Genomic DNA, 144179 nt, shown 5'->3' with positions numbered 1-144179 from the left:
TGCATTATACTGTTATGGGTGTCTATGGGGTGCATTATAATACTATTTATGACTATAGGGATGCATTGTACTACTATGGATGTCTATGGGGTGCATTATACTGCTATGGATGACTTTGCGGTGCATTATACTGCTATGGATGTCTATGGGGTGCATTATACTACTATGTATGTCTATGGGGGTGCATTATACTACTATGGATGTCTATGGAGTGCATTATACTACTCTGGATGTCTATGTGGTGCATTATTTTACTCTGGATGTCTATGGGGTGCATTATTTTACTCTGGATGTCTATGGGGTGCCTTATACTATTAAGAATGTTATAGGATGCATTATACTAGTATGGATGTCTATGTGGTACATTATACTACTATGGATGTGTATGGGTTGCATTATTTTACTATGGATGTCTATGGGGGTGAATTATACTACTATGGGTGTCTATGGGGTGCATTATAATACTATATATGACTATAGGGGTGCATTGTACTACTATGGATGTCTATGGGGTGCATTATACTGCTATGGATGTCTTTGTAGTGCATTATACTACTATGGATGTCTATGGGGTGCATTATTTTACTCTGGATGTCTATGGAGTGCATTATACTATGAGCTGTGCAGTACATTATATGGAGGACTATGGGGAGTGCATTTATACTTCTATGGAGCCCCTTGACTTCTACGTATGCCCCTGGTGAGTATAATGGTTTATTTTCTTCAATACGTTAAAGAACATCGGCAGAATGGGAGACATGTATACCAGGATGGGGCCCAGGATAAGGGACATATACCAGGATGGGCGATATATTTACCAGATTGGGGCCAGGAAGACTGACATTTATATGTTTTATCTTGATGTAAAAATAAACACTTTTGGACCTTAAATTTTCATCCGGCTGTCATGAAGCATCAAAGTGGTGGTGACAGTGGCCCCCTGTGTAACTGTTTAGATACCATGATGGCTGCTCACCATTTAATCTAAGGGGTTAAACTGCTGCAATCAGAGTTAGCTTGAATTGCAGCAGTTACGGGTGGGTAAAACAACCGGCACCCACTGAATATGGAGAGGGCTCAGCATGTGAGTCTGCTCCTTATAAATCATCCTAACTTATGCTGTACATATACGGTATAATCAGGGGATGGGGCTATTCCCTGTTAATGGGAGCCATAGCAGTTTTGCGGTCTGCCGCTATTGGCTGCATGCTACTGAGATCTTGTGGCGCCCCTGAGGGTTCGGCCGCCACAGGAATGCTGCACTTCTTTAATGGGGTGTGGTGTTCCTCCTCTGAGGTAAGTCCTGTGTAATGGTAGTTACCTACTTTTGCATCCAACACCACACATTTCCACCAGAGGGAGCTAGTATGCACTAGTGCTGCTCCCCTGGTTACAGGGAGACTGGGGAACACAAAGTGGTAGGAACCAGTTAGTGGGTGTGGGTGGAGGAACAGTTAATTAGTTACACTTCTGATTGGGTATAAATTAGAATGCCATCTTGGTCCTAGCTTCCTGTTCGGTGCTTTGATCTTAGTACTCGGCTGGTCTTGTGTGGACATGTCCAGCCCTGCAGACCTGTGTGGTCTCAAGCAGACTTGCTGTCAAGTGGTCGTACTGTGCTGTCAAGATACTGTGTGTTAAGTGACTTTCCTCCGGGACCGCAGATCCTGTGTGGGCCTGCGCCGGCATGGGACACAGCCCTCGTACCCCAATCCATGGGATGAGAGGGAGGTTGCAGACAAGGAATGTCTCAACCCGACCAAGGACCAGGATCAAGAAGGCCCGGGAGCTTTAGAGTGTGGCTCCCTAACAAATGGGTCCTGGGGAGGATGCAGACGGAGCGGAGTTCGCCATCTGTCATCTCCTACCTGATCTATTCAGAGGGATCCCGGCTGCAGGAGGGGTACCGGCCCCCGACACCCGATCTCGTACTCTATGTCCAGGACGGGAAAGCCCGGTTAGGCCCTGAGGATCCCGGCGGGCCTCGGCTGGAGAGGAATTGCCACCCGAGCCATACACCTGAGAGGAGCTCAGAGGGAGACCCGGCCTATCCACACACGCACAGACGGGAAAGGGTAAAGTCTGTAGTGCAGGAACACTCTACTGTAGGGACGCTGCCAAACACTGGACTTCCTCGGAGGTAGTCGGACCCTCGTCCCTGGTGGCCGCAGGACTCCGCGAGGAGCAGGGAGAAGCCTTGCGCTGCTTATGAGAACTGTGAGTAAAGCCTTGGAAATTCGTCCCTTTGGCCTCCGGACTGTTCATTACGCGCCACACCATGCGACACGGTGCCCGCGTCCCTACTCCCACACTACTACCCTCATTCATCCCATCCTGCCTGCCCTGAGGCCATGCTCCGCCTGTGGGGAGCAGCGAGAACTTTAGCCGCCATGACATCGGGCCTCAGCGGACTGCTAGCGGCGCTGGTGGCCCATCACCAGACACCACAGGTGGCGTAGTCGACAATTACCACTCAACCTGGAATAGCCCTAACATCATTTTTTAATGTGATGGCCCTGGGCACGGAACGGGTCGAGGCCACGACTGCATTCCCCTTTAACATCTGACCCGGCTCCGAGTACCCCATCTTCCCAGGGCAGGGCTTGAGAGGCGTCACATCACTGGCGTAGTCAGCAGGATATCGTGCCCGCAGCAACGGAGAAAAGTGCCCATTGCTATCGGGTACTGTGTGCCTTACACCTTGGACTGTTGTTTTACACTTAAAATGGCGCCCGCCCAAGAAGAACAGGCGCCATCACGCAGTGAAAAGACTGTCTTTGAACACCTCCCATCGTGGGCTAGGCTCCCGCTTGGCGCCAAAAGTGTGGACTGCCCCTTCCATCAGAGACTGTCCGCGGGTAATGCCCGTCAAACTGGATGGGCTGAACGAAGGCGGGCCTGTCAACATGCCGCCCAGGAACCGCCCCGAAAGAGGAGGAGGAAGAAGCAAAGCAACAAGGTGCGGCCATCGCAGTTGGAGTTTGGCGCTGAACGGAGAAGGTCATGAGTGACCCCGCGGAAGCATGCCATGCGACCGATGCACCCGGTCCAGGCCCTTCACCCGGAGGAGAGACAGGAGGCAGTGCACTAACACCGGAGGACTTCGCGTTCTTACACCGGGAGGCCCCAGAGTTGGCCAGGCGGCAGAAGGAGGCCCAGGAAGTTGCGACGGCTGCGTGGAGGGCAGAGATGCTGCAGCGGATCCGAGACCGCCGACTAGGAGAAGAGGCTCCTGAAGCAGTCGGCCCGGAGGTCGAGGTGGAAACCGACCTGACGGCAGGTGAGGAGGCAACCCCTGCCCCGGCTGCGGAGCCCTCTGAGCTAATTCTAGACCTAATGACGGAGTACATCCATCCCCGAGCCGTCACCTGGGAGCAAGCATTGGCTCCAGAGCTGCAGGCGGCAGCAATCGGCGGGGATTTGCACTGCCCCCAAAGTGTTCCAACAGAGGTGCCTGGAGTAGCGGAGGAAACCACCGACGCCAACCCGGACTGGTCCGCGATTATGGAGGACTTGCCGCAGCCCGTGCTCACACTGCTACCTGCACCGGCGGTGACCTGGCCCGAGGCCGAAGAGTGGGCCTGGGAAAACCAGGGGGGCGACCTGATGGGTTTCCCGTGGGAGACCACCGCGGAAGCGCAGAGGAGGAGCCGCTGGTGTAGTGAGCAGGTTTCCCAACTAGCCAGGAAGTAACGTTGGCGGGAGCAACGTTGCGAGCGCCTCGAGGTCCGGACCAAGGCTTTCCAAGGATCGGGCGCAACAGGAGGAGGCTATCCATCCCAGTCCCCGATATGAAGGCAAGGTTGTGAGATTCCACCATGAGGCGGGGTGGGGGTTTATTCGGTGTCCCCTCTTCCGTGAAGATGTGTTCTTCAGCCGGCGGGACGTCGAGCCACACCTTAAAAAGGGACTCCCCGGCCGGAACCTCGCCCCGGGCGATACAGTGACTTTCGCTCGCCACCAGGGGGAGCATGGGTGTTATGCCCTGGACGTACACAAAGTGTCCGGGAGCGAGGCCACCACCTCCTCAGCCTCGGGTAATCGGCTGCCCTCTGTCGGGAGGAATGAGCCCTTCCCTCCACGTGAGCCCCAAGTCTAAGGTAGCCCCGGCTGCTGCTGTTGTTACTGTTTTAAGTTAACTGTTGCTGCTATTTTCATTGCTGTGTAGCGTTGAGCATTCCGATACTGAAATATCGGGTATCGGCCGATATTAGCGGTATCGGAATTCCGATACTTAATTCCGATACTTTTGCAATATCGTATACCGGAATCGGAAGTTCCCATAATGCAATGAGCCATTTTCATTTTATTCAGCCAATGAGGATCCTAAGAAGTGTGGGCACATCCTGTTAGGCATGTAGGCATCTTAACTAATTGCATGGCTGTGATTGGCTGCTGAAATGATGTCATGATGCACTATAAAAGCCGCCGCCGCCATTTTGAGCTCACTCTGCTGTGAATTCAGTTAGGGATAGGACGCTGTTGTTCTGAGGGACAGTTTTAGCTACCTATTTGCTCTATACTGCTTTACCCAAGCTACTTTCTAAATCACTGTGCCTTGCAGCGCTAGTGCACAGTTCCCTGTGCTGTTCACCGCTGTCTGCAAGGTCTGTGTGTGTGAGTGCAGCTCACCCTGTAGTGTGTGCTTCAGCCAAGTCTGGTTGTAGTGCACTCAGTGTGTGTCACTGCCTCATACATTGTCCTTTTTTGCCAATTCATAATTTTTCCTGATATCTCCTATTACTGTGGTGGTTCCATCTGTATTCAGCTAAATTGGTTCCAAACACACTATATAGGAGTAGATAGAGAAATTTTTTTCCGTCTTGCAGCACTAGTGCACAGTGCTCTGCATCTGTACTGTTCACCGCTGTCTGCAAGGTCTGGTATGTGAGTGCAGCTCACCCTGTAGTGTGTGCTTCAACCACGTCTGGTTGTAGTGCACTCAGTGTGTGTCACTGCCTCATACATTGTCCTTTTTTGCCAATTCATAATTTTTCCTGATATCTCCTATTAGTGTGGTGGTTCCATCCGTATTCAGCTAAATTGGTTCCAAACACACTATATAGGAGTAGATAGAGAAATTTTTTTGGTCTTGCAGCGCTAGTGCACAGTGCTCTGCATCTGTACAGTTCACCGCTGTCTGCAAGGTCTGGTGTGTGAGTGCAGCTCACCCTGTAGTGTGTGCTTCAACCCCGTCTGGTTGTAGTGCACTCAGTGTGTGTCACTGCCTCATACATTGTCCTTGATTGCCAATTCATAATTTTTCCTGATATCTCCTATTAGTATGGTGGTTCCATCCGTATTCAGCTAAATTGGTTCCAAACACACTATATAGGAGTAGATAGAGGAGCCTTTCTGCAGCATTGGGCCCTGCAGCCCCAGCCAGATTAGTATTAGCCTATTTTTTGCAGCCTCATCTTTTGCATTGTAGGTTACCTTCCTACATTGTAATAGCTACAAAAAGTTTGTGATACTATCGTTATTACATCTTTAGGCACATCCAGTGTCTTTTTGTGACAAAAAAAAACCTAAATAAAGTTCACCAAACACTCCACTTTACAGTTGTGTAGGCCACATTAGCTCATATTAAAGTCTAGTCCACACTTTATAAAATTAGTGTTTCTTATACCTGTTAGCAGCTGTTCAGGAATAAGCACACTAAGCCCTTAGTACTTTTCTGCCTATCTTTATCAGTCTACCAAGATGAAGAAGGCAGGGAGTAAGGCATGTGGTCGTGGGCGTGGGCGTGGGCGTGGAGTTTCTGCAGGGAGAGGACGTGAGGATTCTGTGCCTGCAGGGAGAGGACGTGGGGATTCTGTGCCTGCTGCGGGCACCAGTGACTCAGCATCCCCCAGTTTTACCAGGGAACAGTCCTTTATGCGCAGCTTTGTAGGAGCTAGCCGTACCCCACTGCTGCGCGAGGACCAAATTGAAGCCGTTGTCGGATGGATGGCAGCTAACGCATCGACTTCAATTAGTTCCAGATCCTCTCAGGTCCTGAGCACTGAAGAGCACCCATCTGTCTCTTCACCACCTGCCAAATTGCCCAGGCAGTCAGTGTCAGTATTCCGGGTTTTCTAGGTAACCTTGTGAATGATTTTGCCCTTTGTTAAGATGGAGTTTGCTGTTTTTGTATGCCCTACTTCCTGTTCGTTTGTTTAAAACCCGGCTCAGGTGCTGGCTTCCTTGCTGGAGTATTCTGCTTCTGTATCCCTTCAGTCAAGCTGCCTTGTCCTACTATTATCTCCCAGATCTCTTATGTATTTACCAGGTTAATCTTCACGTGTTTCTCAGCAGCAGCCTGTGGCTCTGGACATTCTCTGCCTATGTAAGCTACACTCACTGTGTTATCATTAACCTGTTGACTTTGGAATTTAACCTTTGCCTCACTCCACCCGGTAAGAACTGTGTTTCTGGACTGTGTTGTTTAACCCTTCGTTCACTCCCTCCGTTGAGGGCTGCTGGAACTATTTACTGGAATATTACTTAAATGTGAACTTGTTTCTGGACTTCCCTGAATCTACGCTACATCTAGGATTAACTTGTGAACTTGTTCTTGGACTTCCCTGTGGCTACTGCATACCTGGTTCTGACTTTTACTACACCCGCAGTGTTTGAATCAAGCCACGTCACCAGTGTGTCACTTTCCTTTTGATCACGTTTGTGTGTGGACTTCGTCGTAAGAACATTGCCGACTTGCTATATAGGTTTCAAAGACTTAATATTGCTGGACTATTTCATTGTATGTCACTACGGGTTATCTGTATATTGTTTTTGGGTGTTATTGCTGTTGCACAAATACACTATTTGCACTAAAGAGACCCGTCTCTGCTTGTTCATTGCCCCACGCTATCAGAATCCTCGAGTTCCTACAATAGTATTACAGGATACTCCAGCCAAAAGAGGATTCTGCTGGGGCAATGACTGAGACACGGGCAGACAAACTGTTCACCATGGTTAACTCCTTGCAGCTGGAGATAGAGACTATACACATTAAGATTAGAGACATGGAATCCCGGGTTGACCACAACGCACAGGTGTTTGGTCAGGCTCTCCAAGATCTACGTACTAAGTTAGAAGCCCGGGAGGCCTTACCTACTGAGCCTACATCATCCACTAGTATGCCCAAAATGCCTCCATTCCGGTTTAATGGTGACCGAAGTCAATTCCGTGGGTTTGTTAACCAATGTATATTATTCTTTGATGTACATGCCTCCTATTACCGGTCTGATAGATCTAAGGTACTATGTATTATTATGTTGTTGACATCACGGGCACTGGCTTGGGCAAATCCTATGGTTGAAAGTCACGATACCCGTCTAAATAATTTGGATGATTTTCTGACAGCCATGGCACAAATGTTCGACGATCCCAATCGCCGTGCCACCGCTGAATCTGCCTTGCTTTCCTTACGCCAGGGGAAACGTTCAGTCATAGAATATGTTACTGAATTTAAAAGGTTAGTGGTAGACACCAACTGGGATAACAATGCTTTATTGCCAATCTTTAGAAAGGGTTTGTCCAGTGCAATCAAGGATGAGCTAGCTCGTTCAGAGTCTCCACAAGAGTTTGAGTTATTTTTACAGCACTGTGTACGTATTGATATCCGTCTAACTGAACGCAGACAAGAAAAATGGGCAGCTGTAAATCGCATCACTAATTTCTCCCTTCCGTCTAGGGAAACCACAGGCAAAAACTCGCGGGAGGCCGAGGAGGTGCCTATGCAGGTGGACTCGCTACTAAAACGTGAGAGTAATGAACGCCGCGAATACCGTCTCCGCGAGCGCTTATGTTTCTATTGTGGTCAATCAGACCATTTCCTTATCAATTGTCCTAGATGTCCCAGGCGACCCAACAAGGTGTTAGCGGTAGTAGGGGATTATGACAACACTGACGCTGAGTCTGAAGTTTCAGAGACCAGTCTACAGATAGATGCTGTTTTTCCCCCTATATTGATGCCGACTTCCCCTAAAGACCAAGGGGAGAAATATTCACATTGTTCTCTTCCTATTCAGATTCAGTGGGAGGGACAGTGGATACCAAGTTCTGCCATGATAGACTCTGGAGCAGGTGGGAATTTCATGGATTCTTCTTTTGCTAGGGAACATGGTATAAAGACGCAACTAAGAGCTTCACCAGTCACTATGGAAACAGTGGATGGTTCCCCATTAGTTTCTGGACCAGTAGATCGGGAGACAGTGCTTCTGGAGTGTAAGATGGAACCGGACCATCAAGAAACACTTTCATTCATGTTAATATCTTTTCCTCATTTTCCTGTAATTTTAGGAATTCCCTGGTTACGGTCACAAAATCCAAACATCAATTGGGAAACCAAGGAGATATCCTTCCTTCCGAAGTGTAGTCCTACCATCAGTCCAACGGTAGCGGTTCCAGTCACCCAGAACTTGGAAGAGGCAATACAGGTACCCACTCTCCCTCTGGTTTACCAGGAATTCTCGGACGTTTGTGACAAGAGGAAGGCAGATCAACTTCCCCCACATAGACCGTATGATTGCCCCATAGAATTGCTTCCTGGGGCAGCGATTCCTTTCGGCCATGTTTACCCGCTGGTGGCTCCGGAATTAAAATCATTACGAGAATATATAGATGAGAATTTAGCCAAGGGATTTATCCGACCATCTTCTTCACCAGCGGGAGCCCCTATATTCTTTGTAAAGAAGAAGGATGGGACTCTAAGACCCTGCATTGACTACCGGGAGTTAAATAAGGTAACCATTCGTAACAGGTACCCGTTGCCGCTAATTCCGGAATTGTTGGAAAGAGTTCGCCAGGCCAAGGTATTTACCAAATTAGATCTTCGCGGGGCATATAATTTACTCCGTATACGTCCCGGAGACGAATGGAAAACAGCTTTTAGATGCCGGTATGGACATTATGAATATTTGGTGATGCCATTCGGACTCTGTAACGCTCCTGCTGCTTTTCAACATTTAGCCAACGATATTTTCAGGGATTTATTGGACCAATATGTGGTAATTTACCTGGATGACATTTTGATCTTCTCTGATTCCTTACAGGAACATCGGGAACATGTTAAGACCGTGCTTAGACGTTTGAGAGATAATCATTTGTACATCAAACTCGAAAAGTGTGAATTTCATTGCTCCGAAATCCAATTTTTAGGCTATATTATTTCTCCTCAGGGATTGAATATGGAGTCCAGCAAGATCCAGGCAATCTTAGACTGGCCGGTACCAGGAAACATTAAAGAGGTACAACGATTCATTGGTTTCGCTAACTTTTACAGACGTTTCATCCGAAATTTTTCAGAAGTTGTCCGTCCCATCACTCTTCTCACCAAAAAAGGGAAGAAGTTTGTATGGCCTTCGCAAGCTCAGGAAGCCTTTGATCGCCTCAAGGTTTGTTTTACCACGGCTCCGATATTGATGCATCCGGATCCTGCACTGCCTTTCATCGTGGAGGTGGACGCTTCTGACTGTGCATTGGGAGCTATCCTCTCACAACGTACCGGAGACAAAGGTTTGCTGCACCCGTGTGCCTTCTTTTCTCGTAGGTTATCTTCTGCTGAACTGAACTATGATATTGCAGATAAGGAACTTTTGGCAATCATTGCTGCCTTTAAGGAATGGAGACACCATTTGCAGGGAGCAACTCAACAGGTAGTGGTACTCACGGATCATCGTAATTTGGAATTCCTTAAGTCTGCCAGGTGTCTTTCTCCTCGACAAGCTAGGTGGAGTTTGTTCTTGAACCAGTTTAATTTTATTATTTCGTACCGCCCAGGTTCACGTAATGGGAAAGCTGACGCATTATCCCGAATCCATACGGTGGACTCCGTGCCTGGGACCCCTTCTAAGACCATCTTGTCTGATGCCAATTTTGTAGGAGTGCTCCAGGACCGGGACTTGTGGCAGGAGATCAAGCTGGCCTATGACGGTGACGTATTTCTTGCTGCTCCACCTGACAACGTGAATCTTATCCTTCGGAATGGTGTGTGGCTTAGAGATCGATGTATTTATGTCCCAGAGGCTGTGAGACTTCGAATTCTCAAATTGGTTCACGACTCTGTATTGGCTGGTCATAGGGGGGTACAGAAGACGCAGGAATTTCTAAGCCGTTTTTTTTGGTGGCCTACCTGTTTGAAAGATGTGAATGACTATGTCCGCTCTTGTGAGGTTTGTGCCCGGTACAAAGTTCCTCGTGTTTCACCTACTGGTCTTCTTAAACCGCTACCTGTACCGTCTCGCCCTTGGGGGTCTATTTCGATGGACTTTATTGTGGAGTTACCCACCTCTGGTGGTAAAAATACTATTTTGGTGGTAGTAGATCGTTTAACGAAGGCTGCTCATTTCATTCCATGTACCGGTCTTCCCTCTGCTACAGAGACAGTGGATCTGGTTATCCAGAACGTTTTCCGGCTGCATGGAGTACCAGATGAGATCATTTCTGACCGGGGAATACAATTTACCTCTAGATTTTGGAAAGGATTTTGTTCTGCACTCAACATTAATGTTTGCCTGTCTTCTGCATACCATCCTCAGACCAACGGGCAGACCGAACGGACAAATTAAACCTTGGAGCAATATCTACGCTGTTACGTCAGTCATTTACAGGACGATTGGCTGAAGCTACTTCCTTTAGCGGAATTTTCATACAACAACTCTCAGAGCAGTTCTACGAAGGTAACGCCTTTTTTTGCCAATCTGGGTTATCATCCAAATATTTTGCCTAGGTCTCCGGTTGCTATTTCGGTACCGGCGGTTGAAGACAGAGTGGCGGTGTTGCAACGTAATCTGGAAGTTTTAAAGGACACCCTGACCATAGCACAGGAGCGTTACAAGAAGTCGGCCGATAGGTTCCGGAAACCGGCACCTATGTATAAGGTAGGAGACGCGGTTTGGTTGTCTACCAAGAATCTAAGATTGGGTGTTCCTTCGCAGAAACTGGGGCAGAAATTCATCGGTCCATTTAAGATCACTGGGATTGTGAGCTCTGTTGCCTGTCGGCTGAAGCTACCACGGACTTTAAAGGTACACCCAGTATTTCATGTTTCTTTATTAAAACCGGTCTCTCCTAACACGTTTCAGGGACGTATCGTATCTCCCCCTCCACCAGTGTTGGTTGATGGCGAAGAGCAATTTGTGGTACAGGATATTGTTGATTCGAGACTTCATAGGAACCGGCTTCAGTATCTAGTTAGATGGCAAGGTTACTCTCCCGAAGACAATTCTTGGGAACCAGTAAGTAACATCAATGCTCCCCTGAAGGTCGCTCAGTTTCATCAGAGATACCCGGACAAGCCTGGTCCTGGACCGTCCGGGGGCCGTCTTTAGGGGGGGAGTAATGTCAGTATTCCGGGTTTTCTAGGTAACCTTGTGAATGATTTTGCCCTTTGTTAAGATGGAGTTTGCTGTTTTTGTATGCCCTACTTCCTGTTCGTTTGTTTAAAACCCGGCTCAGGTGCTGGCTTCCTTGCTGGAGTATTCTGCTTCTGTATCCCTTCAGTCAAGCTGCCTTGTCCTACTATTATCTCCCAGATCTCTTATGTATTTACCAGGTTAATCTTCACGTGTTTCTCAGCAGCAGCCTGTGGCTCTGGACATTCTCTGCCTATGTAAGCTACACTCACTGTGTTATCATTAACCTGTTGACTTTGGAATTTAACCTTTGCCTCACTCCACCCGGTAAGAACTGTGTTTCTGGACTGTGTTGTTTAACCCTTCGTTCACTCCCTCCGTTGAGGGCTGCTGGAACTATTTACTGGAATATTACTTAAATGTGAACTTGTTTCTGGACTTCCCTGAATCTACGCTACATCTAGGATTAACTTGTGAACTTGTTCTTGGACTTCCCTGTGGCTACTGCATACCTGGTTCTGACTTTTACTACACCCGCAGTGTTTGAATCAAGCCACGTCACCAGTGTGTCACTTTCCTTTTGATCACGTTTGTGTGTGGACTTCGTCGTAAGAACATTGCCGACTTGCTATATAGGTTTCAAAGACTTAATATTGCTGGACTATTTCATTGTATGTCACTACGGGTTATCTGTATATTGTTTTTGGGTGTTATTGCTGTTGCACAAATACACTATTTGCACTAAAGAGACCCGTCTCTGCTTGTTCATTGCCCCACGCTATCAGAATCCTCGAGTTCCTACAATAGTATTACAGTCAGAGAGCCCTGGACAGGAGCCATCTCTACTTCTGTTCTCTGAATCTCTTGGCTTGGAAAGAGGGGGCCAGCCAAGCAGAATTCTAGAATTTGAAGAAGAGGTAGTATGCAGTGATGCGCAACCGTTTTGTCTCTCTGAATCTGAAGAGGCGGGTGGGCCAGTGCCTATGGTCAGCAGCACACCTCAGTACGCATCTGATGATGAGACTCAGGTGCCACTTTCTGGTGCGTACTGTGCTGTCGAGACTACCCAGGAGAAGCAGTTGTTTGAAGAGGGTGGTGTAGATGATGAGGTCCTTGACCCATCATGGCGTGAGGGACAGGAAGGTGGTGGGAGCAGCTCTGAGGAAGAGATTCCCCGAACGGCCCAAAAAGGAGGGAGAGGGAGGGGGCAGACTTGGTTGCCTGTAGCCTCCACTTCGGCACCCATTAGGAGCATGACTCTTCCAAAATCCAAAGCGGGCGCTCCCAAGACTTGCAGTGCCTGGTCCTTTTTTGACACAGTTGCAGATGACATTTGCTTTGTCAAATGCAAGCTGTGTAATCAGAAGGTGAAAAGAGGGAAAAGTGTCAGCAACCTCAATACCACAAATTTGTGGAAACATGTGCGGACCAAGCACATGGTGGAGTTACAAAAGCACACTGAAGACCTAGGCCAACCTACAGCGCCACCTACCACCTCTTCAGCTCGTGTTGTAGCCTCTTCCTCCAGCTCACACACAGCTGGTTCGGCTTCCTCACAGGATCGCCATGGAAGAATCTCTGGCACTGTTGTACAGAGACACAGTGTAATACCACCCACAGCACCAATTTCCCAGTCATCCTCACACTCCCAGGCCAGTCTACAGCCATCGTTAGCACAGGCATGGGAGAAAAGGCGCCCATACTCGGCAAACCACCCCCGAGCACAGGCTCTGAATGCTGACATTGCTAAACTACTGGCCCTTGAAATGCTATCATTCAGGCTGGTGGAGACTGACACATTCCGTAACTTTATGGCATTGGCAGTCCCACAATACAATGTGCCCAGCAGCTTTTATTTCAGCAGGCAAGCCGTCCCTGCCCTGCAACATCATGTGGAGGGAAAAATTAAACATGCGCTACAAAACGCCGTCTGTAGCAAGGTCCACCTGACCACTGATGCGTGGACCAGTAAGCATGGACAGGGACGATACCTTTCCGTCACTGCCCATTGGGTAAATGTTGTGGAGCCGGGTACAAATCTTGAGAGTGGCGCTGTACGTGTTCTGCCAACTCCAAGGATTGCAGGAATCCAGTCTGTACACATTGACTCCTTCTCATGCTCCAGTTCCTCTGAATCAGCGCTGCAGGAGCCGTCACGGTCTACCTCCACATCAACCCGTGAACGGTTACCTGTTATGATGACCGATATGAGCACAGCCGTGGCCAAACGTCAACAGGCCATATTAAAATTAATTTCTTTGGGAAATCGAAGCCACACAGCGCAGGAGCTCTGGAATGCCATCAAGCAGCAGAGCGACGTGTGGTTTGTGCCAGTGAATCTCCAGCCAGGCATGGTAGTGTGTGACAATGGCCGAAATCTGGTGGCAGCTCTGGGCCTAGGCAACCTCACTCACATCCCATGTCTGGCACATGTGCTCAACTTGGTCGTGCAGAGTTTTTTGAGGGACTATCCGGATCTTGATGCACTGCTTCACAAGGTCTGCATAGAGTGCGCTCACTTGCGGCGTTCCAGCAATGCAAGATCACGCATTGCAGCTCTGCAGCGCCGATTACGTCTTCCGGAACATCGCATCATATGTGACCTACCCACCAGGTGGAATTCAACGTTACATATGTTGGAGAGGTTGTGTGAGCAGCAGGCAGCAGTAATAGAGTACCAGCTGCAGCAGGCGCAAACAAGTCGCAGTGCGCGCCGTTCACACTTCACCACCACTAAGTGGGCCTCTATGAAGGACATTTGCCACGTTTTGCGTGCCTTCGATTATTCCTCGCGGATGGCGAGTGCAGATGATGCACTAGTCAGCATGACTATCCCCCTTATCTGCCTGCTTGAAAAAACACTGCAAGCACTAAGGGACGAGGTTTTGGAAGAGGTGGAGGATGAGGAGTCACAAATGCCATCTGCTTCTCTACAGTCTGCGCAACATGGTTCCTCACAAAGGCCTAGGCAGGGGACACTTTGTGAGGAGGATGAGGAGGAGTCAATGGATGAGGAAGACATCTGTCCAGAGGAGGGAGGTACACAATGCTCTAGTAGTCAGTATCTAGAGTGAGGGTGGGGTGATGCAGAGCAGGCAGAGATCACGCCTCAAGCAGGGGACAGCGTTTCTTGGCCAGTTGGCAGTCTGCAGCACATGGTTGATTTCATGCTGCAGTGCCTGAGAAACGACCGCCGCATCGCCCACATTCTCAACACGGCTGATTATTGGGTGTCCACCCTCCTAGATCCTCGCTACCGGGACAACTTACAAAGCCTCATAACACCGTTGAACCGGGAGCGTAAAATGCGGGAGTACCAAGACGCACTGGTGCATTCCATCATGTTCTCCATTCCAACCGAGAGCAGTGCTGCTAGTGCTTTACAAAGCAGCTCAGTGCGTCGAGGCAGTGGAGGAAGCTCTGCACAAAGAGGGAGCAGAAGCAGCGCCTCAGCACAAGGCAAGACCAGTATGGCCGAAATGTGGCAAAGTTTTGTGTCCCCGCCGCCACAAATGTCTACACCATCACAGACGGCTCCAGTCAGCAGGAGGCAACGTTTCCGTCAGATGGTGACAGACTACATGTCTTGCCCTCTTAGTGTACTCCCAGACGGCTCTTCTCCCTTCAAGTTTTGGGTCTGTAAGCTGGATACATGGCCAGAGCTTAGTCAGTATGCATTGGAGGTGCTAGCTTGCCCTGCTGCTAGTGTATTATCGGAACGCGTCTTTAGTGCCGCAGGTGGTGTACTAACAGACCGTCGCATGCGACTATCCTCCGATAACGTTGACCGGCTTACTTTTCTCAAAATGAACAAGGCCTGGATCTCTCATGAATTTGCCAGTCCTCTTCCAGAATAAATAATTGGTTGGCAACAGTATCCAGGTCTCCTGTTCTGTTCATGTTTCTACCACCTGAACTGTAATCCCTGAGCTCCAACACCGCCAGTTGGGGCTCGGAAGTGCCGTCTGCACAGTCAACACTGGCTGGCGTGTTATTGGGGTTCAGTAACGTCAGCTGTTCCCCTGCTGTGCGTACGGCAATTTCTCCTGCTCTGTCCACATTCTCACTACTACAAATTTGAAAGTTTCTCCAATTACACATCTGGCTCCTCTGTTTTCAGTATTATCCCTGAGCTCCAACACAGCCAGTTGGCGCTCGGAAGTGCCGTCTGCACAGTCAACACTTGCTGCCGTGTTATTGGGGTTCAGTAACGTCAGCTGTTCCCCTGCTGTGCGGACGGCAATTTCTCCTGCTCTGTCCACATTCTCACTACTACAGATTTGAAAGTTTCTCCAATTACACCTCTGGCTCCTCTGTTTTCAGTATTATCCCTGAGCTCCAACACCGCCAGTTGGCGCTCGGAAGTGCCGTCTGCACAGTCAACACTTGCTGCCGTGTTATTGGGGTTCAGTAACGTCAGCTGTTCCCCTGCTGTGTTCACGGCAATTTCTCCTGCTTTGTCCACATCCACTGTACTACACATTTTAAAGTTGCTCCAATTACACCTCTGGCTCCTCTGTTTTTATTCTTATCCCTGGGCTCCAGCACCGCCAGTTGGCGCTCAGAAGTGCCGTCTGCACAGTCAACACTTGCTGCGGTGTTATTGGGGTTCAGTAACGTCAGCTGTTCCCCTGCTGTGTTCACGGCAATTTCTCCTGCTTTGTCCACATCCACTGTACTACACATTTTAAAGTTGCTCCAATTACACCTCTGGCTCCTCTGTTTTTATTCTTATCCCTGGGCTCCAGCACCGCCAGTTGGCGCTCAGAAGTGCCGTCTGCACAGTCAACACTTGCTGCGGTGTTATTGGGGTTCAGTAACGTCAGCTGTTCCCCTGCTGTGTTCACGGCAATTTCTCCTGCTTTGTCCACATCCACTGTACTACACATTTTAAAGTTGCTCCAATTACACCTCTGGCTCCTCTGTTTTATTCTTATCCCTGGGCTCCAGCACCGCCAGTTGGCGCTCAGAAGTGCCGTCTGCACAGTCAACACTTGCTGCGGTGTTATTGGGGTTCAGTAACGTCAACTGTTCCCCTGCTGTGTTGACGGCAATTTCTCCTGCTTTGTCCACATCCACTGTACTACACATTTTAAAGTTGCTCCAATTACACCTCTGGCTCCTCTGTTTTTATTCTTATCCCTGGGCTCCAGCATCGCCAGTTGGCGCTCGGAAGTGCTGTCTGCACAGTCAACACTTGCTGCGGTGTTATTGGGGTTCAGTAACGTCAGCTGTTCCCCTGCTGTGTTGACGGCAATTTCTCCTGCTTTGTCCACATCCACTGTACTACACATTTTAAAGTTGCTCCAATTACACCTCTGGCTCCTCTGTTTTTATTCTTATCCCTGGGCTCCAGCATCGCCAGTTGGCGCTCGGAAGTGCTGTCTGCACAGTCAACACTTGCTGCGGTGTTATTGGGGTTCAGTAACGTCAGCTGTTCCCCTGCTGTGCGGACGGCAATTTCTCCTGCTCTGTCCACATTCTCACTACTACAGATTTGAAAGTTTCTCCAATTACACCTCTGGCTCCTCTGTTTTCAGTATTATCCCTGAGCTCCAACACCGCCAGTTGGCGCTCGGAAGTGCCGTCTGCACAGTCAACACTTGCTGCCGTGTTATTGGGGTTCAGTAACGTCAGCTGTTCCCCTGCTGTGCGGACGGCAATTTCTCCTGCTCTGTCCACATTCTCACTACTACAGATTTGAAAGTTTCTCCAATTACACCTCTGGCTCCTCTGTTTTCAGTATTATCCCTGAGCTCCAACACCGCCAGTTGGCGCTCGGAAGTGCCGTCTGCACAGTCAACACTTGCTGCCGTGTTATTGGGGTTCAGTAACGTCAGCTGTTCCCCTGCTGTGCGGACGGCAATTTCTCCTGCTCTGTCCACATTCTCACTACTACAGATTTGAAAGTTTCTCCAATTACACCTCTGGCTCCTCTGTTTTCAGTATTATCCCTGAGCTACAACACCGCCAGTTGGCGCTCGGAAGTGCCGTCTGCACAGTCAACACTTGCTGCCGTGTTATTGGGGTTCAGTAACGTCAGCTGTTCCCCTGCTGTGCGGACGGCAATTTCTCCTGCTCTGTCCACATTCTCACTACTACAGATTTGAAAGTTTCTCCAATTACACCTCTGGCTCCTCTGTTTTCAGTATTATCCCTGAGCTACAACACCGCCAGTTGGCGCTCGGAAGTGCCGTCTGCACAGTCAACACTTGCTGCCGTGTTATTGGGGTTCAGTAACGTCAGCTGTTCCCCTGCTGTGAGGACGGCAATTTCTCCTGCTCTGTCCACATTCTCACTACTACAGATTTGAAAGTTTCTCCAATTACACCTCTGGCTCCTCTGTTTTCAGTATTATCCCTGAGCTCCAACACCGCCAGTTGGCACTCGGAAGTGCCGTCTGCACAGTCAACACTTGCTACCGTGTTATTGGGGTTCAGTAACGTCAGCTGTTCCCCTGCTGTGCGGACGGCAATTTCTCCTGCTCTGTCCACATTCTCACTACTACAGATTTGAAAGTTTCTCCAATTACACCTCTGGCTCCTCTGTATTCAGTATTATCCCTGAGCTACAACACCGCCAGTTGGCGCTCAGAAGTGCCGTCTGCACAGTCAACACTTGCTGCGGTGTTATTGGGGTTCAGTAACGTCAGCTGTTCCCCTGCTGTGTTCACGGCAATTTCGCCTGCTTTGTCCACATCCACTGTACTACACATTTTAAAGTTGCTCCAATTACACCTCTGGCTCCTCTGTTTTTATTCTTATCCCTGGGCTCCAGCACCACCAGTTGGCGCTCAGAAGTGCCGTCTGCACAGTCAACACTTGCTGCGGTGTTATTGGGGTTCAGTAACGTCAGCTGTTCCCCTGCTGTGTTCACGGCAATTTCTCCTACTTTGTCCACATCCACTGTACTACACATTTTAAAGTTGCTCCAATTACACCTCTGGCTCCTCTGTTTTTATTCTTATCCCTGGGCTCCAGCACCGCCAGTTGGCGCTCAGAAGTGCCATCTGCACAGTCAACACTTGCTGCGGTGTTATTGGGGTTCAGTAACGTCAGCTGTTCCCCTGCTGTGTTCACGGCAATTTCTCCTGCTCTGTCCACATTCACTGTGCTACTTATTTAAAACTTGCTCCAATTAGGCCTCTGACTCCACTCTGTTTTTATTATTTACCCTGGGTTCCAGCACAGCCAGCTGGTTCTCGGCAGTGTCTTTGGCACGGGTACTCCCTCCTGCCCAGCCTGGTTCCAGCACGCCAGCTGTTTCCGGGTAGTGTCAACGTCACTTTGCCTCCAATGCGTTGTCCTGTCGTGTTGCGGTCGGGTTAGCCGACTCTATGGTGCCTGCAGTTTAGGTGACTCCTATGTGGGCTGCGGGATCTGGCAATGAAGGCTGGTTCCATAGTGCCAATAGGACAAGCACCCCCTGTAGGACTGTGGGTTTTGGTAACTGCGGCCGGCTCGCGGACTTGAATTTATTTTTACATGGGTACCTTCTGCTACCCATCCGGGTTCCAGTACCGTCAGCTGGTTCTCGTCAGTGCCTTTGGATTAGGTGCCTCCTTCTCGGTATCCAAGTTCCACCAACGTCTGCTGGTCCTTGGTAGTGCTTTCTGGCACAGGTACCTCCTGCTTAGTAACCGAGTTCCAGTAACATCAGCTGGTCCTCGGTAGTTCCATTGGCTCTTGTACCTTCTGCTACCCATCCGGGTTCCAGTACCGTCAGCTGGTCCTCGGTAGTTCCTCAGCCTTCTTGTACTTTCTGCTACATTTCCAAGTTCAAGCTTTTTGAAATGGTTCTTGGTAATCACTCTGGATCTCCCTGACGAGGACCCTGAAGACGAGGACCCTGAAGACCAACCCGAAGAAGACGAGGACCCTGAAGACGAGGACCCTGAAGACCACACCGAAGAAGACGAGGACCCTGAAGACCACCCTGAAGAAGACGAGGACCTTGAAGACCACCCCGAAGAAGACGAGGACCCCGAAGACGAGGACCCAGAAGACCAACCCGAAGAAGACAAGGACCCCGAAGACGAGGACCCGGAAGACGACCACCCTGAAGACCACCCTGAAGAAGACCAAGAAGATGACCCTGAAGAAGTTGACCAAGAGGACAAAGAAGAGAAGACAAGTACCAAGATACAGAAGAACAAGAGACAGAAAACCAAGAAGCAGAAATACAAGAAGCTGCAGAACAAAAAGCGGAAGAACATTAAGCATAAGATTAAAATTCAGAGCAAAAGATAATATCTAAATTATAAGCAGAATATGACTAAGCAGTGTATGGGGGTGAGTCCGTTCCTCCTCGTGGTGCCCCTGGAAAAGACCTGCTGCTGCAGGCCAAACTGAACGCGGACAAATCCTGTTGTGAATCTTTTGTGACGGGCAGAACGAAAGGTGTAATGTCCAACCTTTTATAGATAACAACTACAGGAATGCCTGTCACAAATAAGAATATGATGAAGAAGAAGAATATGAAGAAGATGAAGAAGTAGAATATGAAGAATGTAAAAAAAAGAATAATACGAAGAAGGTGAAGAAGAAGAAGGTGAAGAAGAAGTGGATGAAAAAGATGCTGAGGATGATGAAGGAGAAAGTGTGGGAGAAGTAAAAAAGAAGGTGAAGAGCATGGAAGTAGTGAAACATAAATATCTGACAAAATATAAAAATACTTAACATAGTTAATATTTCCGTAACTCAGAACATCTTAAAAAAATAGTAATTCCTGCTATTCCATTTGATTGGGCTAAACCTCTATGCCTTTATTGTCTCCCCCACCTCCCCCAATACATTCTACATTATTCTTAGTTGTTTTCCTTCATGTAGAATTAACCTACAAGGAAAGAAAGGGTTTATTTTAATTCTGATATTTATGTCCCATTGACTTGCATTGGTTTCCGGTATCTGAATCGGCGATATCCGATACTTTTTCGGTATCGGTCCGATCCAATCCGATCCGATATTTCCCGATATCGGAAGGTATCGCTCAACATTATTGCTGTGTGATCTTTCTTTTGTATAGAGACTTTGGTCCCTGCGGACTATGGCAGGCGGCGGACTACCATGTACATAGTTATGCACCTATTTAGGTGCTCCCTATTGGTTTTATATAAAACCGTGCCTTTTACTACCTCTGACCTCAGAAGCAAAACCTGCCTGGGTGGCACGTGTGGGGGTCCAGGTCCGGATCTTCATGCCCTGCAGCCACCCCAGGGCCCACGTAGAGGGTTTAGGGCAGGTCCCTCTTGCTGGTGAACTGCCGCGTTACATCACTGGCGTATTCATCACTTTAAACCAGTCCGCTGCCTAAATTAGAAAGTCTCTTGCTTTAATTTATAATTTTGCACTTTTTATATTTCTGTATTATTTTATAATTTTATACTTTTGCACTTTTGTACTTTTATATTGTTATGCAACGTTATAAGAAATGTGCCTCCCATAAAGGGATGATAGTTTCAATTGTTCATATAAAAAGAATTTTTCTGGGTGATATTCCTTTGCAGCCCGCGGACGTGCTGTGTTTTACCAGGGGGGAATGTGGCGCCCCTGAGGGTTCGGCCGCCACAGGAATGCTGCACTTCTTTAATGGGGTGTGGTGTTCCTCCTCTGAGGTAAGTCCTGTGTAATGGTAGTTACCTACTTTTGCATCCAACACCACACATTTCCACAAGAGGGAGCTAGTATGCACTAGTGCTGCTCCCCTGGTTACAGGGAGACTGGGGAACACAAAGTGGTAGGAACCAGTTAGTGGGTGTGGGTGGAGGAACAGTTAATTAGTTACACTTCTGATTGGGTATAAATTAGAATGCCATCTTGGTCCTAGCTTCCTTTTCGGTCCTTTGATCTTAGTACTCGGCTGGTCCTGTGTGGACCTGTCCAGCCCTGCAGACCTGTGTGGTCTCAAGCAGACTTGCTGTCAAGTGGTCGTACTGTGCTGTCAAGATACTGTGTGTTAAGTTACTTCCCTCCGGGAGCGCAGATCCTGTGTGGGCCTGCGCCGGCATGGGACACAACCCTCGTACCCCAATCCATGGGACGAGAGGGAGGTTGCAGACAAGGAATGTCTCAACTCGACCAAGGACCAGGATCAAGAAGGCCCGTTAGCTTTAGAGTGTGGCTCCCTAGCAAATGGGTCCCGGGGAGGATGCAGACGGAGCGGAGTTCGCCACCTGTCATCGCCTACCTGATCTATTCAGAGGGATCCCAGCTGCAAGAGGGGTACCGGCCCCCGACACCCGATCTCGTACTCTATGTCCAGGACGGGAAAGCCCGGTTAGGCCCTGAGGATCCCGGCGGGCCTCGGCTGGAGAGGAATTGCCACCCGAGCCATACACCTGAGAGGAGCTCAGAGGGAGACCCGGCCTATCCACACACGCACAGACGGGAAAGGGTAAAGTCTGTAGTGCAGGAACACTCTACTGTAGGGATGCTGCCAAACACTGGACTTCCTCGGAGGTAGTCGGACCCTCGTCCCTGGTGGCCGCAGGACTCCGCGAGGAGCAGGGAGAAGCCTTGCGCTGCTTATGAGAACTGTGAGTAAAGCCTTGGAAATTCGTCCCTTTGGCCTCCGGACTGTTCATTACGCGCCATACCATGCGACACGGTGCCCGCGTCCCTACTCCCGCACTACTACCCTCATTCATCCCATCCTGCCTGCCCTGAGGCCACGCTCCGCCTGTGGGGAGCAGCGAGAACTTTAGCCGCCATGACATCGGGCCTCAGCGGACTGCTAGCGGCGCTGGTGGCCCATCACCAGACACCACAGGTGGCGTAGTCGACAATTACCACTCAACCCGGAATAGCCCTAACATCATTTTTTAATGTGACGGCCCTGGGCACGGAACGGGTCGAGGCCATGACGGCATCCCCCTTTAACATCTGACCCGGCTCCGAGTACCCCATCTTCCCAGGGCAGGGCTTGAGAGGCGTCACAATCATACATAGCCGTAGCTAATTATTTCTAAACTAATTTCCCCTCTTGCTATCACACTACACCTAACTAAAGCTAACTAATGATGTATGGATAGAAAGTTAAAACTACATATAAAAAGATAGAAAAATATAGGAAAATAATATACAGTATATTTATTCGGAACAGAGTTGTGCTGCTGTTTACGCCTTTCTCGCATCGGATATGTGCTGTGATTGGATATTTACATTTACTACCCAATCACAGTGATTAGAGAGCAGGGACCGTTGTATTTGGTCCCTGCATTGATAGCCAACAGTGACAGTTCCAGTACATGATGGGTATAGCACATCATATTGTGGGAACTGACATCTGCTCATGGCGTACTATACCTGTAATTCAGCATTAAAGGTTTAATAATGTTTCCAGTTATCGCCAACTACAATGCTTCTCCTTTGCTCCACTTACTAGAGATAAGACCTTCCCATTGGGTACACCTTGTCGTGGTTGATGGTTTTTATGATTTTTTGATCAAAACAGTGTTAACTAAGTACTGTATGTTATTTACATGTACTATTACGGTTTACTTATTTCCTTGCTCATCTTTGTTTTTTTTTCTTGGTTTTATAAGTAAAAAAGATGGCAGGATTTTAAAATCATGGCCATCATCATCAATACACCTGAAATGTCTGGAAATGCTGTTCAGCCCATCTGTGGCCTCACCGATGTTTCTGTCCATTTACAGTGAGGCAAGGACGGGACCAGGAAGCGCAGACCAGTGAGATGGGTCTATAGTTTGACCACAAAGTTTGGTCTGAATTTGGCTTGGGTTTCATAGTTGTTGGGTCCATAAAGGGTGGCTGTACCAGGTGCACACCCATTTCTTAAGAAGTTAAAATAGCTAGTGAGGTGGGGGCTAAGGGTAGTCGCTTTATATAGCATAGGGCCGAAACCCCACGTGGGCCTGGTTTTATTTTGAAAAAAAGTAAAAGGATAGTTATTTTTCTACTTCAGAAGAAGCAATAAGTTGGTTTAGAAGGTTTGCTAAGGAAGGATCCAGGCCAGGGAGCAGGATAGAGCTAAGGAGAGAGGCAATTGTGGGTTGAACACAAGAGGAAGGGTCACCATGTAGTTTTTAAGGTTTAGTGGCATATAGTTTATAAAATGAAATTTTAACAAGAGATGATAGAGGGGCAAAGACGGCACGGAGAGATATTTCTATGTTTGTGCAGGAGATAATTACGTCATTAACATACAATCCAATAACATGTTCAAAGTTACCAACGCTAACACCAGAAATGTCTGATTTGGAAAGAATGGACTCTGCCAAATGCTCCATTATTAACACAAAAAATATTGGGGATAACCAGCAGCCCTGGCAGGTTCCATTCATGCTTTTCAAATCAGATGATAAGGAACTGGAAGCAAGAACCATGGCACTGGGGTTGGAATATAGGGATATTATAGACGATTTCCTAAGGTCAGTGAACCCTATCAAAGGGGTTTTCGGCATCTAGAGATCGGAATACTGCCTTTATCATGGGGATCTGCTGCATCCTGTTAGTGCGTTGCTATTCTGACCTGTTCTGTGATAGAACTTGATGTAACTTTTAAGCGAGCAATTTAGAAAAAAATCTTCAGATTGCAGTTTAGAAAGGCTATTGGCATGAAGTTCCCTGGTGTGACTGGAGGGTTACCTGGTTTCTCTGATGCTGCTAGTAGACGTAGCTTTTCCTCTGCAGCATCGAAAGACTGCGTAATACAGCAATACGGCCAGCTTCAGAGCAGCGCTCACAAGTTCTACAGCAGATCTTGCCAAGGTGGCAAGTACTTTAGGCAATGAGCTGTAAACTATAGAATTAAACAGCCAACTAGAAAAGTTGCATGTTTTTAGAAATACTGTATTTTTCGGACTATAAGACGCACCGGACCATAAGACACACCTACGTTTTAGAGTAGGAAAGTAGGAAAAAAAATGTAAGCATGGTCATGATGCACTATTATGGGGGAGGGGGTCTGCTGCAGACACTGTTATAGAGGTAATGTCCCCCAATTCTTAGCCGCCCCAGAAATGGCACATCCATTAGATGCGCCAGTTTTGGTGCTTAGATTCGGCTTTTCCCACTTACCCTGGTGCGGTGACAAGTCAGGTAATAGTATTTGGGTTAATGTCAGCTTTGTAATGTCAGCAGATATCAAGCCCAGGGGATAGTAATAGAGAGGCATATATAAGACACCCCCATCACTAACCCTGTTAGTTTAAATAAAAAAACACACCCACAACGTAAAGTCCTTTATTTCAACACAACGAACCCCTTTCCTACTTTATTCATTTATTATTATCCAAAGAAAAATAAAAAAATAAAGAATTCCTCACCTGTCCACCGATAATCTACAAGTCCCGCGACAAGCCCAACTCGGCTACATCTAGATGCATTGCTGAGCGGTGGCATGATGCGACCGCTCAGCCTGGCATCCAGGAGACACTGAGCGGAGCGTGAGAACGCAGCTTCAGTGCAGAGCGCTGATGTCACTAAGGTGACTGGAGTTCATAGCCGATGAACTCCGGTCACCTTATACTGACATCATCGCTCACATCGTGAGTTCTGGATGAATGTTCACAATAAATGGTTGATGTAGGGACAATTTTACAATCAGTATGTCCTTGCCTGTAAAGACGTTTTGATGCAAAGAAATAATGATTGTGACTCGCCCCCTGGGACGCGTGGGGAACCCGGAACCGGGCCTCTTGTGGGATGCTGGGGGTTGTAGTCTCCGTGAGGCAGCGACCCGGTCCGTGGCTCAGATTGGTCAAACCAGTGGCAGTCTTAATGTTGTAACAAGTGTCCGACTACGCCACCCGTGGATTGCAGTCAGTGGGGACCGCCGCTGCAGGGCAGACCGCCGAGGCTGGTATTATGTGTGCAGCTTAGAATGGGATGACCCCCCCATGGGAGGAGTATAGCCTCAGGGCAGTTAGTGCGGATGATGGAAGTGATGGTGCACGAGCGTCCCAGCACCAATAGTGCCGGAGGAGCAAGAAGTCACAGACAACGTGTTGCAATCCAATGTCCTTTACTCACAGTTTGTATTCTCCAGGTCACTCTCGCGAAGCAGTGACCACCCGAGCCGTGCTGCGTCCACTCGGTCAACTCCCAGGTCTTTCTGGAGTATGTCTCAAAGCTCCTTTCCGTCCTTTCTCTGGCTCGTGCCCCACCAGTGACCAAGCTTATGTCCAGCTCCCGCGGGCCTTCTCTTGGAAGGTCTACGTGCCCACGTCCCTGACGCTATATGGTCTGCCTTCCTAGCAAGGTGTAGTGAGGGGTCGCACCAAGGGCTGGTCACGACCTCCGGCTCTTGGCTGAAGATGATTTGCTTCCACCAATTTGGGATCCGGTACCCTGTTCTGCCAACCCATCACCCGCAGTCTCCTGGGTCCTTAGGGTTATCGATCCGGTACCCTGTTCTGCCAACCCGTCACCCGCAGTCTCCTGGGTCCTTAGGGTTCTCTCTTCCTTTTCGTTCCTGAGCCTTTCTGTTTCACTTGTTACTTCTGTTCTGGTCTTGTTCCCTTTCCTTTCCACTGTTCCTTCTCCTCTCTCTCTCTCTCTGGCCTCAGCCTCTGTGCTAGGCCTGCCCAGGGAGCAGAGCCCATGCAGCAGCTCTGCTCCCTGCCTTCTCCACTTCTCCTTATAGACTGAACTTCTTCTTCTTTCTCTTCCCAGAGCTAAGATGGTGCCCACCTTTTATACCTCCCTCTGACCATGAGCCCAGGTGACTAGCAACCAATGGACTCCTTCCTTTGCTCAGGAACCAACCCCTATCTGCCCCTACAGCACTGGGTATTCCACTCCCCTCCCCACTCCAGCCAGGGACAGATGCTGTCGTGCCTGCACTATGTCTAGTGGGAGCACCGTTGAGCTGTCCCTCGGAAATGGGGTGTGTGTGCTGTATGCAGCCTACTGAGCCTTGATCCATACTCCGTCCTTACCCAGGAGTGGGATATCACACCTCTGGTATGAGGTGCAATACCCTGGTAGCAGCCGAGCCCTCGGGGTGCTACAATTGCATATGTTTCCTTGGAGGTAACCATGGTTAACAGAAAAAGACAATGATTTCGAGCACCAGACCCCTTTTAAATAACCTATGTGCTCTTGTAATTCAATCAGCATGACAGATTTATCAGCTGCCTTATTAAGTCTTTCTCCTAATCTTACTAGAAGATCACTGAAGTGATGTAAGCAGATCATTTTGTGCAGGGTTGAAATTCAGTGGAAATGGGATTTTTGTGATTAAGTTAATTTTTATGTCACTGTAAGATCTAAAGCAGCAAATACTGTAAAAACTAAAATTTGTGTAAGTTTCAAAACTTTTGACCACAACTGTATATGTGTGTTTGTTGTATACAGTGCATATAAGGCTATATTCATATGTTACGTTTTTTTCTGCAGGTAAAACCTGCTCTCTGAGCAGTAAAGAATCTGCTTAAAAAAGCTGTTTTTTGGTGCAGTTTTGCTGCCTTTTTTGTCTGCATTTTTTGCTGCTTTTTTGGTGCAGATTATTTGTGTCATTTGTCTACAGAACATGTTTAATAAATTTAGTTATTCACAAAAAACGCAACAAAGGATTTGCTTTTTTTCCAGCGTTTTTACACTTTCTTATTGCTTTCTATGGTGACAAAAATGCTGCAAAACACTGAAAAGTGCAGATGTTAAAAATAGCAGCAGTTTTCCAATTCAGTCAGAAAAAAAAGAAGCGTTTCTGAAATCTCATAGGTTTTGCTGGTACTGTAAAAAGCAGCTTTTAATGTCCATAAGGCCTTGTTCACACGTTCAATATTTGGTCAGTATTTTACATCAGTATTTGAAAGTTAAAACCAGGAGAGGGTGATAAATACAGAAATGGTGACGTGTTTGTATTATACTTTTCCTCTGATTGTCCAACTCCTGGTTTTGGTTTACAAATACTGGTGTAACATATTGACTAAATACTGAACGTGTGAACGTGGCCTAAAATCGCACTGTGAACATAGCCTAATAGTGCCTATATAGTAACATATGTAGTATATAGTGCATATAATAGTGTATATATACAGTGTGAATGCAGTATATGTGGGGTGGCACAATGTACAGTAGGTGGACCCCTCTATTCTTCACTCCAGGCGCACTAACAACTCGGTGTTGCATTGATTTGGTGGTGAAACCAGTGGTGCGGACATTTTTTCAAAGTGTCCCAGGAGCCATTTTTCAACACAACACCGCCAGGCCACATGTTGCTCGGCCTTCTTTGAGCAGCCTGCCTGGCCTAAATGTGCTACCATGGCCTACTGCATCTCCAGACTTGTCTCCCATCTAGATCATCAGGGACGTCATTGGTCGGCACTTACAAAGGGAGCTGCCAGCCTTGGATGTACATTCCGCTGAAAGGTATTGCAGCGCGTGGGTTCGCACACCACAATACATGTTATCAGCCAATCAGAAGCTGATGTTGGGACTTGACGGGGTGCATGACAATGACATCACCCGCTCCCGTCGCACACCGAGTCCTGCTGGCTTCACAAGAGGAAATGCACTGCACGGGAGCGAAGGAGTGGTGAGTATTTATTTATTTTTTTTTAAATTATTGGCCATACTAGTATGGATTTGTATGGGGGTGCATTATACTAGTATGGATGTGTATGAGGTGCATTATATTACTATGGATGTGTAAGGTGCCCCAGCAAGGTAGTCGTGGGCGAGCTGTAGCCCCCTCTCGCTCTGGCACCCTACAGACAATTCGTGTCCTCCCTCTGATGTGTGGCTGTGTATGTGGTGCTCTCCACTTACTTCAAACCATCCGATCGCGGCTGTCTCCAGGCATTTCTCTTCTGGGACCAAGGCAGCAATAAATTCAGAGGACACGAGGTTCTTAACCAGAACTTGGTCTTTACTTGGGGAAGAGGAATATGTACAGTATTTACAGGCAACATCTTCAGCCCTGGTTCCCTCTTTGAATGAAGCATCTCTGTGACTCTATCTCTAGCCCAAGAGACTCTTCTGCAGTACCAACAGCGCTCCGGATCTGATATCTCCCCCATGTCTTAGGCTGGAGTCCTATTTATCTTCCTCTGCTTCCTGCAGACTAGAAGTGCCCCGGGTCCTCAATACCTCTGAGTTTCTCTGGCCGGCTAACAGGACTCTTGCGTAGGCAGACTTTTGCACTGGTGATCCCAATGTCTGAGGGTATGGAGCTCCCGTCTACCCTAGCAGCCACCATATAATCAGGCTGCCCGTACGGTTCACTGTCCTATCTCTTACTGAACATCTCTTCCTGCTTCTGGAAGCTAAGCAGGGATTTACCTAAAGTGCCCACCCTCTGTGGACTGTCATAACACAACATTAACCCCATCACTGCCTGTAACACGGCTAGCAGACTCAACCTGACATCTGCAACCAGGACAGTGGCATCTTGTGGCTGATTACAGGTACTGCAGCCCACAAGGAATTATGTCAGGAACAAGCTCTACCACACTCAGGGCTTGATCAGGGCACTAAGTTCCCCCTCTACTCTACTGACTGGACCACTAAAGCTAACCCCTTAGCTTGGCCTACCAACAGTTCAGAGAGGTCTAACTGCAGGAACACTTCTTTTAACTACCTCAGTGCCAAGGGAAGGCTACGTCCTTCCCCACTATTACATTTCCCCCATGCTTTAATGTTGGTCGTCCCCGACCACACTAAACAATCAATACTTATCAGCAGCTATAACATCATATCACATTACTACATTTACTAAAACATTTTAGTACACGACTGGTCCTGAAATCTTCTTCTTGAGTAGGAGACCAGCCCTTCTCTGTTAAGGGCTCCAGAACTGCAATTCTGGACAGTCCATTACCAACTTTCAAACTTCTCAAAAGTACTGGTCCTTCTTGGTAAGGACCCTGGAAACACAATGTCCATGTCCATATTTTTAAGACAGGTCACACACCAATAGCCCTCAATCTCCTTTGAAGGCTGCATTCTGAGGCACACGGTCACAGGGAACACCCCGTGAGTCACTTTCTTCTTGGCCCTAGTGGGGGTCACTGGTTCTTCCCGCTAGGCCGCAAGTTTCTTAGAATTAAAGGACAGTCATCCTCACAGTGTGCCTCAGTGTTTTAAATTCCAGCAGAAAAAGGCGCATCAAGCGCAACAAAAATAAAAATAGAAGTAAAACAAAAAGAGCAGCTCTCCTGGGCACACAACTTTAGTGCTGCTTAAGGCCCTTCCGGCCTGGGAGGTAGGGGAGCAGTCCTCCATATATATCTTTTTCTTTAACTCAATTCAACATGGGGCACTCCGCCCCCATCGGGAAACAGTCCCAGAAACAGGACCACCGCTGGTGGGTCCTGATAAAGGAAGAGGTGAAAGGTCAACGGACCTTTTAGCCAGCTAGCTCACTTCCTCTGGGCCTCCTCCCGTTCCTTCATGAAGGCGGCCCATGCTGCAGGCGAAGGTGGCTTCTTCCACTTCCAAGGCTAATCAGGGTATCTGCTAGGCCCAGGGTCCTCATCCGAAGACGTAACACTGCCACAGCCGACCTGGGTAGGGCCATAGCTGGTCACTGTAAAGTGGTGGACTTCATGACTGGCACCAGCCTGAGTCTCTCTGGCAGTTCCTTGCTCAACTGCCTCAGCCCCTCCTGGGTGTTTGGCTGCTGAGTCAACATCAGGCGCCTCACTGGGAGAGTTGGCCCTGCTGTAGCTCGGGAAGACTTCCTCCTCTTCATTCTCGATGTCTCCCCACTGCCGCTTCCTGGGTTCCTCCTCTTGTGGGACACTGGCCTTGGGAGGGGGTAGGAATCCTTTACTGGCTTCTCTAGCCCAGCGCTGCAGAGCCTCTGTCTTGGCCCTTCGTTGGAAGACTTCCTTGTCCTTCCCAAGGACATCCTCCCATTTATACGGTCGGGTGAGCGCAGCCGCGTACCACCCCCTGGAACACTCGCATTTGACAAAGTGGACTATATCCCCCACACGTAGGTTGTGGAGACAGTCGGGCAGGTAGTCGCGCTTGATGACTTCACGGGTGACGAATACCTCATGCCCGGTCCACTCCTCTTCCAATAACCCATACCCCTCACGGATATGGAACTCGAGGACTCGCCCCCGAGTCTGGGACGCCTCCACCGACTCCCTCCGCGCCCCGTTGGACCCCTCCAGCCAGCCTCTCAGGAAGGTATCGGTCCATCGCCGCTGTTCTCGTGGCGATTGCGGGTAACATAGTAACATAGTCTTCCTTCAACCTTAAAAACTAAGTCCATCTAGTTCAACCCATAGCCTAACATGTTGATCCAGAGGAAGGCAAAAAACCCCATGTGGCAAACACTAAGCTCCACATTGGGGGAAAAAAATTCCTTCCCGACTCCATACGACAATCAGACTAGTTCCCTGGATCAACGTGTGTCACCCTGCCCTGGATGCCACAAATATAATAAAGCTGTGTCTGAGAGCAAGGGGGAGGTTCTCTAGTCAGGGGAACATTAGCATGCAATACCTCCTGTCTCAGGCCAGTAGGGGGAGCAGACTGCCCCTATAAAAGCTGGAACTGGGGGCAGGGTTAGGGAGAACTGGACGATCTGTCTCAGGACTGAGAGGTGTCCCAGAGCAGAGAGAAACAGTTGTGTTGCACCCTAAGAGCACTTGTGGCAGTAGGAGAGCCACAAGCCAGGGAAAAGAGGTGAAGTACGCCTGTCCTGGCAGACAAAGAACCAAATTTACCGGACTTTGGTGTCTGAGGCTGTGAGGATTCCACGTCCTACAGCAGATAACCAGTCCGCAGGGGACTGTACGTTCCTTGGCCTAAGAAGCCCGGAGGCTCCGCCACAGCAGAAGGGACCAGCAAAGCCGTACCAGGCCGAGAGTAGAAAGGGACCCACGTTGCAAACCATACGGGCGAGAGGACACGGTGAGCTCGGGAACGTGGGCTGTTACCCTATAAGGAGGAGATAGCCAGAAGGAGTGCAGAGAGCACGGTAGGCCTACACCCTCACCCTGACCAGGGCCAACTTCCCATTTTCTCTCAGACATCCAGGTCCCCTCCTAGCCGGGACTGTTTGTGGGTCAGTTCACCTGCTCTAGTAAAGACCCTGGACTGCAATCTGTTGTCTGTGTGCTCCTTGCTCCTCCAGCACTAACGGTACTGGGACGCCCTACACCATCACCCCCATCTTCCATTATACTGCCCTGGGGCCGCACTCTTCCCGTGGGGAGTCAGACTATCCCAGCTGCGTACATCATCAGCCCCAGCGGTCTGCCTGGCAGCGGCGGTTCGCACTGACCGCAATCCACGGGTGGCGTAGTCGGACATACCAACAGCACATAGCAGACTACCACTGGTCTGACCACCCTGAGCCGCGGGACCGGGCCGCCACTACTACCCCCATCGTTTCCCTATTGCCCGGATCCGCGTGCCCCACGGCCCAGGGGGCGAGTCAGCTTTGGCGTAGTCGGCAGGATTGTAACCACCCACCACAAACGGGTATTGCGTGCCTGAAAGAGACTGTACACGTACCTGAAAAGAGGTTTCCCGCCATCCGGAGCCATTTCCCGCCATTTCCAGCCGTCTCCCACCATCTTCCGTCGGTTCCCGCCATCTTCAGCCGTTTTCCCGCCATCGGACGCCATCTTCAGGATGCCGCGCGGGAAGAAGAGTGGCGTGGACGTCCAAACCGCGCGAGACTTGAAGCCCCGCCCTACTCACCGACGCTGCGCAAGGTCCTGGAAGGGAGAGAGAGCGACGCTGACGTCACCAGGATGCGACGCAAGGTCCTCGTCCAGAGCTGCATGAGCGGAGCCGCGGCCTACTGAAGAGGATCGTCGGAAGGTAGGCCACGCTTAACTAGGAGGGAGGAAGATGTCGGACACAGAGGCGCCCACTACCACCAACGCGGCTGCAGCAGCGGTGATGCCATTTTCCCTTCCCTACATCCCTGAAGCGGCCTGGCTGCCTAAGTATTCAGCGGAGCCCCATGCCCTAACTGACTTTAAGGAAAGGCTGTACAGTTTATTCCAAGTTTACCCCCTGACAGAGGAACAGAAGGTCAGCATACTAACAGGGCAGTTAACTGGCGCAGCCCAAAGGGACGTAAAGTCATGGCCCACTGAGGAGAAAAGGATCGTGAAGGGTATTCTGGCCCGGCTGCGGGGTACCTTTGACACACGTACCTCCGCTGAGATTAAAATTAGGTTCTATGGATGAAAGCAGCGGGCACAGGACAGCATCAGAGACTATGCCCTAAATTTGCAGGAAGCCTTGAGGGCCATCCAACAAACTGACCCTGGCAGTGTGCAGGAAACGGATAAACTACTAACAGAACAATTCATAGAAGGTCTACTGTCTAGTGCCCACAGGGCCCAACTGCGCCTCATGTTCTTTGAGAACCCTGATCTGACCTTTGTCCAATTTAAGGACAGGGCCATAAGGGTGCTCCGTGAACCCGCAACCAGTGGCGCTATAAACCCCCGGCGTTCTGCTCTCACCTACCACCAGGAGGCAGCGCCCTCCTCTATGGACTGTGTGGGGGCTGAGGCACAGGCCCTGAATCAAGCCCCATCGAAAGACCTGCACTACCAAGTCCAGGAGCTGACCAGGAGCGTTGCGGCATTGACCAGGACCGTCCAGGCATTGCAAGTGGACCCGTCAAGACCCATCGAGTTGGCTTCAATTCCGGAGGATGTCCCGTGGCGTTGACAGAGAAGGATCCCGTCATTCAGAGGGAGGCCCACAGACCACTACGCAGAGGATGGACAGCCCATATGCCATCGATGCAACCAGCCCGGACACATTTCCAGGTACTGTAATTTAAACGGGTCCAACCTGGGGCAGAGGGCTAACCCCCAGGCATAAGATCACCAGGCCCTTACAATTGGCGTGATAAGTACGTTGGGGGACGCCCGGTTTTACCCGTGGTGCTGGACGGTATCCCCATGAGCGCCTTGCTGGATACTGGGTCGCAAGTAACCACTATCCCTTATGTACTTTTTAAGCAGTATTGGACTGATGCTGATATCACACGGTATCCAGACAGTAACTTGAGCATCATCGCCAGTAATGGCTTGCCCGTGCCACAGATGGGATTCAAGGAGATGACCACTAAAATTGGTAAAGTTGAACTACCGGCACAGGGAGTAATTATTGTGGACATTGACCGTCGTGAAAGCCACCCTAAAATAACTGTGGGTACTAACGTGATTGAAAATTGTCTTTCAGAGGTAATTGTAATTCTACAACAGGTGGCGGTGAATGCTAGTTTCAGCCAACAGAGAGTCCTCAACAAGGAGATAAAAGCCCTGATGAGACGGCAGCAGGTAGAACTGTCTGGTGGTGAGATCGGTAGCGTAAGACTGAGTGACCCATTCCCCATTTCCATGCCTCCCAAAAGTGAAATGATGATCTGGTGTCGGACTGCAATCGGGTTGAGAGGTAGAGACTACCAAGCCATGGTAGAACCCGTGTACTCGGACAGCAGGCCCACCATTTTGACAGCCCGGGGGGTGGTTGATGTCCGTCATGGCAGAGTGCCCATTCGCATCCTCAACATTGGGGAGAGGGAGGTACACTTACCCAGGTACGCTACACTTGCCAAACTGTTTGTTGTCGAACACAAAGCTATCAGGGCCGTGGAGCCTTTGCCTCCATCTCCACAGGCGGAGGGTAATGGCTCCCAGAAACAAGAGGAGGACTGGTGCCAGAAACTCCATGTGGGTGCTGACTCCACTCCCCTGCACCAAAAACAAGGAGTCTACCGGGTGGTACAGGAGTACGAGAGAGTCTTTAGTAAGCACCCGCTAGACTTCGGCAGAGTAAAAGGGATAGAACACCACATCCCCACAAGGAGCCACCCACTAATAAAAGAGAGACACAGACCTGTACCCCCTGCACATTATCAGAACGCAAAGGGCATGCTAAGAGAAATGAAAGAAGCTGGGGTCATTAGAGATAGCTGTAGCCCCTGGGCAGCCCCCTTGGTTCTGGTGAAAAAGAAAGACGGCACCATGAGAATGTGCGTAGACTATAGACAAATCAACCGTATCACCCATAAAGACGCATACCCACTGCCTGGAATAGAGGAGTCTTTAGCCGCACTAAAATCAGCTAACTTCTTTTCTACTTTGGACCTTACTAGCGGGTACTGGCAGGTGCCTGTGGCAGAGGCTGACAAGGAGAAGACCGCCTTCACCACCCCGATGGTACTGAGTGAGTTCAACTGTATGCCCTTCGGGCTTTGCAACACACCAGGGACCTTCCAGCCGCTGATGGAATGGTGTCTAGGGCACCGAAACTTCGAGACGGTCCTCCTTTACCTGGACGACGTGATCATCTATTCGAAGACCTACGAGGACCATCTAAAGCACCTGGCCAAGGTGTTCGAAGCCCTGGCAGGCTATGGCCTGAAGGTGAAACCATCGAAGTGTCACCTGTTGAAATCAAAGGTCCAGTACCTAGGACACGTGGTAAGCGTCACGGCAATCAAGAGCTGGCCAAGCCCTTCAAACATCAAGGAAGTGAGGCTTTTCCTCGGGTTGGTAGGCTACTACCGAAGGTTCATCCCCGGGTTCACTAAGATGGCAGCTCCTATGCAGGACCTCCTGATCGGACAGTCTAAGTCCAGAAGTCAAAAGCCACCCTTCAAGTGGGATAAACCGGAAGAGAAGTCCTTCCGCTAGCTAAAGATGGCCCTCACGGGGGATGAGATCCTGGCCTACCCTGACTATGGCCAGCCTTTAATCCTCCACACAGACGCCAGTAATGTGGGACTGGGAGCCGTACTGTCCCAAAACCAACAGGGCAGAGAACGGGTGATCGCATACGCCAGCCGGAAGCTGAGGCCCACAGAGAGGAACCCGGAGAATTACAGCTCCTTCAAGCTAGAATTCTTCGCGGTGGTGTGGGCCGTGACGGAACGCTTCAAGCATTACCTGGCCTCCGCAAAGTTCACCGTGTACACGGACAACAACCCGTTGACACACCTGGACAATGCAAGACTGGGTGCCCTGGAACAGCGGTGGATGGCCCGTCTCTCCAATTATGACTTTGTGATCAAGTACCGGGCAGGCAAAACTAATGCCATCGCTGATGCCCTATCAAGAATGACTCACTTACCTGAAGGTGACGAAGACCCACAAGAGCTGGAGGAGGTAGAACTCCCCGCGTTTCACCGGTATGGGGCCGCTCAGTACTCCCACCGCGTGAAGGAGGAGGTTTTGACCACCGTTATGATCAACCCTCTGCCTCACCACAGCTGGGCCGAGACCCAAGATAGTGACCCTGCAATCCGCCTGGTGAAAGATCTGCTGACCCGGGAAGATGCCCGCTTAGATCCGGATGCCCCAGAGGAAGCCAAGCAGCTATGGAAAGAGAAGAGCAAGCTATTCCTCTACGAAGGCAAGCTGTGCAGAAGGCTTGTCAACCCGGACACATGAGCTGACCTGGCAAGTCGTGGTCCCAAGGCGGGATGCAGCTATGGTCCTGGGGGCTTACCATGACAGAGCGGGGCACTTCGGTTGGAAGAAACTAGAGTTCCTGCTAAGAGGACGGCTCTTTTGGGTTGGCATGAGGGGGGCTGTAGAGAAGTGGTGCAGGGACCGGAAGGTGAAGAAGAGCAAGCGATTCCAGAGGCAGAAGAGCCTGTACCAGCAGCCCAGGAGAGTCAACCCTCTGCTGACAGTGAGCCTGCCATGCCTGCGGTAAGCCAAAGGACCCGCAGACAGCTGCCTGCCCTACCTGTACTCCCAGCTGGTAGCTGTACCCCTAACACTAGTGGGGAAAGCCAGGTCAGTCCACCACCAGACAGTGGGTTAAGGAGGTCAACCAGGAGCACAAAGGGGCAGATACCTGCTCGCTGGAGAATATAGGGTGCACTAAAACTGTAAATAACCCTGTTGCCAAATGTTGAAATGTTTGCCAAGTTACCTGCATGATTATTAATAGTGTATTTCAGTTTCTTGCAGTTACCATACGGACTCAAAGGTAATGGATTATTTATAACCGGGACCTTGTATGGACTGCGTTCGGAGCCTAACCCAGGAATGAACTAAGACTGTAAAGGACTTGGGGTAGGACAGACCCCCACCTGGTTAAGGCTCCCCGTTGTGTTGGTGATATGTACACCCGGTCACAGACCACACTGTGACCTTAAGAACTCAACCTGTGCGTCGTTTGTCTACTAATGTTTTATAGTCATGTATATTATCTTTGTTTACTGTTTAGTCCCGGAGTACTAAATTCTACTAGGGGGGAATGTGTCACCCTGGCCTGGATGCCACAAATATAATAAAGCTGTGTCTGAGAGCAAGGGGGAGGTTCTCTAGTCAGGGGAACATTAGCATGCAATACCTCCTGTCTCAGGCCAGTAGGGGGAGCAGGCTGCCCCTATAAAAGCTGGAACTGGGGGCAGGGTTAGGGAGAACTGGACGACCTGTCTCAGGACTGATAGGTGTCCCAGAGCAGAGAGAAACAGTTGTGTTGCAGCCTAAGAGCACTTGTGGCAGTAGGAGAGCCACAAGCCAGGGAAAAGAGGTGAAGTACGCCTGTCCTGGCAGACAAAGAACCAAATTTACCGGACTTTGGTGTCTGAGGCTGTGAGGATTCCACGTCCTACAGCAGATAACCAGTCCGCAGGGGACTGTACGTTCCTTGGCCTAAGAAGCCCGGAGGCTCCGCAACAGCAGAAGGGACCAGCAAAGCCGTACCAGGCCGAGAGTAGAAAGGGACCCACGTTGCAAACCATACGGGCGAGAGGACACGGTGAGCTTGGGAACGTGGGCTGTTACCCTATAAGGAGGAGATAGCCAGAAGGAGCGCAGAGAGCACGGTAGGCCTACACCCTCACCCTGACCAGGGCCAACTTCCCATTTTCTCTCAGACATCCAAGTCCCCTCCTAGCCGGGACTGTTTGTGGGTCAGTTCACCTGCTCTAGTAAAGACCCTGGACTGCAACCTGTTGTCTGTGTGCTCCTTGCTCCTCCAGCACTAACGGTACTGGGACGCCCTACACCATCACCCGTGGGAGTCACACTATCCCAGCTGCGTACATCATCAGCCCCAGCGGTCCGCCTGGCAGCGGTGGTTCGCACTGACCGCAATCCACGGGTGGTGTAGTCGGACATACCAACAGCGCATAGCAGACTACCACTGGTCTGACCACCCTGAGCCGTGAGACCGGGCTGCCACTACTACCCCCATCTTTTCCCTATTGCCCGGATCCGCGTGCCCCACGGCCCAGGGGGCGAGTCAAATGCACTAGTGGCACTAGTGACTTGTATAGAGGTAAAATTATGTTCTCCTCATGAGCATCTATGCCTCTTTTAATGCATCCCATTATTTTATTTGCCTTTGCAGCAGCTGCCTGACACTGGCCACTAAACGTAAGCTTGCCGTCCACCAATACACCCAGGTCTTTTTCAGTTAGTTTTGCCCAGTGTTTTACAATTAAGCATATAATTATACATTTTATTTCCTCTGCCCAAGAGCATTACCTTACATTTATCCCCATTAAAGCTCATTTGCCATTTATCAGCCCAAGCTTCTAGTTTACATAGATCCTCCTGTAATATAAAATTGTCCTCCTCTGTATTGATTACCCTGCAGAGTTTAGTGTCATCTGCAAATATTGAAATATTACTCTGTATGCCCCCTACAAGGTCATTAATAAATATGTTAAAAAGAAGGGGGCCCAATACTGACCCCTGTGGTACCCCGCTGTTAACTGAGACCCAGTCTGAGTGTTTTCCATTAATAACCACCCTTTGTTTCCTATCACTGAGCCAATTCTTAACCCACATACATATATTTTCCCCTATCCCCATTGTTCTCATTTTATGTATCAACCTTTTGTGTGGAACCGTATCAAAAGCTTTTGAAAAGTCCATATACACAACATCCACTGCATTTCCTTGGTCCAGTCCAGAACTTGACTCCTCATAAAAACTGATCAGATTAGTTTGACAGGAACGGTCCCTCGTAAACCCATGTTGATATTGGGTCATGAGGTTATTCTTCTTCAGATACTCTATTATAGCATCTCTTAGGAAACCCTCCAGAATTTTACCCACAGTAGAGGTTAAGCTTACTGGCCTATAATTTCCAAGTTCAGTTTTTGTCCCCTCTTTGAATATTGGCACCACATTTGCTAAACGCCAGTCCTGTGGTACAAACCCTGTTATTATGGAATCTTTAAAGATTAAAAATAATGGTCTATCTATGACGTTACTTAATTCCTGCAGTACTCGCGGGTGTATCCCATCCGAGCCCGGGGATTTGTCAACTTTAGTGATTTTTAGACGCCGCCATAGTTCCTGCTGGGTTAAGCAAGTGACATTTAATGGAGAATTTTTGTTATCACTGATCAGGTTTTCTGTCATGTGATTATCTTGTGTAAATACGGTTAAAAAAAAATAATTTAGTATATTTGGCTTTTTCCTCATCCTCATCCACCATTTCACCCAGACTATTTTTAAGGGGGCCAACACTATCATTTTTTAGTTTTTTACTATTTATGTAGTTAAAGAATATTTTGGGGTTATTTTTACTTTCTCTGGCAATGATTCTCTCTGCCTCAATCTTTGCTGCCTTGATTTGTTTTTTACGTAATTTATTTAATTTTCTATATTTATTTAATGCCTCATCACTACCTACTTGCTTTAGTTCTCTAAATGCTTTCTTTTTGTCACTTAGTGCGCCCCTTACAGCTCTATTTAGCCATAGTGGTTTCCTCTTATTTCTAGCATGTTTATTCCCAAAGGGTATATATTCTGCACATGTCCTATTCAGGATGTTAATAAATGTCTCCCATTTGCTTCGTGTAGTTTTATGTCTCAGGATATCGTCCCAGTTTATTGCACTAAGATCATCTCTCAACCTTTGGAAATTTGCCTTCCTGAAGTTTAGTGTCCTTGTAACCCCTCTACTACACATCTTATTAAAGGATACATGAAAACTTATTATTTTGTGATCAGTATTACCCAAGTGACCCCCAACTCGTATATTTGATATGCGGTCTGGCCTATTGGTTAATATTAGGTCTAGCAGTGCCCCCCTTCTTGTTGGGTCCTGAACCAGTTGTGAAAGGTAATTGTCTCTCATAGTTGTCAATAACCTATTACCTTTGCTTGAACTACATGTTTCTGTCCCCCAATGTATTTCAGGGTAGTTGAAGTCTCCTATAATAATGACTTCTCCTTGAGTTGCTGCTTCATCTATTTGCTTTACGAGGATATTCTCCGCTACTCCCATTATTTTTGGAGACTTATAAAAAACCCCTATCAGTAATTTATTATTTTTTCCCCCTCCCCTTATCTCCACCCACAGGGACTCTACATTTTCATTAGATTCACATATATCCTCCCGGAAGACGGGTTTTAAGGATGATTTTACATATAAACACCCCTCCCCCCTCGCTTGTTTGTACGGTCATTTCTGAACAGACTATAGCCCTGTAAATTAACTGCCTAGTCATGTCTCAGATATCCCTACCATGTCATAATTATTTTCCAACAAAATTAATTCTAATTCCTCCATTTTGTTGGTGAGGCTTCTGGCATTAGTGTACATGCATTTTAAGTATCTCTCTGTACCTCTATTCCTTCTTACTTTATTGACTGTTCTAACCCCACCCCCAATTTCTTTATTTGTGCCCAGGTCACTATCTGCACTATCTTCCCCCACCTATAAAATGAATACCCTCCCCCCCAATCCATAGTTTAAACACTCCTCCAACCTTCTAGCCATTTTCTCACCCAGCACAGTTGCACCCTCCCCATTGAGGTGCAGCCGGTCCCTAGCGTAGAGTCTGTAGCCAACTGAGAAGTCGGCCCAGTTCTCCAGGAACCCAAATTCCTCCTTCCTACACCAGTTCTTAAGCCACTTATTAATCTCCCTTATCTCCCGTTGCCTCTCTGGCGTGGCACGTGGTACCGGTAGTATTTCAGAGAATACCACCTTGGAGGTCCTTGCTTTCAGCTTGCAGCCTAATTCCCTGAAATCATCTTTAAGGACCTTCCACCTACCTCTAACTTTGTCATTTGTGCCAATGTGCACCATGACCGCTGGGTCCTCACCAGCCCCTCCCAGTAATCTGTCAACCCAATCAGCGATATTCCGGACTCGAGCGCCAGGTAGGCAGCATACTGTTCGACGATCCCTGTCTTTGTGACAGATTGTCCCATCTGTTCCCCTAATAATTGAGTCCCCCACTACCAGCACCTGCCTGGCCTGCCCTGCTCTCCTATTTCCCTCTTTACTGGAGCTGACACTCCTCCAGCTTTCAGGGGACATGCCTTGCTGAAGCAGTGCTACCCCTGTACTGTCACTCCCCTCATCTGCCAACTTTGCAAACTTATTAGGGTGTGCCAGATCAGGACTAGCCCCCCTGGCACTCTTCCCTCTACCCCCCCTTCTAACTGTCGCCCAACTAGTGGCCTCACTGTCCTGCAGGTCCCGACTACCACCCTCCCCCACATCTACCCCAGTGAGCTGTGCTCAGTGAGCAGCCGACTCCTTTCCATATTGTCAATGGATCTCAGTGTTGTCAGCTGCTCATTTAGATCCAGTACCTGGGCTTCCAAACACACAACGTGCACACATCTCGCGCAGCAGTAAGCAACCCCGACTGGCTGTTCAACGATTGCATACATGTGGCAAGATGTACACTGGATAGCATTGTCAATAATGGAGCTCATTTTCTAATGGGGATTGCAATAGACAGAATGTTAAGTAAAAAGAAAAGTAAAGAATTAATAAAATACAGACAGCAATTCAGTCCAAAGTCCTCCCTTCCAAACTCCCTGAATCCAAAGTCACTGAAAAACAAGTCACACACTTACTTTGGTTCGCACTTACGCTCCGGTCACACTCAGCTCGTTCACACTCGCAAACTAAGAGATTTAAAGAGTTTTTTTTTTTCCCCTTTTACAGCAATGCCCCCTTAAGCTCAATGCACTTCGGCGTAACGCTTTGCCGAGGAGGCGTTTATGGCCTCCAAAGCCAGCTGCCAAAAATTCTCCCGGGTGGCCTTCCTTCTAGGGGGCCTCGCCTCCGAACCACCCTCTTCAGGCCTAGGGGCCCCTGTCGCCGCAGAAGCTATCGTGGCAGGCGCCGCAGGCGAAACCGGCTGCTGGGGTATAGACCGCTCACCTCCATCAAGCCCCGCTGCAGTTATTGCTCCGGGCCCACCGGGATGTTCTCCACCCTCCGCCAAGGGGGACGTGTCTTCCGGCATCCGGCTCCAGCACCACATACGGAACTCGTGGACAAGCAGGCCCAACTCCGGATCGGGCCTAGTGGACCACTGGACAGCCACTGGGGGCAAAGACTCACGGGCAGCATCCGCGGGTGAGCAACTTCTGATTGCGGCCCCTGGGGTAATCAGCTCTAGAATTTCCTCCTCGCCGCTCATCTCGGACAGATTATCCGATCCTCCGGTTGCCATCTTCTTGGAGCGTCCACTACAGCACCTCCTTCCTCTCGCACGCTGAGCATAAAATGGCGCTGGTCGTTTACCGATGACACGCGTCCTGCGCGTCCAACTCCTCCTCTTCATGGGCCGGCCTTCTGATGTGACCGCCGAGTCACCCATCGCTCTCGGCAGCTCCGCCTTCAGTCGCGCCCCTTCTCTGTGCGCGCTGATACTCACGGGGCCGGACTTCACCTTGCGCCGCGCCGTCTTCTTCGCTGGACGTCCCATCCTGGGACGCATCTTCACTGCTGGTCCCATCCTTCTTTGGGCTGGAACTCGTACAGATTGGACATCCTTTCGTGCGCTCAGGTACCGTCCACTCCCACGATAGGCGGTACTTCTCCCAGACTTTACCGCCACTGTCACCATCTTGGAATCCATGCTTTGGGCCGCCATCTTGGGCCGCATGCCTTCCAACACTTTCTCCTCAGTGTTCTGCGTCAGCTCTTCCCCGCTTTCTTCATGCGAGGAGCTCGCATCCTGCCGACTACGCCAAATGTAAGGTGCCCCAGCAAGGTAGTCGTGGGCGAGCTGTAGCCCCCTCTCGCTCTGGCACCATACAGAAAATTCGTGTTCTCCCTCTGATGTGTGGCTGTGTATGTGGTGCTCTCCACTTACTTCAAACCATCCGATTGCGGCTGTCTCCAGGCATTTCTCTTCTGGGACCAAGGCAGCAATAAAGTCAGAGAACACGAGGTTCTTAACCAGAACTTGGACTTTACTTGGGGAAGAGGAATATGTACAGTATTTACAGGCAGATATAATGGATAAGGCCCGACAGGTTATTATCTCTCTCACAGGCGCTGGCAACATCTTCAGCCCTGGTTCCCTCTTTGAGTGAAGCATCTCTGTGACTCTATCTCTAGCCCAAGAGACTCTTCTGCAGTACCAACAGCGTTCCGGATCTGATATCTCCCCCACGTCTTAGGCTGGAGTCCTATTTATCTTCCTCTGCTTCCTGCAGACTAGAAGTGCCCTGTGTCCTCAATACCTCTGAGTTTCTCTGGCCGGCTAACAGGACTCTTGCGTAGGGAGACTTTTGCACTGGTGATCCCACTGTCTGAGGGTATGGAGCTCCCGTCTACCCTTGCAGCCACCATATAATCAGGCTGCCCGTACGGTTCACTGTCCTATCTCTTACTGAACATCTCTTCCTGCTTCTGGAAGCTAAGCAGGGATTTACCTAAAGTGCCCACCCTCTGTGGACTGTCATAACACAACATTAACCCCATCACTGCCTGTAACACGGCTAGCAGACTCAACCTGACATCTGCACCCAGGACAGTGGCATCTTGTGGCTGATTACAGGTACTGTATGCTCCAGTAATGAGGGGGAGGGGGGAAGTGTAGGGCAGGCAAGACAGGTTCTGGTAGTGGGTGACTCTATTATTAGGGGGACAGACAGGGCAATCTGTCACAAAGACCGGGATCGCCGAACGGTGTGCTGCCTCCCTGGCACTCGAGTCCGGCACATCGCGGATCGGGTTGACAGGTTACTGGGTGGGGCTGGCGAAGACCCAGCGGTCATGGTCCACATCGGCACCAATGACAAAGTGAGTGGTAGATGGAGGGTCCTTAAAAATGATTTCAGGGACCTAGGTAGGAGGCTTAGGGCAAGGACCTCCAAGGTAGTTTTCTCAGAAATACTACCAATCCCGTGAGCCACACAGGAGCGCCAACGGGAAGTTAGGGAGGTGAATAAGTGGCTAAAGATTTGGTGCAAGGCAGAAGGGTTTGGGTTCATGGAGAACTGGGCCGACTTCGCGGTCGGCTACAGGCTCTACCGTAGGGACGGGCTGCACCTCAATGGGGAGGGTGCAGCGGTGCTGGGGAAGAAGATGGCTAATAGGTTGGAGGAGTTTTTAAACTAGAGACGGGGGGGGAACCAAGGAAATAGGTGGGATGTGAGGCAAGCAAGGGGGAAGGGGAGAAGTGAATATAATGAGGGTGGAGAGGGGGGTGGGGATAGTACAGTTAGATCATTAGAGAAGAATAGGATGCTAAATAACCCCAAAGTTTTATCTTGCATGCTGACCAACGCAAGAAGCCTGACCAATAAGGCGGATGAGCTGCGGGCGCTTATATCGGAGGAGAGGTATGACATCGTAGGTATAACAGAGACTTGGCTAGACGATAGCTACGACTGGGCGGTAAATTTATTAGATTATAGTTTATTTAGAAGGGACCGGAAACAGGGGAAAGGCGGAGGGTTCTGCTTATATGTAAAGTCATGTCTAAAACCCAGAATAAGGGAAGATATAGGAGAGGGAGAAGAGGGGGTCGAGTCCATGTGGGTAGAGATAGAGGGGGCAAAAAATAATAATAAAATATTACTGGGAGTCTGCTATAAGCCACCAAATATAACAGAGGAGAATGAGAATCTGCTATTAGGACAAATAGACAAAGTAGCAAAACATAATGAAGTGATTGTAATGGGGGATTTCAACTACCCCGATATTGACTGGGAAACAGAAACCTGTAGATCTCAGAAAGTAAAAAGGTTCTTGACAAATATTAAGGATAATTATCTCTCCCAACTAGTGCAGGAACCAACGAGAGGGAAGGCCGTGTTGGACTAAATATTGACTAATAGGCCTGATAGAATAACTGAGGTACAGATAGGGGGGCACCTAGGTAATAGCGATCATAATATTATCGACTTCAAAATGCCCTTCAGTAGGGTTATCAATAAGGGAACAACAAAAACATTAAACTTTAGGAGGGTGAAGTCCCTTCAACTTATTGACTGGGACAAAGTACTTAATCAAAGGAATACGAATAGTAAATGGGAAACCTTCAAAAGAATTCTGAATACTCAGTGCGAGAGGTATATACCGTATGGGAATAAAAGGGCCAGAAATAAGAGGAAACCAATATGGTTGAACAAGAACGTAAAAGAGGCGTTAAATAGCAAAAAAGAGGCATTCAAGAGATTAAAACAGGAAAACAGTAAGGAGGCACTAATGTGTTACAAGGAAAAAACGAGAACCTGTAAAAAACAAATAAAAATAGCGAAGGAGGAAACAGAGAAACGTATTGCTAGGGAAAGTAGATCAAATCCCAAACTGTTCTTTACGTATATAAATAGTAAAAGGATTAAATCGGATAATATTGGACCGATAAAAAGTGAGGAAGGCAAAATCATAGAGAAAGATGAGGATAAAGCTAATCTATTCAATAATTTTTTTTCGATAACTTTCACAAAGGAAATAGAACTAACAGGAGAAATGAGAAGTGACAAGCTTAATCCTCCACTAAGTATGACAAATCTAACCCAAGTTGAGGTACAGAAACGCCTCAGTAGCATTAAAATAAAACAAATCACCAGGACCTGATGGCATACACCCACGGGTACTAAGTAATGTGATAGACAGACCGTTATATCTTATATTTAAGGACTCTGTTGAGACTGGGTCTGTGCCACTTGATTGGCGACAGGCGAATGTAGTGACAATATTCAAAAAGGGAGCGAAAAGTGACGCCGGAAACTATCGGCCGGTGAGTCTGACGTCCGTTGTGGGCAAAATTTTTGAAAGCTTCATTAAAGAGGCAATTACGGAGCATCTTGATGCTAATAATCTTTTAATCCCGAACCAACATGGATTCATGAGGAATCGCTCCTGCCAAACAAACCTGATTGACTTCTACGAGGAGGTTAGCTCTCGAGTAGATCAGGGGGAACCAGTGGATGCCGTGTATCTCGACTTCTCAAAAGCGTTCGATAGCGTGCCACATAATAGGTTGGTATACAAAATGAGAATGATGGGGCTGGGGGAAAATGTCTGCAAGTGGGTAGCAAACTGGCTAAGGGATAGAAGGCAGAGGGTGGTTATAAATGGAATATACTCAGATTGGGTAAGCGTCACTAGTGGGGTACCACAGGGGTCTGTACTAGGCCCAATGTTATTTAATATCTTTATTAACGACATAGTCAACGGGATAAATAGTAAAATATCAATATTTGCAGATGACACAAAGTTATGTAAAACAATTAATACAAAAGAGGACAGTGCATACCTACAGAGGGATTTGGATAAGCTGGGTAGGTGGAGCATTAAATGGCAAATGAGGTTTAATGAGGAGAAATGTAAGGTCATACATATGGGAAGGAAAATGGAAGTCACCAGTACTCACTGAATGGGAAATCATTGGGGAATTCAGAAATGGAGAAGGACTTGGGCATCTTAATTGATAGCAAACTAAATTGGAGTGCCCAAAGTCAGGCCGCTGCTGTAAGGGCAAACAGGGTAATGGGATGTATCAGAAGAGGTATAGCTGCAAAGGATGAGAACATTGTTCTTCCACTGTACAAAGCACTGGTCAGACCACACTTGGAATACTGTGCTCAGTTATGGGCCCCAATATATAGAAAGGATATAAATGAGCTTGAAAAGGTACAAAGGAGGGCAACAAAATTAATAAAGGGAATGGAGGGACTGCAATACCCAGAGAGGTTGGCAAAACTAGGACTATTCAGCCTGGAAAAGAGAAGGTTGAGGGGGGACATAATAAATGTGTACAAATATGTTAGGGGACAGTATAGAGATCTTGCCCGGGATTTGTTCAAAAGGAGGGATATTACGGTAACAAGAGGGCACACACTAAGACTGGAAGAGAAAAGGTTCCAGCACCAGCATAGGAAGAGGTTCTTTACGGTAAGAGCAGTGAGAATATGGAATTCACTGAGTGAGGAGACGGTAATGTCAGATTCACTACACCAGTTCAAGCGGGGACTGGATGCATTTCTAGATACCAGGCAGATTTCAGCATATACTTAAAAATAAAATAAAATAGTAGGTTGATATAGGGATTTATTCTGACTGCTGGTTTCAGAGTCGGGAGAGAATTTTTCCTCCGGTGAAGATTGGCTAAATCATTTGGGGTTTTTGCCCTCCTCTGGATCAACTTTAGCAATTACAGAACTAACAGGTCGAACTTGATGGACGCAAGTCTTTATTCGGCTTTACAAACTATGTTACTATGTTACTGCAGCCCACAAGGAATTATATCAGGAACAAGCTCTACCACACTCAGGGCTTGATCAGGGCACTAAGTTCCCCCTCTACTCCACTGACTGGACCACTGAAGCTAACCCCTTAGCTTGGCCTACCAACAGTTCAGAGAGGTCTAACTGCAGGAACACTTCTTTTAACTACCTCAGTGCCAAGGGAAGGTGTTGTGCCAAGTTCTTAACACTAAGGTTCGGATACGGCTTTAAAGAAGGCAACCCTTTGCGATATAACGCAATTTTATTTATAATAGTTGATTTAAAAGGTAAAATACATAATTAAAGGAATGGTATGATATGATGATATTGCATACACTTTTGTATATGTTATAATACACAGGTTAAGTACATATATATATATATATATATACTCACTTCGTCACCAAGGAGCTTTTAAACATCATCCGTCTGGAACATCAGAGAAGCAATTTCACCAAGACAGAGAGACCCCTGGAAGTCTTCACAACACTGCATGGGCAGGTACATACAACACTACACATCAGTGCAGGTATAACTTATGGCTTCTGTCTGTATCATGATTCCAGTGTCTTTTATAAGGTTTAGACAATGGAAGCATAAAGCTGGTTAATGTTTATAAGTATGACTTGTCGATAATACAGAATTGGCCAGGTTCTGTAATCTCGAGAAGTTTATCCATAAACATTGTTTTAGACAATAGATCTGTGTATTTCTTATGGAACATAATAGTAAGTGTACATACATTATCTGAATCAGTATTTTGGTTACAATAACACTATTTTTCAAAGCAAATATAGCACTGGTCACTTGTGTACAAATCAGGATAATGAATCTTTGAAACACACAACTTCATAGACCATAGAACAATTAACATTGTCTTACTGTATTGACACCTAGCAAACACTTTGTGGATAGCATGCATCAAGGACAGTTCATGTGAAAGAACTACTTTATCAGTATCAGAGTATATCAATGATATTACACTGCAGTATATTGCAATATATTCCACACTTGGTCTAATGACCACACTTTATCAAAGCATATAAACAATATGTTACAATATGTAGGCTATAAGATATCCATATTTTGATTAGCAATACAATCCACACTTGGATATCTTATAGCCACACATTATTTATACAAAGCACCCTATCCAAAGTGGATGGTTTTAGCGGATGATTGACATAAAATTAATAATGGAAGTGTACACTGTGTACAACAACACAAAGCAATGCATGAACAAATTATAGCAAAAAATAAATCAGCTGGCCTAATACTCAAAGTCTTCATGGCAATCATCTCCTCTGCCAAAAAACTTTCCCCAATGCAGTTCACACAGGCACAACATGGATTGCACGTGAAGTTCTGGGTCACAGCATCTCCTTCTGTGTCCTCATCTTGAGTAGCTACCCCTATAAGCTTTGTCCATAACTGTAAAGGGGGTCGGTACTGCCACCAAGTCTCAAATATATTGATAGCAGTGGTAACCTTTGTCACGCAAAAATGGCTAGTGTTCATCATTTGAGCTAAGTAAATCCATAGATTCTGTTTGGTTTTCCATGACGCCACATTTTCCATGGTTGGCCTCTCGATTTTCGGTCTGAAGATCGCTTGGGTCATCATTTCCAGATTTTGATCTAAAGGGAAAACACATATTATTCTCTGCACAAAATCCCGGTCAGTTGGGACGTGTTCCCCTTTCTTTTGCCCGGGTTTCATAACTGTCAACACATTGTCTGCTCCTTGAACAATTACCTCAGCAGGTTCTGGAGGACCTTTGTCACCCAGTTGTTTCACCCAGATTTTTGCACCATCATTGATAGGATGTGAGGATCCAAATCCTTCACCTCCTCTGACTTTCACAACTGCAGGGGTCCTTACTCTGACCACCTTCGTTTTAGAAATAGACAGTACCAGTAACTGAGTTATCTTATCTCTCTTCTGTATTATCATGACTTTTTCTTCATCATTGATTAAAAGTACTTTAATTTCTTCCTGATAATCCTTGTCTATCACTCCTCCCATTACCTGAATACCCTTTAAGGCCAAGCCTGACCTTGAGGTTATAAGACCAAAATGCTCAGGTGGCATTTGCAAGCCTATAGCAGTCCTGATTTTCTTTACAACTTCTTTGAAGTGACTTTCATTGTCACTTTGAATCTGTATTGGGATACAGTACAATACCATTGTTTCCAAAGTCTTAATAGTATTGTTAGCATTGGCCATTTTACAGGTACAAATCAATGTAAACCCAGAATGTGCATCCACAGCCATGCATACGCATCCTCCATCATGTAGAGTAGGGCCAATGTAGTCCATTTGCCAAATTTGCCCAGGAAGTTTTCCTCCAGCTCTCTGGCCTCTCACCACATGAGGGATTGGTCTCTGTTTTGAATGTTGACACTTCATGACAGTTTCCTTTATCAAATCTAACCTGATGGGCACCCCTCTGGTCTGTGCCCATTGAGTCAGTCCAAGCAGCTCCTCAGCGGTGTCAGTCTTTTTACTGGATTCAGTGACTGATATTTTGGACTGTTCGTCTGTTACTGAGTTGAAGAGTCTTTCCAGGGTATCTGAAGCACAAATAGCATCAACATGAAACACAGTCACTTTAATCATTTGCACAATTGCCCAGATATCTTGCCACAACTCTTTTCCCCATACTTCTTTGCTATGTATACTTGTAGTCTGATAGCCCACTGCGTTCCACACATGGTTGTTGCCTTGGTAACTAGCTGACCCTTCTGTAAACCACACTTGTTTCCTCTGCTCAGATATCAATTGTTCAAAGGGTATCTCCTGCTCCTGAAGTCCCATAGAGACTTTGCTTAACTTCTCATGCAATGTGAAGATTCCACTAACTCCTGCTTTTGCTCTGTCCTGAATTGCCTCAATTTGCTTTCCTCCTAATTCTGTAGTTATAACCTTGCACTCACTGAATTGTTTTGGAGTTCCCTTAATCAAACTGGCCTCCGCCCCTGTATCTACCAACATATGTGGGGCGTGGCCAGCATGTCAGTCACTTTTATCTGTCTCCCTCCATCGAGCCTCCATTTCAGATGAAAACATCTTATTAGGAGAAAATGATGCCCCCTTCTGTTGGGCTTTGAATTCCTGTATCAAGGATTTAACTTCATCATAAAGATCCTCAAACCCCGGTGCTGTGGGCTTTGCTGGCGACGAGGAGGGAGTGGGCCCTCTCTCTCCCCATGTCCTGCCCGGCCCCTGCTGTGGGGATTCAGGATCTTTTCCTGTAACCTTTCTATTATGTGAAACCCCTGACTTTTTATTAAGTCCTCTCTTTAGATACAATTTCCACATCTCGTCAGTACCAATCCCATCTATTTTATCCCTGTGGACACCATCCTTTATCAGGGCCATAAACATATCTTTCCGGGTAATGCGGGATCTAGGATTGTAGTTACTTTTGACATTGTCACTCTGCTCTTCAGATGGAAAATTACCCTTTTGTTTGGGACCCCAATCTCCCAGATCCCCTAACTGTCTAATTGCCTCCAATGTATTGGCGATAGTTTTCCCAGTCTGATTTACCATTAGGGTCATCATGATATGCTTATAGGCTGGAGGGGCATTTCTAATGATACGATTTCTAATAGATACACTTACAATAACTTGCATGTAATCGTCATATGTATTTGCTGAAATAGCATTTTTCATGACCTCCTCCTTCAATCTCTGAGCACAATCTTTCAATGTAAACCATGGTTTTTCATTTGGTGGCCAATTTGCCTCTGATGGGTATTTATGCTGCAATGCCATGGCCACAACATCAAGCATACTACACGCCACATGTGGCTGCTGAATTGTCAAGGTACGGAAGGCCTCCTTCACTACAGGTTCATGACTGAGTTGGACATCCACCTGCACTCCATGAGCCCCCATCTCCCATAATCTGACAGCCCAAGCTACCAAAGATTCATTTGGCTTTTGAGAAAAACGATCATGAAGGTCATTAAGCTCCTGCTGACTGTAATCCTCTACTGCATTCTTATTCTGTTTACCTGCAGCAGTCTCTACCATCCGTCTCCAATATATAGGATGAACTTTCACTGGGTTAAGAGGAGGATCAATTTCTCTCTTTCCATTGAAATATTCATCCTCAGTCTCTGGATCGGTGATCTTTTCGGAGTCAGTTGAATCCCATACATCCCCATCCCACTGATCAGGGCTCCACTCTATCCCTGCTTTGGCTATGGCCAAAGCTACTTTCTTTTTATTAACCTTCCCTCGCCTCCTTTTGTATTTACACTGCGCTACACATACAGCAGCCTTTTCTGCAACATGCTGATATCCATCACATCTGTCCATTAATAACTGATTCTGACACTGTGTTATAACCAATGCATTCTGGGCCTCACACAACTGTCTTTCCAATTCCTGAACTTTTGTTAATATACGTATTCTTTCCTCATGCTGTTTTCTATATGCATACAGCAGGATCCATCCACGCCTGCCAACAGCACCCAAATCTTTACCTTTTTCTACTTTCACTTTCTGCAAGCATGAAACCACATCATCAGGTTCAGCATCATTCAAACATTTGTCCCACGCTTCACTCAAACCAGCACTGTGCTACCATTTGGTTGCCAAAATATTATAGGGAGTCTGTTCCCAACCTGGAATCTCAACAGACTCACTTACACCTACCTTTCTCTTAAAGAAAGGCATGTTTTACGCAATATAACAATATCACTCTATCACACCTTATCACACAGAGTCCTTATCAATTCAAGATGATTGTAATTTTTAACAAAAAAGAACTTCTGAGACTTCTGCGTATCCTGCCGACTACGCCAAATGTTGTGCCAAGTTTTTAACACTAAGGTTCGGATACGGCTTTAAAGAAGGCAACCCTTTACGATATAACGCAATTTTATTTATAATAGTTGATTTAAAAGGTAAAATACATAATTAAAGGAATAGTATGATATGATGATATTGCATACACTTTTGTATATGTTATAATACACAGGTTAAGTACATATATATATATATATATATATACTCACTTCGTCACCAAGGAGCTTTTAAACATCATCCGTCTGGAACATCAGAGAAGCAATTTCACCAAGACAGAGAGACCCCTGGAAGTCTTCACAACACTGCATGGGCAGGTACATACAACACTACACATCAGTGCAGGTATAACTTATGGCTTCTGTCTGTATCATGATTCCAGTGTCTTTTATAAGGTTTAGACAATGGAAGCATAAAGCTGGTTAATGTTTATAAGTATGACTTGTCGATAATACAGAATTGGCCAGGTTCTGTAATCTCGAGAAGTTTATCCATAAACATTGTTTTAGACAATAGATCTGTGTATTTCTTATGGAACATAATAGTAAGTGTACATACATTATCTGAATCAGTATTTTGGTTACAATAACACTATTTGTCAAAGCAAATATAACACTGGTCACTTGTGTACAAATCAGGATAAAGAATCTTTGAAACACACAACTTCATAGACCATAGAACAATTAACATTGTCTTACTGTATTGACACCTAGCAAACACTTTGTGGATAGCATGCATCAAGGACAGTTCATGTGAAAGAACTACTTTATCAGTATCAGAGTATATCAATGATATTACACTGCAGTATATTGCAATATATTCCACACTTGGTCTAATGACCACACTTTATCAAAGCATATAAACAATATGTTACAATATGTAGGCTATAAGATATCCATATTTTGATTAGCAATACAGAAGGCTACTTCCTTCCCCACTATTTCAGATGTCTATGGGGGTGCATTATACTATTATGGATGTCTATGGGGTGCATTGTACTAATATGGATGTCTATGGGGTGTATTATACTACTGTGGACGTCTATGGGTGCATTATACTATGAGCTGTGCAGTATATTCTATGAAGGACTATGGGGAGTGCGTTTATACTTCTATGGAGCCCCATGATTTCTATGTACATCCCTGGTGAGTATAATGGATTATTTTCTTCAATAAGTTAAAGAACAGCGGCAGATCGAGGGACATATATACCAGGATGGGGGATATATACCAGGTTGGGGCCCAGGATAAGGGACATATACCAGGATGGGTGATATATTTAGTAGAATTGGGCCAGGAAGACGGACATATATATCAGGATAGAGAAAGCTTATTCAGGATGGGCTCCCCGGTCCAAATCTTGCATCGGGGCCCATCAGACTATAGTTACGCCACTGATTATGCATATCACATACTTGCAGTCACGTGTCCGCTCAGTCCCGCCGCCAGCACTGGAGGATCCTCATAGCGTGCGCTGCTTGCGATGTGAGAATCCACCAGTTTGCAGACACGTAGAGTAGCTTCAGATTTTTGTGAAAATCCTGGACAACCTCTTTGACTATTACAGGTAACACATGTAGGTCGCTATCATTGTGTTTGTCTGTTGTGAATGATATCTATGGATCACATAGTTCTAAGCATTTCTTCTTTGATCGTCTTTCATCCATTATTATATATTATGTATGGAATTATGGTGTATTGGAGTATTGTGTTGTCTCTACACAAACCACTTAGTGCAACTCCAGACAATGTTCCTGTATCCCAGGCCTCACTAACAACTAGCGGCCAGGGTATGAGCACATGGTGTCTTTTAGACGTTGGGGTATCTTCATTTTTCTTGTAGGATAACACTTGCGTTAAGCTCTGATGGTGTTTTACGTGAATCGTCTTTTGTAATTTTTTATGTACGTTTTTATGTGGCGGCTTCACTGCCGAAATCTCTATATACAGTCTTTATATAAAATAGTGGTGACTTCCAAGCGGAAACTGCTAGAAGAAAAGACCAATCACTTCTTTTAGCCACTTCACAGATTTTGAAGCCTGAAGCCATTAAAAGAAGTAACAAAAGACGGATCATATGCTCAGCAAGTCATTTTGACTTTTCAGTACTTATGTTCATTCTTTTTGACATTTATACAACTTTTTTTTTACACTAGACATTTACCATCTATCCACCTGTTTTGTGCACCATGTTATAGTATTCTCAATATGCATACCATGCAAATAAGGTGAAAGAAACAAATAATATAACTGGTATAACATTCTTTATTAGATTTTAAATAATATATACTGTATATTATATATTGTATACCAGAAACAAGGTCATGTGACCAAAACGTTGCACATTGCACACAGGCGTTTCCTGATGGTTCTTGTAGTACTTCTTCAATGGAGTGTGGTGTTCCTCCTCTGAGGTAAGGCCGGTGTGATGGTTGTGACCTAACCTTTTGCATCCAACACCACATTTCCACCAGAGGGAGCTAGTATGCACTAGGTGCTGCTCCCCTGGTTACAGGGAGACTGGGGAACACAAAGTGGTAGGAACCAGTTAGTGCGTGTGGGTGGAGGAACAACTAGTGAGTGACACTTCAAATTTCATATTTAATAGAATGCCATCTTTGATCTTGGTCCTTTTTGGTTCTTTTCGTTGGTCCGTTCGTGCTTTTTGGTCCTTAGTCTAGCCTTTGCTAGTCTGTCGGCTGTCACTGTGCTGTCAAAATTACTGTGTATAATGTGACTTCCCTCCGGGAGCGCAGATCCTGTGTGGGCCTGCGCCGGCAAGGGACACAGCCCTCGTACCCTGGCCTTGGGACGAGAGGTAGGTTGCAGACAAGGAATGTCTCAACCCAGCCAAGGACCAGGATCAAGAAGGCCCGGGAGCTTTAGAGTGTGGCTCCCTAGCAAATGGGTCCCGGGGAGGATGCAGACGGAGCGGAGTACGCCACCTGTCCTCTTCTACCTGATCTATTCAGAGGGATTCCGGCTGCAAGAGGGATACCGGCCCCCGACACCCGACCTCGTACTCTATGTCCAGGATGGGAAAGCCCGGTTAGGCCCTGAGGATCAAGGCGGGTCTCGGCTGGAGAGGAATTGCCACCCGAGCCCTACACCTGAGAGGAGCTCAGAGGGAGACCCGGCCTATCTACACACGCACAGACGGGAAAGGGTGAAGTCTGTAGTGCAGGAACACTCTGGTGTAGGGTCGCTACCGAACACTGGACTTCCTCGGAGGTAGTCGGACCCCCGTCCCTGGTGGCCGCAGGACTCCGCGAGGAGCAGGGAGTCGCCTTCCCGCTAACATCTCTGAGTGAGTAAAGCCTTGGAAGTTCACCCCTATGGCCTCCGGACTGTTAATTACGCGCCATACCACGCGACGCGGTGCCCGTACTCCCCGCGCTACTGCTACCCCCCTTCATCCTGTTTGCCTGCCCTGAGGCCTTGCTCCGCCTGTGGGGAGCAGTAATAACTTTAGCCGCCATGACACCGGGCCTCAGCGGAGTGCTAGCGGCGCTGGTGACCCTTCACCAGACACCACAGGTGGCGTAGTCGTTAAACAGCCACTCAACCCGGACAAGCCCACATCATCTCTTTCTAATGTGACGGCCCTGAGCACGGTTCGGGCCCGGGCCACGGCTGCATCCCATCTCTCCATCACAGGGCCCGACACCAAGTCCCCCAACACCCAGGGTAAAACAAGGGCTTTCTGAGTAGAGGCGTCACAGGTTCATCCAAAATCGCCATGTGCAGGAGCAGGTTTCTTCTTCGTGAAAAAGAAAGACGGGTCTCTGAGACCATGCACAGACTATCGAGGTATCAATAAGATCACAGAAAGAAGACTGCTGTTCACTGATCCTCAGCTGAGAACGGTGTGACAAGAAAATAGGTGTTCTTTGTGATTGTCGGTGGTAGTAGCCCTTTATGCTTGGTACAATGTTACCTAAAGCTGATGGTAAACTAAAGAAAAGACAGAATAGAAGTAAGGGTGATTTTTTTTTTTTAGCATTTGAAAATAATACAGTTGTAATCTATATGTTAGAGAAGAAAGGCAAGCTGGTCGGCACTCCGTATAATTTCGTGGTGCACGTGGAGGAAATGCAGTTCAGACCAAGAAAGATCCCGGAACTCACGTGTAGAATAATTTTCGGTTTATCATGATGATTTTGTGTTGAAACTACAATAAACAGAAAATGATTCTACACATAAGTGCCGGGATCTTTCTTGGTCTGATGTAATGTATATGTTCTCTCTTACCTGGGCTGAAGTACAAGATGGACACTTATAGTGTCACTGTCAAACCCCTAACTACTGCCTTGAAGCTTTAAGATGTTCCTCTGAATTTTAAAAGCAAGCAGTGGTTGCGACACAGGGGGCACCGAAGGTTGGAGTTGAGCCAGGTAGAGATGCAACCCTGATGGAAGCAATGATTGCTTGGTAGCACAGTGACTTCCTCTCCGGTCTCATAATCCGTCATGCAGATGACGCACGACTCGGCCTCCTCCTCCGATGTTACAGTTCTTGTTGGGAGGTTCCTAATCTGCTGAGCTCGCCAAGTCTGCTGCCTTTCCTGCAGAAGATTATATTGTGCGGGTGGTGATGGTGGCCGCATTTGTGGTGGAGGCGTCATCACTCCCATTCCCTGCCGCTGAAAGATGATGTTGAACAGATGGTTTGCTTGGTGTAAATGTACGGGAGATTGACTTGCAGCTGGAAACTCCCTGGGTCTGCCGCTGGGAGGAACTGGTAATGGCCGTCTGAACTCAAACTCAGTGGTGGTGTCTGAGGATCCACTTCCATCCCTTCTGCTCTCTGATGTTTTTCTGGAGGGCTCTGCAGGGATCGGTCTAAGTGGAGAGTGGCTTCTTTCCCTGCTCTCTTGTTCTCTTTGCCGCAGAGGAGTTTTGGCCTGTCTCCCTCTCGCAGTGACGACAGTGCTGTCTGTTCGGTGTCCGTCAGTAGTAATTGGTCTTCTATGATCGCTTTGAGAATATCTCAATTGATGGACAAGTATAGCCTGACCTATAAAGAAATAAAATGTACTGTAATTATACAAAATTTGATAAAAAACATTTTTGGGCCAAAGAAATAGAACCTGCTGTCACTTTGGTTTTTGGGGAGAGGAGGAAAAACTGATTCATGTTTGGGCTAAATAAACCTGCTCAGTGTATCCCCTCTCACCAGACCCCACAAACCAGGGGTGGAACCAGACTGCCACTAACACAGCCCCCAAGGAATATGAATGGTGGAGGATGTACTGAGTGTCGTGAAACTGCTTATTCTAGGGAAAACTCCTCCCAGAAAAGCTCCTATAAAGTGGGAATATTCTCGCACTTACCCTGATTTTCTGGTTGGCTCATACTTGTCTTGTTGTCAACCATAAGTTGATGCAGCTCCTGGGAAGTCATGGCTTACTTTCTCTGGGCTGAGATGACAGAATGTTATAAAATAAGAACTAAGTTCTCTGATGGCACAGATGTTATGGTGCCAAATATCAATAAGACGCTGTAGAAGTAAAGCACTAGATGTATGAAACAAACTAGCTCGCACTTCCAAAACCAAAGTGGAGTCTCAGCGAAGGCTTCAACTCTGAAAATGGCGCTAATGTCACCGTGCGCAGAGATTGTATAACCTCACAGCATTCTATGTCGTTGTGACATCATATGTGAGAGCAACAACGCGCTGTCATAATGGCTGACTGTCCAGTCTGTTATATAGATTATAAAATGGTATATTGTTATATATTACAATACATATTGTAAAAAAAACATTATTATTACTAGCCATCTAATACTCTTAAGGAGTGTATATATGTCTTAAACAGCTTAAGAATATTATATATTTATATATATACATCCTAAGAATATCTCATGCCTCCAAATAATAATCTTATACTCACCTTTTAGATCCCCAGTAGTGCTGCTGTCAATGCCCCCCCCCGCGAACTTCTGGCTTCTCCTTCTAGCAGGGGCCATTTGGTGACCGCTACAGCCAATCAGTTAATAGAAATTTCCCATTTATATGTTTCATCTTGATGTAAAAATAAACCTTTTTGGAACTTAAATTTTCATCCGGCTGCCATGAAGCATCAAAGTGGTGATGACTGTGGCCCCCTGTGTAACGGCTTAGATACCATGATGGCTGCTCACCATTTAATCTAAGGGTTTAAACTGCCTCAATCAGAGTTGGCTTGAATTGCAGCAGTTACGTGTGGCTGTCTGCTGTGTAAAACAGCCGGCACCCACTGAGTATGGAGGGGGCTCAGCATGTGAGTCTGCTCCTTATAAATCATCCTAACTTATGCTGTACATATACGGTATAATCAGGGGATGGGGCTATTCCCTGTTAATGCAAGCCATAGCAGTCTTGCGGTCTGCCGCTATTGGCTGCATGCTACTGAGGTCATACATAGCCGTAGCTAACTATTTCTAAACTTATTGCCCCTCTAACTATCACCCTACACCTAACTAAAGGTACCTAATGATGGATGGATAGAAAGTTAAAATGACATGAAAAAAACTAGAAAAATATAGGAAAATAATATACAGTATATTTATTCGAATCAGAGCTGTGCTGCTGTTTACGCCTTTCTCACATAGGATCTGTGCTGTGATTGGATATTTACATTCACTACCCAATCACAGTGATTAGAGAGCAGGGACCGTTGTAATTGGTCCCTGCATTGATAGCCAACAGTGACAGTTCCAGTACATGATGGGTATAGCACATCATATTGTGGGAACTGACATCAGCTCATGGCATACCATACCTGTAATTCAGCGTTAAAGGGTTAATAACGTTTCCAGTTATCGCCAACTGCAATGCTTCTCCTTTGCTCCAATTACCAGAGATAAGACCTTCCCGTTGGGTACACCTTGTCGTGGTTGATGGCTTTTATGATTTTTTGATCAAAACAGTGTTAACTAAGTACTGTATGTTATTTACATGTACTATTACTGTTTACTTATTTCCTTGCTCATCTTTGTTTTTTTTTCTTTGGTTTTATAAGTAAAAAAGATGGCAGGATTTTAAAATCATGGCCATCATCCTCAATACACCTGAAATGGCTGGAAATGCTGTTCAGCCCATCACTGGCCTCACCGATGTTTCTGTCCATTTACAGTGAAGCAAGGATGGGACCAGGAAGCGCAGACCAGTGAGATGGGTCTATAGTTTGACCACCAAGTTTGGTCTGAATTTGGCTTGGGTTTCATAGTTATTGATTCCATACAGGGTGGCTGTACCAGGTGCACACCCATTTCTTAAGGAGTTAAAATAGCTAGTTAGGTGGGGGCTAAGGGTAGTCGATTTATATAGCATAGGGCCGAAAACCCACGTGGGCCTGATTTTCTTTCGAAAAAAAGTAAATTGATAGTTTTTTTTTCTACTTCAGAAGAAGCAATAAGTTGGTTTAGAAGGTTTGCTAAGGAAGGATCCAGGCCAGGGAGCAGGATAAAGCTAAGGAGAGAAGCAATCGTGTGTTGATCACAAGAGGAAGGGTCACCGTGTAGTTTTTAAGGTTTAGTGGCATATAATTTATAAAATGAAATGTCAACAAGAGATGATAGAGGGGCGAAGACGGCACGGAGAGATATTTCTATATTTGTAAGTAGATAATTACGTCATTAGCATACAATCCAATAACATGTTCAAAGTTACCAACGCTCACACCAGAAATGTTTGATTTGGAAAGAATGGACTCTGCCAAGTGCTCCATAATTAACACAAAAAATATTGGGGATAACCAGCAGCCCTGGCAGGTTCCATTCATGTTTTTGGAATTAGACCAGGGGTCTCAAACTCGGTAGAGTATATGGGCCGCACATAAAAATGAATTTAAGCTGGCGGGCCGCATTTCTTTCAAATTTAATGCAGTATAAAATTATTGTTAAACAATAATTATTTGAACTACTATAACAATTCTACATTAGTGTACTATAATACTGCTAGGTTTAAACGTAACGGAAATTTGCAGGCTTACTCCACATGCTTACTCTAACAATCCAGTTTTCCAGTTCAAGTGTCGCAAAATTCAGTCTGGCTGCTCAGTTGGCAGCGTTTGCCAGATACGAGAATGTCAAGATTGGGCTTGAAATTATGAGCATTGGCCAATCGCAATGTTGCACGAAGATGTTCATCTGTAAGTCTTGACCGTAATGCTGATTTGTTAAGCTTCATTGAAGAGAAAAACTGTTCGCATACGTATGTATTTCCGAACATGGCCATGATCCTGGCAGCAGCTTTAAGAAGTTTTGGAAATTTTTCTCGTGCGACAAATCTATAGAAATCTGGAACACCAATGTCCATATACTTCTGTTTAAGAACTGTGTCTCATTGCAAGTCCACAATCTCCATCTGCAGACCTTCTGAAACACAAGCAATGTCTACCGCAAATGGAGTGTCGAAGAGTGTAAATTCAGCTTCAAGTTCCTGAAACTCATGAAAACATCTATCAAACTCTTGTAGTAACTGAGAATTATATTGGAATAGTAGTTCAAGTGTTCTGATTCAGCTCGTACCAGCGAATGCATAGCTGAGAAATGAGCCAAATTGCCAGACTGCAGCTGCTGGGCCCACAAAGATAGCTTACATCTGAATGCTTTTATATTATCAAACATCATTGTAATCATCTGCTTTGGGCCCTGGAGCTTCAAGTTGAGTGCTTTGAGGTGTTCTGTGACATCTGTTAGAAACGCTAAGTCAGATAGAAAAGCTGGGAAGGAAAGTTGGAAAACGTCTTTATCTTTCAGTGCCATAAAAAGCGCTATCTCCTGTCTCAAAGCAAAAAATCTTTTCAACACTCTTCCCCGACTCAACCATCTGACCTCGGTATGATACGGCAAGTCTCCATATTCACTGTCCATGGAATGAAGTGAACTGCCTGTGGTTAAGACCTCTTGCCCGTATAAAGTTAACAGTCTTAACCACAAAGTCCATAACTTCTTTCATTTGTACACTTTTTCCGTACAGCGCTTCCTGATACAGAATGCAGTGTATAGCACTGAAAGGACCTGACAATGAAAGCTGGTTTCGTTTTCCTTTCAATAATCCCACAACACCAATGTTTTCAGAACTAATTACTGGTGCACCATCCGTAACCACAGACACCAGTTTATCCCATGGCAGTCCTGAGATGGCCACATTGCCTTAAATAGGGACATCATGAGGGAATAAGCCCCTAATGTATTACATGGTCAAATCAGGTTATGAGGTAACTGACAATATTACTGGGAAGTTTCAGAAGTGGTACAAATCTGGCCTTAACCGGTTTTTGAGCGGGAAATGGAGAACAGCTGATTGGTTCTGTAATGGGGGGAGGATGGGGGCATATGCCTATATAAGGTGACGGCTCCTGTCAGGAGGGGTCAGTTTTACCTCAAGAGCTGAAAAAGCCTGAAGACGGGATGGAGGAGCTCCTGAGCCGGCTGCTGGAGAAGGCGAGCGCTGGGGGAGGTCGGGACTGGCTTCTGAGGTGCCTGGAGGAAGATTCAGCGGCACAGGAAGAGGCAGTTGAGGGGGCAATTGAGGAGCCCGAAGATGGCGAGATACAGGACGGAGCGCCGGTTCCCCGTCACAGTGCGAGACCCAGGAAGCTGCGACGCTGGTCCCCATCACCGCCGCCATCAGGAGGCAGGCGGAGCCAAGGCAGTAAGAGGCCGGCGGCATCGCTAAGCGGGGAGCCTGTCAGCAGGCTCTCGCGTAGTCCCGCGAGGGGGCGTGGTTCCGTGAGCCAGCCGGCATCCGGGTCCCCGGAGCGCGGGACGGATGAAGACAGCGGTGCAGCGGTAGTGGTCTTTTGCTTGCAGCCGCAGCAAAAGAGCTGTCAGGCGGCTGCAGCTGTGTCCCAGGCCTGGAGCCCAGCAGTTGTGGCTAGTACCGTGAGGGCCCCTTTCACTGAGACCGCTCAGGTGTCTGGTGTGAGAATAGAGAAGACGTCAGTAACGCAAGGACAGATGCAGACATCTCCGGCACGATCTTCGGATGGTGAGATACTAATGCATAATGACAGTTTAATTGATATTGTTATTTCTAGCTCAGCCTCTCTTAAAGAGATAATTAATATTGCTGTGCAGGATGCCCTTAGGGGATTTTCTAGGTTTGATATGGGGTCCTCCCTTAAGGTTTCTCAGAGGCCTCATGTACCTGCAGCTTGCTTCAAGGAAGCATTGTCCTGCAAGGTTTCCCCTTTGGGTTTTCACTTGTCTGCGTCGGTGAAAGAAAGGATCTGGGCTGGGGAGTATTTGGATGTTTTTTCCCTGCTTCCCGGTAAAGATGCTTTTCGGAACGATAAATCGGATGAGGAAAAAAGAAAAATTTTTAAATCTTTTCATTCGTGGCTACAGGCCTTCTTAATTTTTGCGGCCGTGTTGGGGGAGAAATCCACGTCTCTTTGCTGTGGACTCCTTCAACATATAGATATTGTATTGGAGGCTTACCGCCATTTTGGTGGTACTGCTTGGCTGCTGTATGATGAAGCCTTTAGGCAAAAATTGTCTGTTCACCCTTCATTAAAATGGGGGGTTAAAGACGTAGGCCTATGGCTACAAATGATGGTCCCACAGAGGCAACCTAATATTGTTAAGAACCCTGTTTTTTGCGTTTAATGAGTCCTCCTGCAAATGGCTACACAATTGTCGTTATAAGCATGAGTGTTCCATTTGCGGGGGGGCTCACCCAAGGAATAAATGCTTCAAGAAATTTACTCAGTCGCCTCAAAGGGCTATTGCAAAAGAGCCATTTCTTAATGGCAAAGACACCGGTGAAGGTGGTAGAAATGCTACCGTTTCTAAACAAATATCACGACAGGGAGAAAGCCCTGCTACTGTTTAAAGGTTTCACAGAGGGTTTTTTTTGTACCTAGTTTTGAAGGGTCTGGTTGCAAGGTAATTGAGAATTTACCTTCAGCCAGGCGTTTTCCTGAGGTAGCGAGAGAGAAAATTGTTAAGGAAATTCAGCTCGGTAGGTGTTCTGGTCCATTCATTGATCCCCCTTTTTTGAATTTTAGGATCTCCCCATTAGGGGTTGTTCCAAAAAAAGAGCGGGGTTCCTATCGCCTTATACAACATTTCTTTTCCTCCAGGCGATTCATTGAACGACCAGGTGGATAAGACTTAAGCGTCTGTCCATTATGCCTCATTTGACATGGCCGTAGATTTATTACGGAATGTCGGCGGCAATGCCATGCTAGCTAAGACGGATATTCAAGCGGCTTTTCGCCTGCTTCCTGTTCATCCGTCTGGTTATTGTTCATTGGGTTTTGTTTTTGAGGAATTTTATTTTTTTGACCGATGTCTCCCAATGGGTTTTTCGTTATCCTGTTTTTATTTTGAAATTTTTTCTTCCTTTTTGCAATGGTGCCTTCAATCTATTTTTCCACAAGGACATGTGTTACATTATTTAGATGATTTTTTTATTCTTAGGCCCTTCTGGTTCTGACATTTGTTCTCAATTGTTGACACGTTTTTTGTCCATTATGGCTATTTTTGGGGTCCCCATTGCAGAAGATAAGACGGTTTTTCCTTGTACGAAACTGGAATTTTTAGGGATAGAGTTAGATTCTATTGAAATGGTATGTAGGCTGCTATTGGATAAAGTGATTAAGCTGAAATCACTAGTCTACCTTTTTCTGCGACGGGACACTGCTTCTTTGAGGGATTTTCAATCTTTATTAGGAGCATTAAATTTTGCTTTGCGCATAATACCTGTCGGGAGAATTTTTTTGAGGCGTTTGTATGATGCTATCAAAGGCCACACCTCCCCGACGTCCTTGATTATTATTTCTCCTAATCTGAAGGAGGATTTATGGGTGTGGGCCCGGTTTTTGGACGAGTATAATGGTGTGTCTTGCTGGCAGTCAGAATTTCAATCAGTGGATAAACTGCAATTGTTTTGTGCAGCCAGTCTTTCCGGTTTTGGGGGATTTTTCCGCGGTGCATGGATTTCAGAGCTTTGGCTGGGTTTTTTCTGCGGTAAGGATTTTACTATATCCTTTTTTGAAGTCTTTGCAGTCTTTGCTATTTTTTCCATTTGGAGTTCTCGTCTCGATAATTGTAGAATTTTGTTGCGCTCCAGATCTCCGGGTCTTTGTTTTTCACTTAACACTGTCTTCTAGAAACGGGTTGATCTCTAAAATTTTGAGGCATTTGATGTTATTATTACTTCAGCACAACATTTGGCTTAAAGCCTGCGTTTCTACAGAGTATAGTAATGTAATGGCGGATCTTCTGTCTCAGCAGCGGGTGGAAGAATTCCTTGCGCGGTATCCAGAGGCGGATGCGGACAGAACGAGGATTCTCACGTCCCTGTGGGATCTGGTTTAATTCATGTTCCTAAATATATTATTCATTCCTTAGTTCCGCGCACATGGGCTGGTTATACATGCGCGTGGGAGCGATGGCGGGGATTTTGTCAAGTTAATGGCTTTGATCCTCATGCATGTTTTGCTACTTCAGCCTTGTCATTTTTAGACATGTTAGTGAATGAAGGGTTGTCTCACTCAGCTTTGGCAAAAATTATAGCAGGGATATCATTTTTCTTAAAGCTATATGGGTCAGCTCCCTTGTCGTCATTATTTGTGGTAAAGCAATTTTTAAAGGGTTTTAAACGTAATTCTTTTTCTGCAGATACCAGACAACCAGTTACGATTGAACTTTTGTCCAAATTGTGTTCAGTGGTTTCTGAGGTTTGTTTCAACCTTTTTGAAGCAACTCTTTTTAGGGCCATTTTTATTACTTTATTTTTTTTCAGCAATGAGGACGGGGAGTTATTGTCAGATAATGGGCTTCGGCCTACGGGGCTTCTGTTATCTGACGTTTCAGTACTACAGCACAGTATGGTCCTTTTCTTGAGGAGGTCTAAGACAGATCAGTTAGGCAGGGGCACTAAAATCATAGTAAGGGCAATCAGAGATTCTCCCTTATGCCCTGTGTCTAACATGAGACGATGGCTGTCAATTCGCCCCCTTGGTTTTTCCCTTCTATTCATTCATAAAAATGGTAGCCCAGTAACTAAATTCCAATTTTCTTTCATATTGAGGAAATGCTTGGGCAATTTGAAACTGGGGAATTTACGTATTACAGGTCATTCGTTTAGGATAGGGGCAGCAACTACGACTGCCCAAGCTGGCCTAGATGAGAATTTGATTAAGCAATTAGGGAGGTGGAAGTCAAATCGATACCAGTTGTATGTTCGCCCTGACTTGTTATTTACATGTTGATTCTTTTTATTTTGTAGGGCCCAGATGTATATGGATTATTGGGCACTCTTATGTTTATTGGGCGCAGAGAAGGGCGAGTAAAAGAAATTATTCTGAAAACTTATCGTTCAGTTCATCCGAATTTCAAATCTTCTGGCATGGTATTCGTGGTATGCGTTGGTCACAGTTGAAGAAAGTATTATTAGATTTATCTTTGCGTTATCCTATACCTGATCTTTTAATTTTACATTTATTGGGTAATGATATTGGCAAGTTTAGGTCTTCTGATCTGCTCTGGCAAGTCAAACAAGATCTTCTTTGGATTTCCAGTTTTTTTCCTGCTGCTACAATTGCCTTTTCGGAGATTATATCCCGCCTTCGTTGGAAATCGGATGGGGTATTTTTTCTTGAAAAGATCAAGCGTAAGGTGAATAGGGATCTTTCCAAATTTTTGCCAAGCCTTAACGGTTTTTGCTATAGGCACAGAGAGTTGGAGGGATATGTAGTGGGGATGTATAGTAGAGATTCCGTTCATCTTTCTGATGTCGGTTATGACATTTTGAATTTAGACTTTCAGACTATGATTGAGCATTGGTCGGGTGGCTTTGTGGGGGGGCCTCTGCTTTTTAAGCAGAGTCCTGGTGGATGGGTCACCCAGATACTTGGGTGGATCCGTATGGAGATAATTATTAATGAGTTATTTGTTAAATTATTTATGTCTGGAGCAGTTTTAATATTTAATGTATTTGATTATTCATGGATTTACTATATTATTTTATTAAACTTGACAAAGGTACCCGACCAATAAATAAGTTTTACCCCATATGTAATGGTAGTGTGGTTCTTTTATTAATTTAAGTATGTTTATCAATTGTGGGCTTTATGACTTCATGCTGTGTTCTTCAAGTTCTTTAAAAATGTCCCGACCGGTCGTTGTGCCTTTCATTGGTAATAAATTCAATAATTCCTCAGTTATGTTTAGGTTTTCATCAACCCCATGAATGAACACAGCACAGTATGAAGTATCTGTTACCCCGGTGCTCTTGTCAAGCGCTATGGAAAATGCTTCAAAACTTTGCGCTGCTGTAGTCAGTTGCTGATGAACGTCACTAGCAGATTCAGTGATTCTACTAGCAACAGTTTTTGCCGACAAGCTTACACCTTCGAACGTTTTTTTTTTTGTCCGGACAAATAATTTCACTTGCTTTTATCGATGTAAATACTTGTATGAAAAAAATGACAAAAGTATTCTCGGAGTGATACCTTTGTTGGCTAACCAGAAAATATATATGTAGAGCCCCGAGGGTTCGGCCGCTACAGGGGTATTGCACCTCTTCCAGAGGTGTGATATTCCACTCCCAGGTAAGGATGGAGTATGGACCAGGGCTCAGGTAGCTGCATACAGCACACTCACCCCATTTCCGGGGGACAGTTCAACGGTGCTCCCATTAGACACCAATGCAGGCACGACAGACCATGTCCCTGGCTGGAGTGGGGAGGGGGGCAGGCAGTGATGTAGGAGCAGGAGGGGACGGTTCCTGAGCGTAGGTAGGAGCTCATTGGTTGCTGGTCACCTGGGCTCATGTTTTAGAGGGAAGTATAAAAGGTGGACACCATCTTAGATCTAGGTCCAGTTCCGTTCAGTCAGTGAGAGGTGAAGACAGGGAGTGGAGGCTCTGTAGGAGCTCTGCTCAGAAGTGGGCCTAGAGAAGAGGCCGAGAAAGGAGGAGAAGGAACAGGAAAGAGGAGAAGAAGGAACAGGAAAGAAGGAGAAAAGACAGAGAAACAGAAGGGCTCAGGAACAAGAAGGTGGAAGGGACCCTAAGAACCCATGAGAATACCGGGTGAAGGGTCAGGCAGATTAAGGGTACCGGATCCCAAGTTGGTGGAGGAGAAACTACCCTCAGCCAAAGACCGGAGGTCGTGATCATTTATTGGTGCGACACCTCATCAAACCTGCTAGTGTGGCACCCCAGGGGTCTGGTTGCCACAGTAATAGAAATATTATGTCTGAGAGCAAGTGGGAGGTTTCTCTGGTCAGGAGCCCTAAGCATGCAACACTGGCCGCCCAGACCTGGGAGGGAAGGAATCTGCCCTTATAAACTGGGTCTGGAGCGGGATTAGGTGAGTCAGAGCCTGCAGAACAAGCAGAGCAGTCAGAGCCTAGTAAGTGAAGTCCCAGACAGAGACGCAATCAGGTCTGGAGGACAACAGACACAGGGAAAGCAAGAACTAGGAGCTCTGTAGGAGCAGGAGTGAGTGCCAGAGGCTGCAAGCTAGATAGCTCGCCTTGGCTGAAGACACTAAACCCGGACACGGAGTCTGAGGCTGTGGGGACATCCAGGTCCTGCAGCAGAATCCAACTGGCAGGGGATTCCATGTCCTCTGGCCATAGAAGCCCGGAGGCACGGTCACAAGCAAGGGGCCAGCACCTCCATCGTGAAGCGGAGGCTAACAGAAGGCCCCAAGTCAACGGCCATACGGGTGAGCACCACACGGTATACTCAGGGACGTGGGCTACTTCTACCCGCACACAGCAAGGTAGCCAGGAAAGAGTGCAGATAGACGGGGAGGCCTACAACTCCACCTTGCCAGGGGGAGATCCTGCTAGCTCTCAGACTGACCAGGCCTCTACTGCTAGCCAGTACTCCCGGGAGGGTCTGCCTTATATCATCAGTAAAGACCCTGAACTGCACCGCACGTCTCTGTGTTTCATCGCCGCACCAGCACCATTAGTACTGGGACGCTCACACCATCACTCCCATCATCCACACTAGCTGCCCTGAGGCAATACTTCTCCCGTGGGGAGTTACCCCATACTTGGCTGCGCATACAACATCAGCCTCAGCGGTCTGCAGCGCAGCGGCGGTCCCCAATGACCGCAATCCACGGGTGGCGTAGTCGGACATTTGTTATTGCACTAAGACTGCCACTGGTTTGACCACCCAGAGCCACGGACCGGGTCGCCGCCACACGGAGACTACAACCCCCAGCATCCCACAAGAGGCCCGGCTCCGGGTATCCCCTGCACAGCACAGGTCCAGGGGGCGCGTCACTAGGAAGGCACCATATAGGACAGCGGGGAACGGGGCCCACGTTTACCCGCGCAGATCCGCGGCAGCTGGACAAAAGTGGGTCACTGGTGAGGCAGGCCAGAGAAAGGATAGAAGGGGGGGTCCTGTGCCATGCTCCTGAACTGCCTGGGGGTTGACCGAGCCCCTCACCTGGTGGACGCAGCACGGCTCGGGCGGTCATTGCCTGTACAGAAGTGACCCGGAGCATATGAACTGTGAGTAAAAGGCATTGGACTGCAGTACGTTGTTTGTGTGTTCCTTGCTCCTCCAGCACTAACGGTACCGGGACTCTCCTCACCATCACCCCCACCATCCACTGCACTGCCCTGGGGCTACACTCTTCCCGTGGGGAGTTATACAATCTCAGCTGCACACACCATCAGCCTCAGGGGACTGCCTTGCAGCGGCGGTTCATAATAACCGCAATCCACGGGTGGCGTAGTCGGACATCACTTAGAACTGATAAAGGACTACCACTGGTCTGACCACCCTGAGCCTCGGACCGGGTTGCCACTACTACCCCATCGTCTCCCTATTGCCCGGCTCCGAGTGCCCCACGGCCCAGGGGGCGAGTCATATATATATATGCAAGCTTTCAGAGCACAGAGGCTCCTTCTTCAGGCAAGATTACAAATTAATTCATTTGCTTTTATAAAACAGTCTTTAATAAACTAACCCTCCGTAAATGGTTGTGAATGTTTTGCTATCATGTTACTGAGTACAAAACTCGCTTTTACAGAGGCTTCACTTGACCTGTTAACACTTGAGAAGAAGTTTTGCTGTTTTTGAAGAGATGCTTTCAGCTGCTGAAGCTTTTCCTCTGTCTGCCAGACAGTGCTTCATACTGTTCTCCATGCTGCGTCATGTAATGTTGACGCACATTGTAGTCCTTAAGCACATGCGACAAACTGAAAACAAATCAGACACTGGGCTCTCTCTCCTACCTCTGTGACAAAATATAAGTTTTCCCACTTTTCCTGAAATATTTGTTTTTCATCAGCAATCTTGCACTTTTTTGATGACGATGCCATTTATGATTTTAAACAGGTGCCCTGTGTATTGAAAAATATGTCTGTTAGCAACTCCGTCCTGCTCCCATAGAAATGCATCATAGTCTGTGGGCGTATGCAGAGTATCTATATATATAATTGTCTTATCCCGTCTGTCTGTCTGTCTGTCTGTCCAGGAAATCCCACGTCGCTCATTGGTCCGGCAGTGGCCAATCAGCGCCGCGGGATTTCTGAAAAAAGATGGCGGCCGTTAGCGGCTCATCTGCGGGACGGAGCTCAGCGGCGATGCAGCCAGGAGATGAGCGCCGCGAGGCGCTCATCTCCCGGCCGGTACCAGCAGAAGGACCCCGACCGCCGGACCCATCTGCGGGACGGAGATGCAGCCGGGAGATGAGCGGCGCGAGGCGCTCATCTCCCGGCCGGTAGCAGCGGAAGGACCGCCGGCGTCGCTGACCTCCATGCGGAAGTGAGGACCGGGGAGCGGCGCTGCGGGTCGGGATACTTCTGCTGCGAGTGCACGCTCATGTCCCGGGTTCTCGCAGCCGAAGTAGCCGCACAGGCAGCGCCGCTCCCCGGTCCTCACCAAGACGATTCGATGATTGGTCGCGGTCTTCGGACCCGACCAATCACTGATCTTAGCACAAAAGTTAAATACCGCTGTGCTGATTGGTCGCGGATGCTGCCCGCGACCAATCACCGATTTGGGTGCCACATTTAAATATAGGCCGCGACCAATCAGCACAGCGGTGTTTAAATGTGGAATCAAGATCGGTGATTGGTGGCGGCCGATATTTAAATTTGGCGCCCAAATCGGTGATTGGTCGGTGGCCAAGACCGCGACCAATCACCAATTTCTGCGTCACATTTAAATAGCAGCCGCGACCAATTGGATGTCAGCGCCGCTCCCCGGTCCTCCCTTCACACCCTAGCCGCATGGATGTCAGCAGCGCTGCCTGTGCGGATACTTCCGCTGCGAGAACCCGGAACATGAGCGGGCGCTCACAGCAGAAGTATCCGGACCCGCAGCGCCGCTCCCCGGTCCTCCCTTCACACCCTAGCCGCTGATGTCCCCACAGTATCAGCATGGTGTTACAAAGGTCCGGACATTTGTGTTAAAAATCGCTGATTGGTCGCTGGCGCTGCCCGCGACCAATCACCGATTTGGGTGCCAAATTTAAATATCGGCCGCGACCAATCACCGATCTTGGCTCCACATTTAAACCCCACTGTACTGATTGGTCGCGGCCGCTATTTAAATGTGGCGCCCAAATCGGTGATTGGTCGCGGGCAGCGACCGCGACCAATCAGCAGAGCGGTGTTTAACTTTAGCGCCCAGATCACTGATTGGTCGCGTGCGGAGAGCGCGACCAATCAGCGAATCGTATTGTTGAGGAGCGGGGAGCAGAATCGTATTAGTGAAGACCGGGGAGCGCCGCTGCCTGTGCGGATACTTCCACTGCGAGAAGCCGGGAGATGAGCGACTGCTCGCAGCATAAGTATCCGGACCCGCAGCGCCGCTCCCCGTTCCTCCCTTCACACCCTAGCCGCTGATGTCCCCACAGTATCCGCATGATGTTACAAAGGTCCGGACATTTGTGTTAAAAATCGCTGATTGGTCGCTGGCGCTGCCCGCGACCAATCACCGATTTGGGCGCCAAATTTAAAAATCGGCCGCGACCAATCACCGATCTTGGCTCCACAGTTAAACACTGCTGTACTGATTGGTCGCGGCCGCTATTTAAATGTGGTGCCCAAATCGGTGATTGGTCGCGGGCAACGGCCGCGACAAATCAGCAGAGCGGTGTTTAACTTTAGCGCCAAGATCACTGATTGGTCGCGCTCTCCGCACGCGACCAATCAGCGAATCGTATTGGTGAGGAGCGGGGAGCGGAATCGTATTAGTGAGGACCGGGGAGCGCCGCTGCCTGTGCGGATACTTCCACTGCGAGAAGCCGGGAGATGAGAGACTGCTCGCAGCAGAAGTATCCGGACCCGCAGCGCCGCTCCCCGGTCCTCCCTTCACACCCTAGCCGCTGATGTCCCCACAGTATCCGCATGGTGTTACAAAGGTCCGGACATTTGTGTTAAAGATCGCTGATTGGTCGCTGGCGCTGCCCGCAACCAATCACCGATTTGGGCGCCAAATTTAAATATCGGCCGCGACCAATCAGCATAGCGGTGTTTAAATCTGGAGCCAAGATTGGTGATTGGTCGCGGCAGATATTTAAATTTGGCGCCCAAATCGGTGATTGGTCGCGGGCAGCGCCAGCGACCAATCAGCGATTTTTAACACAAATGTCCGGACCTTTGTAACACCATGCGGATACTGTGGGGACATCAGCGGCTAGGGTGTGAAGGGAGGACCGGGGAGCGGCGCTGCCTGTGCGGATACTTCTGCTGCGAGAACCAGGGACATGAGCGGGCGCTCACAGCAGAAGTATCCCAACCTACAGCGCCGCTCCCCGGTCCTCCCTTCACACCCTAGCCGCTGATGTCCCCACAGTATCCGCATGGTGTTACAAAGGTCCGGACATTTGTGTTAAAAATCGCTGATTGGTCGCTGGCGCTGCCCGCGACCAATCACCGATTTGGGCGCCAAATTTAAATATCGGCCGCGACCAATCACCGATCTTGGCTCCACATTTAAACACCGCAGTATTGATTGGTCGCGGACGCTATTTAAATGTGGCGCCAAAATCGCTGATTGGTCGCGCCCAGCGTCGTCGACCAATCAGCACAGCGGTGTTTAAATGTGGAGCCAAGATCGGTGATTGGTCGTGGCTGATATTTAAATTTGGTGCCCAAATCGGTGATTGGTCGCGGGCAGCGACCGCGACCAATCAGCAATTTTTAACACAAATGTCCGGACCTTTGTAACACCATGCGGATACTGTGGGGACATGAGCGGCTAGAGTGTCAAGGGAGGACCGGGGAGCGGCGTTGCAGGTCCGGATACTTCTGCTGCGAGCGCCCGGTCATGTCCCGGCTTCTCGGAGCGGAAGTATCCGCACAGGCAGCGCCGCTGACATCCATGCGGAAGGGAGGACCGGGGAGCGGTGCTGCGAGTCCGGATACTTCTGCTGCGAGCGCCCGGTCATGTCTCGGCTTCTCGGAGCGGGAGTATCCGCACAGGCAGCGCCGCTGACATTCATTCGGAAGGGAGGACTGGGGAGCGGCGCTGACATCCATGTGGCTAGCGTGTGTAGGGAGGACCGGGGAGCGGCGCTGCGGGTCCGGATACTTCTGCTGCGAGCGCCTGCTCATGTCCCGGCTTCTCGGAGCGGAAGTAGCCGCACAGGCAGCCGCTCCCCGGTCCTCACCAATACGATACGCTGATTGGTCGCGCCCTCCTGACGCGACCAATCAGAGATTTGAATGCTGAATTCAAACACACTGTCAGCTGCTTAGGAACACGGCACGCAACATTTAAAACCTGCTTCTATGATTGGTCGCGGACGCTGCCCGCGACCAATCACAGATTTCCGCACCAAATTTAAACACGCTCTCTGGCCAATTACCGCAACATTTCAAATATCTACGCCACCTTCGGGAGATAGCACGGCCAACTCCGCCCATGTAGTCATGTGACTCACAAAATGCTCATAACGTACTGAGCAGGTTTTCTCTGTCACACTGTGCAAGGGACTTCTGTCACACTGTGTGAGGGACTTCTGTCACACTGTGCGAGGGACTTCACTCACACTGTGCGAGGGACTTCACTCACACTGTGCGAGGGACTTCACTCACACTGTGCGAGGGACTTCAGTCACACTGTGCGAGGGACTTCTGTCAGGTTTACTGAACACGTTCTGCCAGTGACAGCGCGCTGAAGAGATACTTCTCTACGCTTCCTGTTTTATAATGGGTCTTAAGCGAAAATACGCCACGGAGGAAGACACAAAATCAGCAGAAGCAGCAAGGAAACGACAACGTCGAGAGCAACAGACACCACAACATACTGCCGCCAGACAAGCCCAGGATGCAGAAGCTCACAAACAACGCCGGGAACAGAAGACACCGCAACACACTGCCGCCAGACAAGCCCAGGATGCGGAATCTCACCAAAAACGCCGGGAACATGAGACACCGCAACACACTGCCGCCAGACAAGCCCAGGATCCGGAAGCTCAACAAAAACGCCTGGAACAGGAGACACCGCAACAAACTGCCGCAAGACAAGCCCAGGATGCTGAAGCTCAACAAAAACGCCGGGAACAGGAGACACCACAACACACTGCCGCCAGACAAGCTCAGGATGCCGAATCTCACAAAAAAACGCCGGGAACAGGAGACACCGCAACATACTGCCACCAGACAAGCCCAGGATGCCGAATCTCAACAAAAACGCCGGGAACAGGAGACACCGCAACACACTGCCGCAAGACAAGCCCAGGATGCGGAAGCTCACCAAAAACGCCGGGAACAGGAGACACCGCAACACACTGCCATCAGACAAGCCAAGGATGCAGAATATCGCAAGAAACAACGGGCGCAGGACACATCGCAACACACTGCCGCCAGACAAGCCCAGGATGCGGAATCTCACCAAAAATGCCGGGAACAGGAGACACCACAACACACTGCCAGCAGACAAGCCCAGGATGCGGAAGCTCACAGAAAAATTTGGAAGCAGGAAACAACACCACACACTGCCGCCAGACAAGCACAGGATGCGGAATCTCAACAAAAACGCCGGGAACAAGAGACACCACAACACACTGTCGCCAGACAAGCCCAGGATGCGGAATCTCACAGACAGCGTCGGAAACAGGAGACACCACAACACACTGTCGCCAGACAAGCCCAGGATGCGAAATCTCACAGACAACGTCGGAAACAGGAGACACCACAAGACACTGCCGCCAGACAAGCACAGGATGCGGAATCTCACAGACAACGTCGGGAAAGGAAACACCGCAACACACTGCGGCTAGACACGAACACGATGCGGAATCCCATAGACAATGTCGTCTGAATGAATCTCCAGAATCCAGGACAAACCGAGAACAACACGATCGACAAATTTATCAAAAAAGAATGCTCTACCAACTAAGGCAAACCCAGCAGAACATTCAACAACTTGCACGTTACGTAACAGACAATGAAACTATCATTATTCAACACTACTGTGGGAAGATGAATGTAGTTTGTTCAAAATGCGAATCTATGAATTTTATCGAGGAAAAACCATCTGACAATCAGTTTACTCAATGCTGCCAAAAAGGAAAAGTGATGCTACCAAGATGTCACTACTCAGATCTGTTTGAGCAGTTGATGAAAGGAACGCATGAACACAGTAGAAATTTTATGGAAAATATCAGAAGTATCAACAGTTCTCATGCGTTTGCTTCATTTGGTGCCAACATTGCACCGCCCTCTGGATTCGGACCGTATTGTTTTAAAATTCATGGCCAGATCTACCACCGTACTGGAACACTTCACCCAGAACTAGGACAACCACCAACATTGGCACAATTATACATCTTTGATCCAAATGAGGCTACAGAACAAAGGATGAACCGAAAAGAAAATGAAAAGTGTAATGCAGAACTGATGAACCTAATTGCCGTACATTTACAAACAATCAGCCCATTTGCTGCCGCATATCGCATGCTAAAAGACGTTGAAGCTGAGGAGGAACAGAGAGCTATACAAAATGGGACGGAAATGCCTTCCATTATCATGGCCATTAAACAAGAACGTCAACAAGATCCCCGATGTTACAACAAACCACGTGTAAGTGAGGTCGCAGTTGTTTTTCAAAACGATGATGGAGAGCCTCCTTTTCAAAGAGATATATTAGTCCATCTTAAGCCAGACAAAAACAACCCTTTCGTTCTTAAAACACAACGGATTAGCATTTTGCACAGCAACCTTGATGCTCTTCTGTATCCGCTATTCTTTCCAAGCGGTGATCAAGGGTGGCATGAAAACCTACACCAGCAAGGAACTTCAAGAAGAATTACACAACTACAGTACTACAGTTTTCTTCTGTCTGTGCGAAATTACTTCAATCCTATTTTAAATGGTGGGAAACTGACACAACAGTACTTAGTAGACGCATACGTTAAAATTGAAGCAAATCGGCTCAATTTCATACGAATGAATCAAAAACAACTTAAAGTTGAAGACTACTGCGTTCTTCAAGAACATTTGCAAAAACAATCCATTCAAAAAGGAATTCCAATTGGAAAAACAGTAATTCTTCCGTCGTCCTTTGAAGGTAGCCCCCGCAACATGCAACAGCGTTATCAAGATGCAATGGCAATAGTAACAAAGTATGGAAGACCTGACATTTTTTTAACAATGACCTGTAATCCTAAATGGCCGGAAATTACAGAAAATCTACAACCCTGGCAGCAAGTTGAACACAGGCCGGACTTAGTTGCACGCGTATTTCGACTAAAACTCAGCAGCCTTTTTGAAGACATCACAAAAGGCCTTTTTGGAACAGTCGTAGCAATGGTACACGTCAGAGTTTCAGAAACGAGGTCTCCCACATGCGCATATACTAATTATTTTAGACGCGGATTCCAAGTTTCGCACGGAGGATGAAATTGACAACATAGTGTGGGCTGAAATTCCTAACCAAGAAAAGTATCCTGAACTGTATAATATTGTAATCTGTAATATGGTTCATGGCCCATGCGGTGTAGCAAATCCAAAAGTCCATGCATGGAAAACGGAAAGTGTACAAAAGGGTTTCCAAAGCAGTTGAAACAGCACACTGTTAAAGATTTGGACGGCTACCCATCCTACCGGAGACAACTGATTGATAACATTGTACACAACAAAAAGATTATAAATAACTCATGGATAGTTCCATACAACCCGTACTTATTAAAACGCTACAACTGTCACATCAACGTTGAAATCTGCGCTTCAATAAAAAGTGTTAAATATCTTTTCAAGCACATCTACAAGGGGCATGACAAAGCTAATGTCGAAATCCAACAAAAAACAGTCAATCACGATGAATCATCACGGTTTGTTGACTCAAGATATGTCAGTGCTCCAGAAGCTGCTTGGAGAATATTTGCATTTCCAATGCATTCACAGTCCCATGCCATTATACGTTTAGCTATTCATTTACCAAATGAACAGCAGCTTTATTTCTTTGAAAATGCTCAAGTCGAAGATGTCTCCAAAAATTTAAGCACAACGTCAACATTAATGGAATGGTTTTTGCTGAACCAACGTGACGAAAACGCAAGGCAGTATTTGTATCGAGAGATTCCAGAGCATTACGTTTGGAATAAAACTTGGAAGCCAAGACAACGAGGACTTGGCAGAATAATTGGACGCATGTATACTGTTAGTGTCAAGGATCAAGAAAGATATTGCCTTCGGCTGTTACTACTGCATGTCAAAGGAGCTAGAAGTTACGAAGATTTAAAAACAGTAAATGGAGTATTGCACGATACATTTAAAGCTGCAACTTTGGCTTTAGGACTTCTATTGGATGATACTATGTGGACACTTACTTTAGAAGACGCAGTTACTCTACATATGCCTAAGAAACTTCGTGAATTGTTTGCCTACAGTTGTGTCTTTGGACCGCCTACAAATCCGGCTCAACTTTGGACAAATTTCATATAATTGAAGATTACTGCTTACGTCTTCACAACAAAAGTGGAAATTGTCACAATTGCGAATCTTATGCCATGCAAGATGTCCAAAATATCCTACTACTGCATGGAAAAATGTTTTCAGACTTTAATTTGACACAGCCTGCAAGTCAAATTGCACAAATTCAAGAGTATGACGAAGCTTATGAATTATTGTTGGCAACAGAGAAGAAAAACTCCTTAAATCAAGAACAACGGATTGCATATGACACTATTGTGAGCGCTGTAGAAAACCAAGCCGATCCAACGCCAAAATGTTTCTTTATTGACGGTCCTGGAGGCAGCGGTAAAACATACCTCTATGAAGTTTTAATGCATCACGTTAGAGGGTTAGGAAAAGTCGTATTGCCATCAGCTACAACAGGTATTGCAGCAAACCTTTTACGAGGTAGTCGCACTATGCATTCACTCTTTGGGATACCAGTTCCGGTCAATGAAATCTCCGTTTCCAGAATCAAACAAGACACATTTGCAGGAAAACAGTTGAACAGTGCAAATCTTTTGATACTTGATGAGTGCACCATGGCGCCCAAATATGCTTTGAGCTTAATTGACAGACTTCTGCGTGAAGTTATGACTACAAATATTGCTCAAAAAAATGAAATTCCTTTTGGAGGTAAAGTTTTTGTCCTTGGCGGAGATTTTAGGCAATGCTTTCCAGTTGTACCGAATGGAACAAGAACAAATATTATCAAGTCAACCTTAAAAATGTCAGACCATTGGAAAGAGTTTAATAAACTACAACTAATTAACAACATGCGATCTTCTGACCCAGAGTACAGCAACTGGCTTCTTAAACTTGGTAATGGTGAACTTAGCAATGAATATAACCTTGGAGAAGACATTATTGAAATACCAGAAGACATGGTGTGCACTGACTGCATCGTAAGTGATGTTTTTGGACAACGCGTTGAAATAGATGTAAACGACCAAAGCAGTGTTGAGAGGGCCTCTTCCTATGCAATTCTCTGTCCCAAGAACGATGACGTAGCTCTGCTAAATTCCCGTGTGATGGATAGAATGCCTGGAGAGTATAAATTATACAAAAGTGATGATTCGGTGGATGTTGACAATGAAGATGAACGAGAGCATTATCCAGTTGAATTTTTAAATAGTGTTACGCCATCAGGAATGCCATCCCACAGACTACAACTTAAAGTTGGAGCAATCGTAATGTTGCTTCGGAATCTAAATACAAGAAATGGTCTATGTAATGGAACTCGCCTTATTGTTACTGGACTCCATTCCCACATAATTCAAGCAACAGTGATCACTGGATCTGCAAAAGGAGAGGAAGTGTTCATTCCACGCATTGATTTATGTCCTTCAGACACCGGTCTTCCATTTAGGCTTCGACGTCGACAGTTTCCAGTAAAACCAGCATTTGCCATGACAATAAACAAGTCACAAGGTCAAACTCTACAACGTGTTGGCATATATTTAACGGAGCACGTTTTTGGACATGGACAACTCTATGTTGCATTTTCAAGAGTTAAAATGAGATCCAATGTCAAGGTGCAAGTTTTGGATACCCATTTACAAGGAAAGTTGCTTCCAGATAGTCCAAAAGTATTCACCAAAAATGTCGTGTACAAAAATATTTTAGGTTGATATTGTTAATAAATAAATTCTAGGGTCGTACTTCTTTTGACCGATGATTTATTGTAAAATATTGTTACATAGTCATGGAATAGTTTATATATTTTGATCATCTGTTTAATAATTTTGTTCAGTTGTATTAAGTTCTATAACCAATAATATTCTATAACCAAGATTGTTAAATCTTCATAGCGGCATCTGCAGCATGTGCTACTAAAGTGAATGCAGATTTGTGCCTCTCCACGCACTTAGTCCCGGCGTGGAAAGCAGCGAATCTACAGACAGCAGCTAATCACAGCAGTATCTGAGGGCGCGTGCTGTGCCTCACATCCTGCGAGGAGCTGCTGAAAACAGGACAGACAGCGCTAGAGCAGAGAAAGGAAACAAGGGGAGGATTAGGGTTTAGTTTTTGAACTGTGCTGTAGAGATGGGGGAATGAGTAGGTCATACAAAACCAGGATAAGGGGGCCATACCAGCTAAGATGAGGAAGGCGTACAATCCAAAATAAGTCAGCCATACAAACCAGGATTAGAGGAATGACGCAGCCATACAAACCACATTGACAGACCGCGCTGTGGATGCTGGATGTGACACGATGAGGGATAACCCCGCCCACAACCCGTCATTCACTGTGGTGTGCGGAACAGCAGACCCCCGGCTGCAGCCGCAAATAGTCGTGATGTAAACGGAAGCAAGATACGGCTGCAGGCGGGAGAATTACGTGCTGGCTGTGCGTCATCACCGATGTTGTCACAAGCAGGATTGACAACATGACGCAATGACAAAATTCATTAGGGGCACCGAGGGGATACATTGTGAAGTTAATTAAAAGTAGTGCACAACCCATTTAAACACTACTTCGCTGCTTAGTGGCGCCCGGTCAGCCGCATGCATATTCTAGATTACCCGATGCATTACAATCGGGCCACCATCTAGTGGACTATAATAGTGCTGGCTGAGCGAAAATGTGCTCTGTCGTGCATCGCCTACTTGAGGCCGACACTCGGACATAGTAGACTGCGTCCAGTAGGTGTATACGCCCGAAAATGATGCACGACAGAGCACACATTGAGTCTGTCAGCACCATTATATATTCTATGGCCCCGTCGGCACATACTTCCAAATCCCATTTTATACTTGTTCGGACATGAGCCCCGACGGGACCAATGAACATGGGGAAGAACACAATGTGAAAGGGGCCTCAGTAATATATGAGGCAGATGTGTTCTGCTCATACATTGCTTAGTTCACTGCCAGAGCAATTTTCAGCTGATAAAGGGATGTGTCGGGCGCTCGCACCCCACTGAGCTCAGATCACTGATTTATTCAATGAAGTGGCCATTTAATCATTAAAGGGGTTGTCAGACAATTTTGTTTTGATGGCCTATCATTAGGACAGGTGATCGATATCTGATCGGTGGGATGCAACATCCAGCTCCCCCCACTGATCAGCAGTTCCCGGTGCCCGTGGTATGTTCTCAGTTGCGGAGCGGAACTACACAGCTCCATCAACTGCATAGTGGCCACGGCTGGGCACTTCATATCCACTCTTATTGAATAGGCGTAGATTTGCATTACCCAGTTGCAGCCATTATAAAGGATAGGCCATCGATATAAAAGCAATGAACAATCCCTCTAAGTCCTGCAGAATCTCTTTATGTAGTTTCTCACCATATCAATGCCATACATGTCAATATTAAAGAGAACCTGTAATGTCAGAAAACTCTATTTACCCGGAGATATAGAGTCAAGCTGCAGGTAAATATCTTTACAATGCTACATGGCCGTCTTACTGTAAGTGCAGCTACCAGGAAAGAATTAACTTATTTCCTCCCGGGAGCTATGGGCTTTCAATCATAGAAGCTACATTCATCGCTCACAGCACTGCTCACTATACTGTAAGCACGCCCCAGAACTTTTGATTTTCTCCGCATAGATGCGCTGCACACTGAGCTGGAAATCCAAGCGCTGGAGCATGCTTACAGCAACTACTCCTAGTTTAGTAAGCAGGCTTAAGCAACTCCTTGCATGACTGAAAGCCGATGGCTCTTGAAAGAAATATAGTTCAGTTTCCCAGTAGCTGAACTTTTAGTAAAGCTGCCAGGAAATGTAACACTATTTACCTGCAGATTATTCCTGTATCTGACGTTTTCAGCTATACTATTTTTGGTATATGGCTTTTTGATAATTTTTTATTCTATTTTCTGTCAGTATGATGGAAAAGCTACATTTTTGGTGTGTTTATTACTTTTTATTCATCATAAGGCTATGATCACACATTACGTTTTTGCAGTGTTTTTTCTGCAACCAAAATTTGCTCTTGCTTATAAGGGCTCTTTCACATGTCAGTATCTCCAGTACGAGTGGTGACAGTTTCCAAACGTGCTGGAGACATTGATACACGTAGACCCATTCAAATGAATTGGTCTGTGCGCATCTCAGTGTGTTTCCACAGACCGTGTGTCCGTGTGCTCCACATACTGACATGTCTGTTTTTTTGCAGATGCACGGTCCGCAAAATGTACCACACGGATGACATCCGTGTGTCATCGGTGTGACACGTACCAGTGCCTGGGAATCAGTGCTACAGATAGCGCTGTTCCCAAGCGCTGGGTGCTGAATGCTGCCCTCATCATGGTTCCCTGCCGGCGCTGCGATCAGCACCAGTAGGGACAATGATAATGGTAGTAGTGTCTGATCTCGCAGTGTCCATTTGTAAAAATAAGAATAAAAATAATAAAATCCATATACTCACCTCTCCTAGGTGTCCCCCGCTGTAATTCTCTGATCGCTGCTGCCAAGGAGCAGGGGAGAATGAGCGACTCCGGAGCTGCCCTCAGTGAGTGGCAGGACACGGCTCCTGAGCTCATCTCTGGAGCCACTCATTCTCCCCGGCTCCTCGGTATCGGAGGATTACTGCGGGGGACACCTAGGAGAGGTGAGTATATGGATTTTATTGTTTTATTCTTAGTTTTACACAGGGACACAGCGGGAGCAGACACTACCACTACCCTCATCCTTGTCCCTGCTGGTGCTGATTGCAGCGCAGGCAAGGAATCATGATGAGGGCAGCGTTAAGCACCCGGTGCTTGGGAACAGCTCTAAGGCTGTGTGCACATGATGCATTTTTAATGCGTTTCCGCAGCGTTTTTGCAGCTGCAGAAATGCATTAAAAACGCATGGTAGAAGGGCAGCAATGTTCCCCAATGATAATCCGCATGTGCTGTGCCCATGCTGCGGATTTTTCCACAGCGTTTATGCTGCGCTCAAAAATCCGCAGCATATTCATTAATTTTGCGGAAACGCGGCGTTTTCGCCACCATTGACTTGCATTAGAACGCGCCAATACCGCAAGACTCCATTTGTACTTGCGTTATTGGCGCGTTCTAATGTGCGGATGGTACCCGAGTGTGGAGAAGATGAGACTCTCCTCCACACCCAGGTACCATTAAAAAGCTGTAAAAACAAGAATAAAATAAAAAATAAGATATATTCACCTTCCGATGGCCCCCGGTCTCCTTCCCTCTGCTTGCGTGCAAGACTGAAGGACCTTCGGTGACGTCACAGTCATGTGACCGCAGGCCCTTCAGCGCAGTGTCTCGTGATATCCCGGCAGCCAGGAACAAGCCAGGAACGAACGCGGCAGCACACGCCGGACCATCGGAGGGTAAGTATAGCTTTATTTTTTTATTTTTAAACATTCTTTTACGGTCACACTATATAAATCCATGCCGGTTGCATGGATTTATATAGTGTGACCTAGTTGTCAAGCACTTTCCAGGTGATGCTAAAATTGCCTGGAAAGCGCTTGTCAATCCGCATGCGGAAACGCATGTGGAAACGCATGTGAATCCGCATGTATTCCGCAGGAAAAACGCATGTACAATCCGCATGCGTTTTTTCTGCCAGGGAGATGCAGAAATTTTCTGCTTCATTTCTGCATCGTGGGCACATACCCTAACTGTACGCTGATTCCCAGGCGCCAGTATGTGTGATCCTGATGCGGAACATGGGCTGCACACGGATGCAACATGTAAAACGGATATCTCCAGTAACGGAAATATATGCAAAACCGGCCTAAAAACCAGGTTTTGTGGCGTTTTTTGGTGGAGATTATAGGAATCTACAGTACGTTTAATAAAGTCAGTTTTATTCACCAAAAAAGCTGCAAAATCAGTGTTTTCCCACTTTCTTATTGCTATGGGTGAAAAACGCTGCAAAAACGCTTTTGTTCAATGTCCCCGTTGGGGCATACGTTCGAACCCTACAAAAAAACGGGATACGGATATTTGTGCCTACAGGGCCATAGACTGTAATGATGCCGGCAGAGCAAACGTGCACTCTGCATAATTTTCGGGAGTGCATGCCTACAGGAGGCGGACACTCAGACATAATAGACTGCATCTGAATGTCTGCTTCCAGTATGTGTACACTTCCGAAAATGATGCCAGCAGAACGCACGTTCGCTCTGTCGGCACCATTACAGTATATGGCCCCATAGGCACATATGTCTGAATCCCGTTTTGTGGGGGGGTCCGGACGTATGCCCCGACGGGGACATTGAGCGTAATGTGAAAGCACAGTAAGCCAGGGATATGGTACAGATTTATACCACAAATGTGTACTTTTTTTTTTTTCACTTTCAAGTTTAGTAGCAGAATACTTTTATTTCATATTTTATTTAGATTTTTTTTTTTATGTAGCTTTTAACTTTTACTTTATAGTCACTGATCTAATATCCTGCAATACTTCTGTACTGCAGAATATTAGGTCTGTCTGTCTGTCTTATATTGACAGTTCACATGTAGGTGACTCGCCCCCTGGGCCGTGGGGTACTCGGCAGCCGGGCCCCTGGTTGCTGGGGGATATTACGGTGGCTGGCCCGGTAAAAGAAAGGAAATATTTATAAGGGATTTAAAGTGTTCGTGACGCCACCTTTGGAATGCGGCTAAGGGGTGCCGCCGCTGCGGAGCAGTCCTCTGGAGCTGGTGTTACGGCAGCAGGGATAGTGTGGCTCTCCACAGGTAGAGCTAGCTCCAGGGCAGTGTAGGACGTGTAGGTTGCGCTGGGCGTTGCAGTGCCGGGAGGGAAAGATGGCGCAGATGAAAGAAGGGACGGAGGCAGTACGGTGCAGTCGTCCGAGTTTTTACTCACAGTTCTTATGACAGTTCCACTGGTGCACTGACAGGTGTCAGCCTCCCACGTCGCGCTGCGTTCACCAGGCCGGGGTTCAGCACTTCCTCAGGCAGGTTAGGAGTACCTGACAGAACCCCACTTTCCCTTGTTCCTAGCTAGACCGTCTTCACGCTGGGTCTTTTTCCCTCCTGCCCTGCGCTTCCCACTCTCAATCCCGCTCGGGTGTTCTGAAGTCCCTCCTGTCTCGTCGGAGTTCCCGGACCTGCTTGACCCTCACGGGGATTAGAATGAGGCTTCAGCAACTAACTATAGAAGCCAGAAGCCTCCGGTTTTCCCAGCCGAGACGTAGAGTAGCACGGCTGGACCAGGGGCCGGTCCCCTTCTTGCAGCCTACGATCCCTCTGTCTTCTGACAGATGCGGGGCGTACGGGTACCGTCCTGCATTCGCCATACCCCCTAGGATCCCTTCCTTAGAACGGAGCCTACTCCTCTGCTCCCCACCTGGGCCTCTAGGACTGGGCCCTACTTGTGGAGCAGAGCTCCTAAAGAGACTCTGCTCCCAGACTGTCCTCACTCACTGACTCTTCTTACTGAACTGCCACCCTAAAATGGCTTCCCTTTTCATACCTACTGTCAAAGTGCTCCTGTGACGCTCACAGCCCTATCCTGGGAGATGGGGGACTCGGAGCCGGGTCTGATGTTTTGGTGGGGGCGCAGTCGTGGCCTGGACCCGCTCCGTGCCCAGGGCCGTCACATTAAAAAGGGTGTAAGGGCTATCAGGGTTGAGTGGTTGCTATCGACTACGCCACCTGTGGTACCTGGTGAAGGCCACCAGCGCTGCTGCAGTTGTGGCACCCCAGGGGTCTGGTTTCCACAGTAACAGCAATGTTATGTCTGAGAGCAGGTGGGAGGTCTCTTGGTCAGGGATCCTATGCATGCCACACCTCCTGCCCAGTCCTGGGAGGGGAAGAACTTCCCCTATATAAACCTGGGGCTGAGGCAGGGTTAGTGAGTAGAGAAGAAGTAGAGACAGAGAAGCAGATATAGGAAAAGAACATCAGGAGCTCTGTGGGAGCAGTACTACAAAGAGTCAGGGGCTGGCAGCTGCAGAGCTCGCCCTGACTGAGAAGTTATCACCGGACCCGGAGTCCGAGGCTGTGGGGACTAACTCCTATCCAGCAGCAGAAACCGACCGGCAGGGGATTGCAGGTCCTCTGGCCCAGAAACCCGAAGGCACGGTCACACGCGTGGGACCAGCACCGCCGTCGTGGAGCGGAAGCTACTAGAAGGCCCCGAGTCACCGGCCATACGGGTGAGCACCACACGGTAGACTCAGGGACGTGGGCTACTTATACCCGCCTCTAGCAAGGTAGCCAGAAGAGTATCGTTAGTTTGGGAGGCCTACAACTCCGCCTGGCCAGGGGAGATCCCATCTGCTCAAGGACTGACCAGGCCCCAATTGCTAGCCAGTACTCCGGGAGGGTCTATCTTTGTTACCAGTAAAGACCCTAAACTACACCGTACCGTCTCCGAGTGGTTCCTGCTACCCCCATCATCCACGTCGGCTGCCCTGAGGCCATACCCCTCCCGTTGGGGGTTATACTACCACGCTGCACAATCCTACCACCGGCCTCAGCGGTCTGCCCTGCAGCAGCAGCTCTAAAGCTGCATTCAACGGGTGGCATAGTCATCTAACATCACTGCTAATCCAGCGCCACTTAGTCTGACTCCCTGGGCACGGACCGGGTCACCGCCACGAGACTACAACCCTCAACAGATCCGGCTCCGGGTAAGCTCCCGCGTGCGCAACACAGCGCGACACAGGCCCAGGGGCGCGTCAACTTTTGGCGTAGTCGGCAGGATTTCGTGCCCGCAACCACCGGGTACTGCGTGCCTGAAAAAGAGACTTTTAAAACTTACCTGTGGTGAAGATTCCCGCCATCCGGTGCCATCTTCAGCCTTCTTCCCGCCATCGGTGAAGATTCCCGCCATTCGGCGCCATCTTCAGCCTTCTTCCCGCCATCCGTGGAGTTTTCCCGCCATTGGACGCCATCTTGAGGACGCCGCGCGGGAAGAAGAGGGGCGTGGACTCCGAAAGCGAGCGAGAACTGAAGCCCCGCCTCACGTCCGGACGTTGCGTAAGGTCCTGGAAGGAGCCCAGCAGACGCCGACGTCACAGGAGCGCGACGGAAGGTCCTCAACCCTGACGATCCACTGCGGAGCCGCGGCCTACGGAAGAGGATCATCGCAAGGTAGGCCACGGTCCACTAGGGGGGAGGAAGATGTCGGATACGGAGGAGAGCTTCACTGCCTCAACCCCCGCCAGCGCCAGCGCTGCTGCAGTCATGCCTTTCACCATGCCCTATATCCCGGGAGCAGCCTGGCTACCCCAATACTCAGGGGAGTCACATACCCTGCAGGACTTTAGAGAAAAGCTGGATAGCCTCTTCCAGGTGTACCCCCTCACAGAAGAGCAAAAAGTGAGCATCCTGATGGCCCAACTAACCGGGGCAGCCCAAAGGGAGGTAAAGTCCTGGCCACCTGGGAGGAGGACTGTCGCAGGGATACCAACCCGGCTGAGGGACACCTTTGATACCCGCACCTCAGCCGAGATTAAGCTTAGATTCTATGGGTGCAAGCAGCGAGCACATGAGAGTATAAGGGACTATGCACTAAACCTACAAGAGGCCCTGAGAGCCATTAAGCAGACCGACCCTGACAGCGTGGGAAACGAGGACAGGCTGTTAACCGAACAATTTATAGAGGGACTATATTGCAATGTCCACCGAACCCAGTTGCGGGCCATAGCCTTACAGGATCCTCATCTGGACTTTGCACAGTTCAAGGACAGAGCCATCCGGGTGCTCCGAGAACCGGCACCGGGTGGCGTTGTGACCCACAGGCGCCCAGCTATCACTTACCACCAGGAGGCGGCGCCCTTGTCGGCAGGGCCTGTGGGGGCTGATGCGCAGGCTTTGAACAATGACCCGGCTCCAGACCTGCACCATCAGGTCCAAGAGCTAGCTAAAAGCGTTGCTGCGCTAACCCGAACTGTGCAGTCTTTACAGGTTTCCACTCCAGGGAAGATCCAGCTGGCATCCGGACCGGAGGACATCCCGTGGCGCCGACCAAGGAGGACCCCACCGGCCAGCGACCGATACAACGAGGGCGGACAACCCATCTGCCGCCGCTGCAATCAATCCGGACATATGGCAAGGTACTGTCCTTTAAACTGGCACAACCTGGGGTAGAGGGCCAACCCCCAGGAAAAAGATCACCAGGCCCATCGAACTGGCGCGACAAATATGTGGGAGGACGTCCAGTCTTGCCTGTGGTACTGGATGGCATTCCTATGAGTGCCCTACTGGACACCGGGTCACAGGTCACCACCATCCCGTACGTGCTCTTTAAGCAGTACTGGAATGACTCGGATATAACCCGCTACCCTGACGACGACTTGAGTATCATCGCCAGCAATAGTCAACCCGTGCCGCAGATCGGATTTAAAGAGATGACCATTAAAATCGGTAGAGTCGAACTGGCAGCACAGGGACTGATCATTGTAGACATTGACAAACACGAGAGTCACCCAAAGATAACTCTAGGAACTAATGTAATTGAAAATTGTCTTGCAGAGGTGATTTTCCTTTTACAGCAGGTTGCCAAGAACGCCAGCTCCGGCCAGCAGCGAGTGCTCCAGAAAGAGATCCGGGCACTGATGCGACGGCAACAGCTAGAACTCTCCGGTGGTGAGATTGGTAGCGTGAGAATGTGTGACCCTTTCCCTATTGCCATGCCCCCAAAAAGTGAAATGATGATTTGGTGCCGGGCAGCTATTGGTCCGAGAGGTAGAGTTTACCAGGCAATGGTAGAACCAGTTTACTCAGACAGTAGGCCCACCATTTTGACAGCACGGGGGGTGGTTAATGTATGCCATGGGAGGGTGCCCGTTCGCCTAATAAATATCGGGAAGAGGGAAGTATACCTACCCCGGTATGCCACGCTAGCCAAATTATATACCATCAACCAAGACTCTATACAGTCTGTGGAACCCTTGCCTCCATCTCACCCGGAGGAAGGTAACGGCTCTAAGAAAGTAATGGAGGATTGGTGTCAGCAACTACACTTGGGAACTGACTCCACTCCCTCCCACCAGAAACAGGGAGTCTACCGGGTGGTTCAAGAGTATGAGAGAGTGTTTAGTAAACACCCGTTAGACTTCGGGCGAGTCAAGGGGGTAGAACACCACATCCCCACGGGAGATCATCCTCCCATAAAAGAGAGGTATCGACCCGTACCCCCTGCACATTACCAACACGCCAAGGGGATGCTTAGAGACATGAAGGAGGCTGGGGTAATCCGGGATAGCTGTAGCCCCTGGGCAGCCCCACTAGTTTTAGTCAAAAAGAAAGACAACACTATGAGGATGTGTGTAGATTACCGGAAAATCAACCGTATCACACACAAGGATGCGTACCCTTTACCAAGGATAGAGGAGTCTTTGGCTGCTTTAAGATCTGCTAACTTCTTCTCTACCTTGGATCTCACTAGCGGGTAATGGCAGGTTCCTGTAGCAGAGGCGGACCGGGAGAAGACCGCATTCACCACCCCGATGGGACTTAGCGAGTTTACTTGCATGCCGTTTGGACTTTGTAACGCACCAGGAACCTTCCAACGATTAATGGAGTGCTGTCTGGGACACAAAAACTTTGAGACGGTCCTGTTGTACCTGGACGATGTTATCGTATATTTCAAGACTTATGAGGACCACCTGAAACATCTGGCGGAAGTGTTCGAAGCCCTGGCAAGTTACGGCCTGAAGGTGAAACCCTCTAAGTGTCACCTCCTGAAGCCAAAGGTGCAGTACCTGGGACACGTGGTGAGCGCTGACGGAGTGGCTCCCGACCCTGATAAGATCACCGCAATTAAGGAATGGCCTAGTCCCACCAGTGTAAAGGAAGTGCGGCAGTTCCTCGGGTTGGTAGGCTATTACCGCAGATTCATCCCCGGTTTCACCAAAAAGGCAGCTCCTATGCAGGACCTCCTGATAGGCCAGTCCCGGAAGGCCAAGAGCCAGAAGCCGCCCTTCAGATGGGAGAAGTTAGAAGAAGAGTCCTTCCGCCAGCTGAAGATGGCCCTCACGGGGGATGAAATCCTGGCGTACCCTGATTACAGCCAGCCCTTTATCCTCTACACCGACGCAAGTAACATCGGGCTAGGAGCTGTGCTGTCCCAGATCCAGCAGGGGAAAGAACGAGTAATCGCTTACGCCAGCCGAAAACTGCGACCCACCGAGAGAAACCCTGAGAATTACAGCTCATTTAAGCTAGAGTTCCTGGCAGTGGTGTGGGCAGTCACCGAACGCTTTAAGCACTACCTCGCTTCTTCCCGGTTCATCGTGTACACGGATAACAACCCGTTGACACACCTGGACACAGCAAGACTCGGTGCCCTAGAACAGAGATGGATGGCCCGTCTGTCCAACTACGAGTTCACAATCAAATACCGGGCAGGACGCTCCAATACCAACGCGGACGCCCTGTCCAGGATGCCAAATCTACCGGACGTAGGAGAAGATCCAGAGCGACTGGAAGAAGTTGAACTCCCCGCATTCCACCGTCATGGGACTATCCAGTATTCCCACCGTGTAAGGAGTAAATCCGCTACGTTCAACCCTTTACCTCATTACAACTGGGCGGAGACGCAAGACAGTGACCCTGCCGTCCGACTGGTAAAGGAGATGCTGACTCAGCCAGATGCACGCCTTGACCCAGACGCCCCGGAGGAAGCCAAGCAACTGTGGGCTGAGAAGAGTCGACTGTTCCTTTACAAGGGGAAGTTGTGCCGCAGAATGGTTAACTCCCGGACGCATGAACTAATCTGGCAAGTAGTGGTGCCAAGAAGAGACGCAGCTATGGTGATGGAGGCATACCACGACGGAGCTGGGCACTTCGGATGGAAGAAGCTGGAGTTCCTGCTGCGCGGGCGGTTCCATTGGGTAGGCATGAGAGGAACTATCAAGAGGTGGTGCAGAGACTGTGGCCCGTGCAACCTAAGAAGGAAGGACCGTGCCAGCCAGAAGACTCCCCTGCAGTCCATCGTCACCCGGCAGCCGTTGGAACTGGTAGCCTTGGATCATGTAAAACTGACCCCAAGCAGAAGTGGCTACGTCTACGCACTAACCATCGTGGATCACTACTCCCGGTTCTTGGTTGTCGTCCCCGTCAAGGACTTAACAGCTCGAACAGCAGCTAGAGCCTTCCAGCAGCATTTCTGCCGTCCACACGGGTACCCGTACCAAGTGTTGACGGATCAGGGACCTGCCTTTGAAGCGGAGGTCTTCCAAGAATTCTGCACTCTGTATGGCTGCCGGAAGATAAGGACGACACCCTATCATCCGCAAACTAATGGACTTTGTGAGAAAATGAACCAGGTGGTGATAGATCTTCTAAAAACATTGCCCCTGGAAGAACGCAGTCTGTGGCCCGAGAGGCTGCCCGACCTAGTGGACCTATACAACCACATCCCGGTAGGTTCCACTAACTGTACCCCGGCTTACCTGATGAGGGCAAGACCTGGTAAGCTACCTGTTGACCTGGAGATGGGAGTCCTGACACCCGAGGACACTTCACCAGAAGCAGACTGGGATACAGAGAGGCAGCAGCAGTACCGGAAAGTACAGGAGAGCGTGGAGCGTAGTCTCTGTCAAGCTAGGGAAAGACAAGAGAAAACTTACAACCAGTATGCTCCCGCTGTTCCCCTGGTGCCCGGAGAGCAGGTCTTGAAGAGGAAAAGACGTCTCCACAAGTTGGACGACCAGTGGGAGAAGGACCCGTACACCGTACTGCCCTCAAGCCACGACAACCCGAAGGTCTGTACCATCAGCAAAGACGGAGGGGAAACCACAACCATTGTATCCCGGGATCACCTGAAGAAGTGTCCCGAACAGCTACGGAACCCTGAAGAGGAACAAGAAGACCCTCAACCCGTAGAGGAAAGGGAAGATATGGTTAGTACTGTGCTCGGAGACTTCCCTCGGTCCTGGACTCAAGTCAATGGTGCAGTTGTGGTACCCGTCCTCACGTTCCTCCAACCAGCATCCCAAGTACTTACAGAGCAACAGGTAGAGCTGGAAGAACAGCCGGTCCAGGAGGCAGAAAACTCCACACAAGCAGATCAGGAGGATCAACCCTCTGCTTATAGTGAGCCTGCCATACCCCTAGTGACCCAAAGAGTCCGTAGACGGCTGCCCAGTTTACCCTTGACAGCTCCCATACCCTGTAGCTCAGGACCAGTGAGCCAGCTCCGTAGGTCCACTAGGGTCACTAGAGGCCAGTTGCCCGTACGGTGGAGGATCTAAATGTTTAAGCTGTTTTATTAATGTTTACCTGTTTATTGTTGCTTGTGTATAATTATGTGTTTCTAGTTGTTTATAGGAGTCTTTGGTGGATTTACCGGGAATCCTTTGTACATAGTTGGAGCGTAACCCAGGACGGACTAAAGACTGTTAAGGACTCGGGGCAGGACAGACCCCTACCTGGTTACGTCTCCCTGTTTTGGTGAAATGGACACCTTGCTTTCTTCAAAGACTGCACCCGGTTGCGGACACGCCGTGACCATCTTTATGTGTTTTTCTTATTGTATTTTTATTGTTTATACCTTGTTATGTTTTTCTAAAAATATGTTTAGTCCCGGAGTACTAAATTTCACTAGGGGGGAATGTGGCACCCCAGGGGTCTGGTTTCCACAGTAACAGCAATGTTATGTCTGAGAGCAGGTGGGAGGTCTCTTGGTCAGGGATCCTATGCATGCCACACCTCCTGCCCAGTCCTGGGAGGGGAAGAACTTCCCCTATATAAACCTGGGACTGAGGCAGGGTTAGTGAGTAGAGAAGAAGTAGAGACAGAGAAGCAGATATAGGAAAAGAACATCAGGAGCTCTGTGGGAGCAGTACTACAAAGAGTCAGGGGCTGGCAGCTGCAGAGCTCGCCCTGACTGAGAAGTTATCACCGGACCCGGAGTCCGAGGCTGTGGGGATTAACTCCTATCCAGCAGCAGAAACCGACCGGCAGGGGATTGCAGGTCCTCTGGCCCAGAAACCCGAAGGCACGGTCACACGCGTGGGACCAGCACCGCCGTCGTGGAGCGGAAGCTACTAGAAGGCCCCGAGTCACCGGCCATACGGGTGAGCACCGCACGGTACACTCAGGGACGTTGGCTACTTATACCCGCCTCTAGCAAGGTAGCCAGAAGAGTATCGTTAGTTTGGGAGGCCTACAACTCCGCCTGGCCAGGGGAGATCCCATCTGCTCAAGGACTGACCAGGCCCCAATTGCTAGCCAGTACTCCGGGAGGGTCTATCTTTGTTACCAGTAAAGACCCTAAACTACACCGTACCGTCTCCGAGTGGTTCCTGCTACCCCCATCATCCACGCCGGCTGCCCTGAGGCCATACCCCTCCCGTTGGGGGTTATACTACCACGCTGCACAATCCTACCACCGGCCTCAGCGGTCTGCCCTGCAGCAGCAGCTCTAAAGCTGCATTCAACGGGTGGCGTAGTCATCTAACATCACTGCTAATCCAGCGCCACTTAGTCTGACTCCCTGGGCACGGACCGGGTCACCGCCACGAGACTACAACCCTCAACAGATCCGGCTCCGGGTAAGCTCCCGCGTGCGCAACGCAGCGCGACACAGGCCCAGGGGCGCGTCACAGTCCTCTGAGGCGGGATGTTGTGGCAGCTGTCGTTGATACTACTCCCCACAGGCGGAGCAGGGCCTCAGGGCAGGAGACAAGGATGGAGAGGGTTGTAGTGTAGGATGTCTGGTGCTGCGCGGTGCGGTGCAGAAATAAAGAGTCCGGAGGCCATAGGGGTCGACTTCCAAGGGTTTTTACTCACAGTGAAGAGTGCAGCTGCAAGGCTTCACCCTTTTCCTCACGGGGTTCTGCGGTCACCAGGGACGGGGGTCCGACAACCTCCGAGTAATTCAAGTGCTTAATCAGGACCCCGCACCAGAGTGTTCCTAGATTTCAGACCGGGTCCTTTCCTGTCTGTGTGTGTGTGTAGATAGGCCGGGTCTCCCTCTGGACTAAGCTCAGAAACAGGGTACGGGTGGTTACTCCGCTACTTCCGTTACCCAGTGGGATCCTCAGGGCCTGCCGGGCTTCCCTGACTAGGACGTGGAGTAGCAAAGTCAGGTGTCAGGGGCCGGTACCCCTCTTGCAGCCGGAATCCCTCTGACTAGATCAGAATAGCGAGGACAGGTGGCGTATACCGCTCCGTCTGCATCCCCCCTGGGATCCTTTTGCGGTGGAGCTACACTTCTAAGCTCCAGGCCTTCTTGGTCAAGGTCCTTGACCGGGTTGAGACATATGTTAACTCGAACCTGCCCCTCGGCCCAAGGCCAGGGCACGAGGGCCGTGTCTCCATCCGCTGCAGGTTCACCCAGAAGCCACGGTCAGGGATGGCACTCACAATCAAAAGACTCTTGAGCCAAGATGGCTATGTATTAAATATGAAATATTAAGTGTACACTAAATGTGAGTCCTCCACCCTCACACACTACATGATACCCCCTATCTTTTGGTTCCCCAGTCTCCAAATTCCCAGTAGGGGCAGCACAATATAGTGCCTACTAGCCCCCCCTGGTGGGAGAAGTGTTGTGTTGCATGTGGAGGTGAGGTCCTGATCACTGCACCGTTCTTACCTCGAAGAGGGGATACTACACCCCATTGGAGAGGTGCAGCATCCCTGTGGCGGTCGAACCCTCAGGGGCGCCACACTCCCCTAAACTGCTTCCTCCACCCACACCCACTACTGGTTCCCCCCACTCCAGCCAGGGACAGGGCCCAGCAGGAAAACACAGTGCATCTTGCCCTTCCAGCCGGCCTGGAGTAGTGTAGTGCTGGATGCAGGTGTTGGGGTTCCGGGCAGCACTCCCTCCTTACCTGAGGGAAGGAGACACCACACCTCTGGGTGAGGTGCAGTACCCCTGTGGCGCCTGAACCCTCAGGGGTGCCACATAGGACCCTGCATATTCCAGGCCCCAAAGATGGCTAACCTAAAGCCATTATTTGGCCTCAGGTTACCATAGGCTTAAGAGTAAGCCGCTCCCCTGAAATAGCCATCTAGATGCCGCTGTCACAATTAATGGCGGTATCTAAAGGGTTAAACGGCTGCGATCGGTGTTAATACCAATCGTGGCCGTTAAAGTAGGTTGTCAGCTTACCTCAGCGGATGATAGTGTCGGCTCTGCATGTGAGCCGGCGCTATCATCTTGCTGTACACGTACAGCCACAGTGTATGTCACCTGCAAAATCCAGCAATGGGGGGGGGGGAGTCACGCCTCTGCTCTCTGTGCACTGGCGTGCTGTCATCACGCAACGCCAGAGGTATGTCATAACGCAGGGCCACAGCCACTACGGAGCGGCGCACTCCTCCTCTCTGCTAGGGTGAGACTTGTGGTGCACCACGGGCCACAGATGCCTGCCTCAGGGACCACATGCGGCCCGCGGGCAGCGTGTTTGAGACCATTTAATTAGACGATAAGGAACTGGAAGCAAGAACCATGGCACTGGGATTGGAATATAGGGACATTATAGACAATTTCCTAAGGGGTAGTAGTGGCGGCCCGGTTCCGCGGCTCAGGGTGGTTAGACCAGTGGTAGTCTGCTATGCGCTGTTGGTATGTCCGACTACGCGACCCGTGGATTGTGGTCAGTGCGAACCGCCGCTGCCAGGCAGGCCGCTGGGGCTGATGATGTATGCAGCTGGGATAGTGTGACTCCCCACGGGAAGAGTGCGGCCCCAGGGCAGTATAATGGAAGATGGGGGTGATGGCGTAGGGCGTCCCAGTACCGTTAGTGCTGGAGGAGCAAGAGCACACAGACAACAGGTTGCAGTCCAGGGTCTTTACTAGAACAGGTAAACTGACCCACAAACAGTCCCGGCTAGGAGGGGACCTGGATGTCTGAGAGCAAATGGGAAGTTGGCCCTGGTCAGGGTGAGGGTGTAGGCCTACCGTGCTCTCTGTGCTCCTTCTAGCTATTTCCCTCCTTGTAGGGTAACAGCTCATGTTCCCGAGCTCACCGTGTCCTCTCGCCCGTATGGCCTGCGACGTGGGTCCCTTTCTACTCCCGGCCTGGTACGGCTTTGCTGGTCCCTTTGGCTGTGGCGGGGCCTCCGGGCTTCTTAGGCCAAGGAACATACAGTCCCCTGCGGACTGGTTTCTGCTGTGGGACGTGGAATCCTCACAGCCTCAGACACCAAAGTCTGGTCGATTAGTCTCTTTGTTTGCCAGGACAGGCGTACTTCACCTCTTGTCCCTGGCTTGTGGCTTTCCTACTGCCACACGTCCTCTTAGGCTACAACACAACTGTTTCTCTCTGCTCTGGGACACCTCTCAGTCCTGAGACAGGTCGTCCAGTTCTCCCTAACCCTGCCCCCAGCTCCAGCTTTTATAGGGGCATCCTGCTCCCCCTACTGGCCTGAGACAGGAGGTATTGCATGCTAATGTTCCCCTGACTACAGAACCTCCCCCTTGCTCTCAGACACAGCTTTATTATATTTGTGGAATCCAGGCCAGGGTGACACACTTCCACTAAGCACCTCAGTGAACCCTATCAAAGGGGTTTTTGGCATCTAGAGATCGGAATACTGCCTTTATCATGGGGATCTGCTGCATCCTGTTAGTGCGTTGCTATTCTGACCTGTTCTGTGATAGAACTTGATGTAACTTTTAAGCGAGCAATTTAGAAAAAATTTTCAGATTACAGTTTAGAAAAGCTATTGGTCTGAAGTTCCCTGGTGTGACTGGAGGGTTACCTGGTTTCTCTGATGCTGCTAGTAGAGGCAGCTTTTCATCTGCAGCATCGAAAGACTGCGTAATCCAGCAAAACGGCCGGCTTCAGAGCAGCGCTCACAAGTTCTATAGCGGATCTTGCCAAGGTGACCAGTACTTTAGGAAATGAGCTGTAAACTATAGAATTAAAAAGCCACCTAGAAAAGTTGCATGTTTTTACAAATAGAGAAGGAAAATAGGAAAAAAAATTGAAGCAAAAAATGTGGTCATGATGCACTGTTATGGGGGAGGGGTTCTGCTGCTGACACTGTTATAGAGGTAATGTCCCCCAATTCTGTGCTAATATCCCCCATCCTGGTGTATATATATGTCCCCCGCCTAGTATAGATGACCCCCTTTCCTGTTATACGTGGCCCCCTTCCCCTTTCTGGTATACATGGCCCCCTATCCTGGTATACAAGGTACCTCCATCACCACCCTGGTATGCATGCCACCCCCACCCTGGTATGCATGTCACCCCCATCCTGGGATGCATGGCACCCCCATCCCCATCACGCTGCGCACATAAAGAAAATAAACTATTCTCCTCACCTTCCTCTGCTCCAGCGCTGCGTCCTGTTCAGCTGTCAGTTGCTGATCTCACAGTGTAAGTAGCGCATAATGTCACTGCCATGCGCCCTCACACACTGAGGTCAGATGCCGGAATATTCACTGTACCATAGTACAATATATATATATATAAGACGCACTTTTTTCTTCCAAAATTGTGAAGGAAAGAGGGGGGTTCATCTTATAGTCGAGATGTAAAATCCAGCTGTGGATGGTGGGGGGTGTAGTGGGAGTGGCAGCAACGGAGAAGCAGATCACAGGAGGCATAAGTCACCTGTTGCAGTTAACACTGCCCATAATCCTGGCGTGGGGAGCAGTGAACATTCATTCTCCTTAATGTCCGGTTGTCAGGCTGTGGATGGTGGAGGAGATGACGACATGGAGAGAATGAATATTTACTGCTCCCCACTCCCTGGGGAATATTCATTCTCTTTAATAGCGGGCCCACGTGATCGCCAAGTGGCTGCGGCTGATACTGTGCGCACTAATGAGGAAAATGAATAGTCAGTGAATATTCATTTTCTTTAGCATGGGCAGTGTTAACTGCAACAGGTGGCTTATGCCTCCTGTGATCTGCTTCTCCTTTGCTGCCAAAGCCGGACTTTACATCTCGACTATAAGATGTACCCTGCTCTTTCCTTCAAAATTTTGGAAGAAAAAAGTGCGTCTTATAGTCCGAAAAATAAGGTACTTTAAAATTCTACGAGAGAACCCGGGTTAAGCAGAAAACTGGGTTGCTTCTTGGTTTGACCAGACAATACTCATTAGTTTAAAGATGGCTAAACCAGCAAATTATCTATTTTATTGGGGGACTCCCGGCTTTTACTCAACAGGATAAGTCAGCGGAGAAAAGGATCTGGTGGTTGGAATATAATTGCTTGATACTTTAATTCTGCAGGAAGATAACCTGCTGCCACATGATTCTGCAATGCAATTTTTCTCAACTACCATCCATATGACATGCCTTGTCACTGGCGGTACGGCTTGTATACTTTTTTTGATCAAAAATAGTTCACTAAGTACCCTATATTTCATATGCAACTTTGCTTTACATTTATATATATTGATGGTAGGGTATGAGATATATTTTTTGTCTTTTGTAGGTTTTGCATCCGTATGACATGCGTATGCAATCCATATACAATGCGTTTTTAAGATCAGCTTTCACATACAGTAATTCTGTCATTTTAAGCTAGTTTCTAACTAATAAAACAATCCTATATACAGATATACTTAGATGATATTAATAAATGTCATTGAAGTTTATAATTAGTGCAGCGTGTGTGTAGTTCACTGTACATGTCTTTAGCTAATAATTAAAGAAGTAAAAGAAAAAAATGGCGTGTGGTCCCCCTAAATTTTCTTAACCCGCTGAGGGAAAGGCGACAGCGGAGAGCTGGTTTTAATAGCCTGGGAAGGGAGTGCTAAACATGGAGCTACCCAGGCTTATATTATCATCTCACATCTGTCTGCGTAGCGTTTACTGGTTATTACAAGGGGAAACCTGCCCCCAAAAAATGACGTGCGGTACCCCTATATTTAATAACCAGCAAAGGCTAAACGGACAACTGTGGGCTGATCTTAATAGCCTAGGAAGGGGCCATGGATATTGGCCCCCTCTCAGACTAAGAACTCTAGCCCTTAGCCACCCCAGAAATGATGCATCCATTAGAAGCGCCAGTTCTGGTTCTTAGCCTCAGCTTTTCCCACTTGCTCTGGTGCAGTGGCAAGTGACGTAATAGTATTTAGGTTGATGTCAGCTTTGTAATGTCAACAGTAGTGTTGAGCGATATCTTCCGATATCGGGAAATATTGGATCGGATTGGATCAGACCGATACCCAAAAAATATCTGATATCGCCGATTCCGATACCGGAAACCAATGCAAGTCAATGGGACACAAATATCGGAATGAAAATAAACCGTTTCTTTCCTTGTATGTTAATTCTACATGAAGGAAAACAACTAAGAATAATGTAGAATGTATTGGGGGAGGTGGAGGAGACATTAAAGGCATAGAGGTTTAGCCCAATCAAATGGAATAGCAGGGATTAATATTTTTTTTAAGATGTTTGGAGTTACAAAGATATTGACTATGTTAAGCTTTTTCATATTTGGTCAGATATTTATATTTCACTACTTCCATGCTCTTCACCTTCTTTTTTACTTCTCCCACACTTTCTCCTTCATCATCCTCAGCAGCAGCATCTGTCATCAACTTCTTCTTCACCTTATTCATCTTCTTCTTCACCTTCTTCCTATTATTCTTTTTTTTTACATTATTCATATTCTTCTTATTCAACTATTATTCTACTTCATATTCTACTTCTTCATCTTCTTCATCTTCTTCTTCATCATATTCTTATTTGTGACAGGCATTGCTGTAGTTGTTATCTATAAAAGTTTGAAGATTACACCTTCCGTTCTGCCTGTCACAGAAGATTTACAACAGGATTTGTCCGCGTTCAGTTTGGCCTGCAGCAGCAGGTCTTTCCCAGGGGCACCACGAGGCGGAACAGACTCACCCCCATACACTGCTTAGTCTTCTTCTGCTTATAATTTAGATAATATCTTTTGCTCTGATTTTTAGTCTTATGCTTAATGTTCTTTTGCTTTTTGCTCTGCAGCTTCTTGTTCTTCTGCTTCTTGGCCTTCTGTCTCTTGTTCTTCTGTATCTTGGTGGTTGTCTTCTTGTTCTTTGTCCTCTTGGTCATATTCTTCAGGGTCATCTTCTTGGTCTTCTTTGGGGTGGTCTTCAGGGTCGTGGTCTTCATGGTCGTGGTCTTCGGGGTCGTGGTCTTCGGGGTCGTGGTCTTCGGGGTCCTCGTCTTCTTCGGGGTGGTCTTCGGGGTCCTCGTCTTCGGGGTCCTCGTCTTCGGGGTCCTCGTCTTCGGGGTCGTCGTCTTCGGGGTCCTCGTCTTCGGGGTCCTCGTCTTCGGGGTCCTCGTCTTCTTCGGGGTGGTCTTCAGGATCGTCGTCTTCGGGGTCGTCGTCTTCGGGGTCGTCATCTTCGGGGTCCTCGTCTTCTTCGGAGTCCTCGTATTCAGGGTCATCGTCTTCAGGGTCCTCGTCTTCTTCGGTGTGGTCTTTAGGGTCGTCGTCTTCAGGGTCGTCGTCAGGGAGATCCAGAGTGATTACCAAAAACCATTTCAAAAAGTTTGAACTTGGAAATGTAGCAGAAGGTACAAGAAGGCTGAGGCACTGCCTGGAACCAGCTGATGGTACTGGAACCCGGATGGGTAGCAGAAGGTACAAGAGCCAATGGAACTACCGAGGACTAGCTGACGGTACTGGAACCCGGTTACTAAGTATGAGGTACCTGTGCCAGAAAGCACTACCAAGGACCAGCAGACGTTGGTGGAACTCGGATACCGAGAAGGAGGCACCTAAGGCAAAGGCACTGCCTGGAACCTGGATAGGTAGCAGAAGGTACAATAGCCAATGGAACTACCGAGGACCAGCTGACGGTACTGGAACTCAGATAGGCAGCAGAAGGTACCCATGAAAAAAAAAGTTGCAAGGCCGCGAGCCGGCCGGAGTTACCGAAATCCACAGTCCTACAAGGGGGAATTTTCCTATTGGCACTATGGAACCAGCCTTCATTGCGAGATCCCGCAGCCCACATAGGAGTCACCTAAACTGCAGGCACCATAGAGTCGGCTAACCCGACCGCAACACGACAGGACAACGTATTGGAGGCAAAGTGACTTTGACACTACCCGGAAACAGCTGGCGTGCTGGAACCAGGCTGAGCAGGAGGGAGTACCCGTGCCAAAAACACTGCTGGGAAACAGCTGGCGGTGCTGGAACCCAGGGTAAATACTAAAAACAGAGTGGAGCCAGAGGCCTAATTGGAGCAAGTTTAAAATCAGTAGTAGTGTGAATGTGGACAGAGGAGGAGAAATTGACGGACACACAGCAGGGGAACAGCTGACGTTATTGAACCCCAATAACACTGGAGCAAGTGTTGACTGTGCAGACAGCACTTCTGAGCAGCAACTAGCGGTGTTGGAGCCCAGGGTAAATACTGAAAACAGAGAGGAACCAGAGGTCTAATTAGAGCAAGTTTAAAATCAGTAGTAGTGACAATGTGGACAGAGCAGGAGAAATTGCCGGACACACAGCAGGGGAACAGCTGACGTTACTGAACCCCAATAACACTGGAGCAAGTGTTGACTGTGCAGACGGCACTTCTGAGCAGCAACTGGCGGTGTTGGAGCCCAGGGTAAATACTGAAAACAGAGAGGAGCCAGACAGAGGCCTAATTGGAGCAAGTTTAAAATCAGTGGTAGTGACAATGTGGACAGAGCTGGAGAAATTGCCGGACACACAGCAGGGGAACAGCTGACGTTACTGAACCCCAATAACACTGGAGCAAGTGTTGACTGTGGGATTACAGTTCAGGTGGTAGAAACATGAACACAACAGGATACTGTTGACAACGAATTATTTAATCTGGAAGAGGACTTGCAAAGTCATGCGAGATCCAGGCCTTGTTAATTTTCAGAAAGGTAAGCCGGTCAACGTTATCGGAGGATAGTCGCATGCGACTGTCTGTTAGTACACCATCTGCGGCACTAAAGACGTGTTCCGATAATACACTAGCAGCAGGGCAAGCCAGCACCTCCAATGCATACTGGCTAAGCTCTGGCCATGTATCCAGCTTAGAGACCCAAAACTTGAAGGGGGAAGAGCGTCTGGGAGTACACTGAGAGGGCAAGATATGTTGTCTGTCACCATCTGATGGAAACGTTGCCTCCTGCTGACTGGAGCCGTCTGTGATGGTGTAGACATTTGTGGCGGGGACACAAAACTTTGCCACATTTGGGCCATACTGGTCTTGCCTTGTGCTGAGGCTCTGCTTCTGCTCCCTCTTTGTGCAGAGCTTCCTCCACTGCCTCAACGCACTGAGCTGCTTTGTAAAGCACTAGCAGCACTGCTCTCAGGTGGAATGGAGAACATGATGGAATGCACCAGTGTGTCTTGGTACTCCCGCATTTTACGCTCCCGGTTCAACGGTGTTATGAGGCTTTGTAAGTTGTCCCGGTAGCGAGGATCTAGGAGGGTGGACACCCAATAATCAGCCGTGTTGAGAATGTGGGCGATGCGGCTGTCGTTTCTCAGGCACTGCAGCATGAAATCAACCATGTGCTGCAGACTGCCAACTGGCCAAGAAACGCTGTCCCCTGCTTGAGGCGTGATCTCTGCCTGCTCTGCATCACCCCACCCTCGCTCTAGATACTGACTACTAGAGCATTGTGTACCTCCCTCCTCTGGATAGATGTCTTCCTCCTCCATTGACTCCTCCTCATCCTCCTCACAAAGTGTCCCCTGCCTAGGCCTTTGTGAGGAACCACGTTGCGCAGACTGTACAGAAGCAGATGGCATTTGTGACTCCTCATCCTCCACCTCTTCCAAAACCTCCTCCCTTAGTGCTTGCAGTGTTTTTTCAAGCAGGCAGATAAGGGGGATAGTCATGCTGACTAGTGCATCATCTGCACTCGCCATCCACGTGGAATAATCGAAGGCATGCAAACGTGGCAGATGTCTTTCATAGAGGCCCACTCAGTGGTGGTGAAGTGTGAACGGTGCGCAGTGCGACTTGTTTTCGCCTGCTGCAGCTTGTACTCCATTACTGCTGCCTGCTGCTCACACAACCTCTCCAACATATGTAACATTGAATTCCACCTGGTGGGTAGGTCACATATGATGCGATGTTCCGGAAGGCATAATCGGCGCTGCAGAGCAGCAATGCGCGATCTTGTGATGCTGGAACGCCCCAAGTGAGTGCACTCTATGCGGACCTTGTGCAACAGTGCATCAAGATCTGGATAGTCCCTCAAAAAACTCTGCACGACCAAGTTGAGCACATGTGCCAGACATGGCATGTGAGTGAGGTTGCTTAGGCCCAGAGCTGCCACCAGATTTCGGCCATTGTCACACACTACCATGCCTGGCTGGAGATTCGCTGGCACAAACCACACGTCGCTCTGCTGCTTGATGGCATTCAAGAGCTCCTGCGCTGTGCGGCTTCGATTCCCCAAAGAAATTAATTTCAATACTGCCTGTTAACGTTTGGCCACGGCTGTGCTCATATCGGTCGTAACAGGTAACCGTTCACGGGTCGATGTGGAGGTAGACCGTGACGGCTCCTGCAGCACTGATTCTGAGGAACTGGAGTATGAGGAGGAGTCAATGTGTACAGACTGGATTCCTGCAATCCTTGGAGTTGGCAGAACACGTACAGCGCCACTCTCAAGATCTGTACCCAGCTCCACAACATTTACTCAATGGGCAGTGAGGGAAAGGTATCGTCCCTGTCCATGCTTACTGGTCCACGCATCGGTGGTCAGGTGGACCTTACTACTGACGCCGTTTTGTAGCGCATGTTTAATTTTTCCCTCCACATGCTGTTGCAGGGCAGGGACGGCTTGCCTGCTGAAATAAAAGCGGCTGGGCACGTTGTATTGTGGGACTGCCAATGCCATCAAGTTACGGAAGGTGTCAGTCTCCACCAGCCTGAATGATAGCATTTCAAGGGACAGTAGTTTTGCAATGCCAGCATTCAGAGCCTGTGCTCGGGGGTGGTTTGCCGAGTATGGGTGCCTTTTCTCCCATGCCTGTGCTAACGATGGCTGTAGACTGGCCTGGGAGTGTGAGGATGACAGGGAACGTGGTGCTGTGGGTGGAAAGACACTGTGTCTCTGTACAGAGGTTCTTCCATGGCGATCCTGTGAGGAAGCCGAACCAGCTGTGTGTGAGCTGGAGGAAGAGGCTACAACACGAGCTGAAGAGGTGGTAGGTGGCGCTGTAGGTTGGCCTAGGTCTTTAGTGTGTTTTTGTAACTCCACCACGTGCTTGGTCCGCACATGTTTACACATATTTGTGGTATTGAGGTTGCTGACACTTTTCCCTCTTTTCACCTTCTGATTACACAGCTTGCATTTGACAAAGCAAATGTCATCTGCAACTGTGTCAAAAAAAGGACCAGGCAGTGCAAGTCTTGGGAGCGCCCGTTTTGGGTTTTGGAAGAGGCATGCTCCCAGTGGGTGCCGAAGTGGAGGCTACAGGCAACCAAGTCTGCCCCCTCCCTCTCCCTCCTTTTTGGGCCGTTCGGGGAATTTCTTCCTCAGAGCTGCTCCCACCACCTTCCTGTACCTCACGCCATGATGGGTCAAGGACCTCATCATCTACACTACCCTCTTCAAACAACTGCTTCTCCTGGGTAGTCTCGAGAGCACAGTACGCACCAGAAAGTGGCACCTGAGTCTCATCATCAGGTGCGTACTGAGGTGTACTGACCATACGCACTGGCCCACCTCCCTCTTCAGATTCAGAGAGACAAAGTGGTTGCGCATCACTGCATACAACCTTTTCTTCTAATTCTAGTATTCTGCTTGGCTGGCCCCCTTTTTCCAAGCCAAGAGCTTCAGAGAACAGAAGTAGAGATGGCTCCTGTCCAGGGCTCTCTGACTGCCTGGGCAATTTGGCAGGTGGTGAATAGACAGATGGGTGCTCTTCAGTGCTCAGGACCTGAGAGGATCTGGAACTAATTGAAGTCGATGCGTTAGCTGCCATCCATCTGACAACGGCTTCAATTTGGTCCTCCCGCAGCAGTGGGGTAGAGCGAGCTCCTACAAAGCTGCGCATAAAGGACTGTTGACTGGTAAAACTGGGGGATGCTGAGTCACTGGTGCCCGCAGCAGGCACAGAATCCCCACGAGCCTTACTTCCTGCCTTCTTCACCTTGGTAGACTGATAAAGATAGTCAGAAAAGTACTAAGAGCTTAGTGTGCTTATTCCTGAACAGCTGCTAACAGGTATAAGAAACACTAATTTTATAAAGTGTGGACTAGACTTTAATATGAGCTAATGTGGCCTACACAACTGTAAAGTGGATTGTTCGGTGAACTTTATTTAGGTTTTTTTTGTCACAAAAAGACACTGGATGTGCCCAAAGATGTAAAACCGATAGAATCACATACTTTTTGGAGCTATTACAATGCAGGAAGGTAACCTACAATGCAATAGATGAGGCTACAAAAAATAGGTTAATACTAATCTGGCTGGGGCTGCAGGGCACAAGGCTGCAGAAAGGCTCCTCTATCTACTCCTATATAGTGTTTTTGGAAGCAATCTAGCTGGATACGGATGGAACCACACTAGTAGGAGAAATCAAGAAAAATGAGCAATCAAAAAAGGACAATGTATGAGGCAGTGACGCACGCTGAGCGGACTACAACCGGAGGTGGCTGCAGAACACACTACAGCATCAGCTACACTCACACACAGAGACCTCGCAGACAGCCGTGAACAGTGCAGAGAACTGTGCACTAGCGCTGCAAGGCAAAAGAAAGCTTATAAAGTAGCCTGGGTAAAGCACAATAAAGCAAATCGGTAGCTAAAACTGTCCCTCAGAACAGCAGCGTCCTATCCCTAACTGAATTCACAGCAGAGTGAACCCAAAATGGCGGCGGCGGCTTTTATATTGCATCATGACATCATTTTAGCAGCCAATCACAGCTATGCCAATAGTTAACATGCCTAACAGGATGTGCCCATGTGGCACCCCAGGGGTCTGGTTTTCCACAGTAATGTAATGTTATGTCTGAGAGCAGGTGGGAGGTCCTTTGGTCAGGGATCCTGTGCATGCCACACCTCCTGCCCAGTCTTGGGAGGGGAAGAACTTCCCCTGTATAAACCCGGGGCTGAGGCAGGGTGAGTCAGACAAGGAGAGTGGAGACAAGAAGCAGCATAGGAAACAGCAGAGTTACAAGGAGTCAGGGGCTGGCAGCTGTAGAGTTCGCCCTGACTAAGAAGATTCTTTACCGGACCCGGAGTCCGAGGCTGTGGGGACTAACTCCTACCCAGCAGCAGAATCCGTCAGGCAGGGGATTTCAGGTCCTCTGGCCCAGAAGCCCGAAGGCACGGTCACACGCGTGGGACCAGCACCGCCATCGTGAAGCGGAAGCCATTAGAAGGCCCCGAGTCACCGGCCATACGGGTGAGCACCACACGGTACACTCAGGGACGTGGGCTACTTACATCAGCTTCTAGCAAGGTAGCCAGAAGAGTACAGTCAGTTTGGGAGGCCTACAACTACGCCTGGCCAGGGGAGATCCCATCTGCTCAAAGACTGACCAGGCCCCGTTTGCTAGCAAGTACTCCGGGAGGGTCTATCGTTGTTACCAGTAAAGACCCTGAACTACACCGTACCGTCTCTGAGTGGTTCCTGCTACCCCCATCATCCACGTCGGCTGCCCTGAGGCCATACCCCTCCCGTTGGGGGTTATACTATCACGCTGCACAATCCTACCACCGGCCTCGGCGGTCTGCCCTGCAGCGGCAGCTCCCTGGCTGCACTCAACGGGTGGCGTAGTCATCAACTATTTACTACTAATAGACAGCCGTCTAGTTTGACTCCCTGGGCACGGACCGGGTCACCGCCACGAGACTACAACCCTCCACTGATCCGGCTCCGGGTAGGCTCCCGCGTGCGCAACGCAGCACGACACAGGCCCAGGGGCGCGTCAACTTTGGCGTAGTCGGCAGGATTTCGTGCCCGCAACCACCGGGTACTGCGTGCCTGGAAAGCAAAGACTGTTCAAACTTACCAGTGGTGAAGATTCCCGCTATCCGTGGAGGTTTCCCGCCATCCGGCGCCATCTTCTACCTTCTTCCCGCCATCCGCGAAGTTTTCCCGCCATCCGGCGCCATCTTCGACCTTCTTCCCGCCATCCGTGGAGTTTTCCCGCCATTGGACGCCATCTTGAGGATGCCGCGCGGGAAGAAGAGGGGCGTGGACTCCGAAAGCGCGCGAGAACTGAAGCCCCGCCTCACGTCCGGACGTTGCGTAAGGTCCTGGAAGGAGCCCAGCAGACGCCGACGTCACAGGAGCGCGACGGAAGGTCCTCAACCCTGACGATCCACTGCGGAGCCGCGGCCTACGGAAGAGGATCATCGCAAGGTAGGCCACGGTCCACTAGGGGGGAGGAAGATGTCGGATACGGAGGAGAGCTTCACTGCCCCAACCCCCGCCAGCGCTACCGCTGCTGCAGTTATGCCCTTCACCATGCCCTATATCCCGGGAGCAGCTTGGCTACCCCAGTACTCAGGGGAGTCACATACCCTGCATGACTTTAGAGAAAAGCTGGATAGCCTCTTCCAGGTGTACCCCCTCACAGAAGAGCAAAAAGTGAGCATCCTGGTGGCCCAACTAACCGGGGCAGCCAAAAGGGAAGTAAAATCCTGGCCACCTGGGAGGAAGACTGTCGCAGGGATACTAACCCGGCTGAAGGACACCTTTGATACCCGCACCTCAGCCGAGATTAAGCTTAGATTCTACGGGTGCAAGCAGCGAGCGCATGAGAGTATAAGGGACTATGCACTAAACCTACAAGAGGCCCTGAGGGCCATAAAGCAGACCGACCCTTATGGGGTGGGAAACGAGGACAGGCTGTTGATTGAACAATTTATAGAGGGTTTATATTGCAATGCCCACCGAACCCAGTTGCGGGCAATGGCCTTACAGGATCCCCATCTGGACTTTGCACAGTTCAAGGACAGAGCCATCCGGGTGCTCCGAGAACCGGCACCAGGTGGCGTTGTGACCCACAGACGCCCCACTACCACTTACTACCAGGAGGCGGCGCCCTTGTCAGCAGGGCCTGTGGGAGCTGATGCGCAGGCTTTGGACAATGACCCGGCTCCAGACCTACACCATCAGGTCCAAGAGCTAGCTAAGAGCGTTGCTGCGCTAACCCGAACTGTGCAGTCTTTACAGGTTTCCACCCCAGGGAAGATCCAGCTGGCATCCGGACCGGAGGACATCCCGTGGCGTCGACCAAGGAGGACCCCACCGGCCAGAGGAAGACCCAGTGACCGATACAGCGAGGACGGACGACCCATCTGCCGCCGCTGCAATCAACCCGGACATATGGAAAGGTACTGTTCTTTAAACGGGCACAACCTGGGGTAGAGGGCCAACCCCCAGGAAAAAGATTACCAGGCCCATCGAACTGGCGCGACAGATATGTGGGAGGACGTCCAGTCTTGCCTGTGGTACTGGATGGCATTCCCATGAGTGCCCTACTGGATACCGGGTCACAGGTCACCACCATCCCGTACGTGCTCTTCAAGCAGTACTGGAATGACTCGGATATTACCCACTACCCTGACGACGACTTGAGTATCATCGCCAGCAATGGCCAGCCCGTGCCACAGATCGGATTTAAAGAGGTGGCCCTCAAAATCGGTAGAGTCGAACTGGCCGCACAGGGACTGATCATTGTAGATATTGATAAACATGAGAGTCACCCAAAAATAACTCTAGGAACTAACGTAATTGAAAATTGTCTTGCAGAGGTGATTTTCCTTTTACAGCAGGTTGCCAAGAACGCCAGCTCCGGCGAGCAGCGGGTGCTCCAGAAAGAGATCCGGGCACTGATGCAACGGCAACAAGTGGAACTCTCCGGCGGTGAGATTGGTAGCGTAAGAATGTGTGACCCTTTTCCTATTGCCATGCCCCCAAAAAGTGAAATGATGATTTGGTGCCGGGCAGCTATTGGTCTGAGAGGTAGAGATTACCAGGCAATGGTAGAACCAGTTTACTCAGACAGTAGGCCCACCATTTTGACAGCACGGGGGGTGGTCAATGTACGCCATGGGAGGGTGCCCATTCGCATAATAAATATCGGGGAGAGGGAAGTGTACCTGCCCCGGTATGCCACGCTAGCCAAATTATATGTCACTAATCAAAATTCTATACAATCTGTGGAACCCTTGCCTCCATCTCACCCGGAGGAAGATAACGGCTCTAAGAAAGACATGGAGGACTGGTGTCAGCAACTACATCTGGGTACTGACTCCACTCCCTCACATCAGAAACAAGGAGTCTATCGGGTGGTTCAAGAGTATGAGAGAGTGTTTAGTAAACACCCGTTAGACTTCGGGCGAGTCAAGGGGGTAGAACATCGCATCCCCACGGGAGATCATCCTCCCATAAAAGAGAGGTATCGACCCGTACCCCCTGCACATTACCAACACGCCAAGGGGATGCTTAGAGACATGAAGGAGGCTGGGGTAATCCGGGATAGTTGTAGCCCCTGGGCAGCCCCATTAGTTTTAGTCAAAAAGAAAGACAACACCATGAGGATGTGTGTAGATTACCGGAAAATCAACCGTATCACACACAAGGATGCGTACCCCTTACCAAGGATAGAGGAGTCATTGGCTGCTTTAAGATCTGCTAACTTCTTCTCTACCTTGGATCTCACTAGCGGGTACTGGCAGGTTCCTGTAGCAGAGGCGGACCGGGAGAAGACCGCATTCACCACCCCGATGGGACTTAGCGAGTTCACCTGCATGCCGTTCGGACTCTGCAACGCACCAGGAACCTTCCAACGCCTAATGGAGTGTTGTCTGGGCCACAGAAACTTCGAGACGGTCCTGTTGTACCTGGACGATGTCATCGTATATTCCAAGATGTATGAGGACCACCTGAAACACCTGGCGGAAGTGTTCGAGGCTCTGGCGAGTTACGGCCTAAAGGTGAAACCCTCCAAGTGTCACCTCCTGAAACCAAAGGTGCAGTACCTGGGACACGTAGTGAGCGCTGACGGAGTGGCTCCCGACCCTGATAAAATCACCGCAATTAAGGAATGGCCAAGCCCCTCCAGCGTAAAAGAAGTGCGGCAGTTCCTCGGGTTGGTAGGCTACTACCGAAGGTTTATTCCCGGTTTCACCAAAAAGGCAGCACCTATGCAGGACCTCCTGATAGGCCAGTCCCGGAAGGCCAAGAACCAGAAGCCGCCCTTCAAATGGGAAGAGCTGGAAGAAGAGTCCTTCCGCCAGCTGAAGATGGCCCTCACGGGGGACGAAATCCTGGCATACCCGGATTATAGCCAGCCCTTTATCCTCTACACCGACGCCAGTAACATCGGGCTAGGAGCCGTACTGTCCCAGATCCAGCAGGGGAAGGAACGAGTAATCGCCTACGCCAGCCGAAAACTGCGACCCACCGAAAGGAACCCCGAGAATTACAGCTCATTTAAGTTAGAGTTCCTGGCCGTAGTATGGGCAATCACTGAGCGCTTTAAGCATTACCTCGCTTCTTCCCGGTTCACCGTGTACACGGATAACAACCCGCTGACACACCTGGACACGGCAAGACTCGGTGCCCTGGAGCAGAGGTGGATGGCCCGTCTGTCCAACTACGAGTTCACAATTAAATACCGGGCAGGACGCTCCAATACCAACGCGGACGCCCTGTCCAGGATGCCCAACCTGCCGGACGGAGGAGAAGATCCGGAGGGACTGGAAGAAGTTGAACTCCCTGCGTTCCACCGTCATGGGACTATTCAGTATTCCCACCGGGTAAGGAGTAAGCAGGCTGCTACGTTGAACCCCTTACCCCATTACAACTGGGCGGAAACGCAAGACAGCGACCCTGCCGTCCGACTGGTGAAGGAGATGCTGACTCGGCCGGAGGCTCGCCTTGAACCAGACGCTCCGGAGGAAGCCAAACAACTATGGGCAGAGAAGAGTCGACTGTTCCTTTACAAAGGGAAGTTGTGCCGCAGAATGGTTAATTCCCGGACGCATGAATTACTCTGGCAAGTAGTGGTGCCACGAAGAGACGCAGCCATGGTGATGGAGGCATACCACGACGGAGCTGGACACTTTGGGTGGAAAAAGCTGGAGTTCCTGCTGCGCGAGCGGTTCCACTGGGTAGGCATGAGGGGAACCATCGAGAAGTGGTGCAGAGATTGTGGCCCGTGCAACCTGAGAAGGAAGGACCGAGCCAGCCAGAAGACTCCCCTGCAGTCCATCGTCACCCGGCAACCGTTGGAATTGGTAGCCTTGGATCATGTAAAACTGACCCCAAGCAGAAGTGGCTACGTCTACGCGTTAACCATCGTGGATCATTACTCCCGGTTCTTGGTTGTCGTCCCCGTCAAGGACTTAACGGCTCAAACAGCAGCTAGAGCCTTCCAGCAGCACTTCTGCCGTCCACACGGGTACCCGGACCAAGTGCTGACGGACCAGGGACCTGCCTTTGAAGCGGAGGTCTTTCAGGAATTCTGCAATCTGTATGGCTGCGGGAAGATAAGGACGACACCCTACCATCCGCAGACTAATGGACTTTGTGAAAAAATGAACCAGGTGGTAATGGATCTTCTAAAAACGTTGCCCCTGGAAGAACGCAGTCTGTGGCCTGAAAAGTTGCCCGATCTGGTGGACCTATACAACCACATCCCGGTAGGTTCCACCAACTGTACCCCGGCTTACCTAATGAGGGCAAGACCTGGTAAGTTACCTGTTGACCTGGAAATGGGAGTCCTGACCCCCGAGGACACTTCACCAGAAACAGACTGGGACACAGAGAGGCAGCAGCAGTACCGGAGAGTACAGGAGAGCGTGGAGCGAAGTCTCTGTCAGGCTAGGGAAAGACAAGAGAAAACTTACAACCAGTATGCTCCCACTGTTCCCCTGGTACCCGGAGAACAGGTCTTGAAGAGGAAGAGACGGCTCCACAAGTTGGACGACCAGTGGGAGAAGGACCCGTACACCGTACTGCCCTCAAGCCACGAGAACCCGAAGGTCTGTACCATCAGTAAAGACGGAGGGGAAACCACAGCCATTGTATCCCGGGACCACCTGAAGAAGTGTCCCGAACAACTGAGGAACCCTGAAGAGGAACAGGAAGACCATCGACCCGTGGAAGAAAGGGAAGATATGGTTAGTACCGTGCTCGGGGACTTCCCTCAGTCTTGGACTCAAGTCAATGGTGCAGTTGTGGTACCCGTACTCACCTTCCTCCAACCATCATCCCAAAAACCTACGGAGCAACGGGTAGAGCTGGAAGAACAGCCGGTCCAGGAGGCAGAAGACTCCACACAAGCAGAACAGGAGAATCAACCCTCTGCTTATAGTGAGCCTGCCGTACCCCTAGTGAGACAAAGAGCCGGTAGACAGCTGCCCAGTTTACCCTTGACAGCTCCTACACCCTGTAGTTCAGGGCCAGACAGTCAGCTCCGTAGGTCCACTCGGGCCACTAGAGGCCAGTTACCCGCACGCTGGAGAATTTAAAGTGTATAAATTGTTTTATTTATGTTTTTCTGTGTCTTGTTGCTCGTGTATAATTTTGTGTTTCTAGTTATTTTTAGGAATCCTTGGTGGATTTACCGGGAATCCTTGTACATAGTTGGAGCGTAACCCAGGATGGACTAGAGACTGTTAAGGACTCGGGGTAGGACAGACCCCTACCTGGTTACGTCTCCCTGTGTTGGTGAAATGGACACCTTGCTTTCTTCAGAGACTGCACCCGGTTGCGGACACGCCGTAACCATCTTTATATGTTTTCTTATTGTATTATTAATGTTTTTGCCTTGTTATGTTTTTCTAAATGTGTTTAGTCCCGGAGTACTAAATTTCACTAGGGGGGAATGTGGCACCCCAGGGGTCTGGTTTTCCACAGTAATGTAATGTTATGTCTGAGAGCAGGTGGGAGGTCCTTTGGTCAGGGATCCTGTGCATGCCACACCTCCTGCCCAGTCTTGGGAGGGGAAGAACTTCCCCTGTATAAACCCGGGGCTGAGGCAGGGTGAGTCAGACAAGGAGAGTGGAGACAAGAAGCAGCATAGGAAACAGCAGAGTTACAAGGAGTCAGGGGCTGGCAGCTGTAGAGTTCGCCCTGACTAAGAAGATTCTTTACCGGACCCGGAGTCCGAGGCTGTGGGGACTAACTCCTACCCAGCAGCAGAATCCGTCAGGCAGGGGATTTCAGGTCCTCTGGCCCAGAAGCCCGAAGGCACGGTCACACGCGTGGGACCAGCACCGCCATCGTGAAGCGGAAGCCATTAGAAGGCCCCGAGTCACCGGCCATACGGGTGAGCACCACACGGTACACTCAGGGACGTGGGCTACTTACATCAGCTTCTAGCAAGGTAGCCAGAAGAGTACAGTCAGTTTGGGAGGCCTACAACTACGCCTGGCCAGGGGAGATCCCATCTGCTCAAAGACTGACCAGGCCCCGTTTGCTAGCAAGTACTCCGGGAGGGTCTATCGTTGTTACCAGTAAAGACCCTGAACTACACCGTACCGTCTCTGAGTGGTTCCTGCTACCCCCATCATCCACGTCGGCTGCCCTGAGGCCATACCCCTCCCGTTGGGGGTTATACTATCACGCTGCACAATCCTACCACCGGCCTCGGCGGTCTGCCCTGCAGCGGCAGCTCCCTGGCTGCACTCAACGGGTGGCGTAGTCATCAACTATTTACTACTAATAGACAGCCGTCTAGTTTGACTCCCTGGGCACGGACCGGGTCACCGCCACGAGACTACAACCCTCCACTGATCCGGCTCCGGGTAGGCTCCCGCGTGCGCAACGCAGCGCGACACAGGCCCAGGGGCGCGTCACCCACACTTCTTAGGATCCTCATTGGCTGAATAAAATTAAACTGGCTCATTGCATTATGGGAACTTCCGATTCCGGTATTCGATATTCTAAAAGTATCGGAACTCCGATACAGCGAATATCGGTCGATACCCGATATTTCAGTATCGGAATGCTCAACACTAGTCAACAGACATCAAGCCCAGGGGTTAATAATAGAGATGCATATATAAGATACCCCATCACTATCCCCGTCAGTTTAAGTAAAAAAACACACCCACAGAGTAAAGTCCTTTATTTCAACAAAACGATCCCCTTTCCTTTTTTACCCATTTATTAATATCAAAAGAAAAATAAAAAAACAAAGAAATACTTACCTGTCCACTGATAATCCATATGTCTCGCAACAAGCCCAACTCAGCTACATCTGCATTGCTGAGCGGTGGCATGATGCGACCACTCAACCTGGCATCCAGTAGACACTGTGCGGAGCGTGAGAACGCAGCTTCAGTGCCGAGTGCTGATGTCCTTGCCTGTAAAGACATTTTTATACAAAGAAATAATGATTGCATGTGTTTCCTTGGAGGTAACCATGGTTAACAGAAAAAGACAATGATTTCAAGCAACAGCCCCCTTTTAAATAACCTATGTGCTGTTATAATTCAATCAGTGTGACAGATTTATATCAGCTGCCTTATTAACTCTTTCTCCTAATCTTACTAGAAGATCACTGAAGTGATGTAAGCAGATCATTTTGTGGCAGTGTTGAAATTCAGTGGAAATGGGATTTTTATGATTAAGCTAATTTTATGGCAAGGAATGACTATTTAAGTGTGTTTGTTGTATACAGTGCATATAAGGCTATATTCACATGTTGCGTTTTTCTTTTTTTGCAGGCAAAATTTGCTCTCTGAGCAGTAAAGAATCTGCATAAAAAGCAGGTTTTTGGTGTAGTTTTGCTGCTTTTTTGTGGGGGTTTTTTGCTGCTTTTTTGGTGCAGATTATATGTGTCATTTGTCAAAAGCGCAGCAAAATGCAGGATTTGCTTTTTTCCAGCGTTTTTACACTTTCCTATTGCGTTCTATGGTGAAAAAATGCTGCAAAACACTGAGAGCTGCAGATTTTAAAAATAGCAGCAGTTTTCCAATTCAGTCAGGAAGAAAAAAGAAACGTTTGCATGACATTTCTGAAATCTCATAGGTTTTGCTGGTACTGTAAAAAGAAGCCTGTAATTTCCATAAAAACGCTGCAAAAATGAAACATGTGAACATAGCCTAATAGTGTGTATATAGGAACATATGTAGTATATAGTGCATTTAATAGTGTGTATATAAGTGTGAATGCAGTATATGTGGGGTGGCATAATGTACAGTAGGCGGACCCCTCTATTCTTCACTCCAGGTGCACTAATGTAGCGCCCCGAGGGTTCGGTCGCTACAGAGGTATTGCATCTCACCCAGAGGTGTGATATCTCACTTCCATGTAAGGATGGAGTGTGGCTCAGGACCCTAACACCCACATGCACTACACCACATTTCCGGGGGACAGGGCACTAATGCTCCCGGGTGTGAGCACAGCTGCCCCTGTCCCTGGCTGGAGTGGGGGGAGGGAACACCTAGAAAGGGGGAACCCGGTAGTGTGTGGGTGGGGAGAGTAGATCCCGGATGCACTGTAAAGGAGGAGTATATAAGGTGGGCACCATCTTAGAGTCAGGAGAGAAGTGGAGAGACTAGTCAGAGGAGGAGAAGGAGACAGGGAGCAGAGGCTCTGTATGAGCTCTGCTCCGCAGGCAGGCCAAGTCTCAAGGCCTGGGCCTGGAGGAGAAGAAAGGAGAGGAGAGGAACAGAGGAGGCTCCAGGAGTGGAGTGAAGGGACCCCAGGGGTGCGCCCGCCGCTACCAGAGTAGGGGGGTCAGGCCAAGAAAGGGAACCAGATCCCTCATCTAGTGGAGGAGAGCAACCACCCTCAGCTAGTAACCGGAGGCCGTGGCATTGCATGTGTTATGGCCCCTCACTACACCCGTTGGAAAGGCACCATATAGGACCCAGGGAAACGGAACATAGGTTTGCCCTACAAGGCCCGAGGCAGCTGGACAGAAACGTGGTCAATTGTGGGGTACGACGGACCAGAGAGAGGACACACGAAGGGGGTCCTGAAAAGCATTCCAAAGGTACCTGGGAGTTGGCCGAGCCCCTCACCTGGTGAGCACAGTACGACGTGGGCAGCCGTTACCTGCAGAAGTGGCTTGGAGTGTAAAACTGTGAGTAAAGACCCTGGACTGCATCACTGGACTCTGAGTCATTACTGTTGCTCCCGCGCACCATCACCCCCACCATCTGCACTCACTGCCCTGAGGCTATACTCCTCCCGTGGGGAGTTATACTACCCTCTGCTGTGCACACAACATCGGCCTCAGCGGTCTCAGTGACCGCAATCCACAGGTGGCGTAGTCGGACATTTAAACATTACAAAACCAAATAAACAGATCCGCCACTGGTTTGCCTACCCTGAGCCACGGAACCGGGTCGCTGCCATGGAGACTACAACCCCTAGCATTACACAGAGAGACCCGGCTCCGGGTATTCCCCCACACACACGGCCCAGGGGGGGCGTCACTAACATCTCGGTGTTACATTGATTTGGTGGTGAAACCAGTGGTGCGGACATTTCTCCAAAGAGTCCCAGGAGCCATTTTTCAACACAACACCGCCAGGTCACATGTTGCACCGGCTTCTGTGAGCAGCCTGCCTGGCCTAAATGTGCTACCATGGCCTACTGCATCTCCGGACTTGTCTCCCATCTAGCACATCGGGGACGTCATTGGTCGGCACTTACAAAGGGAGCTGCCAGCCTTGGACGCACATACAGCTGAAAGGTATTGTAGTGTGCGGGGCCGCAAACCACAATACACGCTGTCGGCCAATCAGAGGCCAGAAGCTGACGTTGGCACTTGACGGCAGCGCATGACAATGACGTCACACGCTCCTGTCGCACACCGAGTCCTGCTGGCTTCACAAGAAAACTCGCACTGCACGAGAGTGAAGGAGTGGTGAGTATTTATTTATTTAACCGCTTCGCGACGGCCCACTGTAGATAAACGTCCGCGCTGCCTGGGCTCTGTGCAGCGCGGACGTTTAAAAACGGTGGGTGGTCCCGCAGCGCTCAGGACCCCGAGGATCTATAGTGATCGCGGCATATAGAAGACAGCAGGAGGAGAGGGGGTCGTAGACTTACCTCTGCGACGACCCCTGATAGTTTCCAGGACCTGGCGTTGCTATGGCAGCTGCAGGTCACATGACCGCCTCCAGATCTGCCATATATGGTGTCCTGACAGGCTCAACCTGCAGCTGAAGCCTGGCAAGTCACACTGACTGTGAAACAGTCAGCAAAGATCTCATGTAATGTAATATATGTCTATTAAATTACATGAGATCAGTGATCAGAAAAATAAAAATTAATGTCCCATACAGGGACTAAGTAAAAATGTAAAAAAAAAGGTAAAAAAAATGTTTTCAAACTACTAAAAAAAAATCACAAAATAAATAAACATAAATAAATAAAATATTAAACCGATAAATCCGTATATTTATGCAAAAACAAAAAAAGTACACATATTTGGTATCGCCGCGTCCGAAACAACCAGAGCTATAAAACTGTCACACTAATTAACTCCTCCTGTGCACACCGTAATAAAAATAAACAAAAAACGGAGCAAAAAACTATGCTTTTTCCTCATATCGCCAAACAAAAAGTGGAAAAAAAAAAGCAAAATGGAAATAAAAATGGTACCGCTGAAAACGCAAAAAACAAGCTGCCATACAGCTCCATCAGCTGAAAAATAAAAAAGTTATACCTCTCAGAATAAAGCAATGCAAAAAAAATAATGCTTCCTTATCACTTTTACCACACGCAGAACGGCATAAAAAAAACCTCAAAAAACAATTCCTGAATTGTAGGTTTTTGTTAATTTTACCTCCCAAAAAACGGAATAGAAAGCGATCAAAAAATATCACGTACCCAAAAATGGTACAAATAAAAATGTTAACTCGTCCCGCAAAAAACAAGCCGTCACATGACTCTGTCAGCCGAAATATGGAAAAATTATAGCTCTCAAAATATGGCGACGCAAAAACTAGATTTTACAAAAAAAAGCGTCTTTTAGTGTGTGACAGCTGTCAATCATAAAAACCTGATATAAATCTGGTATATCTGTAATCGCACCGACCCGAAGAATAAAGTAATCTCATCACTTATACCGCACAAATAAATAAAACCAATTCTTCACCTGCTACTGATTTGTTTATTATGTCTCCCAATGTGCTCACCACACATCTAGATAAGTTCCCTAAGGGGTCTAGTTTCCAAAATGGTGTCACTTGTGGGGGGTTTCCAATGTTTAGGCACATCAGGGGCTCTCCAAACGCAACATGGCGTCTGCTAATTATTCAAACAAATTTTACATTCAAAAAGTCTAATGGCGCTCCTTCCCTTCCGAACCCTGCAGTGCGCCCAAACAGTGGTTTTCCCTCACATATCGGGTTTCAGCGTGCTCAAGAGAAATTGCACAAAAAATTTTGGGGTCCATTTTTTCCTGTTACCCCTGTGAAAATAAAAAAAATTGGGTCTAAAGTAACATTTTTGTGAAAAAAGTTAAATGTTAATTTTTTTCTTCCACATTCCAAAAATTCCTGTGAAGCACCTGAAGGGTTAATAAAGTTCTTGAATGTGGTTTTGAGCACCTTGAGGGGTGTAGTTTTTAGAATGGTGTAACTTTGGGGTATTTTCTGTCATAAAGACCCCTCAAAGTGACTTCAAATATGATGTGGTCCCTAAAAAAATGGTTTTGTAAATTTTGTTGTAAAAATGAGAAATCGCTGGTCAAATTTTAACCCTCATAGCTCCCTAACAAAAAAAATTTTGGTTCCAAAATTGTGCTGATGTAAAGTAGACATGTGGGAAATGTTATTTATTAACTATTTTGTGTGACATATCTCTCTGATTTAAGGGCATGAAAATTCAAAGTTTGAAAATTGCAAAATTTTCGCCAAATTTCCGATTTTTTAACAAATAAGCGCAAGTGATATGGAAGAAATTTTAACACTATCATGAAGTACAATATGTCACGAAAAAAGAATCTCAGAATCAGGGGAATCCGTTGAAGCGTTCCAGAGTAATTACTTCATAAAGTGACAGTGGTCAGAATTGAAAAAATTGGCCCGGTCACGAAGGCAAAAACAGGCTCTGGCGCGAAGTGGTTAAAAAAAAAATCATTGGTGTTTATGTCATCTACACCTCAAAAACATCTCAAGAATCAGGACTTTTCTCACCTTTGACTCAGAAAAAACTCTTACTGTAGCTCTTATTCATTCTCGTCTGGACTATTGCCACTCTCTACTAATCGGTCTCCCTCTTACTCAACTCTCCCCTCTCCAATCCGTCCTTAACGCAGCAGCCAGGATCATATTCCTCGCCAACCGCTACACCGATGCCTCTTCCCTGTGCCAGTCATTGCATTGGTTGCCCATCCAATATAGAGCTCAATTTAAACTTATCACGCTTACCCACAAAGTGCTCCATGCTTCAGTACCCCCTACATCTCCTCCCTTGTCTCAGTCTACCACCCTACACGTGCCCTACGTTCTGCCAATGACTTAAAACTAAAATCCTCCAGAATCCGAACTTCCCACTTCCGTCTCCAAGATTTCTCGCATGCTGCGCCAATTCTTTGGAATGCACTACCCAGGACAGTTCTATTAATTCCCAATACCCACAGTTTCAAGCGGACCCTAAAAACCCATTTCTTTAGACTGGCGTATCGCCTGAACACACTATCTGTCCGTCTCAGTTTTCCCCCATTTTAAAATCTTCAACTTCAGGTTCATACCAACCATGCACTTAATAGCCTCGTTCAGGACTGTACACATACTGGCTGGCAACCAGTCCATGTATTATTATTTATCCTATTTAGTATATCAAGGCTGCATTATACAATATATGTACATTCTACCTTTTGTGTCTCCCCCATTTCCTCATAGACTATAAGCTTGCGAGCAGGGCCCTCACTCCTTTCAATATGAGATATGCTTATTCTGTATTGTCTGTATAAGTCCCCCCTAAAATTTGTAAAGTGCTGCTTAATATGTTGGCGCTATAAAAATAAAAATGATTATTATTATATTGGCCATACTAGTATGGATGTGTATGGAGGTGCATTACACTGCTATGGATGAGAATGGGGGTGCATTATACTACTATGGATGTGTATAAGGTGCGTTATATTACTATGGATGTCTATGGGGGTGCATTATACTACTATGGATGTGTATAAACGCTTGGGAAACGCTTGGTAAACCTTCCCCCATGGTCTCCAATGCAATTCCGCACTTTCAATGCCCATGCTGCGGATTTTTCCGCAGTGTTTATGCTGCGCTCAAAAATCCGCAGCATGTCCATTAATTTTGCGGAAGCGCTGCGTTTTTGCCGCCATTGACTTGCATTAGAACTCACCAATTCCGCAAGGCTGCATCTGTACTTGCATAATTGGCGCGTTCTAATGTGCGGATGGTACCCGGGTCTGGAGGACAGGAGACTCTCCTCCACACTCAGGTACCATTAAAAGCTGTAAAAAAAAAAAAAGAATAAAATAAAAAATAAAGATTATATTCACCTTCCGACTGCCCCCAGACTCCTTCCCTGTGCTTGCCGACAGATCGCGCAGGACTGAAGGACCTACGCTGACGTCACAGTCATGTGACGGCAGGTCCTTCAGTACAGCGTACCGCGATCTGCCAGCAGCCAGCACAGGAGCACAGCAAGACTCGGGGGCCATCAGAAGGTAAGTATAGGTTTATTTTTTTATTTTTAACCATTCTTTCGGGTCACACTATATAAATCCATGCCGGTTGCATGGATTTATATAGTGTGACCTAGTTGTCAAGCACTTTCCAAGTGATGCTAAAATTGCTTGGAAAGCGCTTGACACCCGCATGCGGAAATGCAGTGAAGATCGCTTCATTTCCGCATATCCCTGGCATGAAAAACACATGTACTATCCGCATGTACAATCCGCATGCGTTTTTTTCTGACAGGGAGATGCAGGAACGCTCAGGAAAAGATCCTGAGCATTTCTGCATCGTGGGCACATAGCCTAACTATTACAGTTATCACATGTAGGTCGCTATCATTGTGTTTGTTTGTTGAGAATGATATCGAATGATCACCTAGTTCTAAGCATTTCTTCTTTGATTGTTTTTCATCCATTATTATATATCATGTATGGAATTATGGAGGATTCACTACTAGCGGTATTGGAGTATTGTGTTGTCTCTTCATAAACCACTTAGTGCAACTCCAGACAATGTTCCTGTATCCCAGGCCTCACTAACAACTAGTTATAAAATAGTGGTGGCTTCCAAGCGGAAACTGCTAGAAGAAAAGACCAATCACTTCTTTTAGCAACTTCACAGCTTTGAAGCCTGAGGCCGTTAAAAGAAGGGACAAAAGACGGATCATATGCTCAGCAAGTCATTTTGACTTTTCAGTACTTATGTTCATTCTTTTTGATGTTTGTACAACTATTTTTTTACAAAAGACATTTATCATCTATCCACCTGTTTTTCGCACCATGTTATGGCGTTCCCAATATGCACACCATGCTAATTAGGTGAAAGACACAGAGTCAATATAATTGGCATAACTTTCTTAATTTTACATATATATTGTAGGGATGAACAAGGTCATGTGGCTGAAACATTGGCCCATTGCACACAGACGTTTGCTGATGGTTCTTGTAGTAAACTTCTCTCCGTTTATGTTGGAGCGCCTGGTTTCCTCTGTCTGTTCTCCAGAGCATTCTCAAAATCTCACAGAAAAGAGAGAAGGGGGTTCATCCGAAAATCGCCATGTGCAGGAGCAGGTTTCTTCTTCGTAAAAAAGAAAGACAGGTCTCTGAGACCTTGCAAAGATTATCGAGGTCTCAATAAGATCACAGAAAGAAGACTGCTGTTCATTGATCCTCAGCTGAGAACTGTATGAAAACAGGTGTTCTTTGTGATTGTCGGTGGTAGTAACCCTTTGTGCTTGGTACGATGTTACCCAAAGCTGATGGTAAACTAAAGAAAAGACAAAATAGCTGTAAATGTGAATTATTTTTTTTAGCATTTTAAAATAATGCAGTTGTAATCTATATGTTCTCTCTTACTTGGGCTGAAGTACAAGATGGACTCTTCTGCTGTCACTGCCAAAGTCTTAACTACTTCCTTGAAGCTTAAGATGTCCCTCTGAATTTTAAAAGCAAGCAGTGGCTGCGACACAGGGGGCACCGAAGGTTGGAGTTGAGCCATGTAGAGATGCAACCCTGATGGAAGCAATGATTGCATGGTAACACTGTGACTTCCTCTCCAGTCTCATAATCCATCATGCAGATGACGCACGACTCGGCCTCCTCTGATGTTACAGTTCTTGTTGGGAGGTTCCTAATCTGCTGAGCTCGCCAAGTCTGCTGCCTTTCCTGCAGAAGATTATATTGTGCAGGTGGTGATGGTGGCCGCATTTGTGGCGGAGGCGTCATCACTCCCATTCCCTGCCGCTGAAAGATGATGTTGAACAGACGGTTTGCCTGCTGTAATTGTACGGGAGATTGACTTGCAGCTGGAATCTGCCTGGGTCTACGGCTGGGGGGAACAGGAAATGGCGGCCGTCTGAACTCAAACTCAGTGGCGGTATCTGAGGATCCACTGCCATCCCTTCTGCTCTCTGATGTTTCTCTGGAGGGCTCTGCAGGGATCGGTCTAAGTGGAGAGCGGCTTCTTTCCCTGCTCTCTTGTCCTCTTTGCCGCAGAGGAGTTCTGGCCTGTCTCCCTCTCGCAGTGACGGCAGTGCTGTCTGTTCGGTGTCCATCAGTAGTAATTGGTCTTCTCTGATCCCTTTGAGAAGATCTCAATTGATGGACAAGTATAGCCTGACCTATAAAGAAATAAAATGTACTGTAATTATACAAAATTTGATAAACACTTTTGGGCCAAAGGAATAGAACATGCTGTCGCTTTGGGTTTTTGGGGAGAGGAGGAAAAACTGATTCATGTTTGGGCTAAATAAACCTGCTTAGTGTATCCTCTCTCTGCAGACCCCACAAAGCAGGGGTGGAACCAGACTGCAACTAACACAGCCCCCAAGGAATATGAATCAGAAGGAGGAGGATGCACTGAGTGTCCTGAAACTGCTTATTCCAAAGAAAACTCCTCCCAGAAAAGCTCCTATAATGTGGGAACATTCTCGCACTTACCCTGATTTTCTGGTCGGCTCATCCTTGTCTTGTCAGCGGTAAGCTGATGCCGCTCCTGGGAATTCATGGCTTACTTTCCCTGTTATGGTGCCAAATATCAATAAGACGCTGTAGAAGTAAAGCACTAGATGTATGAAACAAACTAGCTCACACTTCCAAAACCAAAGTGGAGTCTCAGCGAAAGCTTCAACTCTGAAAATGGCACTGATGTCACCGTGCGCAGAGATTGTATAACCTCACAGCCTTCTATGTCGTTGTGACATCATATGTGAGAGTGATGCGCCCCCAGGGCCGTGGAGTACTCGACAGCCGGGCCTTCAGATGCTTGGGGGAAATCATGGTGGCTGGCCCGGTCCGTGGCCCAGGGCGGTCACCAAATTGGGGAATGATTATATATATAGGGGTTTTAGAATAATTTGTGACGCCACCTGTGGATTCTGGTAAGAGGTTACCAGCGCTGCGACAGTCCACGGAGGCTGATGTTAGGGGCAGCTATGATGGAACGGCTCCCCACAGGTGGAGCAGGCCTCAGGGAAGTGTAGAGGTGTAGAAAGATGGTGGAAGGAGGAGGGAGACGGCAGGACGGTCCCAGAGGAAGTACAAGCACACACACAAGGGTAAACTTCAATACCTTTACTGGTGGTGATGCAGGTACAGTCCAGGGCACTCAGGGCGAAGGGTACATTTCTGGACTCTCCCCAGTGAGCGGGTGTAAGGCCTCCTGATCTGTGTCTTTTACTCTCTAAGCATCGGGCCTGCCTGGAGCTAGGCCTGGCTTGCTTACTGCTTCCTTCTTGTACCTACTGACCTGGTGGTAGGGTTTTCTCCTGGTTCCCACTATTCCTGGTCGCTGGAGCCTTAGTGGTACCTAACCCTGTTGCTGTGGTCAGCGGTTGGTTAACGTGGGACCGGTAGTTCTCCAGGGATTCCGGTTGTTCCTACGGGTCATAAAGATCCCTGTAGGCGCGGATCCGGTGTCCGCTATATAAATCGGGGTGAGCTTACTATGCTCCTCTGCCCCCTTAGTTCCACTCTTTTCCTCCTCGCCGTCGGCCACGCTCGGGGCCCTCACTAGGCTTCAGGGCTGCTGGAGGCCTAGCTTGCCTCACACAGCAGCCTGCTTGCAGCTACATCCTGTCTCTCTACAGACTGAACACTGACTGAACTGCCTGGCTCCACCTTCCCTTTATATATCCCTATCAGGGCACCCTCTGCTGGTATGAGGTGGAAGGTGGAGGTGTTTGCATGTAGTGAGGGCCTCTTGTGGAGAAATCCATCTATGCACCCTTCTAGGTTCTGTGGCACCAATGCGCAGCAGGGGCGCCACATTCCCCCCTAGTAAAACTCAGTACTCCTGGACTGAAGCAATTTTCAGAATAACAATAACTTGTCCCTTTATGGGAGGCATTTTTCTTGAACGTTGCAAAAACATAATCAATAATACACATATATAGAATAGTTAAGGTTTTTGAGCAAATATCAGTGAGTCCCCTAACAGGGTGTCCATTTCACTGCATAGGTAGCTTTAGAGGCACTCCAGGGAGTGCAATTATGTACAAGGAAACAGTTTGTGGGCTGCACACGCACATTAGCAGCAACACAACTTTACGTTCTACAATGACCAGTTTTGATGAGATCCCTCTTCGGGTGTGTCCCTCTCATCCGGGTTAGCTGGCTTGTGGGGGACCTGCTCCAAACCCCCAACGATGGTCCTGGGCGGTGTAGCGTCAGGGTCCCTGCCTCCTGCTAGGCAGGGAGGCTGTTCCCCTCACCTCTCCGCTCCGTGCCCGGCGTCTTCCTCCCGCTCTGCTGGCAGCGCGCGCTCCTCCCCGGTCACTGTGCTTAGGGCGCGCGCGCGCATGCTCCCCCTCTCTTAAAGGGGCCGCATGCGCCGCCCTAAGGAGTCCCTGGCCAATGGCCGGAGGACCTCTCCATATATAAGGCACCTCCTCCAAGATGGAGGTGCCCGAGCAATGTTGTAGCATAGTTCTTCACTCTGCTTCAGCCCTCAGGTCCCGTTACCAGTTACCTGCCAGTTTCCTGCCAGTTACCTGCCAGTTTCCTGTCTGATACCTGCCTGACTCGTGTCTATATGCTGTGATTCCTGTGGTCCGACGGTCTGCCTACCATCACCTGCCAGTCTGTCTATGGACCAGTCTGCCCGCTCACCTGGGAGCGCTCACCTGTTACCTGCCTGCTAGCCTACCTGGAGGCTCCGCCGTCATGTGCTGTGACCACCTGCCTGTCCAGAGACTCTTGCCCGCTCACCTGGGAGCGCTCACCTGCTACCTGCCTGCTAGCCTACCTGGAGGCTCCGCCGTCACGTGCCGTGATCACCTGCCTGTCCAGAGGCTCTTGCCCGCTCACCTGGGAGCGCTCACCTGCTACCTGCCTGCTAGCCTACCTGGAAGCTCCGCCGTCACGTGCCGTGATCACCTGCCTGTCCAGAGACTCTTGCCCGCTCACCTGGGAGCGCACATCTGCTACCTGCCTGCTAGCCTACCTGGAGGCTCTGCCGTCACTTGCCGTGACCACCTGCTTGTCCAGAGACTCTCGCCTGCTCACCTGGAAGCACACATCTGCTACCTGCCTGCTAGCCTACCTGGAGGCTCTGCCGTCACTGGCCGTGACCACCCGTCTGTCAAGAGACTGTCCCCGTCACTTGCCGTGTCCTCCTGCTCTTCAACCCAGAGACTGTCCCTGTCACTTGCCGTATCCTCCTGCCCTTCTACCCAGAGACTGTCCCTGTCATTTGCCGTATCCTCCTGCCCTTCTACCCAGAGACTGTCCCTGTCACTTGCCGTGACTACCTGCCCGCCTTTCCTGGGAGCCACCTGCTTCCTTACAAGGACTGCCCCTTTGTATAGTAGCTCAGAGGTTCCACCTCCCAGACCCATTACAGTTTTCTCGGGCCATGGAACCCGGTGGCACCCAAGCTCCCTCGCTCTCGGACCTATGTCATGAACTGTCCCGTCAGAGGTCCCAACAGGAGTCTATCCTGGGTCACCTGCGGAATGTCAACTCTCGCCTGGACACTCTGACTGCTCCACCAGCAACCACCGCTAGCGGCATAACTCGCAACCCGGCAGCGCCGCTGCCCACCAATACCATGGAATCCTGCCCCGGACCCCGGCTTTCTGCACCTCCTCGCTTCGGAGGCAACCCCGCTCAAGCTCGGGGCTTCATAAACCAGTGCACCCTGCACTTTGAACTCTTTTCCCACCAGTTTATCTCCGACCGGGCCAAAGTAGCCTTCATCATGTCCCACCTCACGGGGGAGGCACTGGCTTGGCGAAATCCTCTATGGGAGAGAGGAGACCCCCTGGTGTCCGACCTGCCAGCCTTTCTCACGGCTTTCCGGAAAGTCTTCGACGAAAGCGGACGGAAGACCTCATCCGCATCATCTCTGCTATGCCTCCATCAAGGAAATCTCACCGTGGGCCAATATGCCATATGGTTCCGTACCCTTGCTTCGGAGCTGGCCTGGGATAACGACGCCCTGGTGTCTGTCTTCTGGGAGGGTCTGTCCGGCCGTATTAAAGATGAACTCGCCGGTCGGGACATTCCTACCACTCTCGACGACTTAATAACACTTGCCACCCGGATTGACATCCGGTTCCAGGAGCTCGCCAAAGAGGTCACCCGCGAGAGGAGGTTTCCACGTCTAGCCCCTACCTTCCAGAAACCCGTCACTCCCTCCGTTACTCCCCAGGCACACTCACCTGAGCCTATGCAGGTCGACCAGACCAAGATGGTCAAAACCCGTCAAGACTTACGCCGTGCCGAGGGGAGCTGCTTCTACTGTGGCAGTAAGGAGCATCGGATCCGTTCCTGCTCAGAGAGGTCGCCCTAGACAAAAGTAAACCCTCTCCATTCCTGATGCTGTCAGTCTCTATCATCTGCGGAGAGAACCGCTATTTTGAACTGGCTCAACTTGACTCAGGAGCTGCTGGAAATCTCATCTCTCAATCCCTGGTAGAAAAATACCGCATTCCCACCAAACCTCTGGCCGTACCTTTATCTGTCGCCGCCGTGGATGGGGGTCTCTTACCACATCCCATCCAACTCATCACTGATTCTCTAACTCTATAGGTGGGAATGCTGCATTCTGAGAGCATCTCCTTTCATGTTCTGCCTGGACTCTCTCACGCACTCTTGCTAGGCCTACCTTTGCTCCAGAAACATGCACCCGTGCTTGACTGGCAGACCGGAGAAGTCCTTCGCTGGGGACAGGACTGCCATAAGACTTGTCTAGTTCCCGTTCATCCTGCTCGTCCTTCTCCTACCCCAGCCAATCTACCCAGTCTACCGGTTCCCTATTGGTCTTATGCAGATGTCTTCAATAAAAAAGAAGCAGAGACATTACCCCCTCATAGACCATACGACTGCCCAATTGACCTGATACCCGGCTCTACTCCTCCCCGTGGGCGTATCTACCCTTTGTCCGCTGCAGAGACCCGGTCCATGTCAGAATATATTGAGGAGAATCTGGCCCGGGGATTTATCCAGAAATCTACCTCCCCGGCAGGAGCAGGCTTCTTCTTCGTCAAAAAGAAGAACGGCTCACTCTGTCCATGTATAGATTATAGAGGCCTTAACCAGATTACAGTGAAGAATAAATACCCCCTTCCGCTCATTCCTGAATTATTTGACCGTCTGAGGGGGGCTAGAATCTTCACCAAACTGGATCCCCGTGGGGCGTATAACCTGGTCCTTATCCGTCAGGGGGATGAGTGGAAGACGGCATTCAACACCCGGGACGGCCACTATGAGTACCTTGTAATGCCCTTCGGTCTCTGTAACGCTCCTGCCGTCTTTCAAGAGTTGGTCAATGACATCTTCAGTGACCTTCTCTACTCCTGCGTGGTGGTGTACCTGGACGACATCTTGGTCTTCTCTCCGGATCTTCCTACTCATCGGAGGGATGTTCATTAGGTCCTGCTCAGGCTCAGGCAGAACCACCTCTACGCTAAATATGAGAAGTGCATCTTTGAGCAAGCCTCACTTCCATTTCTGGGCTACATAATCTCTCAGACCGGCCTACAAATGGATCCTGAGAAACTGTCTGCCATCCAGAAGTGGCCCCGACCAGAGGGGTTGAAGTCTATTCAGCGGTTCCTGGGCTTCGCCAACTATTACCGCCTCTTCATACCGCACTTCTCTTCCCGGACTGCCCCTATCTCTGCGCTCACCCGTAAGGGTACTAATCCCAGGGAATGGCCGCCTGAAGCAGAGGAAGCCTTTCTTTCCTTAAAACAGGCTTTCTCCTCCACCCCGGGGCTGCATCGTCCGGACGGCAACAAACAATTCTTCCTAGAAGTTGACGCTTCCTCCTCCGGAGCCGGGGCGGTCCTTACCCAAAAGTCATCTTCCGGAAGAATGGTAACCTGCTGCTTTTCCTCTTCTCCTCTTCTAAGCGCAATTATTCTATAGGAGACCGAGAATTATTGGCCATTAAGCTGGCACTGGAGGAGTGGCGTTACCTGCTCGAGGGGGCTCTTCACCTGGTAATAATTTACACGGACCACAAAAACTTGGCTTACCTCCAGAGTGCCCAGAGACTTAACCCGCGCCAAGCCCGGTGGTCCTTGTTTTTTGCCCGCTTTGATTTCGTTCTTCATTTTTGCCCGGCTGACAAAAACATCAAAGCTGACTCCTTGTCCCGATCCTTCCTGGTGTCTGATCTTGAGGAGGAACCTAAACACATCATCGATCCCGCCAGAGTAATGCAGGTGGCCCCCGTGAGTCTAAATCGTCTCCCTCCCGGTAAGACGTTCGTAACGGTACCTGATCGGGAGAAGATCCTACACTGGGGTCACTCGTCTAAGCTAGCTGGCCACGCTGGTCAGAAAAAGACCCTCCAGCTTATTACCCGGCACTACTGGTGGCCTACCCTGCACAAGGACGTGATAGACTTTGTTTCTGCCTGTGTGTCCTGCGCCCGCAACAAGGTTCCGAGACACCTGCCAGCCGGTCGCCTCCTTCCTCTTCCAGTACCTGCTGCCCCTTGGCAGCATATAGCTATGGACTTCATAACAGATCTCCCTGTCTCTGCCAGTTGTACGGTCATTTGGGTGGTCGCTGACCGCTTTTCCAAAATGGCTCATTTCATTCCCCTGCCAGGCCTCCCGTCTGCACCCGAGCTGGCTAAAGACTTTATCCGCCACATCTTCCGTCTCCATGGCCTGCCCCTCCACATCGTGTCGGATCGTGGGGTTCAGTTCACCTCACGCTTCTGGAGAGCCACATGTAAGCTGTTAGACGTCACCCTGGACTTCTCCTCCGCTTACCACCCACAGTCCAATGGTCAAGTGGAGCGGATCAATCAGATCCTGACCAGTTACCTCCGGCACTTCGTTAATGCCCACCATTCAGACTGGGTGGATCTCCTACCATGGGCCGAATTCTCTTACAATAATCATGAGAGCGAATCTTCCTTCAAATCCCCGTTTTTTGTAGTCTTCGGTCAGCATCCTCGGATCCCGTTTCCCGTCTCCACCTCAGTGGACAATCCGGCTGCGGAATCTCTCGTTAGCAAATTTTCCTCCATTTGGGAGAGTACCCTATCCGCACTCCTTCAGTCGTCCGAGCGGATGAAAAAACACGCTGACAAAAAAAGCCTGGATCCTCCACAATTCCGTCCTGGAGATAATGTCTGGCTCTCGTCCAAGTATGTCCGGCTCAAGATTCCTTCCTACAAGTTAGGGCCTCGGTTCATCGGCCCACTGGAGGTTATCAAACAGATCAACCCGGTGGCCTATAAATTGAAACTCCCGGCCAACTTGCGGATCCCTAACTCCTTCCATGTATCTCTCCTCAAACCCGTGGTACTTAACTCTTTTTCCAAGTCTACAGGTACGCCTCCTGCTCCGGTTTCCGCTGAAAACGAGATTGAGGTAGAGAACATTCTGGCCACCAAAAGGGTAAGAGGAAAGACCTTTTTTCTAGTAGATTGGAAGGGGTTTGGTCCTGAGGAGAGAACGTGGGAGCCCCGGGAGAACATCCATGCCCTTCTCATCCTTGGTAAATTTCTGTCTGGCCTAAAAAAAGGGGGGGCCTAAAGGGGGGGGTACTGTAGCGTCGGCGTCCCTCACCTCTCCGCTCCGTGCCCGGCGTCTTCCTCCCGCTCTGCTGGCAGCGCGCGCTCCTCCCCGGTCACAGTGCTTAGGGCGCGCGCGCGCTCCCCCTCTCTTAAAGGGGCCGCGCGCGCCGCCCTAAGGAGTCACCGGCCAATGGCCGGAGGACCTCTCCATATATAAGGCACCTTCTCCAAGATGGAGGTGCCCGAGCAATGTTGTAGCATAGGTTTTCACTCTGCTTCAGCCCTCAGGTCCCGTTACCAGTTACCTGCCAGTTTCCTGCCAGTTACATAGAATCATAGAATCATAGAATGGTAGAGTTGGAAGGGACCTCCTGGGTCATCTGGTCCAACCCCCTGCTCAAAGCAGGATTCACTAGATCATCTCAGACAGATGTCTGTCCAGCCTCTGTTTGAAGACGTCCATTGAAGGGGAACTCACCACCTCTCGTGGCAGCCTGTTCCACTCATTAATCACCCTAACTGTCAAAAAGTTTTTTCTAATATCTAATCTGTGTCTCCTCCCATTTAGTTTCATCCCATTGCTTCTAGTCTTTCCTTGTGCAAATGAGAATAAAGATGATCCTTCTACAATGTGACAGCCCTTGACATATTTGTAGACAGATATTAAGTCTCCTCTCAGTCTTCTTTTTTGCAAGCTAAACATTCCCAAATCCTGCAACCGTTCCTCATAGGACATGGTTTGCAGACCAGTCACCATTCTGGTCGCTCTTCTCTGAACTTGCTCCAGTTTGTCTATGTCTTTTTTAAAATGTGGTGCCCAAAACTGTACACAGTATTCCAGATGAGGTCTGACCAAAGAGGAGTAAAGTCCGATAATGACTTCACGTGATCTAGACTGTATGCTTCTGTTAATACATCCCAGAATTGTATTTGCCTTTTTTGCTGCTGCATCACACTGTTGACTCATGTTCAGTCTATGATCTATTAGTATACCTAAGTCTTTTTCACATGTACTGTTGCTTAGCTCTATTCCTCCCATTCTGTATATGCTTTTTTCATTTTTATTGCCCAGATGTAGTACTTTGCATTTTTCCCTGTTAAAAAACATTCTGTTGGTTGCTGCCCACTGCTCCAGTTTATTTAGGTCTTTTTGAATCCTCTCTCTCTCTTCTCTAGTATTAGCTATCCCTCCTAGCTTTGTGTCATCAGCAAATTTAATCAGTTTACCCTCAATTCCTTCATCTAAATCATTGATAAAGATGTTGAACAATACAGGTCCCAGGACGGAGCCCTGTGGTACCCCACTTGAGACATTCATCCAGCTGGATGTGAAGCCATTTACAACCACCCTTTGAGTCCGATCACTAAGCCAGTTATGAATCCACCTAACAGTTGCCTGGTCCATTGCATACTTGGTCATTTTTTCAATAAGGATGGTGTGAGATACTTTGTCAAATGCTTTGCTGAAGTCAAGATATACTATATCTACAGCATTTCCCTGATCCACCCAGTCAGTGATTCTGTCATAGAAGGAAATTAAGTTAGTCTGACATGACTTGTTAGTTACAAACCCATGCTGACTCTGGTTAATCACTTCATTCTTATCCATGTACTTACATACATGTTGTTTAATAATTTGTTCAAAGATCTTTCCTGGTATAGAAGTCAGACTCACCGGCCTATAGTTCCCTGGGTCCACCTTCTTCCCCTTTTTGAAGATAGGAACAACATTTGCTCTTCTCCAGTCTTCTGGGACTTCTCCTGTTCTCCAAGAATTTTCAAAGATTATGGAGAGTGGTTCTAAAATTTCTTCTACGATCTCCTTCAGTACTCTGGGGTGTAATTCATCTGGACCTGGAGACTTGAACTCAATTATGTTAGCTAAATAATCCCTCACAATCTTTCTGTTTACAGATAACTTGGATTCCTCTATTCCTTTAAAAGGACCTGCCAGTTTCCTGTCTGATACCTGCCTGACTCGTGTCTATCTGCTGTGATTCCTGCGGTCCGACGGTCTGCCTACCATCACCTGCCAGTCTGTCTATGGACCAGTCTGCCCGCTCACCTGGGAGCGCTCACCTGTTACCTGCCTGCTAGCCTACCTGGAGGCTCTGCCATCACGTGCCGTGATCACCTGCCTGTCCAGAGGCTCTTGCCCGCTCATCTGGGAGCGCTCACCTGCTACCTGCCTGCTAGCCTACCTGGAGGCTCCGCCGTCACGTGCCGTGATCACCTGCCTGTCCAGAGACTCTTGCCCGCTCACCTGGGAGCGCACATCTGCTACCTGCCTGCTAGCCTACCTGGAGGCTCTGCCGTCACTTGCCGTGACCACCTGCTTGTCCAGAGACTCTCGCCTGCTCACATGGGAACACACATCTGCTACCTGCTTGCTAGCCTACCTGGAGGCTCTGCCGTCACTGGCCGTGACCACCCGTCTGTCAAGAGACTGTCCCCGTCACTTGCCGTGTCCTCCTGCTCTTCAACCCAGAGACTGTCCCTGTCACTTGCCGTATCCTCCTGCCCTTCTACCCGAGACTGTCCCTGTCATTTGCCGTATTCTCCTGCCCTTCTACCCAGAGACTGTCCCTGTCACTTGCCGTGACTACCTGCCCGCCTTTCCTGGGAGCCACCTGCTTCCTTACAAGGACTGCCCCTTTGTATAGTAGCTCAGAGGTTCCACCTCCCAGACCCGTTACAGGCGGGCTGCAGGACTGGTGTAGGACCACTGGTTTGGCCATGCCAAGCAGGTTTTAGTGGTGGTGGTCTTGTGAAAACCACAAGGGGGCACCTCACGAGGTGCAAACTATGTACAATGGTGGGACCGCTCATAGTTCACGGACTCCAAGTTCAGGTTACATGAGAGCTACCGGGGAACTAGTAGCTCAAGGGCGCCCCCTCCTGGGCTGCGCCTGGTTATGGGAGGTGGGTGACCCGTCCTGGTCATCCTCCCGTTCAGTCAGGGTGTCCTGTTCCAACAGTTCCCTCACCCTCTGAACATTTAGGGCATGCTGTAGAGCCATGGGCACCATCCGTGCCACAGCTCCTGCTGGTGCGGCGACTGCTCCTGCCTGAGCAGCACCGGACGAAGAGACTCCTGCGGGGGCATTGTCGAGGGCCGCAGCGTTCTGCTGGGCTTCGGACATCGCTGCGCCCCCCTAGTGAACCGTGGCCTACCTTCTTTACTTTTCTTCCGGTAGGCCGCAGCTCCGCAGGCGACGGTCTTCTTTCAGGACCTTGCGTCGCTTGCGTCTGATGTCAGGGCGCTCACTGGACTCCTTTCAGGACCTTGCGCTTCCTAGTTCGTCGTCACAGCGTGGGGCGTGTCCTGGGCTTTGCGCGCTTCAGCAGGTACGCCTCTCAGTTTCCCGTGGTTACGCCCTTCTTCCCACGCGCCCTTCTTCGCCACAGTTAAACACACAGTTCTTATTAAAGGCGCACAGTACCCGGTGGCAAAGGGCACAATACTCCGACATTGCTGCGGGTACGAAATCCTGTTCGTGACTCCAGAAGTTGACGCGCCCCCAGGGCCGTGGGGTGCTCGGCAGCTGGGCCTTCAGATGCTTGGGGGAAATCATGGTGGCTGGCCCGGTCCGTGGCCCAGGGCGGTCAACAAAAATGGGGAATGATTATATTTATAGGGGTTTTAGAATAATTTGTGATGCCACCTGTGGATTCTGGTAAGAGGTTATCAGCGCTGCGTCAGTCCACTGAGGCTGATGTTAGGGGCAGCTATGATGGAACGGCTCCCCACAGGTGGAGCAGGCCTCAGGGCAGTGTAGAGGTGTAGAAAGATGGTGGAAGCAGGAGGGAGATGGCAGGACGGTCCCAGGGGAAGTACAGGCACACACACAAGGGTAAACTTCAATACCTTTACTGGTGGTAATGCAGGTACGGTCCAGGGCACTCAGGGCGAAGGGTACATTTCTGGACTCTCCCCAGTGAGCGGGTGTAAGGCCTCCTGATCTGTGTCTTTTACTCTCTAAGCTTCGGGCCTGCCTGGAGCTAGGCCTGGCTTGCTTACTGCTTCCTTCTTGTACCTACTGACCTGGTGGTAGGGTTTTCTCCTGGTTCCCACTATTCCTGGTCGCTGGAGCCTTAGTGGTACCTAACCCTGTTGCTGTGGTCAGCGGTTGGTTAACCTGGGACCTGTAGTTCTCCAGGGATTCCGGTTGTTCCTACGGGTCATAAAGATCCCTGTAGGTGAGGACCCAGTGTCCGGTATATAAATCGGGGTGAGCTTACTATGCTCCTATGTCCCCTTAGTTCCACTCTTTTCCTCCTCCTCGTCGGCCACACTCGGGGCCCTCACTAGGCTTCAGGGCTGCTGGAGGCCTAGCTTGCCTCACACAGCAGCCTGCGTGCAGCTACGTCCTGTCTCTCTGCAGACTGAACACTGACTGAGCTGCCTGGCTCCACATTCCCTTTATATGTCCTTATCAGGGCTCCCTCTGCTGGTATGAGTTGGAAGGTGGAGGTATTTGCATGTAGTGAGGGCCTCTTGTGGAGAAATCCATCTATGCACCCTTCTAGGTTCTGTGGCACCAATGCGCAGCAGGGGCGCCACAAGAGCAACAACGCGCTGTCATTATGGCTGACTGTCCAATCTGTTATATAGATTATACAATGATATTTTATTATTTACTACAATTCATATTGTAAAAGACATTATTATTACTAGCCATCTAATACTCTTAAGGACTGTATGTATGTCTTAAACATCTTAAGAATATTATATATTTATATATATACATCCTAAGAATATCTCATGCCTCCGAATAATAATCTTACACTCACCATTTAGTCCCCCAGTAGTGCTGCTGTCAATGTCCCCCACCGAACTTCTGACTTCTCCTTCTAACTACGGCCATTGGGTGACCGCTATAGCCAATCAGTTAATAGAAATTTCCCATTTATATGTTTCATCTTGATGTAAAAATAAACACTTTTGGACCTTTAAATTTTCATCCGGCTGCCATGAAGCATCAAAGTGGTGATGACAGTGGCCCCCTGTGTAACTGCTTAGATACCATGATGGCTGCTCATCATTTAACCCCTTAAGCCCCGAGGGTGGTTTGCACGTTAATGACCAGGCCAATTTTTACAATTCTGACCACTGTCACTTTATGAGGTAATTACTCTGGAACGCTTCAACGGATCCCCCTGATTCTGAGAATGTTTTTTCGTGACATATTGTACTTCATGATTGTGGTAAAATTTCTTCGATATCACTTGCGTTTATTTGTGAAAAAAACAGAAATTTGGCGAAAATTTTGAAAATTTTGCAATTTTCAAACTTTGAATTTTTATGCCCTTAAATCAGAGAGATATGTCACACAAAATAGTTAATAAATAACATTTCCCACATGTCTACTTTACATCAGCACAATTTTGGAACCAAAATTTTTTTTGTTAGGGAGCTATAAGGGTTAAAAGTTGACCAGCGATTTCTCATTTTTCCAACAAAATTTACAAAACCATTTTTTTAGGGACCACATCACATTTGAAGTCACTTTGAGAGGTGTTTATGACAGAAAATACCCAAAAGTGACACCACTCTAAAAACTGCACCCCTCAAGGTGCTCAAAACCACATTCAAGAACTTTATTAACCCTTCAGGTGCTTCACAGGAATTTTTGGAATGTGGAAGAAAAAAATGAACATTTAACTTTTTTCACAAAAATGTTTCTTTAGACCCAATTTTTTTTATTTTCACAGGGGTAACAAGAAAAAATGGACCCCAAAATTTGTTGTGCAATTTCCCCTGGGCACGCAGATACCCCATATGTGGGGAAAAAACACTGTTTGGGCGCACGGCAGCGCTCGGAAGGGAAGGAGTGCCGTTTGACTTTTTGATTGTAAAATTTGCTTGAATAATTAGCGGACACCATGTTGAGTTTGGAGAGCCCCTGTGTGCCCAAACATTGGAGCTCCCCCACAAGTGACCCCATTTTGGAAACTAGACCCCCCAAGGCACCTATCTAGATGCATAGTGAGCACTTGGAACCCCCAGGTGCTTCACAAATTGATTCGTAAAAATGAAAAAGTGAAAAAAAAAACACTTTTTCATTTTTCTGAATCAATTTCTGAAGCACCTGGGGGTTCCAAGTGCTCACTATGCATCTAGATAGGTGCCTTGGGGGCTCTAGTTTCCAAAATGGGGTCACTTGTGGGGGAGCTCCAATGTTTGGGCACACAGGGACTCTCCAAATGCAACATGGTGTCCCCTAACAAATTGAATGGAAAATCGGCTCAAATTGTTAGCGGACACCATGTTGCGTTTGGAGAGCCCCTGTGTGCCCAAACCTTGGAGCTCCCCCACAAGTGACCCCATTTTGGAAACTAGACCCCCCAAGGCACCTATCTAGATGCATAGTGAGCACTTGGAACCCCCAGGTGCTTCACAAATTGATTCGTAAAAATGAAAAAGTGTTTTTTTTTTTCACTTTTTCATTGTTACGAATCAAGTTGTGAAGCTCCTGGGGGTTCCAAGTGCTCACTATGCATCTAGATAGGTGCCTTGGGGGGTCTAGTTTCCAAAATGGGGTCATTTGTGGGGGAGCTCCAATGTTTGGGCACACAGGGACTCTCCAAATGCAACATGGTGTCCGCTAACAAATTGAATGGAAAATCGGTTCAAATTGTTAGCGGACACCATGTTGCGTTTGGAGAGCCCCTGTGTGCCCAAACCTTGGAGCTCCCCCACAAGTGACCCCATTTTGGAAACTAGACCCCCCAAGGCACCTATCTGAATGCATAGTGAGCACTTGGAACCCCCAGGTGCTTCACAAATTGATTTGTAAAAATGAAAAAGTGGAAAAAAAATTACTTTTACATTTTTACAAATCAATTTGTGAAGCACCTAGGGGTTCCAAGTGCTCACTATGCATCTAGATAGGTGCCTTGGGGGGTCTAGTTTCCAAAATGGGGTCACTTGTGGGGGAGCTCCAATGTTTGGGCACACAGGGGCTCTCCAAACGCAACATGGTGTCCGCTAACAATTTGAGCCGACAATTTGTTAGCGGATACCATGTTGCATTTGGAGAGTCCCTGTGTGCCCAAACATTGGAGCTCCCCCACAAGTGACCCCATTTTGGAAACTAGACCCCCTAAGGCACCTATCTAGATGCATATTGAGCACTTGGAACCCCCAGGTGCTTCACAAATTGATTCATAAAAATGAAAAAGTGTTTTTTTTTTCACTTTTTCATTTTTACTAATCAATTTGTGAAGCACCTGGGGGTTCCAAGTGCTCACTATGTATCTACATAGGTGCTTTGGGGGGTCTAGTTTCCAAAATGGGGTCACTTGTGGGGGAGCTCCAATGTTTGGGCACACAGGGGCTCTCCAAACGCAACATGGTGTTCGCTAACAATTTGAGCCGACAATTTGTTAGCGGATACCATGTTGCATTTGGAGAGTCCCTGTGTGCCCAAACATTGGAGCTCCCCCACAAGTGACCCCATTTTGGAAACTAAATCCCCCAAGGCACCTATCTAGATGCATAGTGAGCACTTGGAACCCCCAGGTGCTTCACAAATTGATTCATAAAAATGAAAAAGTGTTTTTTTTTTTCACTTTTTCATTTTTACTAATCAATTTGTGAAGCACCTGGGGGTTCCAAGTGCTCACTATGCATCAAGATAGGTGCCTTGGGGGGTCTAGTTTCCAAAATGGGGTCACTTGTGGGGGAGCTCCAATGTTTGGGCACGCAGGGGCTCTCCAAACGCAACATGGCGTCCGCTAACAATTTGAGCCGATTTTCCTTTCAATTTGTTTGCGGACACCATGTCGCGTTTGGAGAGCCCGTGATGTGCCTAAACAGTGGAGCTCCCCCACAAGTGACCCCATTTTGGAAACTATACCCCTCAAGGATTTTATTAAGGTGTATAGTGAACATTTTGAACCCAGAGGTACGACACAGAATTTGTTTACATTAGGTCATCATATTGAATAAGTTGTCATTAGTCTTGAGCGCAAGTGCTCGCTACTTGAGTTTGCATCGAGTGCTCAGGTATGCACCATGTACAGCGTGTGCTCGAGTGACATGCTCGAGTCCCTGCTCCGCATGTTTCACGGTAATTAGACACCCAAAAAAAAACATGCGGGATTCGCTCGTGCATGGCAGGCAATCCCCGTAAAGTTTTTTTGGCCACGAAGCATATAGGGCAGAGACTCGAGCATGTCACTCAAATACCCAATATTTTGGATTTTTGAAAATTTCACTTTTTTGTGAAAATATCCACTAAATGAGGGAATAATATGTGTGAGGGTACCCCAGGAGAGTTCCAAATGTGTGTGGGCAGAATATATATCCCACGAGGGTAAAATTGAAAAAAGTTGAAAAATTTTTTTTTTGGACTTAGTCATTTTTCCGGCGTTTATCAGACTTTCAGATAGGGGAAATGTCAGTGAGAGTTCCGATTTCAGTTCCAGAGCGATTCGCCCAATGAGTCCTTGATATTTAGTCGTTTTCAGCGAATTTTTTTGATTTTTGAAAATTTCACTTTTTTGTGAAAATATCCACTAAATGAGGGAATAATATGTGTGAGGGTACCCCAGGAGAGTTCCAAATGTGTGTGGGTAGAATATATATCCCACGGGAGTAAAATTGAAAAAAGTTGAAAATTTTTTTTTCTTGAACTTAGTAATATTCCGGCGTTTATCAGACTTTCAGATAGGGGAAATGTCAGTGAACATTCCGATTTCAGTTCCAGAGCGATTCGCCCAATGAGTCCTTGATATTTAGTCGTTTTCAGCCAATATTTTGGATTTTTGAAAATTTCACTTTTTTGTGAAAATATCCACTAAATGAGGGAATAATATGTGTGAGGGTACCCCAGGAGAGTTCCAAATGTGTGTGGGTAGAATATATATCCCACGAGGGTAAAATTGAAAAAAGTTGAAAAATTTTTTTTTTGGACTTAGTCATTTTTCTGGCGTTTATCAGACTTTCAGATAGGGGAAATGTCAGTGAGAGTTCCGATTTCAGTTCCAGAGCGATTTGCCCAATGAGTCCTTGATATTTAGTCATTTTCAGCCAATATTTTTGATTTTTGAAAATTTCACTTTTTTGTGAAAATATCCACTAAATGAGGGAATAATATGTGTGAGGGTACCCCAGGAGAGTTCCAAATGTGTGTGGGTAGAATATATATCCCACGAGGGTAAAATTGAAAAAAGTTGAAAAATTTTTTTTTTGGACTTAGTCATTTTTCCGGCGTTTATCAGACTTTCAGATAGGGGAAATGTCAGTGAGAGTTCCGATTTCAGTTCCAGAGCGATTCGCCCAATGAGTCCTTGATATTGAGTCATTTTCAGCCAATATTTTGGATTTTTGAAAATTTCACTTTTTTGTGAAAATATCCACTAAATGAGGGAATAATATGTGTGAGGGTACCCCAGGAGAGTTCCAAATGTGTGTGGGTAGAATATATATCCCACGAGGGTAAAATTGAAAAAAGTTGAAAAATTTTTTTTTTTGGACTTAGTCATTCTTCCGGCGTTTATCAGACTTTCAGATAGGGGAAATGTCAGTGAGAGTTCCGATTTCAGTTCCAGAGCGATTCGCCCAATGAGTCGTTTTCAGCCAATATTTTGGATTTTTGAAAATTTCACTTTTTTGTGAAAATATCCACTAAATGAGGGAATAATATGTGTGAGGGTACCCCAGGAGAGTTAAAAATGTGTGTGGGTAGAATATATATCCCACGGGGGTAAAATTGAAAATAGTTGAACATTTTTTTTTCTTGGACTTAGTAATAATCCGGCATTTATCAGACTTTCAGATAGGGGACATGTCAGTGAACATTCCGATTTCAGTTCCAGAGCGATTCGCCCAATGAGTCCTTGATATTTAGTCGTTTTCAGCCAATATTTTGGATTTTTGAAAATTTCACTTTTTTGTGAAAATATCCACTAAATGAGGGAATAATATGTGTGAGGGTACCCCAGGAGAGTTCCAAATGTGTGTGGGTAGAATATATATCCCACGAGGGTAAAATTGAAAAAAGTTGAAAAATTTTTTTTTTGGACTTAGTCATTCTTCCGACGTTTATCAGACTTTCAGATAGGGGAAATGTCAGTGAGAGTTCAGATTTCAGTTCCAGAGCGATTCGCCCAATGAGTCGTTTTCAGCCAATATTTTGGATTTTTGAAAATTTCACTTTTTTGTGAAAATATCCACTAAATGAGGGAATAATATGTGTGAGGGTACCCCAGGAGAGTTCCAAATGTGTTTGGGTAGAATATATATCCCACGGGGGTAAAATTGAAAAAAGTTGAAATTTTTTTTTTCTTGGACTTAGTCATTTTTCCAGCGTTTATCAGACTTTCAGATAGGGGAAATGTCAGTGGGCGTTCCGATTTCTGTTCCAGAGCGATTCGCCCAATGAGTCCTTGATATTTAGTCGTTTTCAGCCAATATTTTTGAAAATTTCACTTTTTTGTGAAAATATCCACTAAATGAGGGAATAATATATGTGAAAGTACCCCAGGAGAGTTCCAAATGTGTGTGGGTAGAATATATATCCCACGGGGGTAAAATTGAAAAAAGTTGAAAATTTTTTTTTCTTGGACTTAGTAATATTCCGGCGTTTATCAGACTTTCAGATAGGGGAAATGTCAGTGAACATTCCGATTTCAGTTCCAGAGCGATTCGCCCAATGAGTCCTTGATATTTAGTCGTTTTCAGCCAATATTTTGGATTTTTGAAAATTTCACTTTTTTTGTGAAAATATCCACTAAATGAGGGAATAATATGTGTGAGGGTACCCCAGGAGAGTTCCAAATGTGTGTGGGTAGAATATATATCCCACGGGGGTAAAATTGAAAAAAGTTGAAAAAAATTTTTTTTTGGACTTAGTCATTTCTCCGGCGTTTATCAGACTTTCAGATAGGGGAAATGTCAGTGAGAGTTCCGATTTCAGTTCCAGAGCGATTCGCCCAATGAGTCCTTGATATTTAGTCGTTTTCAGACAATATTTTTGATTTTTGAAAATTTCACTTTTTTGTGAAAATATCCACTAAATGAGGGAATAATATGTGTGAGGGTACCCCAGGAGAGTTCCAAATGTGTGTGGGTAGAATATATATCCCACGGGGGTAAAATTGAAAAAAGTTGAAAAATTTTTTTTCTTGGACTTAGTAATATTCCGGCGTTTATCAGACTTTCAGATAGGGGAAATGTCAGTGAACATTCCGATTTCAGTTCCAGAGCGATTCGCCCAATGAGTCCTTGATATTTAGTCGTTTTCAGCCAATATTTTGGATTTTTGAAAATTTCACTTTTTTGTGAAAATATCCACTAAATGAGGGAATAATATGTGTGAGGGTACCCCAGGAGAGTTCCAAATGTGTGTAGGTAGAATATATATCCCACGAGGGTAAAATTGAAAAAAGTTGAAAAATTTTTTTTTTTGGACTTAGTCATTCTTCCGACGTTTATCAGACTTTCAGATAGGGGAAATGTCAGTGAGAGTTCCGATTTCAGTTCCAGAGCGATTCGCCCAATGAGTCGTTTTCAGCCAATATTTTGGATTTTTGAAAATTTCACTTTTTTGTGAAAATATCCACTAAATGAGGGAATAATATGTGTGAGGGTACCCCAGGAGAGTTCCAAATGTGTGTGGGTAGAATATATATCCCATGAGGGTAAAATTGAAAAAAGTTGAAAAATTTTTTTTTTTGGACTTAGTCATTCTTCCGGCGTTTATCAGACTTTCAGATAGGGGAAATGTCAGTGAGAGTTCCGATTTTTGTTCCAGAGCGATTCGCCCAATGAGTCCTTGATATTTAGTCGTTTTCAGCCAATTTTCTGGATTTTTGAAAATTTCACTTTTTTGTGAAAATATCCACTAAATGAGGGAATAATATGTGTGAGGGTACCCCAGGAGAGTTCCAAATGTGTTTGGGTAGAATATATATCCCACGGGAGTAAAATTCAAAAAAGTTGAAAAAATTTTTTTTTTGGGCTTAGTCATTTTTTCCAGCGTTTATCAGACTTTCAGATAGGGGAAATGTCAGTGGGCGTTCCTATTTCTGTTCCAGAGCGATTCGCCCAATGAGTCCTTGATATTTAGTAGTTTTCAGCCAATTTTCTGGATTTTTGAAAATTTCACTTTTTTGTGAAAATATCCACTAAATGAGGGAATAATATATGTGAGGGTACCCCAGGAGAGTTCCAAATGTGTGTGGGTAGAATATATATCCCACGGGGGTAAAATTGAAAAAAGTTGAACATTTTTTTTTCTTGGACTTAGTAATATTCCGGCATTTATCAGACTTTCAGATAGGGGACATGTCAGTGAACATTCCGATTTCAGTTCCAGAGCGATTCGCCCAATGAGTCCTTGATATTGAGTCGTTTTCAGCCAATATTTTGGATTTTTGAAAATTTCACTTTTTTGTGAAAATATCCACTAAATGAGGGAATAATATGTGTGAGGGTACCCCAGGAGAGTTAAAAATGTGTGTGGGTAGAATATATATCCCACGGGGGTAAAATTGAAAATAGTTGAACATTTTTTTTTCTTGGACTTAGTAATATTCCGGCATTTATCAGACTTTCAGATAGGGGACATGTCAGTGAACATTCCGATTTCAGTTCCAGAGCGATTCGCCCAATGAGTCCTTGATATTTATTCGTTTTCAGCCAATATTTTTGATTTTTGAAAATTTCACTTTTTTGTGAAAATATCCACTAAATGAGGGAATAATATGTGTGAGGGTACCCCAGGAGAGTTCCAAATGTGTGTGGGTAGAATATATATCCCACGAGGGTAAAATTGAAAAAAGTTGAAAAATTTTTTTTTTTGGACTTAGTCATTCTTCCGGCGTTTATCAGACTTTTAGATAGGGGAAATGTCAGTGAGAGTTCCGATTTCAGCTCCAGAGCGATTCGCCCAATGAGTCGTTTTCAGCCAATATTTTGGATTTTTGAAAATTTCACTTTTTTGTGAAAATATCCACTAAATGAGGGAATAATATGTGTGAGGGTACCCCAGGAGAGTTAAAAATGTGTGTGGGTAGAATATATATCCCACGGGGGTAAAATTGAAAATAGTTGAACATTTTTTTTTCTTGGACTTAGTAATATTCCGGCATTTATCAGACTTTCAGATAGGGGACATGTCAGTGAACATTCCGATTTCAGTTCCAGAGCGATTCGCCCAATGAGTCCTTGATATTTAGTCGTTTTCAGCCAATATTTTTGATTTTTGAAAATTTCACTTTTTTGTGAAAATATCCACTAAATGAGGGAATAATATGTGTGAGGGTACCCCAGGAGAGTTCCAAATGTGTGTGGGTAGAATATATATCCCACGGGGGAAAAATTGAAAATAGTTGAACATTTTTTTTTCTTGGACTTAGTAATATTCCGGCATTTATCAGACTTTCAGATAGGGGACATGTCAGTGAACATTCCGATTTCAGTTCCAGAGCGATTCGCCCAATGAGTCCTTGATATTTAGTCGTTTTCAGCCAATATTTTGGATTTTTGAAAATTTCACTTTTTTGTGAAAATATCCACTAAATGAGGGAATAATATGTGTGAGGGTACCCCAGGAGAGTTAAAAATGTGTGTGGGTAGAATATATATCCCACGGGGGTAAAATTGAAAATAGTTGAACATTTTTTTTTCTTGGACTTAGTAATATTCCGGCATTTATCAGACTTTCAGATAGGGGACATGTCAGTGAACATTCCGATTTCAGTTCCAGAGCGATTCGCCCAATGAGTCCTTAATATTTAGTCGTTTTCAGCCAATATTTTGGATTTTTGAAAATTTCACTTTTTTGTGAAAATATCCACTAAATGAGGGAATAATATGTGTGAGGGTACCCCAGGAGAGTTCCAAATGTGTGTGGGTAGAATATATATCCCACGAGGGTAAAATTGAAAAAAGTTGAAAAATTTTTTTTTTTGGACTTAGTCATTCTTCCGACGTTTATCAGACTTTCAGATAGGGGAAATGTCAGTGAGAGTTCCGATTTCAGTTCCAGAGCGATTCGCCCAATGAGTCCTTGATATTTAGTAGTTTTCAGCCAATTTTCTGGATTTTTGAAAATTTCACTTTTTTGTGAAAATATCCACTAAATGAGGGAATAATATATGTGAGGGTACCCCAGGAGAGTTCCAAATGTGTGTGGGTAGAATATATATCCCACGGGGGTAAAATTGAAAAAAGTTGAACATTTTTTTTTCTTGGACTTAGTAATATTCCGGCATTTATCAGACTTTCAGATAGGGGACATGTCAGTGAACATTCCGATTTCAGTTCCAGAGCGATTCGCCCAATGAGTCCTTGATATTGAGTCGTTTTCAGCCAATATTTTGGATTTTTGAAAATTTCACTTTTTTGTGAAAATATCCACTAAATGAGGGAATAATATGTGTGAGGGTACCCCAGGAGAGTTAAAAATGTGTGTGGGTAGAATATATATCCCACGGGGGTAAAATTGAAAATAGTTGAACATTTTTTTTTCTTGGACTTAGTAATATTCCGGCATTTATCAGACTTTCAGATAGGGGACATGTCAGTGAACATTCCGATTTCAGTTCCAGAGCGATTCGCCCAATGAGTCCTTGATATTTATTCGTTTTCAGCCAATATTTTTGATTTTTGAAAATTTCACTTTTTTGTGAAAATATCCACTAAATGAGGGAATAATATGTGTGAGGGTACCCCAGGAGAGTTCCAAATGTGTGTGGGTAGAATATATATCCCACGAGGGTAAAATTGAAAAAAGTTGAAAAATTTTTTTTTTTGGACTTAGTCATTCTTCCGACGTTTATCAGACTTTCAGATAGGGGAAATGTCAGTGAGAGTTCCGATTTCAGTTCCAGAGCGATTCGCCCAATGAGTCCTTGATATTTAGTAGTTTTCAGCCAATTTTCTGGATTTTTGAAAATTTCACTTTTTTGTGAAAATATCCACTAAATGAGGGAATAATATATGTGAGGGTACCCCAGGAGAGTTCCAAATGTGTGTGGGTAGAATATATATCCCACGGGGGTAAAATTGAAAAAAGTTGAACATTTTTTTTTCTTGGACTTAGTAATATTCCGGCATTTATCAGACTTTCAGATAGGGGACATGTCAGTGAACATTCCGATTTCAGTTCCAGAGCGATTCGCCCAATGAGTCCTTGATATTGAGTCGTTTTCAGCCAATATTTTGGATTTTTGAAAATTTCACTTTTTTGTGAAAATATCCACTAAATGAGGGAATAATATGTGTGAGGGTACCCCAGGAGAGTTAAAAATGTGTGTGGGTAGAATATATATCCCACGGGGGTAAAATTGAAAATAGTTGAACATTTTTTTTTCTTGGACTTAGTAATATTCCGGCATTTATCAGACTTTCAGATAGGGGACATGTCAGTGAACATTCCGATTTCAGTTCCAGAGCGATTCGCCCAATGAGTCCTTAATATTTAGTCGTTTTCAGCCAATATTTTGGATTTTTGAAAATTTCACTTTTTTGTGAAAATATCCACTAAATGAGGGAATAATATGTGTGAGGGTACCCCAGGAGAGTTCCAAATGTGTGTGGGTAGAATATATATCCCACGAGGGTAAAATTGAAAAAAGTTGAAAAATTTTTTTTTTTGGACTTAGTCATTCTTCCGACGTTTATCAGACTTTCAGATAGGGGAAATGTCAGTGAGAGTTCCGATTTCAGTTCCAGAGCGATTCGCCCAATGAGTCCTTGATATTTAGTAGTTTTCAGCCAATTTTCTGGATTTTTGAAAATTTCACTTTTTTGTGAAAATATCCACTAAATGAGGGAATAATATATGTGAGGGTACCCCAGGAGAGTTCCAAATGTGTGTGGGTAGAATATATATCCCACGGGGGTAAAATTGAAAAAAGTTGAACATTTT

General features: G+C 47.9%; 1 protein-coding gene across 2 annotated transcripts; it reads right to left on the bottom strand.

Moving 5' to 3' along the window:
- Positions 1–47113: 47113 nt before the first annotated feature.
- On the bottom strand, positions 47114–51183 carry LOC141265385 (uncharacterized). Of its 2 annotated transcripts, none has more exons than XM_073678406.1 (2): positions 49145–51183; positions 47114–48347 (listed from the first exon to the last, which is right to left on the bottom strand). In XM_073678406.1, the coding sequence occupies exons 1-2, from the start codon at positions 49702–49704 to the stop codon at positions 48218–48220; spliced, it is 690 nt and encodes a 229-aa protein (XP_073534507.1). In that variant the 5' UTR covers positions 49705–51183; the 3' UTR covers positions 47114–48217. Both variants share the same exon structure in this region; 1 of them encodes a protein (XP_073534507.1).
- Positions 51184–144179: the final 92996 nt, after the last annotated feature.

The sequence above is a fragment of the Phyllobates terribilis genome, unplaced genomic scaffold (genome assembly GCF_046119375.1).
Source record: "Phyllobates terribilis strain yellow unplaced genomic scaffold, ASM4611937v1 Scaffold_4__5_contigs__length_816908805, whole genome shotgun sequence".
Lineage (NCBI taxonomy): Eukaryota > Metazoa > Chordata > Amphibia > Anura > Dendrobatidae > Phyllobates > Phyllobates terribilis.
The sequence above is the reverse complement of the archived record's forward strand: the minus strand, read 5'-3'. Positions and strand labels throughout refer to the sequence as shown.

Bases quoted from the DNA above. Each gene is read 5' to 3' on its own strand.
- LOC141265385 (XM_073678406.1), bottom strand. From the start codon at position 49,704: ATGTTGGTAGATACAGGGGCGGAGGCCAGTTTGATTAAGGGAACTCCA. The intron at 48,348-49,144 runs GTTAGATTTGAT...TTTTCCCTTTAG, and splicing joins ACCAGAGGGGTGCCCATCAG to ATCAAAATCTGGAAATGATG.